General features: G+C 39.3%; 4 protein-coding genes across 9 annotated transcripts; 2 read left to right on the top strand and 2 right to left on the bottom strand.

Moving 5' to 3' along the window:
- Positions 1–15,216: 15,216 nt before the first annotated feature.
- On the bottom strand, positions 15,217–32,438 carry CUNH9orf85 (chromosome unknown C9orf85 homolog). 2 transcript variants are annotated; one of them, XM_027752163.2, is made up of 4 exons: positions 31,801–31,962; positions 18,220–18,326; positions 16,485–16,598; positions 15,217–15,673 (listed from the first exon to the last, which is right to left on the bottom strand). In XM_027752163.2, the coding sequence occupies exons 1-4, from the start codon at positions 31,900–31,902 to the stop codon at positions 15,511–15,513; spliced, it is 486 nt and encodes a 161-aa protein (XP_027607964.1). In that variant the 5' UTR covers positions 31,903–31,962; the 3' UTR covers positions 15,217–15,510. The 2 variants fall into 2 exon arrangements, with proteins under 2 accessions (XP_027607964.1, XP_039240757.1); XM_039384823.1 differs by lacking the exon at positions 15,217–15,673 and adding an exon at positions 17,469–17,571 and having other exon boundaries at positions 16,518–16,598; positions 31,801–32,438.
- ABHD17B (abhydrolase domain containing 17B, depalmitoylase) lies at positions 32,030–48,217 on the top strand. 3 transcript variants are annotated; one of them, XM_039384822.1, is made up of 4 exons: positions 32,030–32,339; positions 38,216–38,690; positions 46,049–46,126; positions 46,690–48,217. In XM_039384822.1, exons 2-4 carry the CDS (start codon positions 38,224–38,226, stop codon positions 46,907–46,909), a joined length of 765 nt encoding a protein of 254 aa, XP_039240756.1. In that variant the 5' UTR covers positions 32,030–32,339; positions 38,216–38,223; the 3' UTR covers positions 46,910–48,217. The 3 variants fall into 3 exon arrangements, with proteins under 3 accessions (XP_039240756.1, XP_027607962.1, XP_027607963.1); XM_027752161.2 differs by having other exon boundaries at positions 32,043–32,339; positions 46,049–46,228; XM_027752162.2 differs by having other exon boundaries at positions 32,043–32,339; positions 38,221–38,690; positions 46,049–46,228.
- A 20,413-nt stretch (positions 48,218–68,630) lies between these two features.
- On the top strand, positions 68,631–119,920 carry CEMIP2 (cell migration inducing hyaluronidase 2). 3 transcript variants are annotated; one of them, XM_027752135.2, is made up of 25 exons: positions 69,638–69,761; positions 70,303–70,405; positions 81,274–81,610; positions 86,005–86,145; positions 86,680–87,241; positions 90,568–90,737; positions 91,989–92,177; positions 94,809–94,978; positions 97,384–97,593; positions 97,979–98,184; positions 98,793–98,862; positions 101,680–101,808; positions 103,500–103,588; positions 105,466–105,597; positions 106,074–106,109; positions 106,785–106,940; positions 109,569–109,746; positions 110,237–110,452; positions 111,156–111,364; positions 112,036–112,221; positions 113,404–113,623; positions 114,050–114,148; positions 115,995–116,143; positions 116,843–116,949; positions 117,615–119,920. In XM_027752135.2, the coding sequence occupies exons 3-25, from the start codon at positions 81,286–81,288 to the stop codon at positions 117,809–117,811; spliced, it is 4,146 nt and encodes a 1,381-aa protein (XP_027607936.1). In that variant the 5' UTR covers positions 69,638–69,761; positions 70,303–70,405; positions 81,274–81,285; the 3' UTR covers positions 117,812–119,920. The 3 variants fall into 3 exon arrangements, with proteins under 3 accessions (XP_039240752.1, XP_027607936.1, XP_027607938.1); XM_039384818.1 differs by lacking the exons at positions 69,638–69,761; positions 70,303–70,405 and adding an exon at positions 68,631–68,712; XM_027752137.2 differs by lacking the exon at positions 70,303–70,405.
- On the bottom strand, positions 69,220–72,009 carry LOC114004284 (vegetative cell wall protein gp1-like). The gene is made up of 2 exons (XM_027752138.1): positions 71,940–72,009; positions 69,220–70,157 (listed from the first exon to the last, which is right to left on the bottom strand). The coding sequence occupies exons 1-2, from the start codon at positions 72,007–72,009 to the stop codon at positions 69,220–69,222; spliced, it is 1,008 nt and encodes a 335-aa protein (XP_027607939.1).
- Positions 119,921–139,268: the final 19,348 nt, after the last annotated feature.

Here is a 139,268-nt window from a genome sequence, read left to right on the forward strand (position 1 = left end):
ATCCAGTGTCTTACAGAAGACTAGGCAATCTCTTAGCACCTAAAAATCAATCATAGTCAATACATTAGTCAGACCTTATGTATACCACAGCAGATGTTTGATTTTATAGCTAGCAGCAGAACTCCTGTTTCTCGTCCTCCACCAAAATGCAGTAATCTGTCCACCTCTGGTGTTAATACAGTCACAGCCCTGCAGAGACGAGCTGTTTCAAACTACATCTGGATCACAGAAACAGGCAGCCTCCATTTCCATTTTGCAGTCACAGTTCAGCAGGTACTTAAAATGCAAGTTTCCTCCTTGGCTTAGACTTTGTTCCATGAAGTATAGTCTAGTGAACTTTTGTCCTTTTTGAAAAGAGCTATACTGAACCAGCTTGAAGAAATGTGTTATATAGATGAACAAAAAAATTACTGTGGGACCTCTGTTCCAACTTTACTTGAAGGTGTTTTTCTTATTTTTTCAGAATGATTGTATAGCAAAGTTTTTAAAGACTTGGAGGCTTCTTTACAAAGTGATTTTGGAAAATAGCACCGTGTCTTTCTTGATAATTGAGTTTCTTCTTTCTGACAAGGCTTTACAACATAAGACAGATTAGCCAATTGAAACTGAGAAAGTAAGAGTGTGTTTGGTGTTGAGTATAAAAGCAATTTTATGCAAAAGTCTTTCTTTACACTTCCAAGAGGTGTGCAATTCACAGAATCACAGAATTGGTTGAGTTGGAAAGGACCTCTATTGAGTCCAACCCCTGGCCCTGAACAGGACCATCCCCAGGAGTCACACCATGTGCCTGAGAGTATTGTCCAAACACTTAATGAGTTCTGTCAGGCTTGGTGCTGTGACCACTTCCTTGGGGAGCCTGTTCCAGTGCCCACACAACCTCTGGGTGAAGAAACTTTTTCTAATATCCAACCTAAACCTCCCCCAACCTCAGGCCATTCCTTCAGGTCCTGTCACTGGTCATCACAGAGAAGAGATCAGTGCCTGCCCCTCCTCTTCCCCTCACGTTGTAACTGCAATGAGGTCTCTACTCAGTCTCCTCCAGGCCGAACACACCAGATGACCTCAGCCACTCCTCAGAAAGCTTCTCCTCAAGGCCCTTCACCATCTTTGTTGCCCTCCTTTGGACACTCTCTAATAATTTAATATCTTTCTTATATTGTGGCACCCAAAACTGCTCACAGTATTCAAGGTGAGGCCTCACCAGTGCAGAGCAGAGTGGGACAATCGCCTCCCTTGGCTGGCTGGCGATGCTTTATCTGATGCAAGGAAATTCATGGAAGCAAGGATTGGCTGACCTAAGCTACTCAGGTAGAACAGTTGCTGCTCCAGTTTTGTCAGACAGAGACATGTGAAGTGATATATCTGAGTGCACTTCCTCTAAACAGAGCATTTCACTTGCAGACATCCCTTTATGGTAAGAATCATTTATGGACATATGCATTTAAAGGTAAAAACCATCATCTGTTGATGAGATGTGTGATTCTTTATGCTTTTATAATAGGGCAAAAGGTGTGTAGATCGGCCCATGATTTTTCATGGAATGACCATGCACAATTCAGGTTGATGTACATACTGTAGATACCACACATATGGGAAAACAACTCTAGGAGCATTAGTTTTCATTGTTAGGGTGATACCTCACTGGACAAGAAAGCCTGACGTGTATTCCCAAATGAAGTGAGACTGTGCCCATTGCCAGGCAGAGAGACTGCTTGGGGTGGTTAGTGGTAGTGGCAGTGTTATGGCTCGACAGGGCTGAAGGCAAGGGACTCCTTCCACTACCAGCTGTCCCTGTTCTACCTCTCTCTGGACATTGACTCCCTTCTAGCCTTTCCAAGCTGGACTTCCTGGCAGTGGTGATCCTGGAGTACAAACCTGGGTACAAACCTGCTGCGCACTGGCTGACGCTGTGCTCTGAAATGAGCTGCAGGGGTCACATCAGTAAGCTTCATGTGTCAAGGAGTCAGCACATACTGGGCTCCCCAGGCATAGGAGTGTTGCTGAAAGCCTTATCTTGCATGTCAAGAATGTCCTTTGGACTTGTTTGGTCAGCTTTTTTTTTCTAGTTTGCCATCAGAATTGCTATGTAGATATGAGATTAGAGATAACCTGCTGCATGATAAAATGGCAACAGTTTGAAGTTAGACTGAGTTATAAGAAGCTTCGCAATTGGCATCATGTTATGGAGTAGTGGAGTTATTTTGGCAAAGTAATTCTTTTTGGGGAGTTAAGGAGGAAAGAAAGCTGTGAGAGATGATAATCTCAGAATCTGTGCAGGAGTTCAGCTTTTGCAGTCACCATGGTTACTTACTTCTAAGCCAGAAACAGAGAGGGAATGTATAATTAATATTTTTAAACTGGCCTGCCCCGTATATTGTGTTACGAGTTGGACCCACTTCAGTAAAACTGTTGAAAGGAACAGGCCTGTGTTTGATGTGAAACACTGCAGACATTAATCAGAGTGCTCCTGCACTCTGCAAACAGCAATTGTAAAAGAGAGGGACAACAAAACAAAAAATGAATGGATCAAGTCAAAGAGTCGAAGTTGGTTTGTTGTTTGCTTTTTTAAAGGTGGCACAAAAATAGATTTGATTTTTTTTCAGAGAGTGAAATTAGACTCCAGTTGTTTGCACAAGGCCCAGAGGACTAATATTTAAGTTTTTAAGTTTAACACAGAAGTGGTTTGTGTTTCATGGAACATTTTCTAGGCCTTCCATGTTGATGTGTTTGTCTTTGTAGCTCTCTTTTCTATCAGAAAAAAATTGCTAGTCAAGAAGTTGGTGTCTGAAAAATAGTCAAGAAGTTGGTGTCTGAAAAATATGATTAGGAAAATATTATTGAAAACAATTTTTCTATTTATTAATTTCTGTCTACTGGTTAAAAAAAAAGACACTCTCTCTTCCTGTCCACTTTTTCAAATTCTCATCCACTCACTCCTAATTAGGAAGGAAAAGAACTGATAGTTCTGGAAGAGGAAGGTGTGCCTGCCCATGCCACGGGATTTGGAACTAAGTGATCTTTAATGTCCCTTCCAACTCAAACCCTTCTATGCTTCTGTGTTATTTTATGTTAACCAGGAAGCATGCAGAGAGAAATGGTATTCCAATGTAACATCCAATTCCTAAAAGGGTATATTACGTGTCTTTACAATATGTTTTTTTTTCCCTTTACTTTGTTCCATATACAGTTTACTTAGGTAAACTGTGCCTGTGCCTTTTACTGTAGAGCCATTCGCAACTCAAGAAACACTGTGGATAAAATTCAAATGCTCCTCAGGAAAAAAAGCTGCTTTCAACATTTAATGGAAACCTAGCCACTACTTTATCCATTTCAAAAAGCACTAGGAATATGCCTACTTAGAATATCTGTCAAGAACTATTAGATTTATTCTGTGATAACAAATACTAATTCTACTTAATTTAATTCAATATTAATACTGTTACTATTTCATTAAATCATTACAGCATTGTGAAAGTTGTAGCTTTCATGTGCATTTCCATTTCTTGCTTTTGATTTGGTCTTTAATTAAAAATGCTCGTATTCTTGATAAAACCATGGTTATATCATCAGCCATGATCATGACCAGACATTTGGTTTTGACACTTTTATGATTTACATTATGTAAAGGAAGAGTTCTTGACACCTGAACATTGCTAGTGTAGCTAATCCAGTCACCACATTTGCTGCAGTCAAGTGATTCATGAACTAAATTCTGAAAAAAAAAAAAAAAATGAACTTTTTGACTGCTGTATCTTCCCTACAGAGTAAAACAATAAAAAAGTATCATCTGTTTTAAGTAAGTCTTAGACTTTACCTATAATTGTTAAATTGCAAATATCTTTCAGCAGAGAAGAGCACTGATGCCCACCCACAGTGTGATGTTATAAATATAGAAACACTCTTCTGCTGTTACCATAGAAATCACTTTAGTTCACAACAAAAAATTATGTGGAAATTTAGGCAAGATGTAACAGATGCTGTTAAATTTCATGTATTATGTTTTCAGTGCACAAAATACCCTCAGAGGCAGAAAAATATCAAGCCTCTGTTCTTTAGGAGTGTTTTAATGGGTGACCTGCTGATTGTCGTGACAATGTAGTTGTATAGATTGTGGCCACCAGACAGCACACTGGGGTGTGTGGAAGTCTAGTTAGCAGCAGCAGGGATGTTTGAAATCTTCGGTGCTGCTGAGAAAGGGCTAGAAAAACAGAAGAATGGCTGACAACACTCTTACTTAACGCCTCTCTGCCCACTAGTCTTACACCGTTGGAAGATGGATCCTTCAGCTCAACCTTCACATGAAGAAACACTCGCATCAGGAATATATACTGCTATAACAGCTTTTCAAAACAGTTTCTGTGTGACCAGTTTGGATGAACAAGCATTTGTGAGCAAATACCCTTGTGAATCATCACATTATAGTGAGACTCCATATGCCCCACAAGGTCTTCTCAGCACAATCAAGTTTTATTCTGAGTGCTGTTATGCTGTCATGCATAAGGCTTCATAGCCAAAATAACCATTAGCAGAATACAGATTTGAAAATGTCAGCTCCAGACAACAGTAGATTTAGTATCAAAACTCCCATTGATTTTTATACAGTCTGAATTTGTTGCAGTGCTGACACAGAACCAAGGTCTTTTCTGCATCTCACTGAACTCCACCAGAGAGAAGGCTGCGGGTGTGTAAGAAGCTGGGAGGGGACACAGCCATTACAGCTGACCCCAACTGATCAAAGGGATATCCCATACCCTACAGTGTCATGCTCTGCTTCTTCTCAGTGGAAGAAGGAGGTAGAGGGGAGGTTTGTAGTGATGGTGTTTGTCTTCCCAAGTCACCATTACCTGTAATGGAGCATCTTTCCTGGAGCTGGCTGAACACCTGCCTGCCCTTGGGAAGCAGTGAACTAATTACTTGTTTTGCTTTTCTTGTGTGTGCACTCTTGCTTTACCTATTAAACTATTTTCATCTTCCCCCATGACTCTTCTGTTTTACACCAGTTCACCCCCCCTCCCCGTTCCCCTGGAAGGGGCAGGGGGGAAGCAGATGATGTGGAATGAGCTAGTGGCTGCCAGGGGCTTAGTTGCCAGGTGGTGTTAAACCTTTAAATTCCTTTTTCCTTCAAAAAGTATAAATCTAAAACACAGTACTGTACCAAATACTAGGAAGAAAATTAACTATTCCAGCAAAAAGAGGACACCTGAGATAAATTAACAATTCCATGTTTCTCAGAAAGCCTTTCAGTACATCCAGAACAAAAATCTTCTGCAGTGCTGCTCTATAAAGCTGCACTATAGTAACACAGACCCTTAATACTAAATTAAACAACATGCTGGTGTGGTTTTGAATGCTGTCATGCACATGGCTATCTGCTGGATATCATCAGTCAAAATACGAAATTAATCATGAAATAAAAAAGAGGGAGCTCTGAAAAGGTCCGAAGAGAAGTGGCCAATAAGTAGTTTCCAGATGTCTACTCCTAACCACTTATGATTGTAACTTGTCCAACTCATGACCACCCTCGAACTTCTCTAGAACACACACACACACATTATTGAAATGAAGTGATTGAGGAATCTCCAAAAGAGGAAAAGACAAACCACCAAGCATTTATAAACTCAAATGTCACTCTTTGATTCCAAATAACACAATCCTAGATATCCAGTACCTTACAGGTATCATTTGTTCGCAGTCTTCAAGTAGCTAACTAATGAGGAAGTCATTCTTTTTAAAATACAGGTTCAAATCTTTCTTTCAAGAAAAGAGCTGCTTACCATGCATTCTATCCCTCAGTGAATATATCAACTAACTTTTAGTGAGGGGCAAACATTTCATCAGATTGGTGCATATGGTTCCCATGTGTATGTGGATATATTTTCTCACAAATTTATTCAGTCTGCATCAACAAAGATCTGTATTGAAAATTTTACAGTTGTTTCTATTTTTGTCACTCAGAGCTGAGTTTGCTGTAACACTGAAAAAATTGAGAAAGCAAATTCAATACATGAATGTATTGGGTCTGTCTGGGATGGGGTTGACTTTCTCACAGCAGCTCGTAAATGTTACACGTGGCAAAGCCCTGCTCTTCTGGTAGCAACTAAACAGCTCCCAGAAGTGGCAAGTGAATTCCTCTTTTTGATTTGCTTTCTGTGCACAGCTTTTGCAGTCCCTATTAAGCTGTAATTATCTCAATCTCAATTGTCTCCTTGTCTTCCTTCTACTTTCTCTCATGCTGTGGGAGAAGGGAGTGAGCAAGCAGCTGTGTGGGGATTTGGGTTTTAGCCAAGTCTGGCCCAGCATAGTAAATGAGCAGGTGTTTATTGAGATGGAATTCACCACAGGAAGCCAAACTAAATCTTTTCCTTCTGTTCTTTTTTTCAGTTAGCTAAAGAGAAAAGTAAAAATTGTGTTGACCCTGACACACACTACCTTTGATGCCCTTTTAACTAGCAGCTCCTGAGAAGCTGCTGCCAAAAATAAATGTTGTGGGTGAAATATTATTTGGTGGCAGCATTTTTCATTTTCAGGCTTCATTCTCTCTCAATAACTCTACACCAGTTTCTCCAAGACTTCTGAGGATATTCATGAGCTAAGCTTCATCTAATAATGTGTAGTCTTATAATCGCTGTGATCGACATATGATTTGTGTAGTGTTGGCTTGTTTGTTTGTTTGTTTGTTTTGGGGTGGGATTTTTTGGGTTCTAAGTAATTATTCACATTACAAGAGGCCAACATACTGTATGAGCTTGGTAGCTCTGACTTTTGGAAATTCAATATTTGTCTGCTTGTGGTACTGCAGCTGCAGGTGAGTTGGCCAGGCTGGGAAGCATGACCTTTTAAGGTTTCCATAAGAGCAGACTCCACATTAAAAGCAGGATTACCAGCTCACGTGTCTGCTCTTAATGCCAACCTCCTCTCCTCAGCAACTTGCTAGGAGCACAGATCATCTGGGTTGCAGCTCAATGCACAGATCAAGAAGAGCTGCTTCTCTGAGAGATAAAAGCTGGCCAGCCAACTCCGAGACATGCAAACAAAGCTCTTTCGAGATACCCAGCCTGGAGTATCACTGATCAATGTGAAGCTAACTTTCAAGCAAACTTTTTCACTTTGTTACAGTGACACCTGGTGTTGCAAGTCAGCTTTTTCCAGAGAAGCATGATAACTTCGGTAAAAGCAGCACCAAAACGGCTTGTGTCATGTCACTGGCAAACAAATGTTCTGATTTTTCGATCACAAGGGGGTTTTTTAGCTCTATTTTCTTTGTTCCACACCAATTAAGTGAAAACACAGAGCCAGCTTTCTAAGTCTGCATGAGGCCATACCTCCCAGTTAACATTGTGAGTAGAAGTTACATGATGGGCAGCAAAATCAATTGAGTGATGCCAATTTTTGCCCCCAAAAACGCGCAGAGAACTGCTCAGAAACAATTTCTAGTCTTTAAGCAGCGAGGTATATTTATTGAGCAATGTTGGAGAGCAGCCAGCTCACGCTGGACAAACTGCTCTGCCTCTCCAGTGAATTTACAGGTTTTTATACCATTTTTACAGGTGATTGCAACATGTTTACATAACTATTCTTATAATTGCAACATCTGATTATAATATTCATAATAGGCGGAGTTTAGGCGGAGTCAGGGGCGTGGTCTTCAATTTGGGGAGAATCTAGGAGGGTCGTTCCTGTTTCTTCATTCTTTGGTGGTCGTTTTTACTCCTCTTCCTCGGCTGAACTTTTCAACTTTCTTGATTTTGGCAGGCTTAATGGTGTATTTTGCAAGATTCTTGAACTCAAGTCCTATTTTGCCCCCTTAACTTACTTGAGTTAGGTGTGTATGCATTCTTTTAGTGTACAGTACCATCTAACCTCTATCTCTGGTTCTGGCAGTGCATCCTAGCTAAGTATTGGCAAGGTTCTTTGTGCTTTCATTTATACTTATATTTTTATATTCTGCTTATATTCTTATATTCTGCTTATATTCGTATATTCTTCTTAGAATGATTTTAGCTCTCTACCTGCTTTCTAGGTCTTGTCTGGCTTCATGAGTAAGGCACCGGGTTAGGATGTGAAAGTTTTGGGTTCTGTTGCTAGTCTTTTGCTGATCTGGTAGCTCCTGTGACCTCATGCATCTACCCTAGGTGATTTATGTATGCAGTATACTCCGGAACAGCAACCGCCACACAGATTTGGGGCCCATTCTGTAATGAAGTAGCAAAGCACTCCTCTAATTAAAAACATAAACAAAAAAACCTGAACTCAATTCTCAGTTAAAGCATATCTGACATCAAACCCCGTTAACCATTCTGATGTTAAATCAGTCAGGGAAAATATATTTAACGACCAATATAGTTTACTCAAGATCAGTAAATGAAGTTCCCCTGTAACACAACTTACCTTTAGGAAGGAGCATAGCGTTACCAGCATAACACAACTAAGTGGTATGGCTATTAAAGCAGTAGCTTTGTGCAGGACAGACCTATGCTCAATAGCATCACTAATGGTAAACTTTATTATTAAAAAAAACAAAACCCAACCCAAACCAAAAAAACTATCCCCCAGAAAACTTGTTAAAAAGAAAAATCCTATCAAATTACCGAGTTAAAGTGGCGATAACTGTAATTTGTCTCTTGTCACTCTGAAGGTCTAGCTTCAGTTTTAGGAGCAGGATTCTTAATCTGTAGCTAATTTCCATTTAGGTCCCAGGAGAACACATACATTATGTAATAGTTCCTGTCTATTACAAAGTCTCGTTTAAATTACATTAATTACACCCAAAATTAAGGACACTCAAACAGCAACAACGTATTTCACTCCTTGGAACCTGCTTGCATACCTCCTTTGACATGCTAGGGGGCAACAAACACTAACTTGTTGTCAGGCTAATTACGGTAAAGCTGTAGGTTTATTATTTGGATTGACTTTCATGAACATTACAGTGACAGCTGAAGACTGTGAAGATGAAGAGAGGTACGTGCAGGCTGTGTGAACCTCTGAACTTACTCACAAGTTGTTTCACCATCACTACCCCCTTCCTCCCTGACCCCCGCTCCTTTAAATGGCATTTTGGACAAACCTGGCTTGAGAACCTTGTCTGACACCTTCAGATATTTGGCAGAGACCCTTCTTTCCATTTGAAGACTAGAGGCATACACATTACCCTATCCTTTTGGACCACACACAGTGTTCTCATTAATGGTGAGCAGAATATCTCTGCTCAGCAGGGAAGCTGAGTACACTTTTAATTCCGGCCTCTAGAGAGAGGTCTAAACTGGTCTGGAGTGGCAAAGGACAAGAATACCCAACAGGATGCATCTTGACAGTACACTGGGTGACTGCTACAGTCTTTTTTTTTTTTTTTAATGTGATTTTTTGAAGTAACATAGATAGCCATCACCTATGCTTAATCTCCATAGACCTTATGTGTAATTATGAGGATAAGAAAGGAGCAACTACCTAGATATGGTGATCCAAAATGTAATTCTTTCCTGAAAGAAGAGATCATAATGTCAGAACTACTAATACTCAAATGCAACTCAATACAAAAACTGGAAAGAGTAGAACACTTTCTGCTGAAACACAGCAAAAACAATAGTGCTGAAGTTCTGGTCACTGCATAGTTTTGAGATGGCTTAATCCTTTATGTAACAACTTCCTGAAATATGAAGATTTTGGCAAAACAGCTTAAATCTTTTAGCCAAATTCCTTGTGGTCTTTTCAGAGCACAGGATTTGAGTTTTATAACATAAAGATTGCATTATGACTTTTCTCTAAATAATGAAGGGACGAGCTTGTTCCATTCTGGGAGCTTCCATCACTAATTTATTGTAAGCAAGATTGAGCTGCTATTGAAGAGTTATTCTTTGAGCATGAGATATTAGCCATTTCCAGAGAAAGACTTTTTAAATCTTTGTCAGGTAGGCAATAGTAAATCTGTTGTTGCTAAAAAGAATAGAAGTAGTCTGATTTTATGGGGTTTATTTTCCTTGGAATTGGAAGGCTTGGGATTATTCTGCATTTCTCTACTATTAAAAAAATGTATTGTGGGGCCCTTTTATTTTTTTCACCAAACCCCATGGCTTTATTTCACTTCACATACATCTCACAAACCACTTTGTACTCAGTTTGCATGGCAAGGTTTTGGTAGGAAGGCTGCTACAAGGGTGTTCTTTCTGAGAAGCTGGGAGAAGCTTCCCCTGTGTCCAACGAAGTCAACACAATCTGTCTCCAAGATGGACCCATGAAGTTTGTTTTATAGTTTTGGCACTAGTTCTCTTGCTTCTACTGGGAATAACCCACAGTAATACACTGTTGCTGACAGTCTGAGGCTGTATCAGCTCCCATTCAGGCTAGCAACTTCTACAATGCAGAGCCATGCCGTAGAACAAAGATAGATTATTATGTTCCCTAAAAGGAATGTAACAATCAGGACATCATAAAGTCCATGAGAAAAAAAAAATCAAACTGTTATACATGTAGCTTTGCAAATGCTGATTCAATAAACACTACAAGTTTCATTGCTACTGTATATACTAATAAGTAAACTATGGATACTTTTCACAGATACTTTTTACATATTATGGCATACTTGCTCACTTAAGATTAGGAAAACTGCAAGTCTAGTACAAGAAGTACAGATATTACAATCTTGAGACTCAGAAATGCAAGGTGTCCTAAAATGAGAGATTTCAAGTGAGTGCTGCCAGTTTGGAACAGGCATAATCTTCTTTCCTTGTTTCTTTTTTCTTTTTAATACAAAAACACTCTCTTCTCTCTGAAGAAAAACATATTTGATACTGTTTTCAAAGCACTTATAGCTATAAGAATACACTAGACCCTTCCAATATGAGTTTCTAAAGATATGTCAAAGGTAAAGCTAAGTGGAGGTTCAGGTAAAATCTTGGATGTGTTGTATGTGGTCTTTGGCCCCTGTTTTCAGATCCTTGAATTCAAGCTTCTTATTGATGACTGAATTATGAGTACAAGTCAGTTGTTTTCTATTAGTAAAAATTGTTGTTTTCTCATTGACTTCAGAAGAAAAAAGGTAACTCCTGCATGATTTCATCTTAAGTATTTTAGAGGCTCTGACACAAAAGTCTGCTGTCTGAAACAGGCCAGATATTTGATTTCTAGTTTGTTACAGGTAAGTTGTCTGAGAATGTGTTATCAATTCCTAGAAGGAGTTCGCTTCAAATACTAGTGTATTTTCAACTGTTTCAAAGTTTAGGAACCCTACTTTATACACTCACCATATGTGATGAGAGCATGCATGCAGAGCACATGCTTTCTTTTTCATATAGCTTTGAATTTTATTACTTTTCAGATAAAAGGCATGCAGGAGAATTAAGTGAGATGCTGGCAGTGCGCATGAGCAGCTCCCTATATATCTGATAGTTAAGAATGTCTCTCCATGTCACTTACAAAGCTTTCCTCATTAACTTTGTAGGTCAGTCTGATGCTTCCAATAAGCAGTTAGTTTTGCATCTTCACCAGCATGTGTTTACTTATGAGAACTTCTAAACAAAGTAAACACATATAATTGTAGGGCTAGAGGTTCACAAGGTGGCTCATATTTGATTACCTGCTATATTTTCTTCTATTTTCCTTGCTAATGCTATGATTTGCACCTCAACATCCAAGTACACACCCATTATAGGAAGAAAACAAGCTATGCTTTTCCTAATTAACCAGTAGTCCTATAAACCTTCAGAGGCTGGTATTACCTTAGTATTTTACAGGAATACAGATTAATCAGTAGCCAAGACAAGAATAGAAGAGCCCAGCCCATGCAAAACTAAAAGTAAATCACTGGGCAATATTTTTTGTATCCTTCAAAACATTTGATGACACAATGCCTCAGAGATCCTTGTGAACTTTGACAGAGAAGACTGTTAAGGAATTATGCTAGGAGGTAGCACTATATTCATATGAGACTCTCCTCATACTGCAATGCATCCAGGTTGTCCCAGGAAATCCTTATATATGGGAATTTGGTTTCCAGAAATGTGTATGAGTCAACAATGACAAGTTCTGATAGCTCAAGCCTGTGATAAGCATTTCCCCCTGTGAATTCAGAATCATCTTGCACGTCTGTCTTGCACATGCTGACAGTCCATTATCTAATTAATTACTTCAGCATTGAGTCATGCCAAATGAGAATCGGTAACACTCCTAAAGACAATCAGATAACAGGAATTCAACTGTCAGCAACATCACTGCATTAGTTGTGATGCATCATTTATTTTTCAGATGACTAATTATTAACACCCATCATTCTCTTCTTCAGTAATGTATTCAGTGGGGACCCATAAGGTCCAGATAAATTCTTGAAATCCCCAATCAGTCATACTAGATATACTTTTTGAACTGCATCTCAATACCTTGCAGGCAATGTGACATTATTATTTCTTATCTTTTGAAGTTTATAAACACAATTCATTATTATTTGTCAAAAAAGAGGTAGAAAGCTTTCAAAATCTCAATTAAAAACTCTAAAAATAATTTCTTTTATGTGACTAAGCTGAAGATATTTTCAGAAATCTCTGGTGACTTTTGATTTTCTTCCTTTCTTAAAAATTTTCTCATCTATATATTCTTTTACTAAATATCAGCATTTAAAGGGGTCTACCCCTGCATAATCCTATGTTCAATAAGTTCTTCACATAATAGAAAGGAAAAAAAAGAAAAAAAATTGAAATTCAGAACTATTAAATTCTTAGAAAAATAATATCTTAATGCAGTTACAAATATGTTCTAACTTCAGTCAAAATTAAACAATAAAATTAAAATTGTTCTTATTGTTCCTGTTAGAAGTGTTTTCTCAACATCTCCAGGAAGGCCTAGGGTGAAAACTATCACACTTGCAAAGGTGCAACTTTGTAAGCTGACTCACAGCCACCATGGTACGTGGTCTTGCAGCAATCATTTCCAGTAGCATATCTTTTCACCACAGTTGTGACCAAAGACATAGACCCAGAACCAAAAGCTGTCTTCAGAGAGGCTGGACTAACACCAGCCAGTCACCTCTGCAGCTGTGCTCACTCACAGCTCTAGTAAGGCAGCTTTGACCTTGAGCTACAGCTGTGGCCTGGCAAAGGAACAAGTAAAACCTCATTAAGGAAGAAAGTCTGAGAAAGAGAAGAAAAAGAGCTGCAGATAGAGGAATATGTTTGGACATGAGAAGAGACGCCGGTGACCTGTCAGGAGACAGGATGGGGCGCGTGCACAGAAGCTAGAGACCAATTAGTGATAAGATACAGACGTGTGAACAAGAACACTTCACCAATGACATATATATTATATTAGCACGTGGACAGAGAAAAAGTAGATAAAAAGAACAAGTTTGTTTATAATAAAATCTTTTGCCTGCCAGCCTGCAGTCTGAGAGCATCATTTAGGCTGCCGTCACACAGCAAAGTTTCATCAGCTCTGGTATCAACTGCCTACCTAAGCTCCAGACAGAGCATTAGGTGTGTGACATGAAGATGCTGACTTCAGAGGACTTCCCGTGCTGTTTATATTCTGTTGCTACACGTGGCTTATTTGTGTGTGGCTCTGCTTACCCCTGGTACTGACAGGTTGCGCCACCCCTTCGACAAGAGAGTACTTCCCCTAATTTTCTCATTATACAGGTCCTGCCAGTTCCATGACATGTTTTCCTATCATTTCAGGATTTCCTCTTACCTTCTGACAAAGGATTAGGCCATTATAAATTTTTCCAAGTGGAAGAACATTTCCCATACGCATGTCACTTTCAAAAGCCAAGCTTTTGGTGACATGGTTTCCCTTTCAGACAGATCCTTTCTGAAGCAAAATCCAGATTACTTATTAACTTCCCTCTACCCACCCCTCTACATGGTCATCTACAGTGTGTGTATATGTGTGATATTTCCTGTTTACTCTGCCTTTGTTGAGTAAAGTGGCAGGACAACAGATGTAACACCAAGCCAGATGTCACTGCTGCTCTGCTGGGAGGGTTTATCTGTCAATGCAACGTGACTTTCAGATTCAGTCACTTCTGAAAACACCTGACAACAACCTTTTCTGGCAGTAAGCACCTCTTGGTGTTTTGCAGCTTCACTGACTCTTCAGAACAAACATGGGGTGCCTATCCGCAGCCAAAGGATTAAGTTGCAGTATTTCCCTCATTCCAGGGCAGGGATGGGGAATAATCCCAGAGCTGAATTCCCCCACAGTGCACTTGAAAAAGGTAGCTTGGGAAGCAAATTTTTCCATACCCATTTGCAAATCAGACAAAGCACCAAAGCAGATGTGTAGCTACTATGCAGTTAGTAAAGATGGCACAGTACATTGTCATAGGTTAATGCCTATATATTGTCAGCTGAATGTATATAGAGATAAGGCAGAAGAGAAGAAATCAAACCATCTTGAATCCAGTAAAACACAGTTACTGCAAATTCAGTTAAGTTCTTTGTAGAGCTTAATCTATGTTGGAATGACCCCTAGAGAGAATTGAAAATTGGGAAGGGAGTAACTGTATGATCATCATTCACAACACTAGATCTAGAGTCAAAGGAAGAGGAAGTGTGAAACCTGTTATGACGAATTCTAAGTAGTCTGCAGGTATTTTCTTTACAAAACATTGGTAGTAACAAGGTCACAAATCTGTAATCACAGAATCACCTAGGTTGGAAAAGACTTCTGAGATCATTGAGTCTTACCTGCGACCCAACACCACCTTGTCAACTAGACCATGGCACTAAGTGCCACATCCAGTCTCTTCTTAAATACCTCCAGAGGCAGTGAATCCACCACCTCCCTGGGGCATTCCAATGCCCAATCACCTCTTCTGTGAAGAAGTTCTTCCTAAGGTCCAACCTAAACCTCCCCCGGTGCAGCTTAAGACTGTGTCCTCTTGTCCTTTGCTAGTTATCTGGGAGAAGAGACTGACTCCCAGCTGGCTATGCATATTTATATACGGTAAATAAGCATTAACTGCTCATGAAATGGTGATAGCATTTAGACCCTCTTTTTTTTTTTTTTCCACAAAAAAGAGACAACAGGCTTAAGGGTAATGACCACTTGGTACTTTGACCCCATTTGGAAACTCATCGACAGAATTTTGCAAGTTCTTCCTTCAATAAGCCATTACATCTGGTTTAACTCTTCTTTTTTTATGACAAAACTGTACTTATTCTAGACCTTCATGTAGCTTTCCAAGTGGCAATACAACAATCATGTAATATTGAATTTAGAACAACTACATGATTATACAAAGAGGCTTTATTTCAGAGAAACAGTAAGTTGTTATATGTACGCAATAACTAACTGTGCTTACAGATTCAATTTCTGAATCTTTTCACAAGAAATTCTGCTCTTAATACAAAAAAATATTTATTTATACAAACCCCCCAAAAGACATCATAGTACAGAGTGCCAACATTTACATGTAAAGACCTTAGATGTCAAATCAGGTTTTCAGAGCAGTTTAAAAGTGGTTTATCACTTTTGATCGCATATAGTTTCTCATATAAACTCAACCTTTTAGATCTCTGTCCTTCAGAAGTTCATACTTTTAAATCGTTCTTTAAGCACATCGGAATCTTCATCACTATCTGTACTACTGAAGTTTGTATCAAAATCCAGTTCATCCTCCAATCCACTGCTCTCTTGGCTGGTTTTAGTAGTCTCCCTCTCAGTTCTGCCTTGTCCTTTGTCAATCCTGCAGAAAGCAAGATGGGTGTTATCACCACCCACTTCTGGAATTTAAACAAGAATGGGATGGAAGATAGAATATTCTCCCAATATTTCATATCAATATGGGATGAATGATGGCAGGAGGTGGGAAGAAGAAGGAGGAGGGGAACAATAACCTAAAGTTACTTTCACATTGAATAGCAAAGATATAGAACACAGTAAAGTACGTATTTTATACATCAAAAAGTATTTCATATGGAAGAGTCTGTGAAGGAAAAAAATAAATAAATTAACAGCTTGATCACCTAAGCAACTGCTGGACAGCTGTTGCTGTCCACAGTAAATTAAAGTGTTTTATGTATCATGCTCGGTAAAGAGACAGTCAAAGAATAAAAACCCCCAAAGTCTAATAAATATACTGTGGTAACTGTGCTCAATATCAGTCCTTGTTTAGTTTTTCTGTTCACTAGTAACTGAATCACCAAGTGACAGACAAAATGTAAACAGTAAGTTGGCTTATGCATATTTTATGATGCTCTACACTAAAATCTGTTTTGAAGTGCTTTGCTCTTAAGGAAGATGTGCAATTCACCCTTTGGTGTTAAAAGCCTTATCCGAGTACAACTTTTTTTGGCTCAGCCTCACTAACATCAGTAAGCACTTCACCCCCAGTTTCATAAGAAGAAAGTGAGGAAATTTACTCCTGCTGATTCCTGTTAGAATTATTCAGAATATGGCATAAAGTACAACAGGTTCTTGGCAATTTCCAAACAAGGTTTATTAAAAGGGGAAGAAACAGTGCAGTACTGAAACTACATAAACTATGAGGTACTTACGGAATTACTATTTCCTCTTCTTTTCCACATTTTGCACAAATTTCTAGTTTACTAGCACATGGCCGACAAATAATATGATAAGGATCTTTTACAGTCTTCTGGAGGCACTTCACACTGTGAAGAGAAAGAAAACATTATTGTGGACACATATCAAACATTCTGTGTTCAAACACAATACAGACATATTCTTCAAAAGAGGAACAACTTGTTTTATGCCAGTTTCAAGTAAAACAACCAGTGTTTCAACAAGTAGCACTATCAATATCATTGCCTTTTATCTCCCTCCTATACCTTTTTCAGGAAGAACTATTAAAACAAGAACTGAAAAAGAAACACTAAATCAAGAATTTTTATATTTGAAGTGACAAAAGAAAGGTTTCCATTCATTTCACTAGGTAGTGTTTATTTTTAAAGTTGCATAACTTCTTCTTCTGGTTTAATGATAAAAGCAGAATATGGTATAAAAAGGTACATGGATTTTACAAATAAAAAGCTTTCAGTTCAAACACTGCTCTTAAACTTATCAGCATAAACTGAGTCAGTGCTGGACTTTGTTTTCTATGAACACAAGCCTGCATGGAAAAGTATTCTCAACAAACCCAACCTAATTATGTAGAGGTTTTGGCCTATTCTTTTTCAAAATATGATAAAACCCTGTAGCAATTAAGCAATTTCCAAAATGCTATGGCTTAACATTGAGCTGATGTTTCTAAAGCCTTGTATCTTTGGAGAACGTAACCCAGAACAATATACTCCATGTAATGCAGCTGTCTTAGAAGTCACTTCTTGGTTCTCATGCCCTCAAAAGTAAACGAACTGTAACAGCAACAATATTAACGACTTTTTAATCTAATGAAGGTAAAAATAAAATACATCATCTACTCAGGGAACTGCACAAATACATTTACAGAACCTCTTCAAGCAGTTCCTGAGTATTTCAGAAGAATGCAACACACAAACACTGAGCAAGCTACTGTGACAAACCTGGCTGCATCACACACCACAGCCCAGCTGTGGTTTCTCTGGGTTCAGTGTTTCACTGCTGAAACACTCACTGGCTGTTCTGCTACCACAGGAGGGTAAGGACCTGAGCAAACAAGAAGTAAGCAGAGAGCATCTACTTTGGAAAATTAAAATAATGTATAGGTTTGTGATAGGTTAAAATATTTATCATCTCTGTTATGCACTTATACAAAACCACATAATACAGAACTGTGTGCAAACAATGCCAGCATTTTAATATTTAGGAAATTATAGTTTCTTACAGAAAAGGAGCAAAGATGCTGAGAGGTATTGAAATGCATGTATCGCAAACATTTGTGAAGTACAAAAGTTAAGAGATGTGCAGATTCCTCTAGTACTGACTTGAAACAAGGACTTAGAAAATTGTGTTACAACAGGTCCAGTTTGAATTTTTATTCAGGAGGACACACTGCAAGTCTTGGAAATTTCCAGGTCCACAGTTCAACCATTTTTAACAGCAAAGAGGGAAGCAGTTGCTTTTCCTCTGTGTTTTCTATCCAAAAGTTTAAGGTAAAAGAATAATGAATTAGAAAATTAATTTTAATTAATTAATACAAATTAAAAATTTTTTATTGCTTATATATTGTCACTGCAGACTCCAAATTTGAAAAATGTTACATAGTAGCAGCTCCTTAAGTTTCCAAAACAAGAATATTTTCCAAAAGTTCAAAAACTACATGATCAGCAATTAACACAAAGTATCTTAACTCACCATTTTTTAGGTTTTGATAGTAGTTTGTACTTGCTGAATTTTACTCGCCACTCCAAGATACCTTTGCAATGCTGACATACACCATCATGAAGCTTAGCATTTATTTTCTAAGTAAACAAATAAAAACAAAAATACATTGAAGATTTCCTACTGTAATAAGTATAATCTTGCTTAGAAAGCATTTCCACCAATCATATGATTAATACAGTATTTAGAAATATGTTTACTTGATCTTAACATTAATAATTTTACAAAACAGATTTAAGAATAAAAGAGCTTGGAAATATACCGTTTTTATCCAAAGAAGGCAACTCACAAGACTTAAGATTTAAGTTATTATTGCTCAAGTTATCACTATACTACATACTTCAAATAGCCTTAGGATTTTTTTCTCAGATAACAATAAAGTAGAATCCAAACACTATTTGCACTCAAACCATTCAATCCCTCTCTAACCCTAACCTTCTTTTATGAAAAACTAATACATTTTTGCTCTCATGTAACTAAGATAAAATCCTCAAAATGGTCATTTAAACAATAGAGTATTTTCAACACAATGCAAAATTTACCTTAAGATCTCCAAAACATTTTGGTTTACCTTGCTTAGAAATATAAAATGTCAATTTGCCAATACTATTTGTGCAAGAGAAGTTATTCTGAGATAGGAAGTAGTACCAAACCACACTGCCACCTTAAATAACAGGCAACAGGCATGTTCAACATAGTTTTATTTCTCCTCTACCTAAGAATGACAGCAGTAACATTATCTATCATATGGATGTTGTATTCATTCAGAAATTTAAAAAAGAAATTTCACAATTAAGAGATTGCATGTAATAAAAAATCATTGTGCCTTTTTTAGACTTAAAAATGGCTACCACACTAACATTACATTATTAAGATGGTCTAAACCACATCTACCTCTTAGAATACCTAAAAGTTCATTGGAATGGATTGTGTATTAATTTGGATTACAGTTCATGTTACTCTTTTTCAAATAAACCAAAAGTTCTATGAATATTCCACTGAGTATATTCTATGAATATAACATGTTCTGAAGTATTTTCCTGCTTTTATGACCCACAAGAGCTTCTCTCTACTCCACAAAGTTCTACTTCAATACATCAGATAAACAACAAGCCCAGTTTTAAAAATACAGTATCATATTCTATGTTTGTGGCAGAGAAAATGCTACTTTCAAGTGATAGTATAATCTGGGACTTGTTTTCCATTGTCTCCATTTTTACTAAACTTGCGCCATTTGGTAGGAGTTTTCCCCTGGTGTGGTTAACTGAAGGTGTGGTGCGCTCTGACAATTTCAGTTAAAATAAAACTATTTTCCACATTATCAATTACAGACTTTGCACGTTAAGAAATCAAAGAAACAAGGTTTTGCAGACTGCTTGAATATTGAATACAGAAAGGTGTGGTTCTGATGCATCATGAATTACATTTTCCAAGAAACACAAACATTTGGCTAATGTGTAAACTTTCTGAGAAAAGAAAATCATCAATAAGTTTTCAGCATCAGTAAGTTCTCCCTGTTAGAGGGCTCACAATTCAAACCACTGTGAGCACAGTGTTCAGTGTTTCAAAATTCATGCCATTCGAAGATAAGCCTTATTTTCAGTGCTTGACCAGCACTGAAGTAAGGCTCCAGTAAGCTTCTATCAACCTGCAAATTAACCTGAACTTTCCAGTTTTCCCTCTCACTCGCCTGACTTGCACTGATTGGTAATGCAGGAGGGGGGACAGACACAAACACTGTAATTTGTATTTCCAGGTGCTCTTTACTATTTTCTGCTATTTTCTAGGATTGCTAGGGCAAAATCCAATGAATATCAAAAGACTGCACTAGTTTAAGCTGAAGACAGACAGTTGTCTTTCCAAAGGCACTCCTGAATGAAAACCACCTCATTTCCCACAATACATCCTGACACAATAGCTGCCGGCTGGGGCCGGAGCTACAGTACCAAGTGATGGAGGGACAGGCTCAGCCATGAGTAAGGCACTTGGAATGCAAGAGGCCAGGCTCCGGACTGCATGTGGCATAAACAGTGCAGAAGAATGAAACAGAAACTACTTCACCTCTCATCTGAAGCAAAACCAAAGTTTGTCAAACAGGCAGCCTATGATAAATTCTGCTAAGTATCTGCTATAGAACAAGGAAATATGCAAAGCTATTATTAATGAAGATTTATAAAGCTATTCCCTTTCCCAATACACTTACCATCTGGCTCCAGAATACACAACAATCACACAGTGATTTCTTTTTCTTTTTTTAATCAGACTAAAACACTGGCCATCCTGAAAGCCCAAGATGACAAGGATGGAGGGGCAGCATAGCAGGGCTTAGGCAATCCAGGAGGTTCCTAGCACGCACTGATGACAACTTTCCAAGTGATTGAAGAGCCAATGAGAGGAGGTGCTATGCTGGACCTTGTTCTCACCAACAAGAAGGGGCTGGTGGGCAATGTGAAGTCCAGGGGCAGCCTGGGCTGCAGTGACCATGAAGCAGTGGAGTTTAAGATCCTTGGGTCAGTGAGGAGGGTGAGAGAAAGCTCACTGCCCTTGACTTCAGAGAGCAGTCTTTAGTGTCTTCAAGGACCTCCTTGGTAGAGTGCTGTGGGATAGAACCCTAGAGGGAAGAGGGGCCCAAGAGAGCTCGATGGTATTCAAGGATTGTCTCCTCCATTCTCAAGAGCAATGTATCCCTACAAAGAGGAAATCAAGGAAGAAAACCAGGAGGCCGGAATGGATGAACAAGCTCCTGGACAAACTTAAACATAAACAGGTAGCTCAGAGAGGGTGGAAGCAGGGAAAGGTAGCCTGAAAGGAATACACAGAAATTGTCCAAACAGCCAGGGAGATGGTTAGGAAAGCCAAAGCACCGGTAGAACTAAATCTGGCCAAGGATATCGAAGGTAACAAAAAAAAGTCTTCTTTAGGTACATCAGCAGTAAAAGAAAGACTAGGGAAAATGTGGGTCCTCTCTGGAAGGATGCCAAAGACCTCATTACTCAGGACAAGAAAAAGGGATTTGGACAGCAGGATCAAGTGCACCCTCAGCAAGTTTTCCCATGACACCAAGCTGTGTGGCACGGTCAACCCACTGGAAGGAAGGGATGTCATCCAGAGGGATCTGGACCGGCTTGAGAGGTGGGCCTGTGTGAACCCTGTGAAATTTAACTAGACCAAGTGCAAGGTGCTACACCTGGGTCAGAGCAATCCCAAGCACAAATACATGGTGGGTGGAGAGCAGCTCTGAGGAAAGGGACTGTGGGGCTGCTGGTGAATGAGAAGCTGGACATGAGTCGGCAATGTGCATTCACAGCCCAGAAAGTCAACTGTGTCCTGGGCTGCATCAAAAGCAGCGTGGCCAGCAGGTCAAGGGAGGTGATTCTGCCCCTCTGCTCCGCCCTTGTGAGACCCCTGGAGTATTGCATCCAGCTCTGGGGTTCTCAACATACGAAAGACATGAACAAGTCCAGAGATGACCCACTAAATTGATCACAGGGCTGGAACATCTCTCCTATGAAGACAGGGCGAGACAGTTTGGCTGTTTAGCCCAGAGAAGGATCCGTGGAGACCTCAGAGCACCTTCCAGTACGTAATGGGGTTATAAGAGAGGTAGAAGGGACTTTTTACAAGAGGATATCGTGACGCGACAAGGAGAAATTACTTCAAACTGAAAAAGAATAGGTTTAGATCAGATATTGAGAAAAATATCTGATCTGAAGGTGGTGAGGCATTGGAACAGGCTGCCCAGAGAAGTTATGAATTCTCCATTTCTCAAAGTGTTTAAGGCTAGGTTGTATGGAGCTCTGAGCAATCTGGTCTAGTGGAAGGGATCCCTGCCCACAGCAGTGGGGGTGGAACTAGATGATCTTTAAGGTCCCTTTCAACCCAAACCATTCTATGATTCTATAATCACATTTATGTGTGCCAAAAATCACATTTAGGATCCTGATCAAGGCATAAATACACCTGGATTTTTCAACCTTGTTACCTGCAGGACCATAAATCTTACACAGCTACTCAAAGAAATCACATAGCATCTGCTCAGAAGGTAACAAACTGGAAGAAAGAAAACAGCTTTTAAGTTCTAATTTCCTCCTTCTAACAGGCACACATACAGCCTCTTCCTCCCCCTCAGCAATTTCCTGCATTTTTTACTCAATGTTGACACTTCAAGTATGGGACAGTGTAGTTAATCATTGGCTCAGCACATCTGAATACAAGAGAGATTATGACTCTACAATCCCTCTACCAGACTGTGGGTTTAGAAAGTCAATAGAGAATGATGGATTGATGTAAAGCAGGCAATTACAGAGCTTAACCTTGACTTGTGTTTGTCTTTTACATTTATTTTGATCAGAAAAAAAAGTATGATATTTAAATGCAACTATTACTAAAACAAGTTGACAATTTACTGTGGTTTTTTACACTGAATACAATATTTTCTTTGACCAAAAAAAAGGTAATATACCACTTCCAAAAGCAATGCTGACTGAAGAAGTTTAAAGAAAGCTGTCCCTAATGAAAGATTTCAATAAGCTGTTTTTTCGGATTTTTGAAATCACTAAAGAACATGTGAGAGTAAGTTCTCCTAACAAACTGGAAGATAAACTTTTCTGGTTTCTCAGTTCCCAGTCAGAATGGGGAAGTCACCAGTAAAATCAAAGAAACCCCTCTGCTGCTTACTTTTCCTATTAATAGTCACCTACTATCCTATTATATTTTGTATATTGTTTAAACTTTCATGTACTCATATTTTCTTCTTTTGCCCATTTGCTTGCTTTCCTTTAAGGATATAAAAAACCAACAATCACACAAACAGCTGCATAAGGCTTGTCAACTTCATTATTCCCCTCCAACTTTTCTACCCAGCTTTTACACCCAAATAGGAGGTAGTGCTTGTGGTCTGAAATTAATTTCTTGGTGTGAAAACTACTTCAACAGGTTAGATTATGTTTCTGTCACAGCAGTTTTTCTGGGATTTTCTTTATGCTCATTTCCCTGTTTTAGACAATAGTGCTCTCTTTGCCATACTTTGCTTCAATGACAAGTGCAACTCATCCAGTGCTTACAGTAGGTCTATATATTCTCCAAAGAAATTACAGTTATGCAATACGTAAACAGACAGACATAAACAATCTTAACCTATGAAGTCACAAAATATTCCATGTGCACCCTATATACACACAGTGCTCACAAAACCTAATAATAAAACACTTAACATCCTGCCAAAAGCAGTTCAGAATGTATTAAAATAAACACATGCATCTACACCTACTAACTTGGCAAATAAAATAATCCCTAGCTTAAACTAGCATCAAAGCACTCACAAGCAAGGTGTAATGACAGGGCTTCAAAGAAGCTTCAGCATCTGTTTGTAAATTTCTAATTATATGTGAATCCATGAGTATTTTGATTTTCTCTATTGAAAGCAGACTCCTACTATTGAGCATACATCAGTAGTCTATTCTGCTGTAAATGAATGTAATGTTAATGCCACCCATAAATTTTCTTGTCAGAAACACAGGTGACACTGGTTCAATCAACAAGGATGAATGCAGCACTTCCGAACAATTGCACTTCTCAGAGAAACAAAACTCCCCAGGATTTGCAGCACATCACTATAAGGCAGTTATAGCAGATCAATGCAGACTAACAAATGTGAAACTGAGATGGCAGATTTCAGGGTTCTAAGACATATTTCACCAGCTGAAATTAAGTCTCCCGTAGAGCTTCACTTGCTCATATACTCTATCAGTGTTACTTGAAATTTCTTTTTCTACAGATACTTTCTCATCAAGTGTATTTCAAATGTTAATCAACACATGGATGTCTATATAGCATTTAAGGGAGCACTGGAAGGACTGTCAGTCAACTCTCAACACATAGCCCAGAAAGAATGGAAAACACACGAAGACACCCCCCACACACACACCCCCACCATATACACCTTGTGCAACCACTCATTCCCTCTCTCGCTCTCCCCACTACTTCCAAAGTTGAGTTAGAGTCCAGAACAGATGTTATATTTGCTCCTATTCTCCCTACATGAAAGGCTACAACCCAAGCCTGAAGGTACTTCTGAACACAGAATAACAGGGATAGCTAGAGAATAAACTTTAGCCTATCAAGCAACCATATGTTGCAGCAAGAGCATAAGCTAAAAACACTGCAACGCTGTTATCTGACAATTCCAGTTGGGCACTGGTTTATCTCTATCTCCCTTCTGTGCTTCAAGTCAGGATCACTGACTCAGCATTTAATCTCTATATTCACCTGCTCTGTTCCTACTGCCTTCCCACAGCCTCATCCACTGTCTCCAATGAAATAAGTTATTTATCCATATATCCAGCTGAAAATGTAGCAGACATCAACACAATGGTAAAGCTGAGGTTCAAAGTTAAAAACTGCTGAAATTTAGGCAAATGTGGATTATCATCTGGGTTGTACTTAATGAGAGGAAAGAAATGGAGAAAAAAATCAGTCATCGAGATGTAAATATGAATCACTTTGTGGTTTACCATCTTACTATAATGGAATTTTAAATGTTCTCATTGAATGATACCTGTTTTCATTTCTGGAACTACTGCAGCTTTCATGATGAATTATGTAATGTGCTTTACATAAAATGCATATTCATACAACATAATGTATATTCCTCACCTCAGTACTCCAAAGAGCTGTTCTGGAATATACTGTTTAAAGCAAACACCCATAAACAAATTCTAAGAGTCAATCACTAAGAACACAGTGTCTTACCCTGCCCTGGCTATTCATTCTTCAGCTCACTCTAAAATGTAAGCTTTCCCAGCACTGTTGTAGCAAATACAGTAGAGAGGCCGTGTACTTTGACGTGTGTTTCACTTCAACAAGCCTATTCCAGAGTAATGTTGTAGTAAAGACTAATCATTAGAGGAAAGATGGATCTTTTGGGATCTTTTGCAAGTAACCAGATCTATGGCCTTTAAGATTAGAAATGGCCAAGGTCAGTGACAGACAAAGAGCACAGAACCTTTCAAAAAACCACAAAACAACTGGATAATGACTGTCAGCAGAGGAAAGTCAAAATACTATTAGATCAGTTTCCTCTGCAGATACTGCTTCACCAAAAGAAGCAGCAATTACACCATAAATAACCACCTCAACTCCATACACTGTACAACCTGAAGCCACTGTAGTAAATATTCAATATTGGTAATTCAGAGGACAAATGCAGCAGGATCCAAATTTTAAGTTAATAAGCATTTTGTAGCCTTTAAAGATAGTATTGCATTGGACAGTGTGTAACAGTAGACAGGCCAAACACCAAAACAAAAAAAGCGTTTAACAGGGATTTACAGGAGATTGCTATCTTTCAGGAGCTCTGAGCATTCCTCTGATCTACTGAGCTAATGAGAGGAAGAGAGGAAGAAAGCCCCACTCCTGTATCAGTCCTTGTGACAGAATTTCTACTATTTCTTCTTTTCCCTCATCACACCTTGAACATCCATGGCACATCTGATCACTCAGGACTACACGAGACAGAGATGCAAAACTGTCACCATTCAGCATAGTCTGTATCTAAACTATGACATTAATCATGACTTAATCTTTGCTGGTCTAACTTCTTTACAAATTTCACAAACAGCCGAAACAGAACTATTGATTGTTATAATGACCTTTGTGTAACCCTGTCCTATTTCCAGCCAGGACAGGGTTAATTTTGGCAGTAGCCAGCAGGGGCATGGCTAGGACCTGGAGGTTATTCTGTACCACAGGAAAGGGGTCCCTTTAGTCAAGTAGCATGGTACAGCCAGGTATTGTCATGGTGAGCACTCACGTGTGAATCACTCATCTCTTGTACACTGTTATAAATATTGTTGCTGTTACTGGTTGTTTTCTTATTTCATTTACTGTTTCCAGTAAACTGTTCTTATTTTAACCTGTGATCTTCAGCTTTTTGTTGCTTCCAATTCCATCCTGCCAAAGGAGGAGGGGTAGGGGAAGGGAGGAGTGAGTGAGTGGCAAATGGTTTGGAGCATTTCAGTGGGAACACTAAATTGGGAGAATAACATTCCTAAACCACGACATTCCTTAGGATTTGAATTACTATATGACGGCATGCCAAAAGAAAAAAGCATCTCTTCCCCCTACCACACACACAACCTAACCCCAGGATAGGAAGCACCTTCTTTAAGACACTTCTTCCCTGTGCTCAGCCCTCTCCATGAACTGGCAGGATCAGAAAGAAAAGATAATAATTTGCTTGAAACAGAAAGGAAAAAGATACAAATTGATGGCCACAGTAAACCTTGGTTACATTAACAACTTACATTTATATGAGTACACGGTATTTTGTTCTATAGGATATAAAATATTTTAAAAGGGAAGAAAAACAGCCATGTGGGTATTAAAGTGATATTTTCAGTCACAAAACTGATGTCAGAATTCAGTTTCTCTTAAAAGACTTTTCTGATAGACCAGCTCTCAAGGATATTTTTGTGTATATATGTCATGGCTGGGCTTTGCGAACAAGGATTTGGGAAAGGCTCTACCCACATTTGCTACAAGCGCGCTGGTGGCTAAAAAGGCCAATATGAGATAGAAAAGTTTGGTTGCAAAAGGCACAGCAGAAAAACTCCTTAGGTGGTATTGGCAAGACACGGTTCTTTCTGCACTGTCTTTTCTCCTCGAGAGTGATCCTGCGTGTGTTCTCAAAGGAAGCAGCAGCGTTATAGATGGTGTGTCTCCAGACCTCCCGACTGGAGGCCAGAGTAGACCAGTTATGGTGATCAATATGGCCAAGGCTGAGATGTTGTTTCAGGGAGTCCTTGTATCTTCTCTTTGGGGCTCCTCTCTTGCGGCAGCCAGTGGCAAGTTCACCATAAAGCAAGATCTTAGGGAGGCGGTGGTCCTTCATCCTGGAGACGTGCCCTGCCCATCGCAGCTGTGTTCTCAGCAACATGGCCTCTATACTTGTGACTGCTGCTTGTTCTAGAACAGATGTATTGGTCACATAATCTGACCAGTGGATGTTTAGGATTGTACGGAGACAGCGTTGATGGAAGTGTCCTAGGAGTCACAGGTGGTGGCAGTAGATGACCCATGATTCGAATCCGTATAAGAGAGGAGACAGCACTATGGCTCTGTAAACACTGATCTTGGTACTTTTCTTCAGGTGTTTATTTTACCATACTCTTTTATGGAGTTTTCCAAAAGCACTATATGCCTTTGCTAACCTGTTGTCTATCTCCCCGTCAATCTTACCGCCCAAGGAGATGAGGCTACCGAGGTAATTAAACTGCTGGACTGATTTGAGCTCTGATTCACCAATGGTGATGTGGGGATGATGGAAGACTTCCTGAGGTGCAGGTTGATGGAGAACTTCTGTCTTCTTTAAGCTGACTTCCAGCCCAAAGAGCTCAGCAGCCTCAGCAAGGCAGGATGTTAAACACTGCAGAGCTGCTTCTGTGTGGGCAACAAGGGCGGCGTCATCAGCATAAAGCAGCTCCCGGATGAGATGGTTTAAGGTCTTAGTGTGGGCCTTCAGTCACCTCAGGTTGAAAAGGCTTCCATCAGTACGATATCGAATGTACATACCGTCCTGATCATCAAGGTCTGCCATGGCCCTTTCGAGCATCATGCTGAAAAAAATTGTGAACAGGGTTGGTGCAAGAACGCAGCCTTGTTTCACACCATTAGTTATTAGAAAGGGCTCAGAAAGTGCATTGCCATATCTGACTTGGCCGTGCTGAGCCTCATGGAGTGAGATGATCATTTTAAGGAACTTGGGGGGACATCCTACATGTTCCAAAATCTGCCACAGACCTTTTCTGCTCACAGTATCGAAAGCCTTGGTAAGGTCAACAAAGGTTGCATAGAGACCTTTATTCTGTTCCCTGCACTTCTCTTGCAGTTGTCTGAGAACAAATACCATGTCTGTGGTACTCCTGTTGGCTCTGAAACCACATTGGCTTTCAGGTAGAATTCCTTCTGCTATAGTGGGTATTAATCTGTTCAAAAGTATTCTTGCCAGGATCTTGCCAGCAATGGAGAGCAGAGTAATACCACGGTACTTCTTATACAAGGTGATGATGACTGCATCACAAAGGTCCGATGGTAGTTTGCCTAGTTCCCAACAGCACACCAAAAACTCGTGAAATTTAGCAAGAAGTACTTGGGCCCCATGCTTCCAGACTTCAGGTGGAATTCCATCAACCCCAGCTGCCTTGCCAGTTTTCACCTGCCGTATGGCCTTGAGAGTTTCTCCCAAAGTGGGGGTAGTATCCAATTCATTCTTCACTGGTTGTTGTGTGATGGACTGAATTGCTGAGTCTTGAACTACATGACTAGTACTGAAAAGAGTCTGAAAGTGTTCAGACCATCGATTCAGAATGGAGGTTTTATCTGTCAGAAGCGTTTGACCATCTGCACTGAGTAGAGGGCTTTGGACCTGGTATGTAGGCCTGTATGCTGTTTTCAGGGCCTCATAGAATCCTCTGTGATCACCCGTATCTGCACATAATTGAATCTTTTCTGCTAGATCAATCCACCACCCGCTCTGGATGTCACGGAGTTTCTGTTGGAGCTTGCTGCATGCAAGACAAAAGGCTGCTTTTCTTACATGACAAGATGGCTGAGCAAGGTGTGCTTGGTGAGCAGATCTCTTTTTCCTCAACAATTCCTGGATCTCTTGATTGTTTTCATCAAACCAGTCCTTGTTCTTCTTGAAGGAGAACCCTAAGGATTCTTCAGAGGACTGCAGGATGCTATTTTTAATAGGTTGCCAAAGTGTTTCAGGAGAGGGATCTATAGAATGATTTTCAAGCCTAGTTTGAAGATTTGCCTGGAATCTGTCTCTCACTGTGGCTGTTTGGAGATTGTTAACTTGGAGCCTCCTCCTTGGAATACCACCCCTTATAGGTGTGAACTTAAATTTACAACTGAAGTTAAATTTACAATGCACAGGGCAATGATCTGTTTGGCATTCTGCACTGGGTATCACATGGGTATGATGGACATCATGAACATCACACTGTCGCACCAAGACATAATCAATGAGGCGCCAATGCTTAGATCTAGGATGCATCCAGGTTGTCTTCAGACTATTTTTATGCTGAAAGATAGTCTTAGTGATGGTGAGCTGTTGCTCTGCACAGAATTCTAGCAGAAGTCGACCATTATTGTTGCAGTTTCCAACACCATGCTTGCCTAAAACTCCTTTCCAGGTTTCAAAGTTCTTTCCTACTCTGGTATTGAAATCACCAAGGATTATGATCTTATCATCTGTGGGAATCTTTTGGGTAAGGTGGCGCAGGTCAGTATAAAATTTATCTTTTTTGGCAGGGTCAGCTTGGAGAGTTGGGGCATATATACTAAAGAGGACAACATGTTGCTTGTTGTGTAGTGGAAGGCGTGGGGAGATAATGTGATCAGAATGACCCATTGGCAGATTTTCAAGTTTAGGAACAATGGAGTTTTTAATCATGAAGCCAGCTCCGAAAGATGCCTTTCAGTTCTGGGTTTACCTGACCAAAAGAGAGTATAACTGGCACCATGTTCTCTAAGGCTGTTTTCCTCATGGAGACGAACCTCACTGAGAGCAACAATGTCGATGTCGAGATGTGACAGTTCATGGGCAATTAGGGCAGAAGGGCGCTCAGGATGTCCACTATCCACAGCATCAAGCATGGTTCTGATGTTCCAGCATGCGAATGTCAATTTGGGTACACCTTTGAAGGCAGGTGTATGCCTTTGTTTCTTAGACTTTGTTTGACCGCATCAGAAATGCCCTTTGGCCGCAGTTAATCAACTGGGTGAAGGGTGGCTTTGGTTAGGCCACCGTTTCTAGGCCCCTCTCCGTGTGGAGCAAGCAGTACTGTCCTTGAAAAAGGCTGCTTGGTCATTCAGGATGCTGCCGAAAGAGACTGTCGTCTCCGGGGTCAGTCTCAGGTGACCAATGTACTGAACCGCCTGTATGCAGGGTTGGGTCTGTGGCTTCCAGTGCACCTTTCACCTGCCATTTCGACCTTCACCTGTTGCTACAGGGCTTTAAAAATGTGGATATCACCCTCGAGCCTGCGCAGTGGATTTTTTAGGTGAGATGCAGCAAGCACAGAACAGGACGCACCCTTGAATCCTAAAGTTCATCTGCCAGGGCCTAGTGAGCTTGGATGGTGACAGTGAGGTCCTTAGGATGTAGGTTTAATTAGAGTATCCTTCTCTTGGATGGATGGCCTTACAGGGCTAAGAGAGCTCCATCTGCCTGGGTTTGAAATTAGAGTTGTCCTCCTAGGATGACTGCCTGAAGGTGTGTGTGCATGTAGCCGGACAGGAAAATACTCTCCTATCAGAGTTCATGCAGTGAATCACTCAATAAATAATACTGTCACTGCTTAGAGTCCCAGGAAAGCAGCCCGTTGAGCCTGAAGAACCAGTTCTACAACATCTAAACGAACAACCAAAACAAACACACACAAAACCCAAATCTCCCTTTTTGGTGTCATGGCTTTAACCTACTATTTTCTTCCCCTTACTACAGCCCAGTAAGGTTCAGTTAAAGGAACACTGCCATGACAGCAATAGCACCAGATAAGTCTCTTCTACAATGCTCATTTCTATTTTGTCTCATTAACCTTTCCAGTTTACCTTGCAAGAGGAAACACCCTCCCTTGGTGGTGGTACTCAGTCACACTACTTGTCTTCATACCCTCCCACAGTGCTAGTATGTTACCACAACTACAAGCATGAGTGTGTTCCAAGAATATATTGTAAACCATTTCCGCTTCCTTGCTTAGAAACAAAATACACAAAATAGTCTTCTGTAACAACAGTGTAAAGATATCAAACCATGGTAACGCGTGGGAAAAGCACTGACAGAATAGCTTCTTATGTAACCAATCAGAAAAGATGCTTCAGGTTTTTTTTAAGAAATTAAAGCAAACGTGAGTCAGTTTAAAGTCTCAAAAGTATACTAAGTGAAGCTCAAGATTTATATCGATGATGGGGGAGTTGTTCAAACTAAACTCTGAAAACTTTAAGATCCCTGAAGTATGACCATATAGTTACAAAGCTTGAGAAGTCCAAGCACCTTTCAGGAACTCACATGGATAACACCGCATGGAACGTTTAATTACTGCACTCACTGCACAAATGTAAGTGCTTTATTTCAGTCTTCCTCTTAATAATTCTTTGGCTTAACGAGGTACTTTCATGTCACAAACACGATTCAAGTTTCACACCACACATCTGTGACAGCTTACTCAAGCGCCTTGTTCCGATCACTCCGTTAGCATCACTGTGTCTGGTTGGGGCAGAGCAGGGTGAAAGGTATCTCCAACACTATAACGAAGAAGTGCCTCGGCCTCCACTGCCCCGTGACTTCGTCTGCAATCCCGAAGTTTTCCAGGACCCGGCACAGACCTCACAGGGGCAGGCCGTGGCTCCACAGGCCGCAGAGGGCCCTGTTCATAGTTTCGGCACCAAACCCTTTCCACCGCTCCGCCCTCAGGCGCTCCGCCGCCTCCGGAGGGGTCCCTTCTCCCGCTGGGACCCCTCCACATCCCCTGGGCCGCCCCCGCCTACCTTGAGCCGGGTGCTCGTGTCGTACTTGTCGTTCCTAAAGGCGTGGGCGTTCTGGTGGCGCTGGGGCCGCGTGCGGGACACGTTCCCCCGCTCCGAGCTCATTCCCGGCCGATCCCCTGCCCCGGAACCGCCCCGCGGCCCCGGCGCTCGCACACGCCCCGCCCGCGGCGCTCCGCGGCCTCGCCACCGCCCCCTCCCCCCGCGCTCAGGCGGAGCCTCCTCGGCCGGGGCAGCGCTGCGGCTGCGCCCCATTGGCGCTGCGGCCGCCGAAGCCCCGCCCCGGCCGCCCCCGGCCGCCCCGGCAGCCGCCGCGCCGGTGCAGTCTGCGGGCGAGGCCAGGCCGGCGTCGCTCCCGAGGCCGCGCGGGGCGGGCTCAGCGCTGCCAGGGCCGCGCGTTCTCTGCCGTGGAGCTGCGGGCGCGGACCGGGGCGCTGAGGGCCGCCCCCGCCGCGCCGTTACTCAGCACAGCCGGCACTCCCCACCCCGCCGGCCCGGCAGCCGGGACAGCGCGGGGCCGCCGGGCGGAGCGCCAGGTGCAGGTACGGATTCGCCTCCCGTGGCGGCGGTGCGGGAGTGGGCGGTGTGGTGATGACCCGCCGCCCGGTGCGTGGGCGAGCCGTCCCCCCGCTCGGACCCGCGGTCCTTCCGCGCCGCCCGGCGCAGGCGTGAGGCGGGCCCGGGGCGGGCGGGAAGGTCTGCGGCGCCCACCGCATTTGCTTGGCCAGGGCGGCGGCGGTGGGTCTGAACCGCGCGGGGAGCAGCCGGCCCCGGCCGCCCTCCGGCTGCTTCCCCCGGGTGTCACCGCCGCAGCGTCCGGGGCTGTTTCGACGCTCCAGTCTCCGTGGTCTTGCCCTGGACGCCTTTGTTGGAAACCAGCTCGGTGGCTTGTGACACGCTTGTTAAAGCCTGGCTCTTCTCAGGTCTAAACAATTGTCCTCGTGTTACTGCTGTGGACTTCCGAAGTCCTTTTCAGATAGAGACACCTGAGGAATTCATTTAGTTCTCTCCAGCCTGATGTAATTTGTTCCCTCAGTTTCTGCTGTTGAGGGTGGGAGTGACGCTGGCGTTAAAATTGCTCTCAGGTATTGTTAATTTGAAAGTTTAAAGTGCTTGGTCAGGGATTAGGTTGGAAATTTGGTGACTGCGGAAGTGAGAACGGAGCCCCCTGAGCGCAGAGCGGTGTCAGAGGCGGAGCTGCGGGTTCGTGACCGCCCGGCGAGGGCGAACGCCGAGGTGGAGGGGCCGAAACACGGCGGGCAGGGGGCTTTAGCAGAGCAGATCCGTGGGGCAGAGCCCTACTTTGGAGCGTGCAAGGCATTATGCAATTGACTTAATCCCGGAGTTGTCTGTCTGGGACCTTTAGAGAGTTAGTTTGTTTTCTAGGTGATAAGGAATGTCTGGATTTTTCAGTTAGTGTTTCCTGTATTCCTTTTCTTTTTCCAACTGTGCCATTGGGTTTGAGATATACAATGTAACCAGCAGCAGGCGAATAATATCCCCATATACGCTAAACTAGCTACAATTTGTGAGAGTAGTAAAGCTGTTTATTTCTTTAGAATCAAATTAAGCAAAATGAAGTTTTGGTTCTGTGAGGCTTCTGTGTTTTTATGTAGGTTACTTTGCTCTTTGAAAACTATCTTAAACAGTTACTTCACAGTATTTCTTGGTATGGCTTTTTCATTATTGAATACACTTCCTTTGTATTGTTTTCCAGAGCTATTGTATATTCTTTCTTAATATTCTGTAAACTTAATCCTTTTATATAATACTTAATTAGATAACTGTTGAAGTAGTTAAAGGATGGCAATCCTTTAGAAGGATGACTATCCTTCTGTTCCATTTTTTATTTAAAGCAGATGTTGAAGTAAATATTTAAAGTGTACTTCAGTAGTGACTTGACCTCAAGTTTTCATTTCATTGTGTTTAATGAAAGTGTGAGGGGAAAATACTTTAGAATTTCTTGTTCCAGTAATATATGATAAAAAATAATAATTAAAAAACCCCCAAACAAACAAAAACCACAACAAAAAACCACATACAAACAACAGCGAAGCAAAAAAACCCCAAAATTTTAATACCTTGCCTGGTACAGTTAGTGCAACACTAAAATTACAAACCAGCAGCTATATTTACAAGTTTGACTTTGTTCTTGTGAATAGTTCCTATGAAAAATGTAATTTAATTTAACTATACAATTAGAATAATTTGTATTTAATGTAAATATAAGATTTCTAGATAAGTGTTTACAAGGGTTGGGCTTTTAAGGCTAATATGTGGTGAAGTACTCAAAGATGTGAATAATAGGTTCCACCTTCTTGTTACAATTTGCAGAGAGAGGACAGGAGTAATTGCTTATATGAAAGAACTACATTTGTGTTATCATAGGAATCACCAGATAAGAATTTGAGGTGTGCTTTAAGATTAGATAGATGTTTTCCCCTTCCTTCTGTCAGCCTTTATGAGAAGGTTAATTACCAAAGAACAAATGGAAATGACTGCCTGTGGGCAGTTTTACATTTGTAATTTTATGTGTTACTTCATTATTCGTAAGAGGGTGAAAGAGATAAAATTGATAAAATGACCTGGACTTCCTTTTAAAGGCTATCGCAGAAGGGATGGGTGATGCCACTTGGGTCTGTTTTATTTCTTAGCCTCTATCACTGCAATAAAAGAAGTGTATCAGCTTTCTACAGTTTCTTCCACAAAATTTTCCTACTTAATTAATTTGAAGAATGCAGTACAATTTTAAAAGGGATGTATGTTTCTCTTATAATGTTCTTTTTGTTGTTAATATATTTTACCAGCAGAAGAAACTGTGTTTGCAGCACAGCACTGGCATCCTTATTATTGAAATGTCAAATAGAAGGTGAGATAGTTATGCTGTTAGGATGTGTTGACCTCAGAGTCTGATGATGCTACTCTGATGAGCACAGAGATTTACATCATTCATGCTCAGAAAGTGTTAGACTTAGGTGTGCACAACATGTCTTAGTCAAATGAGTCCCATTAAAGTTACTCATCCATACTAGTGGAACTGTATGCTTAAGGTAATTTATAGTCAGAGTTGGTTTTGCCCTGGTTTCAGTAAGAGCTCAGATTAGGCATAGATCAAGCCCACTTGTTATTGATTTTTAATGCAACATCACATGTAGTGTCTTGTTTACTTTTCATGAATTATATTTTAGACTGGTTTTGTTGACCTCCAAAGGTTTTACCAAGGCTGGGTGGTGTTAAATGAAAGGGTTTTTGTGACTTTTCTTATAGTTTTTACCATAATAATTTCTGGATGGAGGAATCATTAGGAAATCATGTTTTCTAACATTAATATAAAATAACAAGTCAAATTATAAAACAATAATATCAAAATAACACTATTGGTGAAGTAATGTTAAGTTTAATCCCCCATTGAAGTGTCTGAGCAGAATAACTTTTGAAGAAAGATAATCCATGTTTGGTTGACATTAAATTATGACATCTGCTGGATAACTACTAGGCTGAAATGCTGATTCAGTTGAACTTTAAGACAGCAATAGCAGAATTACTCTATACACCCTGGAGACTCTCTTACATCCTGGTTCCATTCCAGATCCGGAGGTTAAGAACACACTTATGTGAATACAATGAATGACAAACCAGTTCCAGTATAATAGAAACATTGTTTGCATTTAGTTGAAGGTATCCTCCTGAGGGAGTTCAGCAGGTGTTTTGTGTCAGATTTGTTCAGTTAGTGATGCTAGGGATCTGCTGTTTTTCTTGGGTCTTCTAAGTGAAGAAAGCAGCACGTGTGTTCTAAAGAAAAGAATTATTGTTAACCATGATTTAGATGGAGAATTACTCTAGAATCAGAATCTTCAGTTACACTAGACAGATCTGCCATTGGATTAAAATAACAATATATAAAGTCTGCATTGGTCTAGCACAGGGGAGAAATAATGCTTCATCCGTGGTCTTCAGCATGTCATTTTCCATATTGTGTGATAGCCCACTTTTAGCACATCTAAGCTATCTTGGGGCACAGTACCACTTCAGCTGGTTAACTGTGGTTACTGCAGTGCTGCCCTGGGCATGAATGCCATCAGCCAGCTTCCAGTCTTCTGAGATTACTTTGACAAATAGCAAATATTTTCTGAGTTAGATCATATTTGTAGTGTTGCTAGGCTGTTTATAGTTACAAATAATGTAAACTGTTCTAATTCTTTCTGACAAGTGGATTGGGAAGAAGTTATCTGCAGCTATCATAGTATGCAGTATACTGTATACGGTGCAATCTGCTGTTCCCAGGCGCAGAAACAAGCTATTTATACCTTACTTTTGTAAGTACATATTCTCTTACATTTTTCAGCAAAAAAAAAAAAAAAAATCAACCTCTTACAATAAAGTAAAATATCTAACTTGCCTTCAGCTTTTCTGAGAAGGTGGGAAAACTCACTTGGAACAGATCCATTTAATAGTTTCTCTTAGAAACAGAAGTATGTTTGAATATTGGCTCATAAGTAGTTCTTGGATGAAAAACCTATTGAGGCATCCTAGGAGTTTCTCTGGACTGTGAACATGAACTTACTAAGTAGAGGTGAAAAAGTGCTTTTAAATGTAAGAGAAGTAAAGAAGGAACAAAAAGAAGTGTAGGGTTTTTCCTATGCGTAAGACAGCCTAAACCTTTTCCCAATCCCTAGCCATCCTCCATAGACTCCTTCCATTTGTCCTGACTCGTGCATAAAAATGAAATTTGATGTTCATATAATCTTATCTGACGGATGAGAAACAGATGAAACATTGATGGAACAGATGAATTATTCCAAATATGAGTGACTAATTGGGCTGATTACATAGATACCCAAGTTTATTGTTGCTTTAGCTGGCAGGAGTGTGGTCATTAAGAAACCATCTACCTTTTTATGGAAGTTGATCAGTGCACCCTTCCTGCCATCTCCTCTAAACTGTTAGTGTTGATTTCCCATATCTAAGCATCTGTGTTTTCCCTCTGTTTTGGAGAAAACTGGAGACTTGGGATGAAAGCTCTTGGCTGCAGCAGCCCCTTTTTTTGTGCCCTACAAAGAGAAGTAGTATTCCCAGAACACTCATGCTGTTTGTCAGACTGTCTTGCCTGTGTTTGCTACTTTGAAAGTCTGCTCCATTTAGAATTGTGTTGCAGTATGCATTCATACTCTACCACAGGGAAGAGACCATTCATGCATCCAAAATACAGATGGTTGTTCTGTGATATATGTTCAAGTGTTTTTATAGCAGTGTTCTTGAAGCTTTTTTAAAGAGAAATTTGTGCAGGCGTGAAAACTATACTTGTATACAAGTTAGAAGACAAAAGTTGAAATACGACCTAAATATTGTCAGTTATTATAGTTAGCAGTAAGATTTTTTTGTCAGATGACCCTAATATTTCGGAAACAGCACAGTACTGTTGTCATCTGAAATCTGCTTAATTTGTTCCTATTTGTAAACTTAAGGCTATCAGTCAAAGCTGGTATGTGAAGCTGAGAGTGTTTCTCTTCACAGGGACTTGTCAGGAGGTGAGTTGGAGACCTGTAGATAGATTTGACATTAAAAATTTGTTTAAGTTGAGATGAAATGTCAGATGCCTTAACACAAGGAAAGAAGTGTAAGTGCTTATCTTAAGTGTTCTGGTTTCCAGCATGGTACTTGGCAAATTTTATTGCTCTTCCCACTGCTCAAAAAAACTATCATCACAACAAAGGACTTTTTCCCTGATGTAAATTAATGTCTGCTTTTGAGGAAACATTTATGTCAGCCAGTACATGGGGCAAAGATGAGTTTGTGGCTGGATTTTAGTGTACCAAAGCTCTGCAGTGTTAGCTAAGCGACAGGCGTCATGTTCTTTTGTCTTCTAAGCTTTGGCCTTCATGCACCTTTCATACTCCTGATACTGTCTGGAGGAGCCCATATCTCATGAGTGCAGTACATATTCTCTGTATTTAGGAAATGCCATAGTGATTTTTGGCTGCAGAGATCTGCATAGCCTTAATACATTGCAACACTGCCAGGTGGTTTAATTGTTCTTTGAAACATATGTATTTGTCAATGGGAAGAACACTTTTTGTAATGTCATAGGATGAGGCCCTTCATTTCCTCCAAAGGAGCTCCAAAACTCATGCTTGTTCTTACCCTGGGTAACCATATTTAATTTTGATATTTATCAAAGGGCTTTAGAGTTATCACTCTTCTTCAATAATGTGCTCACTGTAAAGTAACTAATAATATCAACTTAGATATTATATGGAAATATACGTGTATATATATTTGAATCTATATTTTGTTAAATGTTTCCACTAAAATTATGTATTATTTTCTAAGACACTGTTTACATTTTTCATTAGGTTTTTTTCTTTTTTAATATAGGATTGTAACTAGAAACTGATATCATTCTCTCTTCCTGTTTCAGAGTAGAAGATGAATAATCTTTCCTTTAGTGAATTGTGTTGCCTGTTCTGTTGTCCACCATGCCCAGGGAAAATTGCCTCCAAGCTGGCATTCTTACCTCCTGATCCCACATACACACTGATGTGCGATGAGAGTGGTAGTCGCTGGACTTTACATCTCTCAGAGCGAGCAGACTGGCAATATTCTTCTAGAGAAAAAGATGCCATCGAATGCTTCATGACTAGAACAAGTAAAGGTAACAGGATTGCCTGTATGTTTGTGCGTTGCTCACCTAACGCCAAGTACACTTTGCTCTTTTCGCATGGAAATGCTGTTGACCTGGGTCAGATGAGCAGCTTTTATATAGGACTGGGTTCACGAATTAATTGCAACATCTTCTCATATGATTATTCTGGATATGGTGCAAGTTCTGGAAAGCCAACAGAGAAGAATCTGTATGCTGACATTGATGCTGCTTGGGTGGCTCTTAGAACAAGGTAAGACATTAGTTGCCATTTTTCTTCTACAGCATGCTTTTCAAATGGTTTTACTTCATTTACATGTATGATGTAATGGATCTGGGTAAATACATTATGGTGGGAACAAAAAGTCAAGACTATGAATCGGTGATGTTATCTCAAATGGAATAAAACTGGACAAGGTTAAAATACAAATTGGAAGGATGTTGTTTCTGTGTTCTAAGCCTCTGGTTTTGGCAAGATAAAATAGTAAGATGAAAGACTGGAGACATTCACTGATACGGGTGAGAATCCTAGGCACCAAATAAGTGCAGCTTCTTAAATTTGAGGGCATTATTCACCATGATTTGTTCCATTTAGATCAATATTCTTCTTGTGTTACAAGCACCCAAACTACAAAACATATTTCTTTTAAATCCTATGCAATCATAAGAATAGCTGTGCACAAAAAAAAATAATCTCAGCATGTTGTGCATTTTGCACTGAAAAGGTGTGAAACCCTGAATTTAATGTAGAGCATCTTTGATCATTGCAACTTGAGCATCCTGTTTAATAATTACAGTATCAGTGATGTGACTTAGAGTAATGACGTGTAAAGACTTCAAAAGACTAGAGCCTGATAGTTGTCACGGTGAGTTTAGAACTTGGTCAATGTAGTGTTAAAGAGCAGATTATCCCTTTTCAGTGTTTCAAATATACATATTGTCTTGCATTTCTTTTACATTATAACAACAGTATGATATTTCTTTTCAAAGAAGTGTATTTTATTGGTGTATTAAAGTAGGGGAAAAGCTTACTATCATAAGCATTATTCAACCACAGAGGACAGATTTTCAGCCTCATATATTCGAAGACATGTATACTGTGTTGTTAGATTAGGTGTTGGTGTTTATTTTTATTATGGTGGAAAGTTGAGATATGATTAGATCTGTTCCATAAGCCCAGCACTGCAACAGGTGCACTGTTTGTAGTTGATGGGTGATCTGGAAGTTAGCTACTTGGTCAAATACCCAGTGATAGTGACCAAAAGCATAATATGGTTTGTGAACGATATGGAAGATAGTCTGAATTATTTAAATGAACCAGAAAATGTGAGAGAACTGGATGGTGAAACAATACTTTTTTATGTCAATTTACAGACTCTGTTTTATGAACTAATTTGTAATTATTGTTGCTTTTTCCTCATAATAAATGTCTGAGTAGAAAACCTACAAGGAAATGTAATTACCATTTGAATTCTCACATGCATTCTTAAACAATGAAGTGTACTTTCTCTAATCAAATAAGATTGTTCATTATTGATAGGACAAGGGCTAATGACTTTAAACTGAAAGAGCGTAGATCTAGATTAGATATTAGGAAGAAATTCTTTTCTGTGATGATGATTCGGCTCTGGAACCAGGTTGCCCAGAGAAGAACAGGTTGCCCAGAGAAATTGTGGGCAACTTCCCCCATCCCTGGAAGTGTTCAAGGCCAGGTTAAATGGAGCTTTGAGCAAACTGGTCTAGTGAAAGATGTCCCTGCCACAGGCCAGGAAGTTGGAATTACATGATCTTTAAAGATCCCTTCCAACACAAACCATTCAATGACTATAATGTCCCATCTAAGCATGCTCTTTTCTGAGCAGATGTTGTTTTTGGGGGAACCTCTAAATACATATTACATCTATCTGCATTTCTCTTCCATTTAAGAATGACCTCACCTCAGTCCTATTTGTTGTCTCTGTTTATTTTTTGTGTCAAAACCTTCTATAGAAATGAAATAATTCTGTAGTGTGTCTCAAGTTTGGGTTATGTCTGCCCAACTTGTGGATTTCACAAATGTGAACTGAATTTTGTCCGTTGCTTAGAAAGAGGTTGATGTTACTACTTTTATCTGTAGTACTTAGAACAACTTTCCAATTGGTTTTGTCCTTGTATCTGAATGTTTGGTTATCACTCCATGGTATCTTTTTGAGCCCTGAGATAGTGCTCAGCTGTGTTTAACTACTTGATGAATATCTGGACCAGAACAAAGACTTTGAACATTTGCTGCCGTATTGATTCAGTTTCCTGGTCTATCAGTTTACACTGGCATCATCTTCAACATTTTATAACCTGTTCTGCAAAAGCAAATTAATTCAGCAAGTTTTTTGCAGGATAAATATAAGTATAGCTGTAACTCCTTTGAAATTCTTGTTGATGATATAAGGGACCCTAGACTTTTAAACTGTGCCTCACAGCTTGTGATGTGATGAAGAATGGAGAAATGACCTTTGGAGGTTGATCAGTTACCCACAGCTCCCTGCGTTCCTGGTTCTGGGAAATGGGATCATAGAACCCAGCACTAAAAGATGTTTTTAGGGTAATTGAAATGCTGATGTGGACTTAGTTCTACAGTCAACAAAACTGATTGTGGTGAAGACTTGGTAGCATCTTAAGCTTTGTATCTTTGAGGGACAATCCAATGCTCATCTGTAAATCAGAATGACGATCTGGTGGGGACTGGACACCTGGGGTGAAATAGTCTGGAACTAGTATTGAGGGTGATGGTGAGATTTTGCTGTAAGGGTATGTGAATATTAACACTGATGTAAGTGAATACAGAAAGCTAATTTGGTAGCAGAACAGAAAAGGTAAACAGCAGATGCAGATTCTGAGTCGTGTTCTTATTCTTTACCTGTTTTAAGTGTTTTAATAGGAAGCAGTAGGTACCTATATAGAAGCTGCCCATGAAAGGAGGCAACGTGATTCACTGCCTTCATCATGTTAGGAAAAGTTATACATTATTGCATATTCATGTGCATGGAACTATGTAAACGTGGCAAGTGAAGACATTCTTTTTCTGACTGTCATAGCTACAAAGTGTTGAAATGCCAGGAGTCATTTTGGGATACGCCTGTTTTCTGCTGTTCTGGTCTCTGAAGGCCTTTGATGACACCCTAGCAAGGGTGGAAAGGTTTAACCAGCCCCAGGCAAATGCAGGGCAAGTAGCACTCCTTCAGAAACCTCTGAAGACTTGCCAGAATTGCCTCATGACAAGATTTACCTGTAAGAAGCCAAACAACCATTTTCATTGTTGTTTGTCATGGGCTGTCTAATAATTGAAAAATTGAAGGCTAAATCTCACCATCAGATCGATGTGTCAAAGTGAACAGGATGTCCATAATTGGAACAACCAGATATAGGAATAAGATTGAATCTGTTTGGATGTTGGCCAAAAGCGTTCGTTTGAGAATTCACAAATTAATTTTTTTTTAATTCAAAAGTAGGTAGAGTTTTTTTAGCTGGAAGTTGAGGTACTGTAACTTTGTATATTTGGAGATAAATTGAGCTTTTATTTAAATTGATAGGAAAAAACTCAGTTTTGAAGAGAAATCTTGTTAATAGAACAAATGTATCAGTAGCATTGTGAAGTTTAGAAAAGGCCAGACTGTCATGAGAAAGACAGAGAAGGTGCAGTTTGTTGATTACTGTATGTATGGTCAATAGACTTGCCTTTCATTTAACATAGTTTCTTTTTTCTTCTCCCAGTGTTAAATATTTTATACACAAGAAGGGGAACGAGCATGTCAATTGAGGAGGAGCTGTACACTCATGAATTTTATTCATGGCCTGGAATGTTGATAGTTAAAGATGTGGATAATGTTCGTGCCCTTCATGTTCTGCCATTTGCAGCTGTAATTTACATGTTATGTCCATGATGACAGAAGATTCTGAATGTACATTGAAAATTCCCTCAGGATGTTCCTCTTTGTTCCATGTGCCCCAAGCGCTGGTGTCAGTTTTCTAAATATGTATGTTGCAATATCTTTAGGAACAGTAGCTTCTCGAGAGCATCTATTGCAACTCTTCATTAGTGTAAGCTTCAGAGGTGTTATGGAAAATGTACCCTTCTAAGGTTGATTTTACCGAGGCTTTATTCTGTTGTTGTAAATTGAGTGAGTGTTCTAGATTAAGAACAGTAGTCTCCCTTACGTATGTCAAGGTCAAAATAGCAGGTATTCTTTAAGAGCCTGACAGTGTATCATGGCAATTCAAGATGGTATTTGGTTCTTAAAGGTAATTGAAGTTAAAAAACTAAAAAAAGGAAAAAAATCCCAAAACAAACAAACAAAAAAACCCCAAAAAACCCCACCTCACACCAAACAAAAAACCCCAGCAACAAACAAACAAATACAAACCCCCTCAAAAAACCTATGCTGATACAAGTTATCTAAGATTACTTGAATGACCAATAGTGTTTATATTAGTCCTATTATCAGCATAATGAGCTTTCAAAGATATTAACAATTTTTACAGCATGTCTTTGACCTCTTGTCACGAGGACAACTACTTGCAGCATATGGCTCTGTAAATGTCACTTTCCTCTTCCTCAGGATGGCCTGTACTTCTAAGACACTGATTAAGAGAACAATATTACTGTCACTTTTTCTCTTGATCTGACACTTCCTCATTTGGGAGACGAGGTGTATAGTCAACTGATAATTCTGTACAAAACTTCTTGTAGTTTAACTGGCATTTTTGGGACTGTCAAAAGGAGTAGACAAATTTTATGACCAGGGAACTTAGCAACAGTTACTTTTTCAAGAATTCTTCTGTTTTAGATTGTAAAGTCATACTTCTGAGAGATAGCAACTGAGGCACAGTGGACTCTTTCTTTTTCCCAAAGATTTCAGAAGCCTGTCCAAGAGAAGAGGGAAGACTAGAAACAACAGATGGTGATCTGTTTTCCAAGCTGCTTGGATTTTGTTATTTGGGAGAGGGGGGTTTACTGGGTTTTGTTTTTTTCTCTTCAAGCCAGAATATTCAGAAGTCTACTTTAAACCACCACTTTTGGTTATTGGCCTTGCTCTTTTAGTTTTCAAATTGCAAGCCAAATAGTTTCTGCTGGGCACTGTGAGGCAATCTGCTTTACTGTGGCGGAGAAAGGATTACTTTAATCCAAATATAGTAAATGCTTTTCTTGGATTCTTTTTCTTGTAGCCATCATTTATCTATCTTTAGGCTGACAGATCCAAAATAGGGGAAAGAGTGATGAAAAAGAGGAGAATATATGTTCCAAAATATGCTTTTAAGTTGTGCTTTAATTTCCTGTGCATCTTGTAAAACTCACTATCCAAGGAAATTCAAGTGTGATAATTTGCAAGGTTTATTATTGGAGAGCTGTGTTGTGTCATAATGTGCTGTGTGCAATCTGCATGCCATACTAATGATGCAAAGTGTCAGGTATTAATGCAAGTTTTGTTCAGATTTTATGGAAGGGAGAGAAGGTCGTGCTGTATCTTCAGAGTGGACAAATGTGAATTGGGAGATTAATTGTAAAAGGATAGGAGCACATCTGTTCTCAGGTGTTCCAGAAGAGATGCAAAAATAGTGAAGACCTTACATTTGATTTCATTTCAAAGCTTTCATTTATTGTATTTTTGTATGTTGGAATTTTGAGAAAATCTTGTTTATCAGACTGTTTGAACTTTTTTATTCTTCAAGAACTGTTGGGAGGTGGAGGTCTGCCTTGTTCCAGGCTGATGATCGAGTCTTAGTTTTGTAGAAGTCTTAATTTGATCATGATCTGATTATGACTAGAAACTCTTTCTAGGAAACACCAATAGTAATTAAGAAGTCATGATAAGAGCAGAATCCTTGAATGTCTCTGTGCTAATACTTTTAAATCTTATATTTCAGTCTAACAGAACACAATTTAAATAAAGAGATGAATAGTTAAATAGACAATGTTAGATGAGAATAGTGGATTTTAAACCCAATTTAGAAAGTTTATTGGGGTGCCTAATGAGTTCTGATACTGATACTTAGCATTTTAGTGATACTCAAATGTGATATTGTTTTTCTTGAAATCTTCCTAGATATAAGTTTTTTATTAACTGTGTATTAAATACTGATGTAACATATGGGACATTTCTTCTGGCTTATTGAAAAGTACTTGTGGATTATGGCTTTTTTGTTGGTTGGTAATTTGAATGTCTTGGTACACGTGAAACATCTTTTTTCCAATGTTCCTGATTTTGAGTCTTTTGGACTTTTAGTGTTTGGTGACCTATACAGTTACTATACAGTTATTTACCCATCTTTATAAGATACTATGATTTTTTCGTTACCTCTGCTTCCCCGACTTTACTGAAGGTATGAGAAATATACTAATTTGATAACTTCTTTGTGGGTATGGGTGGTGTTGTATAGGGTTGACAGAAAAGATGTGTGCATTTATTGTAGATGAGATAACAGGTACACTTTCCTTCCCTTGATTTCCATTCCTTTTAGAATTACAGTGGCAAACACTAAAGTCACCTCATGCTGTTCCACAGTGGCATTAGGCTAGCCCGCTCTCACTTAGAAAGCTGAACAAATTTCTAGTGATGCATGAGAACAATTATTAGTGTTTGGGTTTTTTGGTTTAGTTTTGTTTTTGTGGTTTGTTTTTTTGGGGAGTGGGGGAAGGAGCTTGTTGTTGGTTTCAGGGGTTTTTTGGATTTGCTTTTAATGCAATGCAGTATCTCTTCCTATTTAAGGTACTTTCTTTCCCAAGTACAGATACACTGTTGCGGTCTGACCTGTGCTGAGAGTACTTGGTTAGCAGAGGTCAATGCATCAGCAGCTCACTTCTGCTGTGGGCGCTGTTCTTGCCTACATGACATTCTCCTTACAGGCTTTTCTAGTGTTACTTGGGTAGCAAGGGCTCTTTGTATCCACACTAATGCAGAAAAATATATTAAGTCTGACTTGTATAAGTGTTAACTAGATGTTTCTTTTCTTTACCTCTGTTGATTACAGAAAAAAGAGTGTTTTCACCTTACTATGAGGGAGGCTTTGGCATTAATTTGGTATTGCTTATTGGGCTGTTTTTCTTGTGGATTAGGTTGATAAGACCAAGAATCTCGGCTATTCCATGGAATGCACAATATTCTGACCACTGTCAGTATGAGAATGCTTTAAGTCTCACTAAATTTATGAACAATGTTACCAGCTTGCAGTTTTTAACAGGTATCAGAAGAGTAAAGCTGACCAAATCTTTGCAGGCTTGATTGTGCTCCGTTTGATGATAACCAAAGAGCTAGTAAGGCTTTCATCAGTCTTCTGTTGTAGGTCCACTAGAGTTACTAGTAAAGACTTTCAGCTAGTATGCAAGTCACAACTGTATTCACAAATCCATATTCAATAAATTAAACCCTTATTTCAATATCATTCAGGCATAAGGAAAAAAAAGTTACTGCAAGTGGAGAGTAAATAATTGTGCCTTTTAGTCACAAATGTCATAGAACAGCCTTGCTGACACCCTTCAGAAGATTTTCACCTTCAGAAATGCTTTTTTCCCTTGCTCTGTAGTTGTTTTATCTGTTTCACTTTATATGCCACTTTTTTTAAACCTTTTTAATTTTCTAGGTATGGAATCCGCCCTGAAAATGTGATTATATATGGCCAGAGTATAGGAACAGTACCATCTGTGGATCTTGCTGCTAGGTATGAAAGTGCTGCTGTAATCCTTCATTCTCCACTGACCTCAGGAATGCGAGTAGCTTTTCCTGATACAAAGAAGACCTATTGCTTTGATGCATTCCCGAAGTAAGTTGTGGGACGGGGTTTTTTCCAGCATTTTTCTCTAGTACAGAAGTTTTCGACTAGAAGAGTAACAAGTAGTCTGGTAAATTCTCTGAAATATTTTTCAAGGGTCTAATAAAACAAAAATTCATTGATTTGGAGAAAAATCAATGAATAATAACAAAGAGGAACATTTGATTTGAAGTTCGTAGAACTTTGTAAACCTAGATGTTTCATATCCCTAATCTTTTTAGTGGATATCTGCTAAAGAAGTAATTAGTTTTCCTGTACATAACATGTAAATTCCTAGTTCTAACAAGTGGTTCCAGTCCAGTGAATTGTTAATCTGGATAACTGTGAAGAAAGTCTTTTGCAATATATTTCTGTAAGACTGTAAAACTAAGTAGACCTTAACTGAAGAAAATTCCTGTCATATATTTCAGAACTATACCCCTGTGTTCATGGATATAATCTTTTTCTTACAGCATTGACAAAATTTCTAAAATAACATCTCCTGTGTTAATAATCCATGGGACTGAAGATGAAGTAATTGACTTTTCACATGGCCTAGCATTGTTTGAGCGTTGCCAGAGACCTGTAGAACCACTGTGGGTAGAAGGAGCAGGCCATAATGATGTGGAACTCTACGGACAGTACCTGGAAAGATTAAAACAGTTTGTCTCACATGAACTGGTGAACTTGTAATTTTCTTTGTATATTTATATGCTTTTTTCATTTCACTGCGGAACTGCACAACTTGATAAATACGTAACATAAAACCTGAATGTTGTGTTTTCAAATCATCTTGGTTGCCTTCATTAAATGTACAGGTAATGATTTGTTAACATAATTAATGAAGGTTTTAGTGCCAGCATTATAAACTGGAATTACATGATCCTGCAGTCAAACTTAGCAGTTCATATGCCTTTGTGTGAGGTTTTTTCTTCCTAGATGTAAAAAAAATCACAAGGAGTACTGTAAGAAATTTTAATTATATAAAATCAAATGCTGTAAAAGTGTTGCCAAGTGCTTTAGTGTATCAAAAACAAGTTTATAGATATTTTTTAAACATCTCAAAATGTACTGTGACTTACTCTGTTGCACAGGTGTTACTAAAAACCAGACTTCTAAGCAGTTGTTCTCTAAAAATGTAATAGCCATGATTTTGAGCAATTACTAATGTATGTAATAAGAACAGACAGTCACTGGAAATGATCCATGCCCTGTTATAGGGGGAGAGGGTCAAAATAGTTATCTTTTCCCATATTTTTCATATCTTTTGTGCTTAGATTTACTTTAGTTATTTTGTACTTGTGTTGTCCCTTACCTTTCAGGTTAAAAAAATTTACCTATTCATGTCCTCCGGAGTCTTAATCTTGCCAAAATAATGCCAGAAGTTATCATTGTTGTAATGCAAGTATCATTCACATCATTGCTACTGAGGCCACAAATTACTTCTTTGAAACTAATAAGACTTTTAGAACCTAGAAGACTTTATGGACCATGTTTTTTTTTAAAACCAAGTAGTTTTAAACATTGATTGTGTAGAGATACAGTGTTTCATTCAAAAGAACCTGGAAATTTATCCAACATTGTAATAAACAATTTGCAAGTTTGCAGTTGTCTGATCAGGCTTACTTTTGAATGCTTAGTGCAAAACCTTATTGGTTTTTGAGTATTGTATAGAAATTTTACTATTCAGGCCTGGATGGGGTGGGAGAAAGGACAAGAAGAGAATGTTGACATTTTTCTGTTAACTCATAGTGAAATAAAGTCGCCTTTCCCTAGAATGCATTTTGCGTTAATAAAACTATGAAAAACAAACTTAATTATATGTACCCTATTTGGAAACAAAATAATATTCCAGCAATACACACTGTGCTTCTAAGGCCTTATGTAGTTTAATTGTTCTGCTTGTTTTTTGTGATTGAGACTGTTGTATACTTAAGTGTAGCTTCAAGTATTGTGAAAACTTTAAGATGTGTTGATTAAAAGTAAACAATATTCCACAAACTTGCTCTTCTTCCTTAGTTTTTTTTCAAAGAAATACCGATGGTTGCTTGCAATATCAAAATGCTGAGCAATTCCCCATTTATTCTAGGAAATCTTAGAAGTAAAGCGCTAACCCATTGTTATGAATTGTCAGCACATTTCTTCATCAGCAGCGACTGTTCTGATTGCCCTCCCACCCCCAGGCCTCATCTTGCTATTATTTGCCATTCAGCATACAGGTTTTCTGCTGCAAAGATGCTCGTAAACATTCTTCTGTAATGAATTCTGATATTTCCTCCTTCAAAATTAAAAGGATGTCTTGTCTTGTGCATTTTGGTGAGTTAACTGAGTTGAAGGAAATTTTTTCTCAAGCAGCTGGGTTCTTGTTTGTCTTCTTGATCAAGTATGCTTCAGTGTGTTCTGAAATTCAGAATATATTCAGGCAAAATAACATTAGATTAGATGATTTTTATCCTAATACAAAGTATTTGGCTAAAGGTGTGTAACTCAGCTTTATTACATCATATTGAATACATAGTTTGATTTCCTTTTCTTGCTACTTTCCGGCCACTATGTCTGTTCTAGACAGAAATAATTACAATTAAGTGTTTAAGTGCTTTCTGTATGATGAATGAAGCCTGTTTTGAGACTCCTCTTCAGAAATTCACAAATAAAGAATGTATAAGTGCAATGATAAGTGATACAGATGGGGGCTGTATTTTGATGGCTTGCAAATTACAGGCAAATGATCAAGTGGCATCGCAAGAACTATCTGATTGTGCCAGGGAATATTATGGCACCCTGTAATTGAAAGAGGCAGAAAAGGTGGCATAGTGGTTTTGCTGCTTTTGTTTCTGTGTTTTGTTGAAGCAGAACAAAAGGCCTGACTAACAGTGTTTTGTCGTCAGTATATGCAGCTGTGCTGGATTACACTGGTGAGAAGAGGTTCTGCTCTCTTTTGCACCACTTATCCATTATTAATTATTACCAGTTCGTTCTGATTTGTGTTTTACACCTAGATTTTTCAGATAAGTTTTTACTTGAAGGAACTAAAATTGGGTTAAGGCAAAGCCTAGCTTGCATTGAGAATTGTATTATATCAGCAAACTTGCTAGTGACAGAAGACAACTCCGAGCTGTTGCAGCTAGGCGCAAAACATGTGACATTCTGGTTGTCTTGTCCTTCAACCATCATTTTGGTGAAACTGACAATGGGTGTTGTTTAATGTTATAAATGCAATTGTCTCACGATAAATAAGAGTTGATTCAGCATTCATTAATGAGACAATGCCTGTATTTTAGGGAAAAAGAAAAGAGCATTTTGTGAACCTTGTGGTGTCATTTCTGTTTTCTTTCTTTAAGAGACAAATATTTGACAGTAAACTGTCTTCTTCAGTTCTGGAAACCTTGGCAAATCAACCTTTACATCAACTTTATGTAAAATATGAGATTACCGTTTAAAAGTGGGGTCTTTTGGACATGTTTTGCTGTGTTACATTCACAGCTACATAAAACTTCTCTCTACTCTCTGCTTGTGGCAGCAGAGAATTCCACTATATGTTCAGTTAGCTACTCTTATTGACTGATTTAAAGCTTGCTTTCCTTTTCAAGTTTTTGGTGGTTTTTTTCGTTTTTGTTTGTTTGGTTTCTTTGGTTGGTTTTTGGGGGATTTTTGTGTTGGTTTTTTTTTTTTTTTTTTTTAGTGGGGAAAAAAATTGTGTGTTTACTTTTGGGTTCTTAATTAGATGACATTAGGGCAGGGTACCTCTCCTATGGAATATTCCAGGTCCTACAGATCCTAATTTTTCTCCCTGTACAGTAAATATTGTCATTACATTAAAATCAAAAGTAAGGAGAATAGCATGTAAGTAGGGGACTGATCTGTTCTAAACTTTGCAGAAAAGGAATTGTGGACCCTGGTGGACCACAAGCTGACCATGAGCCAACAATGCGGCCTTACAGCAAAGGTGACCAACAGTGTCTTGGGCTGTGTTAGGCAGAGACTTGATGGCAGGTCATGGGAAATATCCTGCCCCTCAACTCTGCACTGAGTACAGACACGTGAGCTGAATCTAGGTATTGGCTCTTGAGTGTAAGGAAGATATGGATGTACTGAAGCAAGTCCAGTGCAGGGTCACAGCTATGACTGAAGGACTGGAGGAAGACAGGCTGAGAGAGCTGGGGGTGTTCATCCTGGAGAAGAAAAGGTTTGTCAGGATATTAATTGTGTATGAGTACCTGAGGGAGGGTGTGGCAAGAGCTGGACATTCCCCAAATCAGTATTTGTCACTGAGAGGGCAAGAGTCAGTGATCACACACACTGACATACAGGAAATCTAATCTGGAATCAGAAAACAACTTTTTTTTTTTTCTGTGAGGAAGATCAAACTCTGGAACTGACTGTGGAGGTCTCATCTTTACAGATAGTCAGAACTCAGCTGAGCGCAGCCCTAGGCAACCTGCAGTACCTGACCCTGCTCTGAGCACAAGAGTCAGAGCAGATGATCTCAAGGGGTCCCTTTCAGCCTCTGCCTTTATGTGTTTTTTGTGAAGTATACAAATAATTGAGATATTTAATATTACACATATTTGTGCACCAGCTCAGAAGTGAAGGTTTAGTTACAAGAATTATAATCATTTGATGCTCTCTACTTTTGATGCTTTTATTTTTAAGCAACAGAAAGCAACAAAGGAGACTGCTAGGGGAAGACCCCTTTTTCTCTTAATCATGAGGCCATCATTGTTTGATGCACTGCTACTGAGTCAGACATACCAAAATTTATACCCCAGACAGTGTCCTCAGAGATCACATTGCTACAGCGTACTACAAATGGAAGGTTGAAAAGCTAGATGCAAAGTAGCTGAAAAGAGAAGTGCTCAGAAGATACCTTAAACATTCTCAAAGATGGGACTTGCATTCACAACTACTATGGTGCTATGTGCTTGGCAAGCAGCAGAGGAGACCGAATGGAGATAGGGTTGTTTTGGGTTGTTTCAAAAAACCTGAATAATAAAGCTTGCTCTACTTCTCTGCAGAATGGAAATGAGAAGTTGTTTATGGGGAAGTTTGTCATGAGCTAGTAACTGTGCATCAGGCTTGCTCTCTGTCACTTAATTCAAATAGCATTTGACTCTTTCCAACTGTTAAAAGTTTGTGTGAAAACCAATAGAGCTTAAGTAGCACCAAATTAAATAGCAGCATTAGAACTCTTGAACTCATTAGAACTCTTAGAACTCTTGACATGTAGAACTTCATAACCAATTTGTGTTGTGAGATTATTAATTGTAAAATAGCCATACAAAGGAACAATGTTTCCCAATTAAGAATTTCTGTGATATGATGATAATAAATTCTATGCTGTACCTTCTTCCTTTTTTTTTTTCCTCTCCCTCAGTTAATGTGTCTTGTTAATGTGGAAGGAAGTAAAATTCTAGCAAACTTCTGGTGAAATGGCAAAGAAAATGCTTTAAGAAAGAGGACACTGTAGAAAAAGTGGTCTTAAAAACAGATTATCCTGCCAGCAAAGGAGGACCAACCATAAGAAATTATCCCAGCATTAACTTTTTCCCAGAGGCATTATTAAGGTGTCTTAGTCTAATAATGTATTTCAAAATAATTAGAAAACCTCAAAAGAGTTTTATTGCCTAGAACAGGTTTGTGGTTGGTAAAGGAGGCATCATACAAGTGGTTGTAATTTTAATGCTTCATTTTCAAATTTTTTTGCTTCAAGAAGGCAAATAGTTTTCTAACCTTCAGCAAGCACTGCAGAGAAGACATGAAAGAGATGTTATTGAAGATGAGATAGTCAATTTACCTTTTTATTATGCTAGAAGCTGCAGGCATCAAAAATAGGTAACTGTGCCCTGTCTCCTAGAGCATAGGGCATATCCATATGAATATAATCAGGCTGTCACACTGGGACATTTTTGACTTCCAAAACCACAACACCACAAAAGTTTTTGCCCCAAGTTTTCTTCTGGAGTCAGATAAATGGTGGATTTACTCTATTCTAAAACTAAACTATGCCAAAGATCCAAATAAGTCTTAAGCTAGAACAGCATTTTAAGTCATTTGATCAGCAACTCATCTAGTTGTTTGAAGAAATATAACAGCAGTGCAAGTCTTTCTCTAGCACCTTAAGTATTGCTAAGATCTTTGATTGGGCAAGTCATCAGCTCTTAAAGGTCATACAGTCTAAGTACATTGTAAATGTTGTAAGCCGTTCTAAGGAGAGCAAGGAGAGTGTGAACTAAAAATCACCAGCAGCTTTGTCAGAGCATTATTGATATGTAGGCACATATGATGCGTTGCGATTTTGCCCCAAACATTTATTAAATTAGGTTCGCTGGGTCCATTTGGTAGATGCTGCGCACTATTCAGTGTGATCACTGCTTTAAAAGAGCAGTGGTGGTTACTGCTTTAAAACAGCCTGCCAGGACGGTTATGTTTTGTTACGTTGATAGCAATGTTTTAATTCACTAGAAGCACATTCACAAAAGATCTGGGTGATAAAGCCTAAGTGCTGATAAGGAATTATGGTTTTCAGACCTTTCTACTACCCAAGATGTCACTAAATAAGTACATAGTTTGTGTCTTTATTTTGTATTTGGCCAACTCTTTTGTATAGTTAGCAACAAGCTTGAATGAAAGTTGCTACCTGTCAAAGGTTTTGTGGCCTCCCAAGTGGTGGAACACAGGCCATATGCTTGGAGCCAGAACAGGAGGGCAGGCAAAGAAAGCAGTCTTGAAAATGTATGTTCTGCTGTAGCAGGTGTCTAATAGATGACCTAACGTTATGTCATTTATGATTCCTAAACAAAAAGAATTGGAGTAATTCTAGAAGTTAGAATGATATGTAGGCTGTATTTTATGTGTTTGTAGTCACAAAAGCTAGAGGGTTCTGTTTCGAAGAAAAGTTGAGGTTCACTTGTCAGTAACTAGAGCTCTTCAGAGACGTGAGATATCATAAGGCGTGATAAAACCACAAAGACTGGCAAATCTGATTATGCAAATTAAATATGCAACCCTGAAGGCAACTCCAGATTTATTCTGGAGATATTTATTCTGGAGTTGCAGATAAGGTAAACATTAAATCTAAACTATGATAATTTCAGACATTGCTGTTACAATGCATCATTGTTGTGCTAGATTTTCAATTACTAACTGTAAGGAAATGCAAGGCATTGTTCATCAATTACAAAATCACATTGTATTTTCCCACAAGTGTCTGATCTGTGACATTTATGCTTGCTTTGTACTGAAGTTTGCATAAACAGGTTTGTTTACATAGGTCGGTCTCTTCTCCCAAGTAGCAAGTGATAGGACAAGAAAATGGCCTCATGTTGCCCCAGGAGCATTTGGATTGAGTATTAACACAAATTTCTTCACCAAAAGGACTGTCGAGGATTGGAACAGGCTGCCCAGGGAAGTGGTTTAGTCACCTTCCCTGGAGGTATTTAAAAGACAAGTAGGCACAATGCTCGGGGACATGGGATAGTGGTTGGACTTAGTGACCTTAAAGATCTTTTCCAACCTTAACAATTCTATGAATTCTGTGGTTGGGGAATAGCTACTTCAAAAAACAGTTACATATGAGCAATAGTGTTCATGTGGGAACAAAGAATTACGACTCATTTCTGATTATTGCTTTGTCAGTGTTCAACAGCTATTCAAGTCATCTGTCTTTTTCTATGTGTGATATGTGAGGACTTGGCCATGAGAATGTGTGTTTAATGGTAACTTTGCTGTTCTTTTATTTAAACTTTATCACTTGTTCTGAATTGTAATTAGCATGTTATTACTTCAGTGAACAATTTAAAAATTGTTTTAAAATTGTTTATTTTATAAATAACAGGAATAACTAAGGTGTGTGTTCTTAAGCATTTGATTAGTTTTTTTGAAATAAACACATATCATAACTCTGTAGGTATATAGCTGTTGAATAATTGTATACCTTCATTTTAGTCAATTGTGATCATTTATGATAGCCAAGAATTAGATTCTTATTATTAGTGAATGATTAGTCTAATTAAAGAACCATTTTGGTTATGATGATAGGAGTCATTCCACTGCATTGAGCTTCCATGAAACATAGAGACATCTGTTTCCACATCTAGATTTTATATCATTGCAGCTTTCTGCACTGTGTGGACTGCATGTAGAGCAACAGAATATAGGTGCACAATAAAGGTTTTACTTAAGCAAACATATTAATTTCTTATATACTGGTTTTTCTGCAATAACCCTGTGACCTTACCCACAATAAATGCATGATTCCTTATGCTTCTTTCTTTTAATCATATCACATTTACACATCTTAGAACATGCAAACAGATTAGCAACTAATGCATGGTGAATGCTTTTCTTGCAGTAAATTCTCTTAAAAAGTGCCTTAGCATGTCAAGTAAATTGTCCATATGTCCCAGTGTTCTGTCTGCAACATTGCTAATCAGAGGTGTGACTTAGGAAGAGGTTGTAGATGTGCGTACTCTCTTGTCAGATCTTCTTATGCTCCACCAACAGCTGAAATCAGAGAACTAGAAATGTTAAAGGCTATGTCCAAACCTATGCCATTTTATATCTTTTATGTATGATTGTATTTATTCCCTTTCCAAACTTCTTGATACTGTTGTTCCATGGCTACAAATCCAACAGTTTCATCACTCACCCTAAAAGAAGTACTTTCTTTTCTCTTCTAAATCCATGTCCTAAAATTTTCACTGCTAAATGATTGTCTTCCATTTTGTGTTTGCCGGATTTGGTGAACAATTCTGCCATCGTCTTGCCCAACTTCCCTCTAGCAGGTTTCACAGTTTTTATTTGTAAAGCAAATGCTCCCTCTCCTTAATCATTTAGTTTTCCTATGCTATGTCATGTTTGAAAAGTAGTGCACACATAGTGTGCAGTAAGAAACTGCATTACTGAAAATATGTGCACGTGATTTCCAATAATCTGATAAAGAGAGACACAGTATATATTGAATATAGGTAGATATATATAGGGTATAAATATATAATTTAGCTGTTGATGTATATTATGGAACAATATTTCTATAGACATGTTTTTATTGACTTTTGAGACCATTACTATAGGAAAGGAGATGGCATTCATGGAATGTAGGTGCTCACACTGTTTCTCTGATAGAATAATTTTAAAAATACATTAATAGAATAAAATATATCAAAAAAAGGAAGACATTCTCTCCAAAGCACTTAGATTATTTTTTTTAGTATAGTTAAAGCAGTGAAATTATGAATCAGCAAATATTTTGAGGACTAATTCAATGGTCATCTTTCACATGTTAGTAAAGTTACTTGATATGTGCCTTAAGTATCTACATTACTATTTTTTGGTTTACACTTCACTGTAACTGATAATTTCTTATGCCATTGTGTGTGTCAAAACAGGTTAATAATTTTTTTTAAAGTGCAGCAGCAGGGAAACAACTAAATACATAATGTCAGACTTCAAAGGCTCTTAAGTTGCACGTTGCCAAATTGCTTATTCTAATGTTTGCTGTTATTACAGTATTTAAATTAAAGTAGTTGCCACGTGCAAATGTGGCCAGTCTTCCCTTGAGTTTAGATTGTCTTGTTCCTTTGCTACAGCTCTCGAATGGACACACTCATTTCTTCCTGCAGGCTCTTACCTGTTCCCTTTTTTCACCCTTTGCACTCTTCTTGTCTAGCTGTCCCTGTACCAGTTCAGTGATTCACAAGCCTGTACGTCATTTCAGAAATCTTCCAACCTGCTGCCAGAAGTGGAGGAGGCTCCACTGACTGCATGCCATGTTCTGCGTTTCAGTGGTGCAGAGGAACGCAGACAGGAAGGGACTTGCTGAAGCAAATGTTCAGCTATTCCTGATTTCGTAAGGGGAGGTTTGTTGCCAAGCGGAAGGGTAGCTGGAAGGCTAGAGGAAACAGAACACTACAGAGGCATGTCACTACTCCTAAGTATTTCTCTTCTATCTCGTTGTGGGAAAAGAAAATAACAGGAAAGAGAGGAAATAACAGGAAAGAGCTCCACTGGGGAAAAAGAAAAAAGGTTAAAGTTCAGCTGGGGAACAGGAAATAGGCCTGGGGAAGGCCCAAAGATGGATCTGCAATTCAGATAAAAAGAGCTTGTGGTTAGGGACAGCAGGGCAAAACGAGCAGAATAAGATGGAAACGGGAGATTCCGGGAGTAGTGAGAGATTTTGACAGAACTAAACAAAATGAGTAAAAGGAAGAGTGAGAAGAAAAATATAAAAGGAGTTAAGAGCTTTTGTCTTTATAAAATAAAACATTTTTTGAAAGGAAAATGTAACTAATCCTAATGGGAGTGGAGAAATTAATAGATGAAGAAGTGCCAAATACAGTGAAAGACAGGAAGAAGTAAAATGGAAAAATAAAAGGAAGTGGAAAGGAGAGGAAAGGGGGAAACATCCTATGTTACTTCTGTTTTTCCATTTCCTGTATTTTATTTTATGTCCAGGAGAAATCAGGTCATTCTGATAAAAGAATTTACATCTAAGAATGGCACGTCCTCTGCTCTTATTTACTGATACCATTAGTGTACTAGGGCTAAAACAGTGATGTCCAAATGTTTCTGATGTCCAAACGTCATGCACCTCTATCAGTAAAACCTCTTTAAGCATGCACCCCTAATAGACACATATATATTTGTATACATGTACTATTGTATTAATACATTATATACATTATAAAGCATATACAAAAATCAAAACAGTATGAGATAAAGATGAAACAAACACTATTTTAAAAAATATTTTATTTAATTTCATTTTATTTTATTTATTAATGCTAAAAACCATATTCCTGCACCCCAGTGGGTTGTTTTGCACATATCCTGGGGTGTACTCCCCCTTACCACATACATGCTTTGGAGACCACCGGGGAGGCCCTATGCAAAGTTTAAAGCTTTATGATGAGCTTTCTTCAAAGCTATTGCTTACATTTCTGATGGCCTTGGTGATATCACAAGGTGCAGAGCTGCTTGAGCTCTTAATAAGTGTTTCCAGTACTGTGCAGGAACAGATTCTGATACAGCTGGTTAAGACAGTCAAAATCAGACATATGATCATTCAGCCTTACCACACTTGAATTTTCTAGGTTCTGTTATCTTATATTTATCAGCTGTGAGGACAAAAATTACGGTTTCAAAAAATATGCGCAATTTACTGAAGGCACTGGCCATGACTTTAGAAGTTTCTAATCATGCTACAGCCAAAGTAGACCTAAAACTGTTTGATAAAGACATCAAGTCTCTTGTCTTTTTCTAAGATTCTTATCAAAATAGGATCAGTACATTGAGTTGTGTGAGTCCTTTGAATTAAACATTGAATCATGCTTTCAGCTGCACAGATAAGATTAGACTCACTGCTTCAGGCATAACTTTTTTTACATATGCTGACTCTTAGTTTTCAAATGTGCGTACTGTAAGCCAGTACTGTGACATTCAAAACTTCATTTATAAATCATACTGGGCTTTCTTGAGAAGGGTAAGTCTGCAAACACCTGCCTTTGTTTTGTTATTTTCCTATGTGCTTTTCTGTGGAAATTCATAACAAAGGCTTTGGGAAGGTAACAGCTGTAAGAACATACCACAGACTTGTATTTAAAGAATATATCTTTATATCTGTTTGATAACATTTATATTTAATGTTTATGAAATTAATTTTCTTATGCCTAGAAGCAGTAGTTTGTAGCCGTAAAAAAAGGCAAATTTTGATAGTGAAAAAAATTATGCTAAAACAATGGATTATTGAAACGTATTTTCAGATTAGATTACAACTGAAAACTTTCTGACTTTCTTTATGCCCTCTGCTGATTTATAGCTGAATTACCAGACATTAATACATATAACATGCTAGCCTGAAGAATCAGATTATCTGATGCAGTCTGCAGTTCAATGAAAAGGCTCTGGGTTTGAATGCTCTAGATGCACAGGAATTCATGACAGCACAAAAACTGTCAAATTATATTAAACCCTTTAGATGAATTTATTTAAATTTCAAATATGTACTTGGATTTTAGTGTTTGGGGTTTTTTTCTGACTTCCTTGTAATTTTACATGTTTTTTGTAGGAGTCCATCAATGGTATTGACTGTCCATGTTAGTGACTTGAGGACCAGAACAAGTAGATCCCAAAAAGATGTGTTTAATCTTCCTGATCTTGACCTTTCTGCTAAGAGTATCAGAAAGGACAGTAATTGTTACAAAACAGACATCAGTTTGGGTAGAATTGGACTGAGAAGATTGCTTGCCTTCAGTATGCTTCCCCATGGTGGCATCAGGCAACTCCTCTGTACTTTTTTTTTAACTCACTTCATAAACACAGATCAATCATTCCTTTCATCTCCTGGACTACTTGTTGAAGTTGACTCAAAGATAAAAGGGTCTGTGTCCTGTTAGGTCTCTGCTACCCTTTAAGTAGTACTTAATGGCTCTACTGTTTGTGAGACAGTACTGGCAGAATCATGGGAAGACCATACTGCATTGTGAACTAGAAATTATATTACCAATGAGATAAACTTAAAAAATAAAGTTTTCTATAGAGCTGTTTATAGATAGCATGTTTGGAATTCAGTTCTAAATAGAATGCGTTCTGTAAAGTTTTGTACGAAATCTGTTTCTAAGAGGATGTTTATGAGTTTTTTCAACAAGGAAGATTAGTGAATTCTTTAATATACTAATCCAATATATTGAAACGTATGTTGGACCACAAAAATTCTTGAGTTTATTCCCCTCCCACAACAAAAACTAACCCAGGCGTGGGCCTTTTGTTTTACCTCCTGTGTTTTGAACCTGAAATGGGCACACAAGTTATATTGCCAAACTCCATCTTCAAAACAGAAGCTAAAGTACTTCATTTTAAAAAGAAAGCTTAGATTCTAGTGTAACCATAACATTCTAGAGAGAATAAGAGAGTCTAGAGACTGTAAGGCAAACATAATTAAACTTCAAGCTAATGAAGGAGGCATAGGAGCTGACAATACTACATGTGCTTGAGTTTCCACATAGCCTTATGTGCTGCTTACTTGCAGGACCAGTTTTGAGATTCCGCATGCTGGGGCTTGTGGCTGTCAAGGACAGGTGCCTGAGGTCATAACCAATGGGTACCTTGATGTATGTGACATGGGAGATTACAGGCTTGACCTCTAATTCACACCTTCTCTGAGTTTAACCCATTTGTAATCTGGACGAGATTTCAGTTCTGCTACTGAAAGATTAGATGTGTTGCTGAGTGTCAGCCAGACATCAAATGTATCAGTCACATGCTTTAGATTTGCCCGATAAGATGCAGCTTATTCATTGCTAGCATTATTCAAATGTTTAGAAGAGCTTTAAGACATAGAGAACTTTGTCCTAAGCTTCTGTTCCTTCCAGTTCCTGTGCAAAGTCTAGGAATCATCTTTTCCAGGGCTCTCTTGTTCCTTGGCCATGTTCACATCCAAGAGAAAGAAAAATGACAATCACTTGACAGTTCTATTCAGATCTTAAATGCTTCTCTAACTTGAGTTCCAGATCAAGAGCAGTCTGAAGAAAGGAGCAGGCCTCCTGTGAAGTTTCAGTTGTTGTCAGCCGTATATGAAAAAATCAGCATTTTATTCACAAAATAAGAAAGATAAAGCTTGTAGCTGTCTGCCTTCCTCGTTGAGGGAACATTTGAAAATATGGCTAGTGAAAAGGATGTCATGTGTACCAGGATGAAAATGAAATTCTTTTAAAGAGAGGATTAAACTTCATTCTCCTGGCAGGCAATTCCAAATAGCAGGTAAGTATGTGTTCCAATCCATGTTTGGATTGGAATATGGCACTAATCAATAGTGATGAGGAATTATCAGCCACACTAACCTCTTTTTTTTTTTTTTCCCAATCAGAAGTAAAGTGATTACTAATATTTCCTTTTAAAATGTGATTACTGAGTTTCAGGATTAGAACCCATGAGACATATGGGAGCCATTGACATCTCATGTCTTTTATTGTACCAGTCAGCAATCTCTGTTCTTAAATAGATAAGCATATTTTGAAACTTAATTGTAGAGCTGCAGGCTCTAAGGCAGATATGAAGACTGTTTGAATATATTTGTATAGTATCTCACAAGAAACTTAGACACTGAATTGTAAATACATCAGATAAAATAGGATTCCTTTTTTGAGGGATGAGAGATGAATGGTAAACAAAAGCTTAAACTTTGGAGACCAATTAAAGCTGTACATTTTTTTAAAAAAGAGGTCATTACTACTGAATAACCCTTTAGATTTGTATCTAGCAACATAGTCCTGAGTATTTGTTATACAGTACAGATGGTCAGGTAGTACTGCTTCAAATTCAGCACTATGCTCTTAGAAGAGATCTGAGAAGAGATCTGAAAAAACAGTATTCAAAGATATTTGTGTCCATTTGTGTCTGATTTTTATTCATTATCTCTACATCAAGTTAATGTTTTGCACTGGGGAGGAGGTTGGAGCCTGCTCCAGCATGGATTTCCCCTTGAGTTACAGCTTCCTTCAGGCATCCACTTCCTCCAGTGTGGGATCTTCCAGGGGCTGCAGGTGGATCTCAGCTCCCCTGTGGACCTCCATGGGCTGCAGGGGCACAACTTCATCACCATAATCTTCACCAAGGGCTGCAGAGGAATCTCTGCCCCAGCACCGGGAGCACCTCCTGCCCCTCCTTCTGCACGGACCTGATGTCTTTAGGTCTGTTTCTCTCACATATCCTCACTTCTCCTGATGCAATAATTTACCTATATGATTTGATTTTTATCTCTTGAAAAGTGTATGATTTGAAATATTAATGTCAAAAGAATAAGATAACAAATGAAGTAAAAAAAACAAATACCCTGTTAATCTCTATAACTTTGTGATAACCCTTTGTGCATAGCTGAAGATTTGACTCAAAGCATCCATACCTTTGGGAAACAACTGTATCCCACTCTTTGTCTTTTTTGTTAGCCGGACTCTGAATGTCTAAGGGTTTATATCCAATTGCTGAGTACTTCAAGGAGAGGACACAAATTTTCCCAGTTTCATACACATTTTTGTTCTGACCAGTCCTCCTCAAAAAATTTTCTGAAAGTATGAGTAGCTGTCATCATACACATTGAAGTTTTTGTTTACTAAGTTCAACTCTTGTCTCCTTTCTTAATTCCTTAGGATTGGAGCATGAATCTGGTGCATGTAGCGGTGGAGGTTTATTCCAAAGCTTGCGTGAAGCGCACCCCTGCAGTAGAGGCCAATGAGAAGCTGCTGTATTGCTTAGGCCTTGCCCAAATTTCAGTCTGGACCCATGAGAAGGCCTACTGATTGTATTAGCTCAGCACTGTCGATGATTCCTTATGACTGTAAACAGTGTAAATTGATGGTAGGAAACACCATGTTTTATGCAAAATATTCTCCAAATAAGTCTTGTAAACAGGCTCTGAGATAAATAAACCCAGCAAGACCTTTTCTGTGCACTCATTACTTCTGATTCTCTGAAGGTTTGGTTGTGAGGTTTTTCTTGTAGGCCCCTCCAACTGTAGCATTGTTTTTTCCCAGGATCTGACTTCATCTACAGCTAAGTTTTTCACCTCTGTGCTATGAGTCTATGAGCCTGTCTATAAAGTCCGTGCAATAAAGTTTGTGCTATGTCTAATTCAGAAATGGAGAAAATTGCTTGGACAGATATTACACTTTCGCCATGCTCAGCTTGAAGTTTCACTGAGAAAACAGTGTCTAAGAAATCTTTGCTGCCTGAGTTTTGGATGCGTTATGTACAAACATGAAGTATGTTTCTAGCTGTAGTCTTTTTTTTTTCACTTGCTTTTTCTTCCTATGTCCTCTTGTCCGTGCAGCTTGTTCCATGGAATTTTGCGGAGGTAGGACTTAACTATAAAATGTTGGTGTCAGCCCAACTTGTACCTCTGCCTTGCCTAGTAAATATGATTCTACTGCAATAAAATAGGCAAGAGGATAAGGGAGTGGAACAAAAAAGCAAGGCTGGTAGCAAGTGAACTTAAAGGAATATTAAGAGGTTAGCAGAAAAAAACTTGTGTGACCGAGTAGCCTTAGGTGTATAAAGCATGGCAAGCTTGCACTGAGAACACTGTCTTGCCTTCAGCACATTATATACTTTATTAGGTATTTTTTCTTGGTTTTTTTTCCCCCTCATTGTTTATCTAAAATTAAATTACAGTGTTCAAGGAGACAAGAGGGAAGTGATGGTCTATTTTCTTCAAAGGGGTAGTGTATTGCAAAGGTTATTGTTTTTGCATTGTTCCTATTTTGTAATTGACACAGAACAGGAACATGCTGTTCAGAAGAGAACATGAACAATCTGAAGGGCAGCTCCTTAAAAACTCACTGATGTGATTTTGATAGCCTATAGTACTTACAGGTTGTTGGGAAATCTAAAGTAAAATTTAGGTACAAAAAGTACAGGCTCCAAACAGTTACTGTTCAGAAATTACATCTTGACATTGCAATGAATACTAATAAGAAAACATCAGCTTGATATTCAGTAGTGACCAACAAAGCAAAAAGGCTTCAGAGATGATTTAGGGAGAAAGGAGAATAAAAAGAAAGTAGTTTTTTTAATCCATGGTGCCTATGTTCTAGAGCATACTGCAGTTCTTTCTGTCTTCCTTAAACAAAAGGGCAGCAAAATTGGCAAAAGAACAATAAATGGTGAGATATGAAACAGCTTCCATGTAAGGGACAAAGAAATATATTCTGTTGATACATTTATTACTATCTCAAGAGAAGATGAGCACAGAAGTACATGTGGAGTGTCCTGGAAAAGGTGAATAAGGAGTAACTATTTCTTTCAAGGTAAGAACTATAGGATATCTTATGACATGAGTAAGTGTTGTTGTATATTTCCTCAACCTTTGTTTTATATGCTCTTATAATGTCATCAGCTACTCCTGGAAAGAGTCTACTTTTCTAGATGAACCTCTGTTCTATATTTTAATATCATTTTATGTTTTTTTCTAAAGAAATGATCTGCAAAAGCAGTAATGATCATGGTGCTTTTACCTCAAGCTTGCATTTTAGGAGCCGACTTTGAAAAAGTAGCCTGATTTTTAGGATAATTGAGTATCTCAACCTGAACTTCCAGTTGTTTAAGGTGATGCATGTTCTGCAGGACTGCAAATGCTTCTCAGAGAATCAAAGGATTAAAATCTGTTGAGCAAACAAATACTTCTTGTTTTTACATTTAGCTGTCATTCATATGAGACATTTCAATTCCTGCTTTTTTGTAAAAAAATCCAAAAGGTCAGGATGATATGCTATGCAAGGGACCCAACAGATAACTTTTCCTGTAATCATGATAACTCTTTGCATTTGTTCTTTCCCAAAAGGAAAAAGCTTCAGTCAGACATTTGTCTGACTGAAAAAGGGTCAGTCAGCAAGCAAACCCCTCTGATTTTACATGCACGTGATTGCTCTGCTACAAAACAACGTAAGCATAACTGCTTTATTCTACAGTATTACTTAAATGTGTCAAATGTGTTTCTGCTGTATTTAAGAGAATTTTTTATAAAAGAGTAAAATTTTGAGGACTATGCTTTGGATGTGTATCAGAATTGAGAACCCAAAGCTTTGCCCAAAGATTTGCATTAGCCAGTTACCTTGTGAAAGAAATGTGCCTTACTATGTTTGATGGAAAGTTCCATTTTGAACTTGGTTTTAGTGCTATGGAAATTAATGTTTCCTTGATGTCCTAAAGCTGCAGTTGGCCTGTTATATTTTCAAATACACAAAAGGTATTCCTACTTGCATATGTTTCTTTTTGGAGGAATCGAGGTACCAGCACACAGGCTTTCAGCACTTTCTATATCTGTTTTTGGCAACAATTTAGAAGCATTATAGCTTGGTTCTTTTTCCAAAGGTGTTACTGCTTTTTAAATATGTAATATTACTGAGCATTTATCCTTATGAAAATATTTATATTTTCTCTGCAATCAGATACATAATAAATAACCATAAAAGCAAAGCACTTAAAATGCATTTCTCTACAGTGAAATTCAGACTGTCTGTCTTTCTCTAAGATTAAAAGAACTCAATTTTGTCATGTATCGGGCTTACTAGTACGTATCTGCTAATGTGAATGCAGTTCAGAAATCTGTGGTTTATGCTCTGTTCTTCCTGTAAAACTCACAAAGTTTTAACCAAAATCATTCTCTATTAAGATAAAAACAAAGCAAAAAAATCAGGACATAAATTTACCACATGGAAATATTATGTGCCTAATTTAGAAGCAATGAGATGAAACAGAAATTATCATAGATATTTCAAACAATCTCAAGTAAAGCCTAGCAGGCAATTTGTAGGAAATTATGCATTTAACAATTTTTAGTCTGCATTATGGATTGTGGAGTGTCTCATAATCGAAAATTTCTGGCAGATGCATTGGTCTGACTAGCCTAACACTGTATCTGGCTAGATATTGTTTATGTTTCTTGACCAAACAAGCAACTAGACCCAGTAGTCCTTGATTAGGTTTCTGATAACTCATTTAGCAATCAGTTTCCATCAATATTTACTTTAAATGCAAGTCAAATTTGCTGTTACACTTAGCTCGTAAAATTGACATAAATGTCAACCCAATTCACATTAAAATAAATATTGAAGTGACACCTGTCTCAAGAAGCCTTCCCAAGGAAAAAGTGTTTAAATACAGAAGACAGTCACAATCACGTTTTTAATAACAGTGAACTAAAATGTAAACACAATGAGAAAGTAGTATCTATATTTCTTAATGTGAGTGAATGGATTGATTTGGTATTTAAAACTAATGCAATATGGATTTCTTGCATTTTGTCTTTCATAAAACTGCACTTTAGAAGTGTAAAAGACAAAATACAGCTTCCTTGTACCCATATCTGCTTTGTGGTTTTGTTGGTTTCTTTTTCTTCTTTTTTCTTGTTGTCTCAATGATGTACTCCCTTTCATGTATATCTATGTATATCTGCTTCCCTACCCCTCGTTCTTATTTGCTCTTTATACTTATTTTCAACTATTCTTTTAAAAATCCAGTTTACTAATTCTCCTTTCACCTTTCAACACAGCCTATACTCCCACCATCAGCAGAAGTTTTTTAATTATTTTGCTCATTCACTGTCAGAGTCTGATTACAGAGGAGGAGATCTAAAAGCCACTAAAAATGTATCAGTTTTGGGGTTTCAACAGTTTCTCATCTTTATATGACCTAGGATCTTGAAATTCTGATGTATTTCTCCATTGTAAAATTTTTGATAACAGCCAAAGTGAAGGAGGAGTAGGGCAGGTAGAAATTTAGGCAGAACTCAGAAATAGGTCACACTTTTTTGTAAACATGCAAAAAGTAAATGAGTTGTATATGGGTTTGTTTTGACGTAAAGTAAGAAAAAGGCATGATTGTTCAGTGGGCAAGAGAAGATGGTACACTGAAACTATTCCCTACTAAAACCTGGTTACAAATTACCTCTACATGCCCACAATATGCATTTTAAACTCCCATCTTCTCCCTTAAACTATTGTTATGTTTTGTTACCTGCTGTTAACTTTGGTTGAAGCACAATATGTCAAAGTAAGAACAGGCTTTTACCAAGAGTAAACCTTCCTTCAGCCTAAGTGGCTTTTGTATTATTTCATGAATATAACTTTTTTTTTGGTGACACGATGTGTTAAACTCCTAGGAAGTTAATTAAAATTCCATGTGTTTTGTATGATAATTTAAAACACAGCTACTACATGGAAAAGGTATTACCACAGAGTGCCTGGGACATATGCCAGAAAGGCTTAAGTAAGGAAAGAAATATGTACATTTGCTGTCCTGTCTCAATAGACCAGTGGCAATATTTTCTAAATCACAAGGATCTTGATGGGAATTCAGAGATTAGGATATAATTTTAACTAGTAATTGGATATACTTACCACTGCTCCCCCATCTGTTTCTTTTCAAAATGACAAAAGCTGGCTTCCTTCTCTCTTATTTTGAAATCATTACACCATAGTGATGCCATCAATAATCTCTTTCAAGTCTATCTTTGGCCATTTTAAAACTTTGGTTTATACGCTTGCCCAAAGTTTTATCTGCTGAAACTCAAAGCAGTATGACGAAAGAAGTCATACCAGATGGAGCTGCACTAAAGCTTTAGTGCAACATTGGGGTTTAATACAGAGATTTCAAATACTCAGGTAATCTCAGTCTGATCTTTTGTATACTTACAGGGTTTAGGGATTGTTTTATTCAAATGCATCCATCACTTGAAAAAATTACAAGTGCTCAGTGTTAATTCCATTCTGGAATTACCTGAAAAGAGGTTGTAGTGAAGGAGGGAGTCTTAATCTTCTCCCAGGTAAAAAAGGACAGGATGAGAGGAAATAGCATCAAGTTGCATCAGGGAGGCTTGGATTAAACATTTGGAATTTTTTTTTTTTTCTTCACATAAAGGGTTTAAAGTACTGAAACATATTGTCCAAGGAAATGGTAGAGTCACCATCCTTGGAAGTGTTCAAAAGACCTGTGGATATGGCACTTGAGGACTTAGTTTAGTGGTGAACATTGTGATGATGCTAGGCTGATGGCTGGACTTGATGCTCTTGAAGGTATTTTCCAAGCTTAATGATTCTATGATTCTATGATCTAGTGATTTTATGGATGACAGAAATTTGTGAATTGCCTAAGACTGACAAGTATGTGTTGTGTGGGTTGCCTAAAATATTTACACACATATGAGCACTCATATACACATGCATACATGCATACATATATAATGCAATATATTTAGCTTCAGACTACTTAAAGTATGTAGAAGTGATTCTACTTTATGTTCCTATATAGTAGTACTAGCAAAACATCTACACAGATATCACTGAAATGAGCTTTTTTCAGGATTCTGGCTGGGAATGTTGATCAGCAGTCTGTGTTTCTTCATTCTGTGTACAAGTATATAGAAAAGTAAATACTCTCTGTTCTCTGTCTTTCCAGTGGATAAGCAGCGCTTTGTGTAACAAAATCGTTTGAGAAATAACGCATTTGTAGAGTCTTGTTCTATTATTTAATGAGATCTGGAAATATATCCTTCTGCTAAAATCACCAGAAGGACATCTTTGGTGGAAGTACTGCATTAAGTGAAAATAATTTCTTAAAGAAGAGGAAAAGCTTGATCCTCAGTAATTCGTGGAGTACAGGGATTACCACAAATTAAATTGCATCAAAATTGTATTACAATTGGCATTCCTTAGGAATAATTCAGAATTATTTTTTGTGCAGGATTATATGATGAAGGATAATTGAAAGGGCGTTTTGATATTAAAAAAACCCCAACCTTCAGAAGGTGAGACACCTCCTAAAACCAGTACAGCTACTACTTATTTGCTAGAATTTCATAGCACACAAATACAGTTTGCCCATGCAAATAGAGAACTGAATCTTCAGTGTCCACTTCATGGACATACATAATATTACTTGTGTCAAATGGATGTCTATTTTAGTCATCAGTGCCATGCTGATAAAAGACAAACAACCCTTCAATTTAATGCGAGCCAAAGTAATTGCAAATGTAAATATTTAGTTTGCACGTGTGTTTGTCCAAAAGAGGCAAAGTTTTACAATCACACCTGTTAGAATGATTGTGCTCCTGGGAACTGAAACAAAATTAAGCTAACAAAGAAGGAATAGAAACACAGAGACATGATCAAAGTGAAGATGAAAACGTCTTATTCATGCACCTAAAGGCTTTCCTCACTGTAGTTTAGTGAGAAGAGCAAGTTAAGAACTGTCTCAATCCCTTTTGTGTCTATACAGAAAAATCTCTGTATTGAATAAAATATTACCGTAAATCTCAGTCCTGAAAGCCACGGCCTGAAGCCCAAACTGTGCAGCAGAGCTGCAGGCACAGTCCCCACCTGAGGTGGTGCAGCTGCTCATTCCCCTGCGGTCCCTGCGCACGGCAGCTGGTGTTCCGCGGTGTCGTGGTTTGCAGTGATACCACCCCGAACCCCGCAGTTCTGGTGAAATATTGCAAGCAATGGGTCCGAGTTTGATCTCCAAGATTTCAGACTAATTCAGCTGATTTGCAGTCTATTATTTAGGCGCTAGATGTCACCATGTACTGCAAGCACGCGCGGGCTGTGCTTGCTGGTAAACAAAGGGGAAATCGCTGGAACCAAAGTTACGTAGTGCATTGTTCATAGACATATAACCCAATTACCACTTTGTTACCACCTGTCTGAATTTTCCCAAGGAAATAATTATGTTGGCAAACGTTGGCTATTTCCCGACGTATTTCACTGGAGCGTCTCGAATCAGATCACGGCGGTTTTAATTATTTTTTTTTTCCGATTTATAATGAGTTTGACCCAACCTCGTTGCACAGGAAACGGTGGGAGGTCTGAAGCTTAAGACAAGCCCAATGTCAGATCTACATCAAAGCTGACAGCCTGGGAGGCTGAGGTGCCCTGGGGCTCCGGGTCCTCAGCAAAGGCAAGTCCTGGAGCTTCACAATCCCTCGTAATTTCTAAACCAATTGATGCTCTTTGGTGAGTAACAGCTACAGGAACAGGTTCCTTGAAATTCAGTACATTTTGGGGTTTAGTTTGATTTTGTTTCAAATCAGACACCAAAAATAAAAAAAAAAAAATAATAAAAAAAAAAAAAAGGCGCGTTGGAATCAGATTTTCCAGTCATCTCTTTCCCCAGATAAGACTGCCCGGACTACGACTGCTGTAAGTAACTTTGTTCGCTCTCCCCGGTCAGCTCGTTCAGCGCGCGTGTACCGACAGCTGCCCCGTGCCTCTGCCCTCTGCTACTGTCGCCTCCGATGCGCTTCATCTCTCCATCCCCCCCCCGCCCCGTTGCCTCTACGAGGGCAGCGCACTGTGCCTCTCCCCGATGCCTCCCGCTTCTTCACCTGCTTTTGCACCCGGTGGACCTTTCACAGCGCCCCGGCACTACCTGCGCGCTTATACTGCGGACTTTTTTCTTTAATTTATTTTTAAAACTCGGACATGGGCATATACCGCTGCCTCTGATATTTTAGTTGTAAATCAGCTTCTCTCCACCCAGCCCGGAGGAGACCCGTAGGTCAGGGTAGGGGTGCAAAGTACCCCTCCGCCTCTTCTTTGCCCCCCTAGCCCCGGGTGCTGCAGGAGGCGGGCGGGCGGGCGGGCCGGGGGGATGCAGTCCCGCCGGGAAGTTCCTCGGCCGGGCCGGGGGGATGCAGTCCCGCCGGAGACCCCTCCAGCCGGGGCGGGAGTCACTGTGCTCGGCGGAGCGCGGAGCGGAGCCACCGCCGGGCGGCCCCGGCGGTGCGAGGGGGGGGTGGGCGGTGAGGGCGGTGAGGGCGGCCCCGCTCCGCCCCCGGCGCGGGGGCGGTGGGAGCGCGGGGGGCGGGGCTGCGGGGCGCAGCCGCCGCTGCTCGGGGCCGGGAGCTGGGACTCCCCGCGGGGGTTCCGGTCGCTGCCAATTGCGTAAGGGCGGCAGCCGGGGCGGGGAGCGGCGGGACTTGGCGAGCAGTCGGCGGCCTCCCGCCGTGTCCCGGGCGGGGAGCGCCATGCCGCCGCCCTGAGCGCGCCAGCGCCGGGCCCAGGTGAGATCGCGCCCGGTCCGGCCGGGTCGGCGTCAGCGTCGAGACGGGCCGGGCCTGCCGGGTCGGGCGGGCCGCCGGAGTGCGGGCCGGGCTGGGCTGCCGCGCCTGCCGGCGGGGCTCTGCCGCAGTGGCCTCTTTTGTTCCCGGGGCCGGCGGGAGGGGAGGGAAGGAAAGAGTGGAGAGCAAAGGGAGGGAAGGACGGAGCGGGGGCAGCTGCAGCAGTAGGCGGTGGCGGGGCGGGGAAAGCCGGGCAGCGGCCGCCCGGGGGAGCCTCCGGGGCGTTTGGCCTGTGCCCAGCAGGTGTGGGCCCCGCGACTCCTCCGCGGGTGCTCGGCAGGTGCGGCGGGGCCGCGCTGGCTGGGCCGCGGCTTTGTTGGCGCGCCCGGTGGGATGCTGCTGGAATCGCAGTGGGAAGCAGCTGGGCTCAAATCAGCATCGCGGCAGGGACTGCGCTGGGACTTGGTAGGTATCCCCGAATAATCGGGTTATCGTGGAGTGCCTTCCTGGTGACTAATAACTAGTGTCTGCTTTACTTGCCCAGAGGCACGGAAGAAACAGTGGGAGTTGTACATCATCTCAGCCCTTCCAAGAAAAGAGGGTGTGCGGTGATGAACGCCCCGCGGTTTTGCTACATCACAGCTTAGGTGAGAGCTGTGTGCTGAAGATGCTGTCCTTGTTTGTGCTTTACATGTGAAGTAGCGGCACGGATTCTTTAAAAGGGGAGAGATTTTAAATTTCTGAGTAGTTATAAAAAGAAAATAGCACCTGGGCCTTGACAAAGACTAAATGAAGATAAATGAAGATAAAGCAGTACTTCGTATTTTTGTGTGACATTAGTCAAGTTTTAATGAATCACAGAAAAAATGTGAAATGATGGGAAATGGCCTATGGGTAGCAGTAGGGAGGAAGGGATGTTCATCTTTGTTCTTAGGAGTCTGTAGCTCTTCAACATGCTTTGTCTGCATAGATACTATGCACTGCCTGTGCAGATGTAAAATCTGCCTGATCAAGTTTGTTGTGCCTGCGCCTCCTGCGCTCTCCCTGCTAATACATACAAAGTCTGTATACCAGGGACTTTGAGCTAGACAAAGTGTCCAGAGGAGTAATGGTTTTATGTAAAGCACTCATAATGCCCCCATCATCAAATTTGAGGAGAAAAAAGTGAGTGTGGGGGGGAAGAGGACAAAGACAAGGGGTGTTGTGAGGTCCATGCTAAATGAGTGTCTTCTAAAATTCAGCATATGATCTGAACAGTAGCTGGGGAGTGTGCTATTTTGAGATGTGGATAGGTGTTTTTCAATGGCAGACTGTAGGGTTTTTTAATTATGAATATTATCACTTTCACCCCCACAGTATTTTGTGGGAAAAATGGTGATGAGGGTTGGCTGGAAACTTTTAGCCAGTTCATCAGACTTGTCACTGGTTGGTGGAGACACTAACTAGTAGAAGATGGTGACCCCTGTGTGGAAAAGCCATTGTTTTCAGAAAGCTCTGTGAAATCCATTAAAGGGTTGCTATCTGTAACAGGTCCTATGGCTGGAAGAGTTACCTTTTGGTGACACAGCTCACATTTCTTCCAAGTTGACATATCAGGGGATGGAGCTGGGGTACAAAAAGGTTGTTTTTCCTCTAAGGCGTAAGTATAAAGATAGGTAGAGCACAAGCTGGGGGACTACCTTGGTTATTTTACAGCTTTTTTTTTTTTTTAAATTTGAGTTGATACATGTTTGAGTAGCTTGTACTTAAAAGGAGGTTTTATTTCCTTGTGTAATGAGAGAGTGCAGTGGGACAGGTGCTTTTCAGTCTGATTTAAATACTTCAAAACAATATTCTTATCACCAAAGATGCAAATAAATGCCTGCATGCCTTGGACAGTCTGGACTAGAAATGTTCTTTAATTACAGATAACTTATTAATTTGCTTTTAATACAAAGCACAGTCGTTAACTTCCTTTATTGTATGTCTGTCATATTTCAGAAAAATTCTATTAAACAGTTTTAGCATGCTTTCTTCTGTGTGTTTTGAGGTTAGTCAGTTCAGCTTCTCGCCATGGAAGTCTTTTTTGCAGAAAATGAGCAGTGTTCTGCAGGTCATTATTTTTTCTCCATGTGAGGAAAAAAAGATGGACATTAGAAATACCAGGGACCTTACTTGGTGACTCAATTATGTCTTTCTTACCTGTTGAGTAGAAGGTAACCCTTTCCTTCTTTACCTGTGAGATGGCTCTGACCACACTCTGGAGCTCCATCTCCTCTTCATTTTGCCTTGTACATGAGCTGCGGGCATGTGGGGAGGAGAAGGAACTTGGTCCCCGTTGTTTGATGGGGGCTAATGCTGCAGCCTATACAGCTGTACGGCTACACCCCTGTCCCACAGCTAAAGGAGCTTCTTGGCTGATGGGCCACGTCATGCATGTCTTCAAGGAAACTTGTCCCACAGTGCTTGCAGCGACACTGTTCTTCACCTGTGTGCTTGAACGAACGATTTAAAAACCTCAGACAAATCTGGTAAATCTCTCTTTCTGTATATTAAAAAATTATAAGAGTGTAGTCTTAACCGTATAAATAAAGTTCATGCTTAGCATTACTAAGACAGTTTTGTAGAATCATCTAACGTGTGCATCAAAACATGATTAAAATCTGTATTGTAAATTGGAGTTTCTTGATTTAAATCATGATTTTTAGACTTGATTCATTCTCAGCTTATTTTTACTAGAAGGGATTTCACTACTGATTTAATGGAGGTATTTTTGGCAATTGTTTGTAGATATGGGTGTAGAAATCCACTGAAATATTTTCTTGGAATAGTAAAACTGAGAAAGAAAATGGAGAAAGAGTAGAAAACTCTATACCTTTATAAAAGATGTGAGGAAGAAAAGTCAGGTGTTTGCCAATATTGAAATGAAATACTGAAGGCATTAAAGAATGCATACTTTAGAACAGATTTTATTCCTTTGGTGTGAAGTAGTTTAATGCAAGAGAACCTATCAGCAGCTCTTCTATCTTTTTGGTGCATGGGATTAAAGAAGGGGAATGTGAAAAAAAGAGTAGTGCAGTTCTGCAAGATGACCAGCTGTACCTGGCAGGATGTTGCAGTACTTAATGGCTGGGTGCAAATTTCTTGGAGTTTCCTAGAATGGAATTTACCACAATAAGCCAAAATAAGAATGTGGCCACTAGCTCAGCAGAAGGCGTACTTAATGGTGGATTACAGGTCTTTGTTTTGCTCTTTGAAGACTTACTTCTATCCCAAATATGCCATTTGTGACTTTTATAAAAGGAAAATAATAGAACATATTTTTATTTTATAAGATTGTACAAAAGTTTCATGTTAAGTCAGTGTAAGGTTCAGTGTAAGTTAAGTCACTGTTTGTTTTTCACCAAGCTCTCGACTCACATAGTTCTGTGATTCCTGTGGTACCTTAGAACCGTGGAGGATGTTGGCATTCAGATATACTGGAAGTTATTCTTTGATAGTTTATTGGTAGAAACTCTTTTCACAAGACTCTTCCTTTGAAGGCTTTGTGCCCTGATGGGTTTAGCTGGTATGTGCTGTGCCATTCTACTGCATGTCACTATTCCTACAGCAAGTGAAAATTGTACTTAAGTTTCAGATACTGTGTATCAGTCTGGCGTGTTAATGTAAGCTGTCATGTTAAGGTGTATTTTGTGCTGACAATGTCAGCAGACAGTTGCAGTGGCTGAGCTGAGAGGGATTTGGTCCTTGGAGGAGGAGAGGTGATTTTGGAAAAGTGAAGGCAGAAGACAGTTAAATGAGATCTTAAAGCATAGTAGAAGAGTGACCACATTGTATCAGGCTTAGTGTCCATCCAGGCAATTGCCAAATGTCTGACAATTCTGAGGAAAAGGTATCTGGTTACTACATAATGGTGTTACTACATAATGATGCTACTGCTTTCAGCCTCGAACAGCTTACTGCTCAAGGACTTCCTAAACTTGAGGCAGTATTACTTATCCACCAGCCCTCTGACTGAGACTGACTTTTCTGCAGCCTTGTTGCTCTCTTAACCTACGTAAATTCTTGGAAGTCCACAGCATACAGTACTGAGTCAGGCTCAGAAACCTCTCTGTCTCAGCCTTTTTTTTTTTTCCCTTGGAAGAGACATGAACTCATTTGCATTCTTCCTGCTACTTCTGACTGTATGGACCTATGTCATATATCCTCTCTCTTAGTCATCCACCACCGGGATGAAGAATCCTTTGGGAGTGCAAACAGCTAAGAAGTGCTGATGTCACAGCTGTGTTCTCATTGATGTGATTTGGAGCTCTTACTTAATTTTTTAAGGCATACTCATTTACCTTGGCTCATACATATGCAAGGCAACTTCAAAGAATGTGAGTGTGCAGCTGCAGCAGTTCAGCTTTTCAAGCAGCATTGTTTTATTTGTGGTTGATACACAGTTAAAAACAGTCCCTCAAGTAAGCAGAATAAGGGGTGAGATATCATTTACTGAAGGTTGAGTTGGACTGAGAAAAAATTACAAGAACTTAACAGCTTTGCCTAAGAAGAAGGAAATGCACATGCTGATATGGAAGAGAGCGTATTATGCTACTGATTATTGTTTTAAATATAATTTAAACATGACAACCCTCTGATTATTGAGTGGTTCTGTCAGTACACTGAGGATTATTTTTGCTTGTATCTGTTGAACAAAGCTAAACATGGGATCTCACTCTTTTCCCCTTTCCCTGTTATATTCTGTATTGTCATATATGCTTATAATCTTAATTCTTATAATCTATTTATGAGAACTTTTCTAATTTGAAAATCTTACTTTCCTCCTCTTTGGAGGACGATTGTAGACCTGAACTCTATTTCATCAGTGATTCAATGTATTGCCAGAACTGGACTTCACCTCTCTGAAGTGTATTACCATTTACACAGAAAACTTTCTGCAGTGAAGTCCTAAGCTGTGGCTGTTTGGATGGGATTTGTGTTTTTCTCAAGACTGCAGATAGCTGTAGATACCACTTCTTATTGTCAATATGAGAAGTAGTTAAGTTTTTTGCTAGTTTGTGCGGTTTGGTTTTTTTTTTTCCTACCATCATATTCAGGTTCTCTAAGATGAACGCAGCAGCAAATGCATCACTTTCACATGAAGGTGTTGACTTAAATGGAGCTATTAATTTACTTAAAAGTAGACTTGTACTCAGATGCATGACTGAGCTGAGGAGAACAAAGTGTTTTCTAAACTACCCCTCCAATGTCCCTGTGAGGCTAGTGACCTCTTTTTTTCCTCATATTACAGCCTTGGGGCTGAAATAAGCTGTGACTCATGCAGCAAGCTATTAACAGATGGGTGATTAAAATGCAAGTTTCCACTCTTGTTCTCATAGACAAATTATTAAATCTTTCATTCCTGAAAATATGAAACAGTAAAAATTGTTCCATTCATGTTGCTTATTTCAGCCCATGTGCCGCATATTTCCTAGCGTGCTCTCTTGCATCTGCTGTATTTAAGTTGTCAATCAATTCACTTGCATGCAAAGAAACAAGTGATTTCTGCATGGTTTCCTCCAGCAGAACATGCTGTTGTTTTAACAGTGAATGAAAAACAGAATAGAGTTCCCCAATTTATAATTCATTTATAGAGGTTAACTGTATCAAAAAGAAATATAGGGAGAAAAGTAGAATTCACTCTTAAGTGTCAGGTACCATTTTAGATATACTGACAATGGTTTGCTGTGGCTTCTCAGTTGTGTTTCTTTGTTTTAGTGGGCAAGACTTGAAAATACTACAGTTGTATTTGAGCAGACTGAAAATAACAGTGTCTTCTGGTCAGTTAAGAATTCTTGAAAGCTTGCAGGACAACGTTTGGAAAAAAAACATGTCCCTGCAGTTTCTGTAGTAAGACACATCTCTGCAGAAGTACAAAAATCCCTAAGTTTTATACATGAACTTTCTGCAAAATTAGATATTTCATCTCTTGCATCAAATACTCTCCTGACAGTTGTGTAAGTGAAAACAAGCAAGCTCTACAGAGCTTATTCACACAAACTGTGGGTGAAGGACAAAAGCCCAGTTGTCATTGGACTAGGGAACCATTTTTCTTGTACAAATACCCATTTTGCCTCTGATCTTTCAGTCTTATCCCTAATGGTGATCTACCAAACACCTCCACAAGAGGCTAGGAATTAAATTCAGGGCTGTCCTGTATACTGTAAGCCATGAATCTGATAGTGGTTTTGCTTGACATGCTATAATTTCATACTTGTCCCCATAGACATACTTGTATTCCAGAGGCTACAAATTACCTGTCTGCTTCCCTTGGGAAGCAATCATCTCACCATCGTCTCCCCCTCACCCTGTCATCCTTTCTAATCCATAGCTAGTAGCTAAATTGTTTTGTATATCGTATCACCTAAACATACATAGTTCAGCTTTCCCTATAATTTTGAAATTTGCTTCTGACTTGGAGAGAGACTAGTGTGCTCTAAGATTTCACTGGAGCAGCTGATGAAGATTACTTCTATCTATAGACCTTGTCTTACAGTGTAAATATAATGCATGCTTTCACTTCTGTCTCTTGATACGTGGTATCAAAGTGATTCTGTGATTCTGTACTTTGAAAGATTTGTTTTAGGAAACATGGTCCTTGGCTCAAATGGTTGCATATCATGCAATTTTGCATGTTTTCTGTATGCCAAAAAATTCAGTAAAAATTCAAAGTGGTGGCATGCAGCAAATGGCTTGTGTGCCTAGAAAATGTCAATAAGAGTTTTCACACGTTTTTTTTAAGTCGGCTGGGATTTTTCAGGCTGTTATAAAAGTTATTGTCATTTTCAACAATTACTTAACTGTCTTAGTGTGTTTTAATGTGCACATATTCTTTCCAGCTTTTGTACACAGGTGGAAAAGTGGGTTCCTACAAACATTGCTGTCTGTGGTCGTAGTGAATAGGTAGGTGTAATTTCAGAATAAGGAAGTAGAAGAAAATGTGGAACCAGATAGGGAAATGTGGAAGCAGATAGGAAAGCATGTGGGCACCCTGTGTATCTATAGGGGACTATTCTTAATGGTGAGGTTGGGATTCATTGAACTGGTGACTTCCAGGGCACTTGAAGCATTGAATTAGTATCTCCATTGTAGTTGACCAGCTTGAAGGCTTGTAAAAATGTGCACGTTGTACTTTAGGTGTTTGGTTTATATCACTTTCTGTTCAGTAATTGTACCTACTTAGAACCTTTTTAATACTGAATTCTTGTCCCTTTTCTTGGGTCTCTCACTACACTTTGATTTCATACCAGACAAGTGCCTCTACCAGGAAAGCAGCATGTGGTGCTGTGTTGCATGGGGAAATATTTTTTTTTTTTTGGTGGTTGTGTTCCTCCACCTTTCCTCAGCCTTTTCCTTAATGGAAATTATATGCTCTGAAGTTAGACAGTGGGGTAATAGGTCAGCACTACAGCTGATGGTGTTTGATAGCCCAGATCAACAGAAGTGTGTGATTTTTTTCTGGTTTCTCTTTTGTTTTATTTTTAAGAGGTATGATCCTTAAAACATGCTTAAAGTGAAACATTAATTTCTTTGCACTGCAGGGAAGTAAGCATACTTTCTTGACAAAGTTTTCAGAAGGTGCAGGGGTGTGCGAGTTTTCTAGCATGTTTGATGGGGTTTATTTGACAGCAGAGAAGCGTGAAATATCTTGGAATATTTCTCACATTTTGGGTGGTGTCAGGTGATGTTTTGAGTTATCTGGTGAAAGAATCTGATTCCTTTCCAGGAAACCAACCCCCAAATGAGTAATGGATAAGTATGGCACTTGGTTCTCGGCACACAGTCACATCTTAGGAGGTTCAGGTGTTATTCCTTGGTTGTACAGTGCATATATTTCTAGTTTCTGGCAGTGTGGAACAATGTGGGCTTTTATGAGTGTGGTAGTGGCACAAGTTAAAAGTGGTGAAGGAATTCTTGAGGAGACTGGAGATGTTGCAGCCTGTTCAGCAGCTCATTGCTGTCTGCCTGCTGGGGTTTGCTGTCTACACAGCTCAGATGCTCTGTAGGCAGATCCAGACTTGCAGGCATTCACTGTTTTCACTTAGATGCTGTGCAAAACAAAATTTTTTAAGTTTTTATTTTAGGTGGTTTAAACTGAGTTGGCTGATGATATCACTATGAGAACTACTTGCTTATGTTTTAGGAAGGGGTTGCATGAACAAAAATCTGGATTGTGTGGAGTAGCACTACTCTTACAGAAGAGTGATATGCAAGTAGTGCAGTCATCCAGCAGATGGATGGCGACAAATACTTTTTGGGCTGAAACATCTGAGATATTCCAGCTGAGTCTGTGCATAGGAAGCTTCCCTGGTACTGATGAGCTGGAAGCACATGTTTAAGTGTGGCCCTAACTAAAAGCTGTGTTGAATAACGGATTTAAAATCTTGCATGATACCCTTTTGAAGGGAATACTGAATTCCAGTTCGGGAATACTGAAACAACAGCATGCCTGAATGGCATGACAAATAACATTTGTACAGATTGAGCTCTATATAACTTTTAGGTAATTGGTTGTATATGGTGCAAGAACTTGACTGTTACTGAAAATAATGCAGTATTTTACTTTGCACCTTGCTTCGAATTATTCTCGATATTACAGTACAGTTGTAAAATTGGGTGGTGTTCTTGTCTGAGGTCATACCATCAGGAAGAGATGCCCAGATCATGATGCCCAGATCTACTTTAGGAGACCACAGCATAGGCACAGGTTAAAGGGAAACACGGAGAAATTCAGGTGCATGGGAACTTGCAAGGAAATGGGATATTTAGGTAGTTCAACAGTTTGTGGTTTTTTGTCCTGCATTTTACTCTGTAAATGCATTTACAGAGAAAAATTTGTATTTGTGCGGTATTTGTGACATACAGACTGTATTCATGCACTCAATCGCATTTCTGAGACATAACTGGCCATACAGCCAATTACTATGCATGCATTTTTGTGGTGCTATCCACAGAGTGGAAATAAACAAGCCAATAATTTGAATTCGATTATCAATTTGTCTTTTAAAGAAGCCAGTAGCTGCTCTACAGGATAGAAGAGATCCTTTTCCAGCTAGGGAATTTCAAATAATACATGAAGAGGGAAGGAAGTGTTGCAATGGTTACTCCTGTTTTAATGGAAAACTATATGGTAGTTCTCTAGCATGTCCTAAGTATCTCCTTGTGGCTTTGTTTCATTCTTTTTATTTTGAAATGGGCAGGAAAGCAGTTCTGCAGTCTCTTTTCCACCTGTCTTTGGGGTGACCTGTGTTTGCACTTGAATGGGATAATTGGAAAACTTTTAGGGTTTCCAAAATGGGATTTGCAAACAAAGCAGAAAGCTTTGTACAAAACAAAATATGCTTGAAATACGACACAAGTGTTTTCAATGTCTGTTGTAAGGAATGATTTTTTTTTTTTCTTTAGGAGTCTGGCAGTACTTTGAGACCTTGATAGGCAAAATTGTGGTAAAATTATTTTGTAATACTAAGTTTTGCATGGCCAATCTGAATTTAGATGATACAGCTGAGTAATTAACAAACTCGTTAACTCCTTGTGTCATGCTATAATGAACTCTGTAGTTATTTTGTCGATGTCACAGATAAATGCCATGACTGAAAACTTTTTAAGTTTAAGGAGTAAGGGTTTCAAATCATAAAATAAAATAAATCTTAATGTGGGATCAGATTTCTTAAAACTTTTAATCAACAAGTTAGTCCAGTATTTGTTTCAGCTAGACTGTCTTTGAATTAGTTGAAAAGCTCCTTCTCTGCTTAGCTTTTAACACCACTTCTAGAACATAGAAATGATTGAATTTTCACTGCTGAGAGATGACAAGTTGAGTGTAAAAGCACATGTGGTGAAAGCAAAGTGTTCCACTGCTCATAACACATTGGGCAGTTAAGTCTGGGAAGAGAAGATTATGTTTGGGAAATAGTTTCTCAAAGAACAGAAAGGAGAGTGGTGAAAATCAATTTGCTGTAACAAACAGGTGCAAGAAACACTGCTGGAGGACTTGGAATAATTTTTGCACTTTGGGATAGCTACTCCAGTTAATGTTTCAGTGCCTTGATTGTCATTGTGTATACATCTGGAGATGCATTGTCTTCCCTAAAAGGATTATCCAGCCTGTTCAATAGTAACAGCTCTTTTGCCTCGAAACAGTGAAGTATCAGATTTTGCACCATGAGAGACAAAAGGCTCCTTTGGTACTTCTCAGAATAAGATTACAGTTGTCACATTTCTTCTTCATCAGCGTGCCTGACACTTCAGAGTGACCCTTTTTTAATGGAAGAGAAAGAGGATCTTTATGCTCTTCCATTATTAGTAGTTTTTATTTTCCTGATTCACGTTGCTATTTGATACACATGACTTATGCCTAAATCCCCTTCAGGGTTTAGTTTAAAAAGTTATGTTTCAGTTAACTGAAACTTGAGCAGCCTTCTCAAAATGTTCTATCCATAAGAAATGTTAATAGTAATGAGAAAAAAAAAATCATGCCAGCTTTGTGAGTACTCTACAACACTGTTGACTCAGGAAAACCTGAGAAAACAGTCAAATGGAGGTTTGTGTCTCTTAAAGCAGAAAAGCATGGCGGGTTAGAACTGGTGGTGAGGATGGGCCAGATAGTGATGGCATTGGTAATCATTCCTCTTGAGTGCTTCAGAATAAAGGTGGAAGCAGTACTAGTAACTGAAATAAATGCAGCGCTCGCTTCTGGGTGATAGGTACATCGATATGGAGGAGACATGTTGCTTCCAGGCTTTGTGTCCAAACTCAAGTATCTCAGCAGTGAGGAAAACCACAGGGTTTGCTGAATGAGATGCAGATGGCTCTCTTATAGGACTGTTCCTGAGGCACATTTACTGGCAGTTAAATCCTACTGTAAGTAAAGTTTGTGGGCCCTGTATGCCTCAGCTCATTAAGAGTGTTGACTAAGTTGTGTCAGCATGAATAAACATAAAATAGTATTTTGTATTTTGTATATTTAAATGCATTTTACTGCTTCCGGTGTGGAAGGAAGAGTTGTCTCTTTCAGTTTCTTTCTCATGAAGGAAAACAGTGAGGATTTTGTTCAGCTCCTGTGCGCAGAAGAAATACATTTAGGCATTCTTTACATAACTGTGGGGAAGCAGGGGTTGCTAGCTTTCTCATTGTTCAGCTTATTTCTTAATCGCAGAATACAAGTTAACTGTGAAAACACTCTGAAAAATACCTACTGGAACTATGAAGAAATGGTCTGTGCTTTACTGGGTTCCCACACCAGATGCTTTTGAGCTTAATTTTGTTGAAGACACATGTGCTATTGTTCCATGCTTTTATACCATGTCAGGCGCCCAGTAGCAACTGAGTGACTGATACTTCGTAAATAGCCACAGCTTCAGTGGCTGTTCTTCTTAAGAAATGTGGCTTAAAGTTGCCTGTCGTTATTTCTTTTTTTCTTTTATGTATTTTGATCTGTGCTCTGAAAGCCTGTCTCTTGTCTTTTCCCTATGTGTGTGTGTGTGTGTTCCAGTGGCTTTATAACATGCAAGACGCTGATGCCAGGGGGAGCTCCCCTGCATTCCTCCGGCCTCAGAACGGGAGCAATCACAGGTCTTCGGGGTACATCCCAGGGAGAATTGCTCCTCTCCGTCCCCCACCACCCTCACAGAGCCATGCTGCTGCTGAATTTACCTCGGCCAGACAAGAAGCCCGGACAAGACTTCCGTCCCTACCAGTGGAGCAGCACCGCCGACAGGCAGAAGCCAACAGGCATAAAAATACTCTTATTTGTTTTGCCATTTCTAGCCTTTCACTTTTTGTTGCACTGGGGATTTTTTTGGGAATAGCTTCAAAATATGCTCCAGATGGTAAGTTCTTTTGCAAACAAAATCATCCTAGAAGTTATACTACCTGTGATCATAACTCAATAATTCAGGATCAGGATTAGTGTTGAAAGTTAAGTGCAAAAATAGGACACTTAGTGCAATTTTAACATTGAAGGAGGCAGTGTTTGGGGCAAAGATCAGCTCCTTTTTATGTTATCAGTGTCGTTTTTATTATGCATGATTTGATTTACTTAAGTGAAACAGGCATAACAGTAAATAAATATTACTGGTTGAGGGGAAAAAGCATGAATGTTTTATAAGCATAATTATTTTTGTCTGCAGAAACTGTCTCGTAGGTTCCTAAATTGTAGACAAAATGAAATCTTTATCTGTGTAAGCAGTAACTGAAGAAGGTAGTAAAAAAGCATTCAAGTAAAAACATTTAAAAATCTGGGAGAACCTATACCAACTGTACATGTTTGCTTTGTTTATACACAAATTGGGCACGGCCCTTTTTTGATCTATTAGTCTTGATTTGTTTTTTTTCAGCTCATTTTAGAAAACTGAACAACTTTTGTGGAATTTGGAGAATCTCTGAGGTGTGTCAGTGTCTGTAAAGCATGAACAGGTGTTGTGATTAACTGCTGATCACACAGTGTACATCACTCTGACCAGTTACTCCTAGGAGCTGCTGTGAAGTGCAGTTGCTAGTCACTAAATGTTGGTAGTATAGTTTGGAGCATAGGTTGTTTTGGTTGTTTTGTTTGAATTTTTAGGGTATTTTTAAGGCAGAAGTCAGGTTTCTAAAAGCTAAAGAGGATTTTGAATTTAAACTGTTGCCTCTTGTAATAACATACTTAGGCTTCTCACTAGCTTTTGTCATAGTAATTAATAAGATGCAGTTTCCAAAGTCAACGCAACACAGGCTGAACAAGTCAGATAATCAGTTGAAGATTTCAGATGACAGTACAGAATGAATGCACGTATCCATCTGGACTGCTCTTGGTGGTAGCTTGCTGAGATATCTTCTTGGGTGAAGTTACTGAGTATTCTTAATAATAATGAAGGAAAGCAACAAAACCTCAGGGAGTAGTAAACGGAAGGTTATTCCTGGGTTGTGATCTGGATCACTGGTAACGGGTACATATGCAAGTAAGTACTTCGGTTACAGACACATTCACAGAGGACTGAAGGGTGCCTCGCCCAGTTGACTCTGTGAAGTACTTTGAGGTGAAGTCAGACTCTTCTCAGTGGTGCTGAGCAATAGGACAAAAGTTAATGGACAGAAACTGATGCACAGGACATTCCACCTTAATATGAGAAAGAAATTCTCTGCTGTGTAGGTGACCATGCGCTGAAACAGGTGGCCCAGAGAGGCTGTGAAGTCTCCCTCACTGGAGGTATTCAAGAACCGTCTGGATATAACCCTGTGCCGTGAGCTCTGGGATGGCCCCACTTGAGCAGGGAGATTGGACCAGATGATCGACTGTGGGCCCTTCCAATCTTACCCATTCTGTGATACTGTGAAATCCTGACACAAGAGAAACTCCTATAAACACCAAGGAAAATCTGATTGACATACGGTTGTTGGAGCAACTTCCCAGTTCTCCAACAAGTTGAAATGGTAATACGCTTAGCTCCAACACAAGCACATGCAGTACTGCAGTGAATGACATCAGTTCCAGTTAGGTATGTTCTTCCTCAGGGCTAATTGGAAGTGCATACTGTCAGTACTTGTAATGGCTGTTTAAAAGGCAGTGAAGGGAATGTGGCACTTGGTAGTAATTGAGCATAAATCCTAAACCTCTGGCTTACCTTCCCCAAATGGAAAACGATAGTCTGCATTTCTGTTCCTGCCTGTCAACTGGTTTCTTTTTTCCTCCTTGCTTTTATCATCCTGTCATCTCTTTTTTGAAAGAGTCCTGAACACTGGAGATCAGAAAGAGCACTGGAAATGCAATTTTCTTCCCCATTTCCCTGGGCTTGTGCTGCATGGTCAGGATGACAAGCTGGGGAGGTTTTCAGTGGAAAGTTCTGCTTTGCTGTTGAATCTCTGGGCTGGAGCTTGCCCAGGATAAACAGGATCCTCAGAAAATTTAGCTGCCCAGCTGTGATAAACTTATGCTGAGCATAATATAACACTGATAACTTTTTCCCAGAGGCCTTAAAAACTCCAGACAAGATGTCTAAGCAGGTAGAAAGTAACTGTTTAACTATATCTTCAGAACTGCTTCCTGCCGTCTTTTCTCCTGCCAAGTTTCATATGCTGGCTTCATGGAAAGTTCTAGAGTTTATTTTTTATCAGGGTGTTTTCTTGTGGGTGGGGTGATGTATTTTTCCTCAGCAATTTGCAAAAATTTCACTTCCTCCCCCCCTGCTATTAGAAGGAACAAAACCTTAAGGAGAGTTGGCCCATTTTTACAGAAATGCACTGAAGTAGAGGCTTGACTTGAAAAGTTTTCAACATGAGTGACTAAATTTGGCAAGGTCATCACTACCTACTGGTTTCTGATCTGTTCTGATTTCATTTAACCTTAACTATAGAGGCAATGACTGTCGTCTGTAAGATGAAATCAGTAATTTTGGAGGTAACATATGATGAAGTTCTAAATATTTGGTGTTTCCGTGCAGCCCACTGCAATTACTAAGGGAGAATTTCAAAATACTTTTGCTGAGCACATCTGTTTACCATGCCCCAGAAGCATGTTTGCATTACAGGAGTGCCCGTTTCTGATTCTGATGGCATTCTCGATGGATTGTAATGTACAATAGATATTAAAATTGTATTTTTTTTTAGTTACTGTGCTATACCTCTTCTTTCTGACTCAACAGAAAAATTCAGTCACTAGATCTGCTCCTGTGAATCACACTAAGCAGAAGTCATCAGGTTGCTGACTCATGGTTTCCTCACATTGCCCTTTGCTACCAGCCAGGAAATAAGTGTTTCTTCACAGTGCTTGTGTGTGTGGTATCTGGGGAAAAGGGGTTAGGGACTCTGCATGAGTCAGACAGTAGACTTGCCTTTATCCGGTGAGTGCTCAGCAGTCTTGCTAATTGCAATACTTCTTGCTTTTTGGCTTTCCCTTATTGAATTACATTTTCCAAATGCTGTCTTCATAGGATCCTCCCAAAAGATTTAATTTTGTTTTTCTTTTTATACTGCTACTTATATGTCTTTTGCTCTTTCTGCAGTTTGCTAATTTTTCTGCACTGGTAGTGAAATTTTGGTATATGTGGGTTTCCTGAGTTGGGAGGAATTTGATAAGCTGAGAGTCAACACTGAAGGAAAAACATTTCTGTCAGCAAAACTAAGGCTGGCTTGTGTTAAACTTGTGGATAGGTTTTGCTTTCTTTAGGTTTTGCAAGAATGGACTATCGCTAATAGCTTTCTGCCTCTGAAGTTGCACTTCACATGTGAGTGTTTTTCTTCAGAAGATAGATTGTGCAAAGGCTATTCTGACTGTGACTTTCAATTCAGCTGCTAACATGTTTATTTTGGCATCTTTTTAGTTGTCTTTTGCATATGAAAAATATTTTTAATCTGACTTTTGGTAACATATTCCAAGGAATATGCCTGTGCTGCTGCATTACTCAGATGCTTAATATGCTAAAGAGGTATGTGTTGTAAATACTACGTTGCTGTAACTTCATCTGAAATCACACAAGCCTGTCACTTCCTGCTGCTACCTCTCCTTTTCTGGCCTTGTAGCTTGGTGTTATTGCCTGTGTAGTGCCAGACCTTCAGTGGAGTTTCAGCAAGGCTTGCATGTGTCTCTACTCTTGTGTGGTTTGTAGCCTGATACTTAAGCTGACTTCCTAAGGGATACAAACCAATAAGTTTAAATCCAAATGTCTTGTCTCTCAGGAAACTGCTATAGCCAATTATGTATTATACTAAATATAATAAGGATGTCTTGTCCCTCTTTTATCCCTTGCCTGCAAACCTACACTGAAAGAATTGATTTGCGTCCTTAAAAGCAAGATGGTATCAGCCTTTCTGACATAGGGAAGGGACCTAGATGCTTTACAACCATGTTAGTTAGCCTAGGTAGCTGGCCTAAGACTTCCATTGCTCAGTGTGATTGCTCTGCATCTGAGTGTATCCTGCTTGCCGCTTCTCATCTACCACAGGTGATATAGCAAATAAGAAAAAAATCAGATGGAGTTCAGAAGTATCTATTGTCAACAGTGTGTGGTTATCAGTAGTTTCATACAGTGTAAGAAGGCCTTCCTACCCTTGAGAGTTTAGCTACCTTACATGTGTCTTTTTGGCTACTCAGATACAAACAGTGGCATCAGTGGGTACAGTGTTGTAACCATAGAAAGAGGTGAGAATCTTTTGTGGGTGACTGTCTTACTTGTGTTCATCCTAATGATGCCTTGATTGATGTGATGGTGTTTGTTTTTTAAAAGTTGAATTTCACATTGTATTGCAGAGAATTGTCCTGATCAGAATCCTCGTCTTAAAAACTGGAGCCCTGGAAAAGATCCTGAAAAAAGAGTTTTTATCAAAAAAGGGGATTTGTTTCGTCTGAACTCAGATGCTACAGTACACTCTATAGTTATACAGGATGGAGGTATGAAATTGCAGGATAAACACCATGCTTCAGTGTTCTGTGTATTTTTTACTTCTGTGATTACATAAAAATATATTGAAAGTTTACATTGCAGCTTATTAACCAGTCGCTGTGCTTTTACTTTTCAGCCTGCTACCAGGTCAAGTATGTAATTCAAAAGATGAATGAACACTGTAGTATCTTTTCAGTGCATCACTGATAAAGTTTTCTGTAGGATATATACTAAAAAAAGATTGTTTAGTAGCCTTCTTTGTACAAGATCTGCTTGTCTTCTGCTGGTACCTCTCGTATATTAGTAATTCTACTAAAATGGCAGAAAATAATTAGGAATAAACCAAGCAAATTCTTGCAAAGATAAATCACAATTGGTAGCAGTTGCTTTCCCAAATATTCATAAATATATGTAAGAACATAACAGCTCAATTAGTGGGTGTGGAAAATAAATCTGTAATTTCTCTGTTGTTCTTATTGCAGAAGTTTTTTGAGTCTATCTGAATTTTGCTTTGACATACAGAAATATTTTCTTTCCTTTAGGTATACTTGTTTTTGCTGATGATAAAGAAGGTTCTAAAAATATTACCTTGAGAACTCGATTTATCCTGATAAAGGATGGTGGAATGCTTCACGTTGGAGCAGAGAAATGCCGCTATAAATCCAAAGCAACTATTATTTTGTATGGGAAATCAAATGAAGGTGCTGATGTGTTAGAATTTGGTGAAAAATTTATTGGCGTGGGCCCTGAAGGAACACTGGAGTTGCATGGGCACCAGAAGCTATCATGGACTTTTCTGTCAAAGACTTTGTATTTCTCAGGGCTGGCCTATGGTCCTTATACATTTAAAAAGAATTTTTCCCGAGGACTAAATGTTAGAGTGATTGATCAGGACACAGCAGAGATTTTGGAAGTGCTGAAGTTTGATACTCATGAATTTTCAGAAGAAAGCTTGAAGCTTCAGAACTTACTGAAAAATGGAAGTCCTGGTCGCATTATTGCTATTGCTGTAGGAGATTCTGCTGCTAAAAATCTACTGGAGGAAACCAGAGTGACTATTCAAAATCTTCTGGGAAGTAAGTTTGTCAGAGGATTAAGTTACAGGTAAATAATTTATTTTCCCTTTTGTGCTAAGTAAAGATGAGATGCAGATTTGGGGGATTTGTTACCTTTGGCAGTGTCTGTTCATAAAGTTTTCAGAGAATTCTCGTGTTGTGCATAGTGCTGCAGTAATAGTACTCAGTGATATAGTGCAGAGACTGATAGTTACAGATATTTGTGTGACAGACTTTATTACTTGTAATTGCTCTCTTTCACTGTTCTTTACAGAAATTAAAACTGGGTGCAGCAAGGATTTTTCTGTCATTCTAAGATGCAGGTGGAAAACAGCTGTTAGGTGGAGCTTTTAATGCCTCTGACTTTAGAGAAGCAAGGAATGGAACTAAGTGATTTTTAAGGTTCCTACCAACCCAAACCATTCTGTGATTCTAAGGGATGCTAATCCCGTGTATCAAATACCATCTTACTCATATTCCTGCACTGTTGAAATGGAAGTATGTTACTCCTCCATTGAGTCTGCAAAGGAACTGATCTCTGGAATTTTTTTGTAATTGAAGTGCACTTACAAGGTGTTTCTGTATCTTTTTACCATTCTTTTCAGTTGGTCAGGATTTGGTTGGTGAGACAGTAGAAGAGGTATAGCAGGAATTATTAAAGCAGGAAACTTAAACTGCTGTGCCGTTCATTTAGTTGTTGCAAATGGCTTTTTGCAGTGCATGTTTTGAACTTGGCTTTGTGCTGCAGAGGGTTGTTCACACTACTCTGGACACACAAAGCAATGTACCCAAGATGGCCAAGAAGGCCAGTGTCATCCTGGCTTGTATTGGCAATACTGTGGCCAGCAGGACCAGGGAAATGATTGTTCCTCTGTACTGAGCACTGGGGAGGTCACACCTCAAGTTCTGTGTCCAGTTCTGGGCTCCTCACTACCAGAAAGACATTGAGGTGCTGCAGTTTGTCCAGAGAAGGACAATAAAGCTGATGAAGGGTCTAGAGAGTAATGCATATGAGAGGCAGCTGAGGGAGATGGGGGTGTTTAGCTTGGAGAAAAGGAGGCTCAGGGGAGACCTTACCACTGTCTACAACAACCAGAAAAGAGACTGTTAGCCAGGTGGGGCTTGATCTCTTCTCTTAAGCAGGTAGTGACAGGACCAGAGGACTTAATTTCAAGCTGCACCAGGGGAGGTTCAGGAATTCAGCAGGAATTTCTTCATGGAAGAGATTGTTAAACATTGGAATGGACTGCCCAGGGAGATGGGAGGATGCTCAGGGATCCCTGGAGTTGTTCAGGAAATGAGTGGACATGGCACTTAGTGCCGTGGTCTAGTTGACAAGATGGTGATTGGTCACAGGTTGGACTTGATGATCTTAGAGGTATTTTCCAGCCTAAATCATTCTATGATTCTGTGTTGTCGATACAAGGGAAAGTATACCCAGTCTACTAAGTGACTGTCAGTCTGTTCTTCAGCTTCCATTGAGGCAATGTTGTATAACCTCTCTATTTTGTCCAGTATTTTCCAGGAAATTGGTCATTTAGTTTTTCTGTTCTATTCTTATCCCTCACCAGGCCCTAACATCTGGATTCCTGTTAGTTTCCTCCCTATACTTTTGCAGAGGCGGGCTGGCGTGTCAGTCAGGATGGCATGTTCTGACCTCAGTTCCTGTCAGGAATACATTTATGTCACTGACTGTGTAAGGGTGGGGTCATGGAATGGAAAGCACATGCTGTGCTGCCTCTGAAGCAGTTTGGTTAGAGATGCCAAGACCTGGATGTCCTGAAGTAGAGCACCACTTCTGAAAGCAGCAAAGCCCCTGTGGCTTTGGGTTGTTCAGGTTGTGGTACAGCCAGCCCGACCTGTCCTGAGAGGTGTAGATTTGTGGGATTTGTCTCTGCCTGTGACCTCCACACAGTTTGTCTGAAATGAGGAACATCTTCAGCCTGCAACTGGGAAGAAGCAGCCTTTTTTCCTTCTCTGCTGAACTGATTCTTGTCTGTTTTCCGTAGTCAGTAAAGGCTCTGTAAGCACATAAAATTGTTTTGTTCTGCTGTGGAAGATGGGCGAGAAGCTCTCCCCGATGGCTCACTGAGGGTCGTTTTGTTAAACCTGTAAAGCTAGTGAAGAAGATTTCAGCATGGAGGTGAATACTCCATTACATCCCTCTCTCCTTCTACCTCTTCCTGCAAAATAACATGCATCGAAATACCTTTATTTTAAATGTTGATGTGTGAAACATTCAGATTGTTTGCTGCTGCTGCTGAAAAGCTGACCCAATATGTAGTATTCCTATGAACATGATAATGAATCCCAATCAACAAAAATATCAAGAGGGGACTGAAATCAAGGCAGCTGGATCGAAGGTGGTTTTAATATCTGCCTTTAAATCAATCATTAGCAACAGACTGTAGTCCAGATAGTTGAGACTGTTTTCATTTAGGGTGAATGATTCAACTTTAATGATGCAAAATTGTCCAGCTTTTTTAGATGATCTCGACTGCTTCCTCTGTACACATGATTATGGCATTACAGAGGACAGCAAAATAGACTTGTTTTTTTTGAACTTGGTAACAACTTTCTGTGGTGTGTTGTTTACTTTTAATTTCCAAAAACTTAGATGCATTGAGCAGAGCCATAAGAAGGGCAAGTACATCCAGGGCAGTTCCCTGCTCTATGCTGATGCTCAGCCAAGTAGGTGTCCAGCTGAGGGGTGGGCCAGGGAGGAGTGAAAAACAACAACCCTAGGTCTCAGCCTTCAGACATTTTGTTGATCTCTTGTGCAGAGGCTGTGTAACAGCATGTGGTTCCTTTTCTGGATCTGAGCATTCTGAAAGATTCAAGAGCTATTGACTGTCCAGCACAGTAGCCAGTGCCAATGGGTGCTGTTGGCTGAGTCCATCCCTCCTGGCCTGATGAACACGTGGTCCCCTGGGAGTCCTGGCCACTCCTTTGGGATGCTGCTGGCTAATGGCAGCGGGCCATGGCAGGAATGTTGGCACTGGCTCCTAGTCCTCCTGTGCCCTACTAATGCTTTTTGGGAATAGGATCCTGTATTGCTTTTGTCTGTCGCTCATCTCTAGCGATTTTTGCTTTTGGAAAAAAGTGTATCTTGTTCAATGTTTTCCTTAAAATGTATATGGAAGTCTTCTCCAGTGAGAGCTCTTTTATTTGCCATTTTGTATATAGGACATCCAGTTATTTTCTTTTCTATGAGGTCTGCCCATTTTCTTCTACATTTTGAAGTTGCATTTTAAAATTAATTTAGAAGAGCAGATAAAAGGGTTTTTTGACTTTGGTGCTCCTTGTCTTTTCCTTTTTTTGTGAAGAATTTGTTAAAAGCCATTTTATTTAAACATTTACTTTTGATTTTCACAGGCAAGCGTGGGCTTTAGTTGGTGTTATAGGTGGTGGAAATTCTTCCTGTAATGAATCAGTGAGAAACTATGAAAACCACAGTACTGGTGGGAAAGCTCTTGCTCAGAAAGAGTTTTTCACAGTGGACGGGCAGAAGTTTGTTGTGAGAGCTTACAGCGAATGGAATGATGGTAGGAAAGTGTTTTTTGAAATCCTACAGTTGGAGAAGAAGAAAAATATTATATATGCCTTTTTTTTTTTGCTAGAGATGTTGGTTGCAATTTAAATTTTTGAGTGCTACTGTAGGTTGTTTTTGCTTGCTGCGGATGAAATATGAGCACACAGTTCTTCACTGCTATCTGTTTTCTCAATCTGTTTGTATAGAGCATGTGATCAGTATCATATTAAGAATCTTAATTTTTAGTATATTTAAATGGAGATAGGAGTGTTATAAATGCTGATGCTTTTTTAAATTTTATTTTAGTAATTTTTTGGCCATGTATATTTTAAATCTAAGCTTTCAAGATGTTGGTTATAGTGCTAAAAAAGAAAACTTGATAGAAGCCAAGAGAAGTGTTTTATTCTTTCTACAATTTTCTCTTGCTGTTTGAATGCTGAACTTTAGGCAGCTGTTCTCATACAAAGTTGAATCTGTGCTGTAAAAAGCTAGAAAGCCTATCACTTATTTTATCCTTTATTAATTTTTTAAACTTAAGATAGCTTTGATCTGAGGTTTTTATGGGTAGTTACCTTTTTCTGGTTTTAGAATTATTAAGCAATATAGTGTTTTCCTCAAAAGAATTTTTTTATGGTAGTCATGTGTTTACTTGTTAAGCAATTAAGCCATTTTACTGTTCATTATGGCCCTATGAAAATGTATAGACTTGTATTTTGGTGGATTTTTAAAAAAATATATCTTTTACTTGCTGGTGCTGTAGAGTTAAGTTCAAGAGTTAGCAAAAGCAGCTGAACTTATGCAAATCCATCATAAGCTAGTGAAATATCATATGTATGTAATTTAGTCTGCCAAACTGTTCTATTAGTTGTGCTTAAAAAAAAAAAGTCCCTCTACTTTTTTTTTCCAGGGCCTTGATTACATCTGCAGAGTTTAAAATGGCAAATGTCACTAGAAACAAGCAGAGGTAGCTGGACCTACAAATTGTTGCCATATGATGTTAGTTTGTGGGGTTTTTTTAAATCATAGATTTTTCCTGTTGCTGTTAGTTCTGACTTTTCCCTTTGTTTTATTTGAGATCAAATAAATAAGCAGGCTGTAAAGGTATGTCACACTGGCATGTTTAAGGTCAGAGTTCGAGTTTAGAGGGCTTTGGAGCTTGCGAAATCTCATACATATTTTATTAGTATCTACTTGGTTAGAGAATGGTTTCATATAAAGTTGAATATAATCTTATATTGTGTTTACTTTTTTTTTCCTTAATTAGGTGTCCCAGTTTCAGGCTTCCAGGTCGAAGCGGTAGGTGGAGTAATACTGAATCTTCTGGATGATGCTAGTAGTTGGGAGCCTGGAGACCGGATTGTGGTTGCAAGCACAGACTATTCAATGTATCAGACAGAGGAATTCTCCCTCCTTCCCTGCCCAGAATGTACCAAGCATCAGGTTAAAGTCAAAGGTATGAGAGCAGTCCCCAGTTGAAGGCCTGTGTGAAATATATATTTGTCCATGGACAGTCCCTTGCAATGGGAGCAGTAAAGAACAGCCTTTTCACATGTCCCTGTGTGACTTTGTTGCCATATGCACGAGTGTGTAATTCTCTTTGCTGCAAAATGACTCTGTATAATGTCAGGTCTGCCTCAAAGCTTACCGTACTAACTTTTCTTTCTAGTTTCTTCCCAGGCTTGTTGAATGCCTTAGTTTTTTTCCAAGAGGATTATGCTTGTTTTCTTTCCCTGGCCTCTTTCTGTCTTTTCACAAATTCTCTTTATATGTGCTTGAATAGCTGTTATGATCATTACCATTTCCTTTGCCTTTAGTGTCCTTCCCCTCTTTTGAAATGTTATCATTATAACTTTTTCTGTTGTTATTAAAAAAAGAGAAATAAAAAAAAGAAGAAAAAAGAAAATTGCAATCCTTTTTTTCTCCATTCCTTCAGTCTCCTTTCTACTCCCCACCAAAAAAATGGTTATAAAATAAGTGACCCTTCCAAGACTCTGCTCACACGGAATATCCCTGAGTGGTTGCGATCTGTTTTTCCTTCGTGTGTGATGCGCACAAAATGGTTGTGTGTGTTGTTGGCCATTTCCTTTTTATTATCTGAATCATTCTGCTTGACATCACAAGAGCCTCCCCGGGGGACTGACTTGCCAGCTATGCTGGCTTCTGTGTTTTTCTTCTGCTGCTCCACACCCACTCCATGCCCTCCTTCTTGGTGGTCCTCCAGCTTCTGGTCTGGAGCTTTCCCTCTCACTCCTTCTGGTGGGCTGCAGCGTCAGTCGGTAGCGCAGACTAATGAGAAGTGTTTAAGTGTTTTTGCAGTGTTACTTTGCAGCAGCTCATTAGTGCTGTTCTGAACGTGGTTTGTCCTATTTAGTCTCTGCATGGTACGACTTCCTCTTCAAACTGCCCTTCACTTTGTTCATTCTTGGAAGCTTTCTGTGCTTGCCCTCAAACTTCCCTATTCCCTTCTGCCTTAAGGGACTGCCAGTCTGTATGTCCCCCTTGCAGTGAAATTTGCTTCCCACAGCATTTGTTAGCATGTGTCACATATGTTTTACTGCACTGAGAAGTCTTGAGTATGAAAAAAGTGTATCTGAGTTTACCTTATTATACATTGGAGAATGCCAGGCTGCATGAAGTTTTGGAGGTATCTTAGTGCCATTGAACACAATACTTCCTTGTCTTTGTTCTTAAATATCATGTTGTGTGTTTTATTGAGCAGAGTGTTTTAGGGAGCAAACTTGAACATTGCAGTACAAAATCTAAGAAGGTTTTTGTCATGATTGAATAGTGTACATGCGAATTCTGTTTCATCTGGAAATCGTGTGTGAGAAAGCAACTGCTTTTGAAGGTTTTTAGAAACCCCATTTTCACACGATTTACAATATGGTATAAAATATAAAATCTTGTCTCTTTTTGAAAATAAATCCTATCTAAATTGTTTATAGATCTTTAGAAGGTGTTAAGGAAGTGAACTTGCCTATTTTTTTTTTTTTTTCACTCTCAGTAGGGTTCTTTGTTGCAGTAACATATACAGTTTAAAAAAATCCCCAAACCACCCTACATATTTGTTCTATGAAGAAAGAATTTTCTGTGGAATGGTAAACTTGACATGCTGAAGAATGTTCCATTTTTTGAAATTATTACTTGAAGTTTTTGCTAAGCTTTTAGCTATTTTCACCTCTTTGTAGTAGGAAACCTAAAAAGTATTGTGTTGTAGGAGCCCTACTTGCTCTTTCTTCACTTGATTTATATTTGCTAGTCAAATATAGGGGAAAACAATAGGTAAGCCTTCAGGGAGAGGAGTGCAGGCCCATTTGCAGACATCATTTGTCTTTTTAAATCCTCAACAGCAGATCCAGAGTTAATATCACTCTTAGTTTTGCTTCTGTGGTAGTTTAGGCTTTTATCCTTCTGTAAGCCTTGAAGGGATAGTGACAGTCTGTACTCAGCAATCAATAAAAGCACTTTTTAAGGTTTACAGGACTAGATAACTTTCTCAGTTCAAATAAGAAATTAATTGGTTTTTGGAAGAACAGTATTAAACCAGAGGTTCTTCTTTTTCCTGTTATTAATTTATGAATACTCAGAATAGCTATCTAGGAAAGAGGAAATATAAGTAGGAAAGCAAATCCTTTATTCTTTTAGGAGAGAATGAATACAGTATTTTCTAAAGGTGTTTGGGCCTCATTTTCAGTTCTTAATTTGTCTTTTAAACAGGTTAAGTAGCCAGCATCTTTTTTTCTTTTAAAGCAAGTGTGCACCTATGCTTCACTAGAAGTTTTCTAAATACATTGGATTAATTTAAACTTTTCTTTGTTTTTTTTTCCCCATCCTGTTCACAAACTACTGGACTGAAATTAAGACACATTTGCAAATAAAATGTTGATATCCGTTTTGGATTAGTTTCTTGTTAAAATAAGAGATACATCTACCATAAGAAAAGCTAAGAGAGAATAGTGTGGTAAGAGGAATGCATGGGTTTTGTTGCTATGGTTAACTTGCTTATTTATATAAGTTGGTTCTGGTTTTAATCAATGACAACTTTTTTCTTTTTTTTCCCCCCTTCAAAACTTTTGTTGGACAGAAAATCCTCAGTTTCCTCATGCAGGAGAAGTTATTGATGGAGTGGACATGAGAGCAGAAGTTGGAGTTCTTACAAGAAATATCTTAATAAAGGGAGAGACAGAAAATACCTGCTACCGTGAAAAGGAGTGTCAGTTCTTTAGTTATGATACGTTTGGTGGACATATCAAGGTTTGAAAAATATTTTACAGTAACTTTCTGTCATGCACATCGAGGACAAAAAAGAATGTTAAACTGTAAAGTACTTGAAAACTTAACATCAATTCATACAGTTCCCTTGTGTGGAAATGACTTTGTTCTCAGCTTTCCCAAAAGTAGATTTTGCTCCTCAAGACTTAATTATGCAGAATTGGAGGAAGGGATATCAGTGCACTAGTGTTATAGAAATATTCAACAAATATTGCAACTTTGTGTGGCAGGGGTTAAACCTTTAAAGTAATGTCCATGTATGTGCATCCGGTTATATTACAAAATAAAGTTTGATCTCCCTCTTATCTCTTTTTCCTCCTTTCACTTCCTTCCTCCCTCCCCAGGTGATAAGCACTGAATCCTAAATATCTGCCTCATCTGAAACTGGGCACTAGAGAGGCATGGAGAGAAAAGAAACTGTGTTGGACCATGGGGTTTTGTATTTAATTTTTTAAAAATTTGAAAGTACTAAGGTTACATAAAGGAAAATGCTTCAGATTTCTTGTATTATAAACATAAAGCTGAGGGAAAGTAGTATTATAGAAAGTAAAATTTAAACTTGTGTTCACTTACATTTTTAGATGAAAGGTTTGAGCAGCAGTGCTTCACTGATGCTAGAGAAGTTTGAAGCCTCATATTTTAATTGGAAATGTATTTGGGCTCATTATGTGGTCATCACAGTTTAAATCTCTTTCTAATATATTTGAATGCAGATTTTAATTTTATGCCGGTGGACATAATAGTGAGAAAGAAAATATGCCCTTTCCCTACTGTGTGGCAGCTTTTGTTTTGTGGAAGAAAGTAGGTGGACTCAAAGCACTTCTTTATGTTTAAGATAATGTAATGAAAGAAGATAACGACAGGCTGCGAATCTTGCAAAGTGTGACCTTGATTGCCACAAAAGTGTAAATACAGCAGACAAACATTTTGAGTCATTAAAGTTGTTAAACTGTTTCCAGGGGACTGTTTAGAGTAGTAGATGGCTGCTGCTAAACCTAGACTTAGCACTTTTTAGTTTATGCTAATCTTGCATGCCCAAGCAGAGGAATCCTAGACGCTAAGAAATGTAATAGCTCTTGATCATCCTGGATTTCCTACTGGTCACTAGGACAATAGCATAAAGGAGGCTTAGAGGCAGTGAGGGAGCGGCATTGCTTTGCAGTTTTGGTGCTTTTCAGTGTTAAAGAGTCAGAGATCAGGGATGTCTGTATTTTAGGCATGCAAACCTTAGGAGTTCATTTAGTGGAGGAGGGGAAAAAAAGTCCATATGACTGATTTTCCTAGAGAAGAGTACGTATGAAAATTTTTGATAAATACTGATAAATTTTGATAAATTTCATTTGATAAATGAAATTAAAACCAAAGGCAAGGTCTGTTTTGGTTTGGTTTCTGGTTTTTTTGTCATCTTAGCTCCTTGCAGTTTAGCTGTTGCACTTGGTTTATGTTTTCTTAGCAGGTTAGGTGGAAGAAAATACTTTCTCTTTCCTTCATTACTGCTACAGCCCCATCATGATTTACTTTGTACTCAATAGCTTTACTGTAAACTTGTATGATTGTGAAGGCAATTTTTTATCCTTCCTTAATAAAGAAATTCCTTTTGAAGTGCTGTGTCCAGTTTTGGATTCCCATTGCAAAGATGATTTAGATGGACCGGGGTGTCTCCAGGGATGGTGATGTGTGGCAGTAAGTGATGATGAGTGAGGAGGAGCTGAGAGGAGGGATCTTGTTGCTGTCTTCAGGCACTGGTGAGGGTTCAGAGAAGCCAGAGCAATTCTTGGAGGTGTAGGGGACAAGAGGCAATGGGACCAGGCTTCAGCAAAGCAAATAATGCTTAGATACTGGGAAAACGAAAGGGCAGAACCAGTTTATATCTCTGTGGCTGGAGGTGTTCTCTGAGCAATGTGCTCAGGGCAACTGTCTTTAAACTGACCCAGCGCTGAGCTTCCAATTGGACTAGGAATCTCATCAGGTTCCTTTGAATCTATTATTCTGCATAGCTGGTTTTTATTCAGCTAAGCCTGTGCTAGGTGGACTACACTGGTGCAGCTTCAGTACAGACAGGTTCTGATGTGAGTGACTTCTCAGTTTGGAGTGTACATGTAAAGAATATGTAATGTGCCACCTGATAAAGACCAAACAGTAAAGTCTGGCAACATGTCTGGTGAAAATTCCTCTGTTTTAGCCACGTGGAAGTTAAACTTTTCAACTGTTTTGTAAGGCATTCTGTAGAGCTAGACAGTAACGATTGTTCTAACTTATTGTGTTGTCCTGTGGCAATTGTGTACATCTAACTTCTGTACCTCTGGTGTAGATGATGTATTAACTTAAAATTTCCATTGGTTAAGAAGCAAATAATTGGTTATTCACTCTGGACTTCATATTTTTAGATTTTGAAGAATTTTACATCTGTTCATCTCTCCTACGTGGAATTGAAGCAAATGGGCCAGCAGCAAATTGGAAGTTACCCTGTTCATTTTCACCTTTGTGGAGATGTGGATGAAAAAGGAGGTTATAGTGTTAAAACTTACTTGGAAGGTCTTTCCATTCATCACTGTTTTTCCAGATGTGTGACTATTCATGCAACTAATGGCTTGCTGGTAGGTGCAAGGAGAGTAAAACATACTGTGTTGGAATAAATGTTGAAGAGCATTTAGACCCCAAACTAGTCCCATCCCTTTTGCAATTTTAGTGCTCAGTGATGTTTTCCTTATTTCAGTGAATAAATGAACAATTGCAAACAGTAATTTATTTTTAACAGCTCTCACCATTCTGTTTTTTTGGATTCTTCCAGACAGCTAAGCTCTCCAGACATAGTAGTGTGTTTGTAAGGGATAAATAAAACTGGGTCTTTGACTCATCTGAACTGCTGATACTGAAGCTTCACTCTGCAGCTGTGCCAAGATTGTATAACTATATGGTATTTGTCAAATAAATCTCAGTAAATGCTATTACTACTGACATAATGAACTTGTATTTCTGCAGATAAAGGACACCATTGGCTACGACACACTAGGTCACTGTTTCTTCATAGAAGATGGCATTGAGCAGAGGAATACTTTGTTCCACAATCTTGGGCTAGTCACAAAACCAGGCACTATTCTACCTACAGACAGAAACAGCAGCATGTGTATTGGTATTAGGGATAAAGTGTATGGAAACTATGTCCCAGTGCCAGCCACAGACTGCATGTGAGTATGTCATGGTGAAAAACTAAAACCAAGCCAGCTGCAGCAGTTAAACTGCTGATGATCTCTTGAAAAAATACAGATGGGAACACTTTTATCTATAATTTAGTGAATGCAGACACCTTAAATACAGTTCACATAGTACTGGTGTTTAAAAAATAAGAATAAAAAGTGACATTTGGTCTTTTATTAAAGATAAAACAATAAGTTGTTTTATAGGAAGATTGTTGTTCCTTGTTACACTAGTGGCCTTAAAAGCCTATTGAACATCTTTATTCTGTGTAAATGTATGCATATTCTCAAGTTCTCACCACTGGAGACATAAGTGATACTTATTTCTTGTGAAAGCTTCTTAAAATAGTTTATCATCGCATGGGATATTTGCACAACATTAAATACAATATTGGGCATTGAACTAAAAAAAAAAGGCATTTTTGTCTTCTAAATGTGGGAGGTTTTGTGATTTTTATTACATATGTGAAGCAGCGACTTCACCAGTTTAGCTTTTTCTGGTGTGCTTGTTAGCAAGGGGGAATTTTTATTGGAGCTAGAGCTTTTCTGTTTCTGAATAATATTTCAGAACAGTAACCTGTTTCTGAATAATATTTCAGGGCAGTTTCGACATTCTGGATTTCTCACCCCAACAATCATCTTATAAATAACGCAGCAGCAGGCTCACAGGTGAGGCATATTAATGTAATTCATCACAAACTACTCATGTCACTGGCATTTGTAAAATCTGTAACATTTACACTGCCAGAAGTGCATATATTTTTCTTTTTTATGTATAAATATGTTCTTATTATGTTTGGCAGTGTATTGACATTGAAGGTGCAGGCTGTGTCTAGATGTGCATTCGAGAGATGCCAGAAATCTTTGTTCTGGCCACAACAGAGGAGGTCTCTTCCTCTTTGTAGTTAATAGACCTGACTATAGTGTTGATGTGTATATGTAGAAATTCTTTTATTTTCACAGAACTAACGCATTTCAGTTAAGGCTTCTGTATTTTCTGTAGGTTGTCATGAGTTTAGTGACAGCTCTGCAAGATCTGTCTTTATAGCTGTAGTCATGGGAATGAAAAATGACTGCAAAAGGGTGTTCATTGTGTGAGAAACAGCTAAACTACTTTTTCCTGTCAATGTTTACTCATTTGTTTCCAGTCAGTGACTGCTGATATGGGTTTGCTTGTCGTTGACCTTATGTTAGTGCAGATATCTTGTTACGGCTGCTTGCAAAGTAAAGCTGAACTACGTTGTACAGGTTGTGGAGGAGGGGGGCTGGAGTCTTTTCTACTTCTGCATTGGAGGAGAGTCTGAGATGTGTATGGTTTTGAGTGGATTTTTTTAAAGAGATCAGTGGGATGGAAAACAGGAAAGATTGTTGGTTGTTGTTGCAAAGGCTCCAGTGCTGGAAGAATATGAGTGTGTGTATTTTTAGGTACAGATAACATAATAAACTGTTATTAATAAATAGAATCAGATCCAAAATATTTAACTGAGTTGAAATATCTAAGGTATAAAAAAAAAAAATCAGAAAATTTTGTTCTTGTTTTTGTGTGGTGTGTTTTTTGTTGGTTGGGGGTTTTTGGGGTTTTTTTTTTGTTGGGTTTTTTTTGGTTTTTTTGGGGGGGGTTGAGTTTGGGGGTGGTGTTTTTGTTTGATTGTGTCTTTTTTTTTACAAACTTTTCTATTTAACTGTCTACCACTAGGAAGGATTTAGACTCACCTACCGAATTAAATCGGTTCTTTTCCTCCCAACGCCATATCTTACCATTTTGCCTGCTCCATATAGGCTAGTTTTAGCATTGCAGGCTAAGTTAAAGACGACAGCTTCCTTGATCTGGTGCTTAAGTCCTTTAAGGTCTGTTTCTGCCTCCATAGAGCATCCCAGTAGATGTTATTTCCTTTTCTTACCAGAATGTGCCTGATCAGAGCAACCAGTTCTGTATGTTACAAAGTTTTGCCACCCTGATATACCTCCCTTGCACCAATGTAAATGCATTGGTATAAAGGGACTACAGCTTAATAAGTTTCAGAAATAGAATGTCTCAACTGTGTTCATACAAACTCTACACTGTAGAGCCTTTGCTAATATAAACTATAGCAATTCACAAGCAAATAATTCTATTCCTCCCCCCAGCTCCTTCATTATACAATGAAGCCCATTGTAAGGGTGTATTGGCAGTAGATGTTTCTTTTGTTTTGGCTGTGTATGAGAGAGAGGAGGGGAAAAAAAAAACCTTTTCGTATTTCTGAATGCTTTCAAGTGCTTAAGAAGCTTTTAAGTTTATTTTACAATTTTTCAAGCATCAGGATGTGTTTTGGATAAAATTTACTGCCAAACACGGAGCTGTATTTAATTATATAGGAAGGAAGGTTTTGCTATTTTTTTATTAATGGAACATCCGCATTTGCTTGGTAATGGTTAGTCACTAGAAATGTTAAAGTGTGTCATCATAGTGGATGGGGAATGTTGTTGTGAAGCAGAATTTCCAGGTAATGAAAAATGAGCATATTCCCAGAGTGGTACGTTTGAAATCTCTTAAGCCAGGGTGAATTGGCTTAATCCATGTTTCTTGAAAAGGATGATGACTGTTTTTTATAAGATGGAACATTCAGTATGCAGTATTTCTTTAGCTACCGTTTAACCCTTTAATGTGCTTTACGTGATTTTTATTTTTTTTTGATGTTGTAAGGCCATGGAGTGTATGGTCAGGCAAAATTTTTCCTTTTTGTAGGTATCTGCTATGCAGGTGTTGTCATGGTGCCACCCCTTGTGAACACAGATGTGCTTGAAAGGGGAAATTTTTGTGGGTCTTATTTAATAGATAAATCCAACCTCCTTAAGAGCAGGGATGTTGAAGAAGTAGAGAAAATGAACAGATACTGAAATTGTTACTGCATGTTATTGGTACAGTGCTCTGAACTGGCCAGACTTCTTGATATGCTTTTTTTTCCGTTCCTCTGAAAGATCTTGTGGATTTTTTTGGCTGTGCCATTTAAATTCTGATGTGAGCAGAGATGAACCGCCTTTAGTCAGACTGTAACAGTAAGGAGAGAAGGAATGGTTTTGAGTATTTTATTGTGACTAGTATGATTTATTACTAAAAAAAGGAAAATCAAGTGTGTGGGATGACATGTAACTGAAATGCAAAACTTACTTACATTAGCCTGGACACTTTTTCTTCCTTAAGAAGATCTTAAATGTGTGGTGTTATATGATTTCAGTCAGAAGCAAAACACTTTTTAGCACATAGTGTTCACTAGAATATAGACTAATTTGCAGAATCCTGCTTTCTCACTGGGAACTTGTTTGGAAACTTTATTTAAAAAATATATTCTATTGGGTACTGTTGATTTGGACTATGCTGTTACTTGCTTCTTTACTTAAAATGTCCAAGTTCAGCTTTGCATACACTTACTTTGTGAATAGATGTATCAGAACCAATAGTAGTATCAGAATCACTTATAAGAAGTGTTATTCTCTCCTTACTTGCAGGATGCTGGAATATGGTATTTGTTCCACAGGGTTGCTACAGGAGATTCTCATAGTTTAGCCACTGAAACCAAATCAGAGCTTACACCCCTAGGAATCTTCTATAACAACAGGGTTCATTCTAATTTTAAGGTAATGTATTATCTTATAAAAAAAAAAGAGTGAAGTTCTTTATTTGCAAATATTGTATATTAGGACTTGTCTGTTTACATTTTGAGCTGGTTAGATCATAGATTTGTGCTGTGTTTGAACTGTATTGTAGAATGGTTTATAATCAGTATGCATATATTTTCTTGCCACGTTTCAAGTATTCGTTGTGTTTCGTATCCTCATAAGGCATAAACAACTAACACCAATTAATACTTCTAATAAAGGACTTTTTCTCAGAAGTGGCGCTTCAGGTGCTACTCTTTATAGCTTTGTTTTCTATTCTGAAGAAAGCTGACCCTTGAAGAATCAAAGTTCATTATAGTTGTAATTCATCTAATAGCTTCCTGGAGTAGCTGTGACTTGTTTTCCTGAATCTGTAATGTAGGGTAACTCAAGTGTTTGTACATGGTGGCACATTCTCTGGCTAAAAATTAAGCTTCAGTGTTACCTTCAGGAGCCCAGTTACTTGCAACAGTTTTTTCTTACAGGTTCTCAGCCTAGACAGAGGCATTGATGATTGTTTTATTCGCGACTTTCATACTTTTTCCACATTTTAGCTTAAAGTATTTCATTTGAAATCTACCTGCTCTCTGTGTGGGGGTGTATAAATATAATGACATTTACAAAGCCACCTAGACTCTAAATCCTTATTGATGTTTGAAATTGCCTTATAGACATTCTCATAGTTTAGCCATTGAAACCTTATAGAATCACTCTTGCCTTTTTTTGCCAGGTAAACTGATTTTGCTTGACAATTAGTTGTCTGGGATACCAAGAAATGATGCAATGTTTTATGGAGGTTGTGTTAATGACCTCTTTGATACTGTAGGGCATTTTGTTCAGATTGGAATGAAAACATACTGGATACAGGAGTGCAGTAGGAAGAAAAAAGTTTCAGCTATATAGCTGGTATCATCTTTAAACAGAGTTTGTGGACTAAAATTCCATGTTAGAAGAGAAAATTCCACTAACAGGTTTGAGAATGTACTTGTGCATGAGACTTATTTGTAATCATAATTTGGATCAGAGGTGAAAGTAGTTGCAGGTATTTTTATGGAATTCAGGTTAAAGAACACAAATGCTTCCTCCTTTTATTTTCTCAAGTAAATTATATCATACTGGATTATAAATTTCCAACCTGATGATTGCGTAGACAAACAGAGCCTTTAGTGGTGAGGGTAGTTTAATTTTAAAGTGAAATACAAAGGATTTTTCACAGTGATTTGTGGTTTTTCTTCTGTTTTGTTTTATTTTTTTCTTTCAGTTTATGAGATTTGAATTCGAATGGTGAATTTGAATTATGGTGAAATTATGGTGAATTTGAATTCACCATAAGATTGGATTCCAGATTTTCCAGAACACCATCTGTAAATAAATGTAAAACCTCAAATAGATGTCGTGAAAGAAATGCGAAGTGAACTTTAGTGATCTTCCATTACTTTTCTTTTTTTTTCAATGCCAGATAGTTTGTTTCCTCTTCCCAAATTAGCACAGACTGGTTTATTATATTATTTAGCTAGTTTTCCCGTAGACAAAATACCTGTTAAAGACAAACTGAAAGATATAGGAGTTTCTGATTTGAGTATGGAATGCAGTGTTTAAATTTAATAAATTCAGTGTTTCTCTATCTTGAATTTTGGATAGTATGAATTTTCTTTCCTTGCTTGTTTCAGGCTGGTTTGTTCATTGATAAGGGTGTTAAAACAACTAATGCTAGTGCTGATGATCCCAGAGAATATCTTTGTTTGGACAACAATGCAAGGTAAAGGATATTTTCTTTTAAATGAATGAAAAACGGTGAAGTTTTGAGGCTGCTCTTACATTCACATGAGGAAAAACACTTGTAAAACAATACAATAATTTATAAATTATAACAAAACAATAAATTTATATATTTTCTTTTCCCTCATTTATTCATGTTTTGGGAAGAACAGGGATGGAGTATCTTAAAGGATTTGGCTGTTTCTTCACAATTCTTGCTCATGGTAGTTTTCAGGCTCATGGAGGACATTGTTTTAAACATGCTCTACTGTCACGCTTAAAATGTTTTCTGGAATTGCTGCTAAAAGGAAAGGTTTCCTTTCAAATCTGATCATCTGATTTATGACTCGGTTTTAACTAACTGTTAGAAAAAGGCTTCTGTAGTACATCCACTTGCCTTTCCTACTGCTGAATGCTTTCTGCCATACGTTCTGGACTTCGAGGTCATAGCTCAGTGGTGCAGTTTTACTAAAGGCTGTTTGCAGAGATGGTACAGTCAACCAAATTTTCTGTGGTTTACAAAGTGAAAGAAAGCAATGGAGAGTCTTGGAAAGTTTCAGTTTGTGCCTGGTTAATCTTGTCCTGAACTTCAAATAAAATAACCTGGGATGGTGATTAAATGACAGTATTGGATAACTGTATCTTGTCAACACTTTATTGTGACAACTAAGCATTAGGACTGAAAATATGGTTCATATTGGTTCAATTGACCTGTGTTTAAGACAAGGACAGTTAAGTGACAGATGCAGATGCAGAGAGGAAAGTTCCTAATTTTGGTGATACTCAAAATTTCATGGTTTGGAAATGAACCTGCTAGTTCCATGTTTTGACAGAAAACCCATGTAATCCTTGCAGTTTACCTCAGTTGTAGCAGGCAGTCAAGAGGAACATGAGAGGGGCAAAATGTCCTATGAGAACCTGTAGTGTGTTAAGGATGTAAGAAACTCAGTGCATGAGATGGGGTTCAAGTTCCACAGCAGAAAAAGAAGTAATGAGGCGCTGTGTAACTACGTGAGGCCAGTAATTTATTATACATGGAACCAAACTGGAGGGATTTAGATGCTAATTGAGGAGACTGAGACTGTCAAAACCAAACATTTACCTGTTCTCCCCTTCCTCCCTTGAATGGGGGGGGGTCAGATCCAAACCCAAGCAGATTATATAACTAGTGATTGGGGTAATGGATGTAATGGGGTAATGGATGTAAATTTTTTTAATGTATTATTTTTTCTCTGGGGTCTTGGTGATAATCAAGTGAAACTTTCATCAGTTCTTAATCAGGCTGTTTCTTCCTATTCTTTAGACTAGATTCCAGCCATAATTTACTGTGTGAGACCATTGGTCAGCAATGCAGACTGTCTGGGTTGGAACAGAAAAATATCTCATGAGTCCTTAAAGAAGGAATAGTCCTTTATGTCAGAAAAGTTTGAAAGATTCGAAGGACCAGTTAGACAAACGTCCAGCCTGTTTTTGCATAGTAAACATCAGCCCTGTGAGTCCTTCCGAGGAGCTTTAATTCCCTTCATCAAACTTTTACATTAATGCTGCAGTACAAGTGGGGAGGGCAAAAAGAAAAAGGGGATAAAGGGAGATGAGATGCAGCTAAAGAAACTCAGAGAGACCGAGCAGAAGCCTGTGAGAGTTACTGGAAAAGAGAAATTTTATATTCCTGTTTCATTATATCCAGAAACGTTTTTCTAATAATAACGGAGCTAGAGATGCACCTGAATTTGACTTCTCTCATTCCAAATGTGAAGTAGAGTGGACTTTGCCCATCAGATGAGCATGAGTGTTTAAGGCTTACCTTGTCCCAACATATATGACACGTGAAACAAACAGTTTTCTTCTGCTGAATGTTTGGATTGTCATCTCTCCCAGGTTTCGACCTCATCAAGATGCAGACCCTGAAAAGCCTCGAGTTGCTGCCCTGATTGACAGTTTAATCTCTTTCAAAAACAATGATCATGGGGCCTGGGTCAGAGGAGGGGATATCCTCATTCAAAACTCAGGGTAGGTATTTGGAAGCAAGCGGCTGCATGATGTTACAGAGCTTATGTAAATTACATTACAACAGGGTTGTTAGGAGGGTTGCTGGTTAACTTGAGGAACTTCTCGATACCATGACCAACTTTCACACCATATTTGAAATATACAGGTTTATATGTGATTAGATGAGAACCTGCCTTAAGCTGCAAAAAAAAGAAACCTTGTAATAAAAAGAACTCTAAAAGCTGTAGAGACCGTGAATTTAGACTGAGGTATTTATGATTTCCCTGAAGGTCTCATGTCCTGCTTAAAATGTGTAGCAAATTATTTGATTAGCTTTTAACAACAGCATTTTTAGAAGAGTTAGGTGTGTGGCTGTTCTAAGTTCCACTAAGAGAAAAATTCAGGCTTTTTTTCAGTCCATAGCAGGATATCCTCTTATGGTAGCCTGTTGTAGGGTACTCCAGAAATAAACCCTGATGTTTTGAACTTTCTTTTAGGTTTGCTGACAATGGAATAGGTTTGACATTTGCTAGGTGAGTACTTTGTTTCTGTATTTTCTTGCACAGAACCTTAGAAAATCTACACATATTTATTAAAACTAATAGGTATACTTTCATAAGGCTGTAGTTTCATTTCTGGACCTGATTCTATTTCCATTGGTACAGATGAAGTTATAGAGGCTGTAAACTGACATAGCTACCAAAGCTTGCACTTTAATTTAACCTGTACTTGGTTTACACCAGAGTTGGCTGCCTCTTCACCAGAAGGGCTATGTTTATCCATGTATTCTTGGTTTTGTATGATTCCTTTAGGCAGTTTTTTTATTTACCTTCTGAACAATTGAAAGTGAATAATGGAAAGAAAGGGGATGACCATTTAGAGGGCGTAGAGTCTCTTTCTAATGAAAAAAACCCAAGTAACTTACTTAGGTATTAAACCAAAATTGCCGCCATTTAGGTTATGACAAACTGGTTCTAGGATTGCCAAAGGAAAGAGTACTACATTAGGAAGGGAGTTAGAATTTTTAATGTTCAACTCTCTGCTGAACATTTCAGAAAGTGAGCTCTATTATGATTCATTTATAATACACAGATTTAATAATTAAGTCTAGGAGGACTGTTACTGAAGTAAAACTAGGACTGTCCCTTGGTGTATTCATCTGCTGGAGAGTCTTGGCTAAAGACTGACCTCTGATGTTGCCTTGATAGTGATGGGAGCTTCCCGAATGATGAAGGTGCCAGCCAGGAGGTATCAGAGTCACTGTTCATAGGTGAGAGCAAGAATTATGGGTTTCAAGGTGGCCAAAATAAATATGCAGGAACTGGAGGAATAGACAACAAGACACGCACTCTGCCTAGAAATCGGTAAGTATGTCATGAGTGAAGGAAGTAGAAATACAAGAAACATTCTCTCTGCACACTTGTTGGTTGAGCTGTGAGAGATAAAGACTCCATTGAAGGTGATGGTTTCATTTTCTTTATAATGCTTTGTGTGCTACTGTGTCAGTCACCTTTTTGCTGAGGAAGTTTCATCTGATGCTACTTCAGGTCACTTTTCTGTAGCAAGTTAAGTTATGGTACTTAAATGAAATCTTTGTCTTAAAAAACATTTGGGTCTGGAAGAGAGAAGGAAGAAAGCTTTCAGGTAAAAGAATTTCAAAGGTCAGTTTGGGGCTAGAGACTGCAATCTGACAAATCACAGTCTATGATATGATCCTTTTTTTTTTTTCTCATTGACCTGCTCTGAGGCTTGTTTAATGTAGGGTTGAGTACTTAGAATAGAAAAGAAGACTGTTGAGGTTTAAGTCCAGCTGGAAATTACGTCCCATGAGGCTGCTCCCACACTCTCACCCCCAAAGGTGAGAGAGACAAAAGGGAGAGATCCTGAACTGAGATAAGAACAATTTACTGGAAACAGAAATGAGATAAGAAAAAGAACAGGAACAGCAGCAATATTAATAACAAAAGTATACAAGAAGAGGGTGATTTATATGCAGAAAAAAAAGTGCTCACTGACTGACCTGACCCATGCCATGCAGCTCCCAAGACAAAGACCAAACTTGCTGACAGACCATCCATGGCTATGTCTTTCCCTCAAGCCCAAGACAATGAAAAACAATAGTGGACAAACTATCTCTGGTGGGGACCAGTGTTATACCACCTGCACCATTATGCCACTGCTCTGTTTACCCCTCGTTCCCTGGAAAAAGGGTAGCAAGGGAGAGTCCCTTGCTCCCCAGTCATGATGAAAGATGGTATTGAACAGTACAGTATCTTGACCATGCCCACAGAGCTCCAGACTCCACCCCTTCATGTTCTTGGTCAAAACCAGGACGAAGGCCGAGTTAAGTTTAGGCCACCCTGGTTTTTTGCTGCTTGGCCATTTAAAAGAAAGAAGTTAATGTGACAGTAATAGATGAGGCATTCAGTCTAGTTGAGGGGAATCACAGAACATTTGAGGTTGGAAGGGACATCTGGAGGTCATCTTGTCCAACTCCCTTGCTCAAGAAGTGTCACCTAGAGTTGGTGTTCCAGGGCCATGTTCAGGTGGCTTTAAGCCATCCCAAGGATAGATTGTCCACAACTTCCCTGAGCAACTTCTGCCTGTGCTCAGTCAAACTCACAGTGAGAAAGTTTCTCCTGGTGTTTAGGAAGAACCTCCTTTTTCTCATCTTATGCCCATTGCCTTTGGTCCTGTCACAGTGAGAAGCCTGGCTCCATGTTCTTTGCACTCTCCCTTCAGATGATATTATACCTTGAGATCCCTGCCTAAGCTTTCTCTGCTCCAGGCTGAACAGTGTGAGGTCTCCCAGTGTTTCCTCCTATGGGAGATACTCCAGGGACTTGTCATCTTTATGGTCCTTTGTTGGACTCTCCAGTATCTCCATATCTGTTTTGTACTGGGAAAAAGTAGGTGTTGCTTCACCAGTGCTGAACAGATGGGAAGGATTACTACCCCCAGTTTGCTGGTAATCCAGTGCAGTCCAGGATACCTTTTGCCTCTTTATGGCAAGGGTACGTTGTTTGGCTTATGGTCAACTTGGTTTTCATTGCCACAAAAGGTGTTACTTCAAAGGTGCAGGACTTTGCACTTCCCTGTGTTGGACTTCGTGAGGTTCCCATCTGCCCATTTCTTCACCTGTCAGGGTCTATCTGGATAGCGACACAACCCTCTGGTGTATCAGCTGCTTCCCTCAGCTTTGTGCCCTCTGCAAACTTGATGAGACTATACTTAGACTAATCATGCAGATCACTAATGAAGATGCTGAACAAGACTGGATTCAGTACTAACCTCTGGGTTACACCACCAGTACGCCTCCAAGTAGACTTTGTGCCAACCATTCAGGTGGTTTTCAGTCCATCTAACTGTTCTCTCGTACAGCCTGTACTTCATGAGGATCTTATAGGATCTTTGATAATGTCAAAAGTCTTACTGCAGTTTTGGTAAACCTTGTCCATTGCTCTACCCCCAGCTACCAGGCCAGTACCAATTTTTAAGTTGGTCAGACATGACTTCTCCTTGGTGAATCCATGCTGATTACTTCTGATGACTGAAAATAGTTTCCAGGATTAGCTGCTCCAGCATCTTCCTGGGGATCAAGCTGAGGCTTACCAGTCTGCCATTCTCTGCATGTTCTTTCAAGTTAGAACTGGCATTTCCTTTCCTGCAATCTACAGTCCCTTCTCCCAGTTGCCATGATCGGTCAAAGAGCAGCTGGTATTATTTTCCTGCTGTATTTTTCATATTGGAAAAGGGGCAAAATTGCCAGTGGGCAGTGAAAGCTCTTCTAACAGGAAAATTTAAGAGTGGGAGATTTTTTGGTTCATTAGAGAAGTGCAGAAACCATATTTCCTTTTCTAAGATCTATCTTGTGAGTCATTCTCTTAATGTGCTTTCCTGATTCCTCTGAGAGGAAATGTATTTATGACACAGATTCAGGCATATCATGGTTTTTGTTACAGGATGGTATAAATATTTGCTTGCATCTACAGGACATTTCCAATCAGAGGCTTTCAAATTTATGATGGACCTATTCACCTTACTAAGTGCACGTTCAAAAACTTTGTGCCAACTCCAGACAGATTTACCAGTGCAGTTGGGTTCTTGATGAAAAATCCATGGCAGATGACACCAAAAAATAATATTTCTCTTGTGAAGTTTGATCCAAACGTAAGTATATCACAGATTTTCCTTTAGTATTGTAAATAGTTTTCTTCTATTTAAAATAAGCAGACAAGGGCCTTAGGTCGTCTTTTCCATGCATGCCTGCTCTAGAGTTTCTCTCTTGGTTGGCAGTCACCCAAGGTGTATCCTTTGTCTCCTGAGCAAAAAAAACCCCAACGCAAACAGAGTAAGGATACATTATAATAAATGACTCATGACTTTCTGATAAAGCTGAAAGGGAGGTTTTGGTAAGATTTTGTAAGATTAGGTATATCCTTAGTAATGAATTTTCAGTTGCAAATATTAACACTGTTCAGAAGCAAGAACTGGCCTGAGCCCATTACTGAAAAAGAGTGTGTCTGGTTTTCAAGATTCCACTGTCTTTGCCATAAGGTTTTTAATAAACTGTCAAAGTTCTATGTTTCTGCAGATGTGCAAGTGTTAGTCTGTGCTTCACCTGAGGAAAAAAAATTAAAATTTTAATTGTTGTTGTCAGGTTTCTTTGAAAGCCTTCTTTGGAAAGCCTGGTCCCTGGTTTGAAGAAGGAGATCTGGATGGTGACAAGAACTCAATATTTCATGATCTAGATGGTTCAGTGACTGACTACAAGGATACCTATGTGGGCAGAATGGATAATTACTTGATTCAACACCCCAAATGCATTAATATTACAAAATGGAATGGAGTAGTTTGCAGTGGGAACTATGCACAGGCTAGTACTCTTGGCTTTCTGTTTGGGGCAAATCTACAACATGAACTACTTGTGGGGTCACAGGGTAGTACAAGAAATACAAAATTCCATATCTTTAGATTTCAAATTTTTTTTTACTTTTTGACTTTCTTTTATGTATATTACACTTTTTGGCCAATTGTGTCTTGTGTCATGTTCCCTTCAGCATGCGGACTGGGAGTACGTTATTAGACGCTGCAAGGTAAAAGTAAATGTGGATGCTTGCTAAGAGTTATATGTTGCAGCCCTATAGGCTAAAACATTTTTGCATTGGAGCTGTTGTCTTCCACTTGGGTTCTGTCTGCTTTTTTTTCACAGAGTGGATTTTAAGGGTTTATTTGGTTGATTTGTTTTCTGGAGATGTTAAATACCATCTTCTGAATACAGCTCTCACAGGTTTGATTCCCATTCTGGTTCCTGGTCTGTGTGGTCAAATATCATAGCTGGTTCTTTTTTTTTCTTTTTTTTCTCCTCCCTCCCCTTTTTTGTCTGTAAAATGGACAAAATCTACAATAGTTTTTCAAATAGTACTTTTATTCAGGAGATATTTGTGTATTACATAACTCGGAGTATCAAGTTGTAGCATGTTGGTCAATAATGTACTGATTCTGCTTTGCTATTTCATTTCCTTTTGCACACTGTCCAAATCTTCCACTTTCTTTTCATCCTCTTTAATATCATACAGGTTTATGTCCAAACCTGGAATGGACAGAATCTTTCCATGACTATCATCCGAGATGAGTACCCAGCCAATCCCATGGTTCTTCGAGGTATTAATCAGAGAGCTGCCTTTCAGCAATATCAGCCAGTAGTGATGCTCCAGAAGGGCTACACAATACATTGGAATGGAAAAGCTCCAAACGTCACCTATCTGTATCTCATTAACTTCAACAAGTATGTTTACTTCTTTTCATGTCTGTGATCAAAAAGGCACATTTAATGTGTGTGAGAGTTTGCAACCATGAAGAAGACTGAAGCTGAGGTTAGGGTTTTTTTCTTAATTACAAATACTAAAGTATGAAAAGCAAGAGAATAAGCAGTAGACCTCCACCTGAAGTTAAATATTTGTCCAGTACGCTGTCTTTAAGAAAAAACCTTTAGAGAAGAAAATGTACATATAGTGAAATTGAGCAGAATTGGGGTTGAATAGTTTATCATACTTGATGTTGTTGTCAGATAAACTTACTAAATGTCTGTGAAGTATAAAAAAAAAGGTTCTGAGAGAATCAGAGTTACTATAACGTTTAATGAAAGACTGTGCATAGAGGGAAAGAATCATAGAATCAACCAGGTTGGAAAAGACCTCTGAGATCATCAGATCCAATCTTTGATCCACTACCACTGCGGTTACTAGACCATGGCACTAAGTGCCACATCCAGTCTCATCCTTAAAACCTCCAGGGATGGTGAAGACTTAAAGTAGAGAGGGGAAGAAAGATCTTCTGGTTGAGGGTTTGGGAACTTTTGTTTTCCTGTTGCTTGTTTTTGAAATGGTCTGTTTGCTGTGTTTTGACATCTAAACTGTATGAATCTACAATGATTCATACGTTTTACTTTGTTTTTAGGAATGACTGGATTCGTGTTGGTCTTTGTTACCAACCAAATACAGATTTTGTTATAGTTTTGGAAACCTTTCAGAGGCGGTCGTCTGCTCTGTCAAGCAAAGTAGAGCGCTACGTGCCTGTCTCTTCGATTACGGAGCTTGAAAAGAATCGATCAGACAAGAAGTTTTACTTTGACAACAGTACTGGGTAACTCCTTGCAACTTGACCCTACTAGAAGATGTTGTTTAACCTTAAAATGTCCAATTTGATAGTGTTAAAAGCAACTGATCGAGACACCTGCGTAAGAGGAAAGCTGTAGTGATGGAACCTAAAGCCTCTTTGAAAGAATATTTTCTCTTTATATGTCTTTACATCTCCAAAGTGCAGTCGTTGTCATTGAAATAGTTTTCAAGAGAACTTCAGTTGCCAGTGGTATTTCCTACCCTGTGTCTGGGGAAAATGTGGTATCTGGTGTGCTGCAGAGCAATGCCTTTCAGGAGCTAATTTCTTAATCTCAAAGATTAGTGCCTTCTTGTTAAATTGAACATTCTAGAAATTTCCAAGAAGCTTTCTCTTCCAAGAACATTTAAAACCTATATTTCTGAAAATCCTGATCTGTTTTCAGCTGTCTCAAAAGAACATAAAAAAACTAGTCTCTCTTTCAAAAGTACTTCTGACAGTGGCCACTGAGATCCTTCTGAGAGATTTAAGACATGGTCAGCTTTCAATAAATGCAGTCCTGCGTACATCACTTCTGTGTTTTGCAAACATCGATCTTAGACTTTTAATTTGTCCTCTCATTTATTTTGTTCTCGTCTGCTAATTTGTGTTTAATACATATGCAGATTAATGTAGTTTTTGAAAAGACATTTATGTTCTTTGTTTAAGACCTGCAGTGATAACTTGAATATGTAATAGAAGAACTGCCAGTCTCTGTGTACCGTGAACATACTTGACTACTATGCCCTAAATTGCATTTCTAGGCACTTGCAATAGCACAGTTTCATTGTCCAGTGCTGGTACATGAAGCTGAATATCCAAGCAATTACTGCTACATGTCTCTAAAGATGTTATGATCAAAGAAAATATTTATGCTCTGCAGTTTGGTTTTTGTATCCTGCAAGCCACTGATTTGAGGACTTTGCTTCTTTGCAAAGCAGCTGCATTCATATTGATGTCTCCTTTAATTGCTGGAAAATTCAGGTATATCACTGGAGACTTTCTAACACTAGTAAACTGTAAATACTTTGAAAAAGTTTGGATAGCAATGCAGAAGTGAATACTGTAGTTTCTGTGTTTCTGAAACTTATGAAATATAGCTGTTAAGGTTGCAAATAAATACCTCTATTTCCACTGGTTAATTTAGATTATTTTTCCTCTTTTTGTTAGATTACTGTTTTTATTTCTTCAAGCCAAATATAATAGGGATGGTCACAGTTATTGCTCATCTCAGGGATGTGAAAGGATCAAGATTGTGACCAAAGATTCAGCAAAAGGGATAAGTAACTGCATGGCAAAAGCTTACCCAAAGTACTACCAAGGACCAACTATCATAAAGCAGATGCCAGCAAAAACTACTGTACCATGTACAAAATGTGGCACAACTCAGGTAAAATAAAATAAAACTTTTCATGAACTGTAGATGCTCTCTACTCAGTTTTAGTCCAAATTTCAGTCTTTCATCACAGAGTACTGAATTTACCACTTTGCACTGGTCACGCTATTAATCTCTGTATGCCAGAAGGTGGGAAGTCCATCGTAGTTTTTGTTCTTTTTGTCTTTTGTTCACCTCTCACTTAGTGCTACAGAGGAGAAGCATAGGTAGATCTGATGCCTTGCACTTCAGTATTGTCTGTGCTCCATGGAGGATGTAGAATAGGTTTGCTGCAAAGATCTATGACCAACCTTGAACTTGAAATTGGATTACTAGTACCATAAATAATGCCACTTTTGCTTTCGAGCATGGGCTGTCGTAAACTGGCGTGATAAAATCTTGAAGACACATCAGTAATTAACTGGTTTGTTTGATATCTAGATGGTATTCACCAGTGATCCTCACAAAAACTACCTCCTTGTGCAGATTAATTCATGTGATGCAAAAGAATCAAGCAGGGGTCAGCAAGCATTTATATCTGTAAGTATTCTTTATGGTTTTCTTCTTAAATATCATTTTAGCAGTTTGTATTATAACAGTTGTATAGCTCTACATAATGCTTACCTCAGTTTTCTTCACTTGAATGAAAAGATGGTTCATTGTTTAAAAACCAAACAGTCAAAAAGTTGATGTTTTATCTCAGAAAGCGAGGCTTCAAAGCCTCCATTTTGTATTGGAATCCTTTTCTTCTGGAGAGAACAATGTTCCAATAAGGGAGAGTTTAAAATCTGAAGTTTCGTATTTAAGTCTGTGTGAGTATACATTTACGTCTTTTTTTGGAAATACATGAAACACACAACCTAACAACCTGTTTGTTAAATCCGTGTTGTTGAAATTTTCCTTGTGCTAACAGATTAGCAAGTTAATGGGATGGGTCATGCAAGCCACTAAGCTTTGCTAAAGTCCTCAAAATGACAATTACTGAAGACTCTATAGAGGTTTCTGTATTTGTCCTAGTGTGGCCCTAATAAGCCTAGTGAATGCAATACTGTATAAAAAGTAGTTTAATTTGACTTTTCCATTCGCATGCTGAAGGAGACTTGCACATGATACTGAAATAACATTTGCAGACACCCTTGCACCACAGAGCTTAGTCTGCATGTGCCTTTCGTTCTTCAGTGTCAGTGCGTTGGCTTGGTTGAATTATCCAGGCAGACAAATGTCATGTGAGTAGCATAACCTTAGCAACTGCAGACTTCTACAGGAATGTGTTTGCCATATCCAGAGCAGTAAGAGCACTCACTAGTTAGTGACTGGGCTGTTGAAGGGAACAACTAACTGCAGTATTGTCCAGAAGTCCAGGTGGTTCAGAATCTGAATTTTATCTTCCTGAAGCAGGAGCAGTGATGGAGGCAGGTATCAAGTCACCCGAAGTATGCAATATCTCTGTAGAAGCCAGGGACTTAAGGCTCCTGTGTAATTTTAGAAGTCCCACTGGCAGCGTCCTCTCGAGGAGAAAATTGAAGAGATGTTAGGGAAAACAAGTATTTGTAAGGAAATTAGTATACCACTGTAAACACTTGAAGGAAAGTACAAAGATCACTGTTTCCAGAGCCACAGTGCTGTCTACTGTCCTATACGGATCTGAATCACGGGTCATCTACCGCCACCACCTGCATCTCCTAGAACGCTTCCATCAACGCTGCCTCCGTACAATCCTAAACATCCACTGGTCAGATTATGTGACCAATACATGTGTTCTAGAACAAGCAGCAGTCACAAGTATTGAGGCCATGTTGATGAGAACACAGCTGCATTGGGCAGGGCACGTCTCCAGGATGAAGGACCACCGCCTCCCTAAGATCTTGCTCTATGGTGAACTTGCCACTGGCTGCCGCAAGAGAGGAGCCTCGAAGAGAAGATATAAGGACTCCCTGAAACAACATCTCAGCCTTGGCCATATTGATCATCATAACTGGTCTACTCTGGCCTCCAACTGGGAGGTCTGGAGACACACCATCTATAACGCAGCTGATGCTTTTGAGAAAGCACACAGGATGACTCTCGAGGAGAAAAGACAATGCAGAAAGAACCGTGTCTTGCAGAATATATCACCTAAGGAGTCTTTCTGCTCTGCCTTTTGCAACCGGACATGCCTGTCTCGTATTGACCTTTTTAGTCACCAACATGCTTGACACAAACGTGGGCAGAGCCCTTCCCAAGTCTTCGTTCGCGAAGCCTAGCCATGATGATGATGATGAGTATACCACTGTGTCTAAACTAGAATAACATTAACACTGAATGTAGTAGAATTGCTCTTTGATTCATATTAACTTTAAGAAAGGAAGAAAAACATTATTTTCTCTCTGTTTTTCCTCCCATTCAGGTCAATGACACCATGTTTTCCTTCAAGGATGATGGTATACTTACTGTTATAATAGATGCCTGCACTGGCACAGTGTTGGGAAGCAAATTATTTTCTGGAATAGACATTAAGCATGTAGGTGGATATTTAAAATCTGGAATTCCACAAAGGTATGCGTAATGACCATTTATTTCCAATATGTCCTGTACACTGTAGCTCCGTTCTCTGATGAGGATTTAACATAATGGTGTCTATACAGGAGCACTGAAAGTGAGCAAAAGAGATATCTAGGTTGAGGGAAAAGGGCAAACACAGGAGCATGTTGACAGTTTAACCTTATTTAAGAAAATAAAACAAATTCTGAACATTTTTGATTTTGTGGTATTGCCTGTCTTTCACCTTGTTTTCTTAACTAAACATCATGTAATAACGCTTCTTCTTCTTTGTGTAAAACAATAACTTTTTGTTTAATAAGGACACTGGCAAGGACTATGTGAAAGATATCATATTCTTCTCTCCCCATAGGGAGAAAATTACTTATCATTAAAGAAAGATAAAAAGTTGGTGTCAGAAAAAAATCACCATTCTAATATGCTAATTAGGGATTAATATCTAAACTTAATTTTTTGATACAAAATATTAAACTGTGTTTAAATACCACTTTACAGTGATTTTGAAGTTACATTTTAAAGTCAGTTTAAAAATGAAAAATGTTAGTACTGCTTGCAGAAAGGGTTGACTGTTTCCATGTCATGAGTACTCTTAAAGAAGTGGACTATGAGACCAGCTAGCTGTAAAGACATGTAGCAGAATATTAAAAAAATGTTTTGTTTATAACAGCTGCTGTCTCTGCACTGTTTCTACTGCAGGTCTATTGTTCTACTGAGCACAAGAGGTGATTTAGAAATTCCTAATAATTTAGCAGAAGCCTTAATGTCCCTGGGGACAGCGAAACCACCTTATCTTCAGAGCAACGGTTGGTGGAAATTTTGCACATTTTCTTTGACACCACCTTGGTCTGTGTGTTTATGTTGGCGTGGTGGGTTTGTCATGGGGTGTGTGTAAAGGATGCAGCTGGCGGTGAGTGGTTGCCAGTTTGCACTGGTGTGGGCTTCTGCAGAAACAGAGAAATGACTGTTGCAGTTCTTTGTGCCTGTGGATTATACAAAAAGAGTCCTGGAGTTTTTTCGTGAAGCCTGTATTTTGTGCCTCACCCAGCAAATCTGTTTTTAAACAAACTCCTGTGCCTGGCTAGTGTTTCCTGTTGTAACAAAATTTGAAACTAGAAATGAACAGCTCTTGGTATTTTGAGGGATGATGACTTTATAAAGCCACATGGGGTAGCTCTTGTCCATTCAGAGCCTTGGCACAAGTTGTGTCTCAGAAAGCAGGTTTTCTAGCTGTCCAATTAGCTGTGTTTTCAAATTAAGATTTCAGACTATTTCATATTGTATATTGAAAAAGGAAATTGCAAATCAGTATTTCCTTGTGAGGTATGTCTGTAGCTGAGAGTGGATAAATGTTCTGAATAATGTGGGGGAGAGAATTTTGAAGGAACATGCCCTTTTCTTCCTAACCGGTCGTGTATTGTGCTTCAATGAGCTTGGCTGGTTTAGTAATGCTGAGCTGTTTTTGTCACAGGAAGCCTGGCCTTCCTGGGCTTCAGAGGAAGCTTTAAGCCATCCTGGATTAAGCTGTTTACTGGTCCTGCTGGGCATGGGCTCGTTCAGATAGAAAAGTATATCCCTTTACAACTGGAAGAGTATGGCTGTGCCAGAGCAATCAAAAGCCGACGGAAAGACCTCGAGCTTCTGAAGAAGGCTACAAGATCTCGTTAAAGATTTAAGATGTACATAAAAGCTGGGGAAAAAATGTGAACTAACTTATTTTTTAATTTATGGCATTTTAAACTATATTGTTATCCAAGTAAATCATGTTATTGTCTGACAGATGTTTGCCAGCATTGACTGCTTGAATGCCAATCTGTGCACCTTCTAGTTGTATAAAATATTAAAGAATTTATTAGTATTTGTATAAACAGGTTTCAGAGATTTTTCAGATGTTTGTATTTACTGTAAACAATTTTGTTCTGTTTATTACTCCTTTTGTATGTAAGACGGTGTTCATAAAAGCCTTAAATTTTTAATAACAGATGTTGGAGTGCATCTTGGATTACTTGAATGATTTACATTAATGCTTCCATAAGCAGCTTGAATTGATCATTATAACTTACACATTTTCCCTCAGCTGTTTAGGTGTTTTTTTAAGAGTTAATTTAGCAGTCAACTTAGTTACATTTTCAGTCTGCTTTCCAGCATGTTAAAACCCAGTTTCCCTTATGCAGGTAGCTGATTTAAGGGGTTTTAATTGCAGTAAAATTTTTACTTTCTGTGTGAAAGATGGAGGGGGGAATTCAAAGATCCCAGCCTGGGGCTGGGTGAGGATTGTGTACCATGCAACAGAGTTTTACAAGGCTATGTGTACCAGCATGGCATGCAGAACAGGAAATTACTACTGTTCTTTAGGATCATTGTTTATTATTCCCGCTGAATACACAGGTGTGTCTGTGAGAGTTATTGTAGTAAATAGTCTAGATTTTAAGGCTGCAGTCTCGAGTACAGTTTGATTTCAGCTTAGTCTTTTAAAGCTTGTAGCTAGAAGGGCAAAGCTGAGATTCTGTTAATCTCAATTAGTTAGGAAACTAAGTTTCTACTCCTGCAGTGATTTTTTTTTTTTTTTTTTAAATTGATAGGCTGTCCCAGCTTTACTTTATAAATAAACAGAAAGTGCTCTCAGTTCATTCAGGCATATATCTTCAGTTCATTCAGGTTATATCTTTTGCCTTAACTTTGATCCTTTTAGTATACTCATGTTGTTAATTCCTATTGACTTTATATTAGGTCTGTTTGAGTTTTTTCTGGCTTTGTTGCAATTATTTGGCCCTTCCTGCAGATAGCGTGAAAATCATTTAGATGAACAGAGGCACAGCTGCCCCTTTTCAGGATCCTAGTCTTTGAAATTAAATTTCAGGGACTGTAAAGATGCATTTTCAAATAGGGAACAATAGGTACCATAGAGCTAAAATGTAACCCTAGTTCTAAAAAAACTGACATAATTCCTTGTATATTTTCTCATTCGTTTTACATGTATCTACCATTCAGAGACTCTTTGTGCTTTGAATTCAAAATGCAGTGGCTGTTGCAAATGAGCTATATGCCTGTCTTCTCCAAAGAAGTTAAAAAACTGTGGGGATTTTTTTTTTTGTGCTTTAAAGGAGAGGAGGCACAGTAGCAGACCTATTATTCTGTTCAGTTGAAATATGCTACCTCAGTGCTACAATTTATCTGCCTGGTCTAATCTAGTTTCCTAAGTGAGAAGGGAGGGGAAAGGAGCACAACAAAAGAGATGAAGTTAACTAATAGATTACTGACATTATTTTTATTGTAAAACCAAACCAAATGGATGATTGTGTATTTTGCAGTTGCTTTAATATTCTGAGTATAAGTTGGTCTTGTAATGTTTAAAAAAAAAAATTGTCATTTTGGTAGGGGAAGATGTGGTAAATCTTTGACTAGTTAAAATGTGTGGTGTTATTAATGCAGGGCAACGTGATTTAAATGCTCTGAGTGCAGTAGTGGTAGTGTTTGGGGATTTAAATGGCTTTAAGACTTCCTCTGTTTTGTGGGTTATGCTCAGCAAAGAAATAATGATGAGGTAGTGACCCTCAGGCTTGTGAGGTTGGCCATTATTTATGAAATTCTGCTGTTCTAAGCTGTCTAGTAAAAATTGTCCTTGGAAGTCTCAAGAATATTCTGATGTAGGGCTTACTGATGAACAATTTGACCTGAAGTTGAAGAATTGTCTTTTGGTGTAAATTTAAACACTTAATAAATGACATAAATAAATTCTTACATCTGACAAGGCAATAAAAGTTTAGGTGTCTTCTGTTCTTGTATCTAGTGATTTTATAATATGTGCTGTGTGAATAAGATAAACTATTTTATTTCAAACACCAATTTACCTATGAAATTTTGGAGCATATCCTATCTTTCCCAGTATACCTAACTTGTCTCTGAATGGAGACACTGATGGTGACTGAAGTTATGGGCCTGTTTCAAAACTCAGGCATCTCTTAAGTCTGAGCTGCTGAGTGTAGAGTAATATCAGCTTGCAAGGGCAAGCGGAGCAGCCCTCAGGGGCTTCCTGTCCATGTCTTTAACTACCTGGTGGGGGAGCAAAGAAGATGGACCCAACCTATTCTCAATGGTGCCCAGTAGAGAACAAGAGGCCGTGGGCACACATTGAAATGCAGGCAATTCCACAAAAACAAAAGGAAAGTTTTTATACTGAGTGGGTGGTCAAGCACTAGAACTGATTGCCAGAGTGGCTGTGGAGGAGCAGCTTTAACTAACCCTGCTTTTGGACAGCTCGTGTCCTGGGCCTTCTCTAGCAATGCCTGCCAGGCTGATGCTGTGGTTGTGGGCAGTAAAAATGACTAATGTGCTTGGCCTCTCTTTTCAAGCACTCCAACCACCACAGCCTGCAAGGACTGAGCCACCCACTTTTCATGTCTGAAACTCAGTGAGACCTTAAAAGTGAGGTATCTCTGCCCTAAACCCACTCCAAAAGGCATTGTAATTTCTTCTTCATGCTCAGGCTTTGTATACAAATAGATTGATTTCCATTCCTTGCTCAAATGGTGTAAAGAAATTAAAAAACAAGAAACAACAAAAGAATAAATAAACTACTTGGAGCAGGTAGCAGATTGACAAGGCTCTCTCTGGGCAAAGGCACTGCTCGAAATTCATTATATGAGGAATGGGGAGACCTATCCCTAAGGGGCCAGGAATTATGGCAAGGATGTGCTGTAGTAAAATACAGATTTAATTCTGCATATTGTGGGACAGTGACAGCTGAGGTCCCAGATAACTTCTGACACATGACATGAAAATAAGTTTTCCTGTTTGGGGTAAGTCCCATCATTTCCTCTGCTTCTCCTCAACTCCTTTTCACATTATGTAGGAAGAATGTAGATCTAAGGATAGTCATCCAGGTCTGACTGAAAAGCATACTAACTGGATTTGATGATAGCTGTATCTTATGGTACACTGCTCAGTGAAGGTCTTAAAACAGTTTGTCGTGGTTGTATTTGTTTAAGGTAATCCTTAGTGACTGAACATCTATGAAATGCAACGAAAAACAGTAGCATTTGAACTTCAAAATTGCATTTATGTGAGCTTTTCCCAGTCATTACTTTTCCACCTCTTCTGGTCATACTTGTTCTAGCACTTAAAGGGAAGGTTTTATCCTGGATGTGGCACTTACTGCCATGGTCTAGTAACCACGGTGGTAGTGGATCAGGGGTTGGATTTGATGATCTCAGAGGTCCTTTCCAACCCGGCTGATTCTATGATTCTGTGATTCTATGATGCTTTCCTAGACTTCACAAACATATTTTTCTTTTCTAATGCCTTATCATTGTCCTGTGTCTTGGGCTAGTTAAAACTCTAAGATAATACTCAGTGTTCAAGTATATGAGGCCACCTTCAACTTGAGAATTTATGAGCTTTTTAATTTTATGGCCTGGGAATACTGCAATTTTGCAGATTAAATTTGTACTAACAATTGTAACTTAAAAAAGAAAAAACAAAAAAGCTTGTCTGGTCATAGAATTCCACCTCTACTTTTTTATGTGATGAAATTCTGAAAAAAAAATTATTATTGGATATAATGGAAAAAATTTTAGAGAGAGGAAACATTATTGCTGCCTTCTAGTACTTAAGGGTACAGGAGAGCTGAAGAGGGTCTTGTACAAGGGCACATAGTGATAGAACAAGGGGGAATGGCTTTAAACTGAAAGAGGGTAGCTTTAGATCAGATGTTAGGAAGAAATTCTTTACTGAGCAGGTAGTGAGGCACTGGAACAGGTTGCCCAGGGAAGTTGTGGGTGCCCCACCCCTGGAAGTGTTCAAGGCCAGGTTGGGTGGGGCTTTGAGCGACCTGGTCAAGTGGAAGGTGTCCCTGCCCCTGGCAGAGGCAGTTGGAAGGAAATGATCTTTGAGGTCCCTTCCAGCCTAAACCATGCTATGAATCTGTGAATTTTGGGAGAGAGCAATCTTGGGATCTCTGGAGATCAGCATAACCTTTTCTGTTACTATCTGTTACTTTCCTGTGTTTTTTTCTGAACCCGTACTGAAAAAATTCAGAGAGACTTGTGCTCTTCTTGAAAGGTTTGCAGCTGTCACATTTGGTGTACTAGGGAGAAATTGGCTTGGTTAGATCACAGAGAAATTTCGAAGTAATCAATCTGTATAAGCTTTCTCCTTTAAGGCCAACTTTTTAACTTTTTTCTATTGTATTTAAAAGTACAAAGCAGACTTAATTGCCTTGCCTGGGAGGCAGATTCTCTGTTTATCTTATTCCAGGTTGAATGGGTTGACAGATGAATATACTAATGTATAATCTTTTTCTGAGGAAATGTTCTTAAAACATGTGAAGACCTGTCTTTAAGTATAATTTCTTCTAAATGGAAAATAAAAACAAAATGACATTTCGAGATTATTTTGTGTGTGCAAGTATCTAAGTAATAATGCTGTGATAGACCTGCTCTCACGGCTAGGCTTCGCGAACGAAGATTTGGGAAAGACTCTATCCACATTTGTCACAAGCACACTGGTGGCTAAAAAGGCCAATGCGAGATAGACATATCCGATTGCAAAAGGCACAACAGAAAGACTCCTTAGGAGGTATATTCCGCGAGGCATGATTCTTTCTGCACTGTCTTTTCTCCTCAAGAGTGATCCTGTGTGCGTTCTCAAAGGAAACAGCTGCGTTATAGATGGTGTGTCTCCAGGCCTCCCGATTGGAGGCCAGAGTAGACCAGTTATGATGATCAATATGGCCAAGGCTGAGATGTTGTTTCAGGGAGTCCTTGTATCTTCTCTTTGGGGCTCCTCTCTTGCAGCAGCCAGTGACAAGTTCACCATAAAGCAAGATCTTAAGGAGGCAGTGGTCCTTCATCCTTGAGACGTACCCTGCCCAACGCAGCTGTGTTCTCAGCAACATGGCCTCAGTGCTTGTGACTGCTGCTTGTTCTAGAACACATGTATTGGTCACATAATCTGACCAGTGGATGTTTAGGATTGTACGGAGGCAGCGTTGATGGAAGCGTTCTAGGAGATGCAGGTGGTGGCGGTAGATGACCCATGATTCGGAACCATATAAAAGAGTCGACAACACTATGGCTTTGTAAACACTGATCTTGGTACTTTTCTTCAAGTGTTTATTACGCCATACTCTTTTATGGAGTTTTCCAAAAGCACTATATGCCTTTGCTAACCTGTTGTCTATCTCCCCGTCAATCTTACCATAGGACGGTATCTACATTCGATATCATACTGATGGTAACCTATTCAACCTAAGGCAACTGAAGGCCCACACCAAGACCTTAAACCATCTTGTCCAGGAGTTGCTCTATGCTGATGACGCTCTATGCTGATGATGTGGGCCCTTCTGGCCCACACAGAAGCAGCTCTGCAGTGTTTAACATCCTGCTTTGCAGACGCTGCTGAGCTTTTTGGGCTGGAAGTCAGCTTAAAGAAGACAGAGGTTCTCTATCAACCAGCACCTCAGGAAGTCTTCCATCGTCCCCATATCACCACTGGCCAATCAGAGCTCAAATCAGTCTAGCAATTTAATTACCTAGGTAGCATCATCTCCTAGGACGGTAAGATTGACAGAGAGATAGACAACAGGTTAGCAAAGGCATATAGTGCTTTCGGAAAACTCCATAAAAGAGACCTACTGTAAACAGTTAGAAATACAATTGTCTCTTTCTATGCAGAATTTCCAGTGACATTTTCAACAGATACACTAAAATTATTTCAGGATGTGTTTTGTGTAATTGGTAGCTTTTAGGGATGGATATCAGACGATGATATCATCTTTTTAATATCCATGAGGTTCTTCAGCGGAAGATGGTTTATTCCATATGTAGGGTGTGAACTATGATCTAATACTTTTCCTTCAACTCTGGTGCAAATGTCTGGTGTATGTTCTCAGTAACAGCAGTCAACACTACAGTTATCTGTGGTCTCATTCCTATTTCTGAGAAATTATTCTATGATGAACATCACTCAGTAGTCTATATTGCACGTTTCTGTTTTTTAGTTTTTTAATAGTGTAATACAGATTTCCATATGGCAGCATGCTTTGGTTAAGTTTTTTTTTTTAACATTCATTTATTGCTGTCATATTTTTCTGTCTTTCATGAGAGTGAAATAAAAAGTGTTAGAAAGTATGAGTATCTGTAATCACATGAATCTTAGCAGCATGCCCAATTGCCATTGGGTTCTTTTTGCAAGTGAGCAGATATATAAGAACTCATGTCAGGCTTTAATAGCTGGACATGAAAGAAAACAAATGAAGATACAAGAAAAATTTGTTCACAGTCTCTTTTCTCTAAAAGCCATTCACATATTTTTCCTTTTTCTTTATAGGGAGAGGGTTCTCTTCACCACTTTCAGTTCTTAAGGGCTGAGATGCTGCTCTGCTCTGCTTAAGTATCAGATTCCCATAGAATTTTCCATTTCTGATATTTCCAGTGTTTTGCTGCCTGTGAATTTCTCTGAGTAACTGTCAATCCTTCTTTTCCATTAAATCTTTTTCCAAACTATCTTAGAGAATGGGTTGCACCTCTCCTGTTTTCCCACCCTTATAGTGTACCCAGCCTGACTTGATTTTCAAAATGTAATCTGTCTCTTTGTGGTGGTGCATCCCCTCGCTGCCTCCTTGAGCTGCACTGATTTCAGAAATGCTCATTAGGCCTCTGCCTTGACATGGAAAATTACTATGACTAAAGCTAACTGTCTTGTGCCCATAAAGAGTGGTCCTAAGTGAGACCCTGTGAACTTCCCTGTACTACAGTGGCTATGACCAGAAATCTCCCTCTGAGTGGGCACCTCAGAGAGAGCAAACTTTCCATCTTGCCATACTCAGAGGATGCCACCAAACGCTGATACCCCCACTCCTCGAGGCTCAACCCTTCACATGTTGAGAAGGTGCAAAGGCATCCCATGTCAGTACTTCACTGAACTTGAGGGGATTTTTCGCAGGTATATGTACCTTGTAACTCCTCTAGGTCTGTATGCATGCAAGTGTGAATATGCCATAGCAAATGTACTGAGAATGTTGCTCTCATATATTCTTAAGTATGTTAGATTTGTAAAGAAGTTAGACCTGTAAGTGAGTTACTGTCGTGCTTGATTGTGCTTGTATTAAATTCAGTAGAATCATTTGTTATATTATTTAAATTAGGCTCTCACTTGAGTGCTGTTAAGTTTAAGTGTTGTTAAAACCTTTAGGCCTAAACTGTTGATCACGTCCGGGGCTCATTTTGGCAAGGGGGTCCACTCTGAACCTTGTAACTAAATGGGAGAATCTCCCTTATTCCTTTTAATCTTTACCCTTTCCCATCCTTACTTACCCTTTTTTTCATCCCCAGCCTCTATGTATGGAATTTTAGGTCGATTTTTTGTTTAGATTGATTGATTTAGATTTTAGTCTGATTTTTCTCTATGTGCTTAACTATCCAGTAAATAGTAGAGTGAACTTTGCCAATGAACTCTGTCACCCTTTCTCTTTTATATTAAACCTGCTTTTACTGATGCCTTTGCCAGTGATTCCTTGAGCTGCCTAATACACTCATTTGTGACACTCCTTTAACAGAGTCATTACTCAAAATATACTTCTTTCTTTAAATTCTCTGGTCCCTCTGACTCACATTGTAGCAACATGTTCAAAATTAGAGAGATGCATAGAAATATCTTTGGCAAATAGACATCAGGTGTGGGACACTGCTCGTGCCACAGAATCACAGACTGGGTCAGGTTGGAAGGGACCGCAGTGAGTGCTCTGGTCCAACCTCCCTGCTCAGGCAGGGTCATCCCAGAGCACATGGCACAGGATTGTGCCCAGATGGTTCTTGAATATCTCCAGTGAGGGAGACTCCACAGCCTCTCAGTGTCAAACTGAAGGAATTAGTAGCTCAGAATTTGTGTAAAAATGTTGACCTCCACTACCTATTTTTGGGTGCAGTGTTGCTTGTTGAGTATCAAACAGGCCCTTTATAATCTGTGAATTGTGGGTTTGAATTCTTCCATAGCTATCATGTTTAATTAATTAATTAATTAATTAAGCAGACTTTACAGTCCTGATTATGGAATTAGAGTGAGTGTCAAGATGAAACTTAGAAATATTGACATCCACTCTTTATAGAAAAAAATTGGTTGGAGTTTTTTCTTATGATACTTCATTATTTTCCCACTTAAGTCACTGTGCACTCTTCCCCCCCCGTCACGTGCCCCCACCCCAGGCTGTCCTACACAAATTCCATGACATCGTTAGTAGTGACACATAAGCTCAGTTTTCAAAATGAAGCTAATAAATGAAGTACACAATAATAAACATATGCTTAGCAGTTACTGATTATACAAGTAGTAAACCAGGGTCTTTAGTGAACTGCTGTTTCTAAATTTATATCTGTTTAATACATGAGTTTGTAAATAACTGTATTACTCTATTTCCCAAAGAATATCCTAATTTCCAAAAATATTTTTGTATGCAAACAGTTCCCTTCTTCTCCTGTGCAAGCGTGATGCTCAGGATCTATGAAAGAGTAAATGACATTACAAATTGCCAGGAATTTGTACTGAGGTTGTTAAGGAACACTCATTGCTGGAGGGCCCCAGGGCATGAAGCCTCAAGACAGAGCTTAATAGAGAAGCAAGTGCTCTGTTAGGAGAACAGTGTGGGGTAAGTGTAAGTCAAAATCATGTTTTCTCTCTCACAGATGGCTGTACACACAGTACAACCAATATGTGAACCCACACCTGTAGTTAACAAAATTCTGGTCAAGGACTTAAAAGACCCAAACACATTGTGCCTTGATTGTAAACATTAAGAATTCTCAGACATGTTACACAAAAGTAATGAAGTTGAACAGAGACATGTCATTTGCTAGAATATACCTAAATGCTAGAATATACCAAAATGAAAATACATAGTGAGATGAAGTTTCTCACTAGGCAGAGACACAACAGTATAGATGCAAGCAAATCCTTGATCTCTAAAGGCAGTCATTACCCATTTTAAATTGTCATCTAATAGATGTTTAACTTGTGAACAATGAGCTACATGAGCTTAAGGTCATAGGAACAACTGTTTGAATTCAAGTGCGGGGTTTTGTTCATAACTGTTGCAGAAGTAATTTGGCAATTTGTACTTAAAGAGAGTGTTTAACTCTGCTTTTCTTTTTGTAGTCTATTAACTCTTGCTTTAACTTCTACTACTTGTAAGCCAAGTTCTTACGTTGGATCTGTAAAGCTCCATCATAAACAAATAATGAACCCAACTACATGCAGAGGAGCCATCTGTGAGATTTTCAATTAAAAGAAAAAAGAAAAAAAACTGAAAAAACCCTTTCTCAATGTAACAGGTAGCAAGAAATGTGTATGTGTGAGGGTGCTTACTGACTTTTGCAGATTTCTCTTCATCCTCCTTAGCATTGATACATTTGCTGTAGTACAGCTTGCCTGGATATAATTGTACCTAATTTTTTGGAAGACAGAAAACCAATCATACTGATAGCAAGTGCAGTCCATGTGTACATAATGCATTAGGAATGGGATATCCAAATCTTCAGGTCTGGTTTTGAACTCTAAGGCCATAGTTATATATAGAAATAGTTTAATTTCCAGGCAAGTCACCAAAGTTCATCCAGAAAGCTTCTTTCGTGGGGTGTGTGAGACTGTCCCAGAGAAAATGTGGGGGGATCACAGAATACCCAGAAAGAGTTGATTTATCATGAAAGAGAATGAGTTTAGGAAAGAAATATCTGTAAATGCTGGCATGATTTTTCTTTTTCAGATAAAGTATGTCACAAACAGGAATAGGTTTCTGTGCAGGAAACAGCTCTTCCGTAAAAGGGGCCAGGGAACAGAGGATGTTAGGCCAAGGCAGTGGCCAAGCGAGTACAAACAAGTACAGTGGCTACTGATTTCCTTCCTCTGTTATGCCACAGCATAATTTATTGCAGAACTACAGAGTAGCAATTGCTCCAGCTTTCAACACAGTTATTGCATCTGATTTCAGAAGGAGTTATGCATGCTCTCATCCTAACAGATGAGAGTGGCTTTATGGAATGAGACATTAGATCAAAAGGTAACACCTATAGAAAAACAAATTTACGCAGTTGAATATATTTGCTAGCAAAATAATTTTTCTGGAAATATTACCACAAAAAGGGAAGTTCTCTTCTGAAGGAGGAAGAGAAAGGTTGACATGAAGAGAAAGGTTCAAGGAAAGGTTGGCATGAAGCTATGGAGTGTTTTGACCAGCGGAAGTTACATTTTTGTACCTCCAGTTAGGTAATGCTCATGAAACAAGAAGCTCTATGATGTGCAGAACCAAAATTTACTCCTATTGATTTTACAAGCACTGCCAACAGATGCAGAAAAAGCCCTCTGTGCACATTTTGGTCTCACACTCAGAGGAAACATACACAAGCTCCCAGAAGAGAAGTAGAGGTGTCACAGCTGCCTGGCAGGAGCCAGCAGACAGAGAGAGAAAGGATGTGGCTGAGCAGCCCAGAAATAAAGAGAATCTGTAATCAAATATTTCTGAAGTGAAACATTTTCAAGTGAGACTTCTTTGAAGCACATTTTTTCTTGAGCCTTTAGGACCGTTAACTACTACAGGGTGTCTCAGACCCTGAGAGGCTTGTGCTTATTTGCAAAAGGTACAGCCTTTAATGGTGAGTAGATAGGAGCCAGCGTGGGAGAGGTCACTTGCTATGGTGTTTACAGCTCCAGCATGCTTGGAACCAGAAGCAATTTACTACTTGGCACCAGTCCAGTAGATATTGCATCTTGTCAGCAAGACTTCTGTGCTAGGTAAAGCAACAAAGAAAAGTTTGCCATCACATTAACTGATTAAGGTGAAGCTTCTATAATAAAAAAAAGGTCACTTTAATTAATGGGTTAGTGGGAGCCTCTAAATTGAAATCTTGATGGAGGGAATTAGAATAACCTTTGGGTGAACCTAATTGGAGTTATCAGTTGAGCTTCACAATAAGAAACATAAAGCATGCATTGTCATGGACACAGATTAAAGAGTATCTTGGGTGAGAGCACTGGGGAAATGAAGGAAGGATTAAAAGAGAGAACACAAATTATTCAGAAGAGATTTTTCTTAGCTCCCACTCCAATGTGAGCATTAAACTCCAGATGTTACTCAGATAAAGTCTCCAACAGATGTCCATTTTCAAACAAAAACCTGAGAGCAGGCTGTTTAATAAAATCTGAGGCTGTCAGTCAGCATGAGTGAGGATCATGGTTTAATCAACAAGCAGAGAAGTTCTCAGATAGCTCTGCCATAGCTCTCATGCCACTTTACATTGTAATTGAAAAAACAACAACAGAACCTCAAGAGCTGTGGCCTCTTGAATGACGTATGGCAACAATGCACTGGAAATTGAACTTGGTTGGGAGGTAGGAGTCTGGTTTTCTCAGTTACATAGGGTTTTGTTTTTTCTTTTAAAGCTATGCTTCTATCAAACATTAGTCTGTGGACCCGGAAGAGCAGATATGCATGGCAACAAAGATAGCTTCAGACTTTCAGTATCAGATTGAAAGGTACAGATGGAGACAGAGGACAGCAACTGCATTGGGATGTTTGCTGACAGCTGGTAAATGCAATAGCAGCCTGCTCCAAACGCACTATAGCTGACTCCTGTGGAGTTGTTTATCCCTAACCCAGTGCCTACGTATCTTCTTTAAATACTGTGCAGGGGCACAGGCCCCATCCATTTCCTGGCACAGCATATCAGGAGGGGCATCTGAGTCCTTTCTTCCTTGCCTGTTCCAGAGTTCTTCCTCCAGGATCAGGGTTTTTTTAACAGATGTCAAATGCATAAAACTCATTAGTTGACCTTAGTTCAGCCTTAAACATCTACTAGATATTCTTCTCTCTCCTCTTCTTAGTCATTGTAGTTTCCCTCAACCATTAAGAAAAACAGGCTCAAGACAGCAAAATTACATTTATTACTAACCCTTCCTTTTCCAATGCAAGGGCAAAGTTAACCACCAGTATTGTTAATCTAGAGAACGTAGATAAAAATCAAGATTTTAGACTTTTTACTGCCTATTTTTGCAAGACTGCCACATTTACATTTTCTTTCCTCTCTGGGAAAGCCACTAACATTTATGGCTGCATCACTAAGATCAGCAATGCTGTTGAGGAATACCTTTGGTGCAGGCAGCTCAATTTGCAGCCTGCAGTATGAGATGCAGGCTGAGCTCTCGGTAGCAGGAGCCCCAGGAAAGAGCCATGAGCTGCTGACCCTTTGCACAGAAATGGGCACAAAGATCGAGTAGCACCAGCCAGGCGGATGGACACTGGGAGACACAGCAGGAGCTAAAGACTCAGGAGCCAGAGTGAGACTTCCATGCACTTGGACTGTCAGGGGATAAAAGCCCAGGGGTTTCTTTGTTAGGGGTCCCTCCTTGGAGGCCCCAGGTCCAACTGTTTGTGTGTTACTGCACCATGAATAAGTGGCTCTATGGAATGAGACATCTGAGTCTCTGCTGTGGTAAACCTGGGGTCGAACCAGTAAGGAAATCTGGTCTAATTAAGTAAGAATGGGTGGGGAGTCAAGTGGGGACCTGTCAGGTCACTGGAGCCGCCCACTGCAAAGGGGCTTTGGTGCCAGCAGTGAAAGTCTCTGGTGGTGGGAGTGTGACAGCCAGAGAGCCTCATGAATGGTCAGACTGGGAGGTTTTCTTAACTCTTTCTATGTTTTTTGTTGTAAATTATGCTGCACAGCTTTCATAGCAGAGCAATAAGCTCAGAAACAAAATGTGTTTTGTTTCCCTTCCCACATTGCTGTGAAGGGAAAGCCTAAGGTTCCAAATAGCTGTTCAAAGCTATTTTTATCATTTATATTTGAATAGGAATTATACTTATGCCAGTTTGGTTTTTTAACACTGTTTATTTTTTCGTGTGGGGCTTTATATTTCAGCAGAGGGCACTGTGACCTTACTTAGAATTCAGTCCATTAATTGGGTCACTTGAGAATGGAAAAATATTATGCTTTTTTTCAGCATCAGTCCTTAAATCACAGGGCTATACATGTAGGATTTACTTATTCTCCATTTTAGTCAATGCCTCATCATCATGGCTAAAAGACTGGAAGCAAGTGAGAAAAATAAAATAATCTCCTTACTCTTCTATAGGTAAGAATTAGCTAAATAAAGGCCTGGACTTATTTCCTCTGGGAAAGCCTCCCACAGTACAAAAATGTACTGAATAGGCATTTTGACAGTACAATATAGGCATTTTAACAAAGAATTTACAGCTATATCAGAGGATAACCTAAAAAAACTCTTCAGAACTTCCAGATCTTATTGATGTGTTCCAGTCACTGAAGCATAACCTGCTGTTCTGTGCATTAACACAGAGGCAAAACCCCCAAACCCACCTCCACTGCAATTACACCTGGGGAGGCCAGGGCAGACCATAAGATTAGCATCCCCACTTCCCTCCACATGTGGACAATGTGGTAGAGTCCTACTGTGCAGGAGTCAAGTGTCCTGAGAGTTATTTCTAGCCCCATGGGTATGCAACCTACCTGACAAACACAGTAGCTATGCATTGTTTGTGGCCAAAAGTTTATGACATACTTGCCCACCAAGCAGCTGTCAGCAGGATCCTTCTAATGAGACAAATATTTCTTCAGAATGTATTAAATAATAGAGCTACCTGCATGTAGAAGCTATAGACCACACAACAGTGACCTCCCTCTAGCTAATTATGGTTTCTATTCCATCCACAGCATCCACAGGAAAAGTTGCAGCAGTTCAATTTGTCTGACATTTTCTATGTCTTAGAGTTTGGAGTAAACATGACATCTGAAGCTAACAGGATCCTCAGTGACAATGTGAGAACAATGCCTGTTTTTTTAGTTCTAGTTTTCATTTGACATGTTACCACCCTTGCTGCTTTCAGAAGATTGATGGATTTTACTGTGTGACTCCATTTGTCCCCCACTGTCCCCCAGAAATGACCTCTGTGACCATTTTGGGTTGGGTGGCCAAACCAAGCAATTTAAAAAATATACTGACCCCAGTTTGTGATTGAAAATGATACAACTCCCTTTGTGTTTAAAAGCCTCTCTCTGGTGTCTTGTTGTGAAAATGTAAGTAGTGCAGGTTCCTAAGAAAGCAGTGTCGCCTCTGTACATTGACACAATATAGCTGCCACTTACTCTTAATTTTTTTTGTCTTGTGAAGTGCACAAAGAAATTCTACCTGCTATACTGCCTTTTACTTGTCACCCCTAGGCTTGTATAAAATGGGAAGCATGGAAAATAAGGTTGGATATTTAACCTCTTAAGAAATTTTTAAGTGATTTAACATTATGGTGCCCAGGAGGAGCAGGAGAAGGAGGAAAAGAGACACACTGTGCATCTATACTGGCTTGAAAAGGAACAGAGGATGACCACAGTGATGAGAATAAACTATGGCATGCCTGGTGTAAACCCTTCTCTTGATGTGAAGATGGAATTTACGTAGCCATGTTGTCATATTTATCTATGGATTAAAAAAAAATAACATTTAATTGAGTTCTAAAATTTTGTAGCAAACCCATTGAAACAGAGGTGAGTTAGAACTCCAGTTTGCCAGTTTAAATAGCATTTCAGTTATGTAAGATCATCCCCTTGTATTTCTTGTGGGTAAAATTGCAAGTCGCCCCCATGAAAGCTCAGCTGTGCGCTGTCAGGCTTCAGCAGATTGCAGAAAAAAATGAGTGTGGTGTAATGACATTTCACAGGGGTGTGTCTTAGGTGAAGAGCTGGTCTGAGAGTGGGACAATAGTGAAGATGAGAAGCCATGATGCAGAGCAGATAGTGGAGGCATGAGAAACACCTGTGCAAGTTTGGTGGCCCTACCAGCTGCAGGAGCTGCAGGGGATGGGGGAAACAGAGCATTGTTCACTGTAGCCATGGATGACCATGGATGGCAGTGGAACTGTCTCTCCCAGGGCCAGAGCAGGATGTCCAGGTGCCCCCATGGCAGGAGTATCCCATGTCCAAACGGATTTCCATGAGATCTACCCGCAGCCACACGCTTGTTGCACAATTCTGCTGTGGCCATTGGTAGACAAAGAAGATCCTGCAGGGCAGAAGAGAAGGCAAGGAGACTATGTCAGGATGGGGGTATGTCAGGAAAAAGAAAGATGATCTAGTTCATCATTTGTTCCCCCATCAGCTCCTTTCCTCTCTCCACTCTCTTAATTTCCTTACATACTCCTCCTTTCAGAGGCAGCGTCTCTCGCAGTGTCCATATCAATTACACTAATAATACTGATGACTCTGGATATACTAATTTATTTAAACTATCAATAATATTTGATTCTTTCCTTGCAAAATGGTTTAAGTGGCTCCTTTCAGGGCTTCATGTTCTTCTCTTTACAAATATTGCAGAGTGTGAGCATGGCTAGGTTTTGATTAAAAAGTGATACAAGGGTGTTATTATATTGTAATTATTCATTTTTTTATGTTATCAGAGGATAACATAAAAAAACTCTTCAAAACTTCCAGATCTTACTGATGTGTTCCAGTCACTGAAGCATAACCTGCTGTTCTGTGCATTAACACAGAGGCAAAACCCCCAAACCCACCTCCACTGCAATTACACCTGGGGAGGCCAGGGCAGACCATAAGATTAGCATCCCCACTTCCCTCCACATGTGGACAATGTGGTAGAGTCCTACTGTGTAGGAGTCAAGTGTACTTGTAATCACTTTTGCCTAATTTATATCTTATAGCTGTAAAGATTTCTTACCCCACACTTAACATTGGCTGTGGAATGTCATATTAATTTCTGCACAAATCCACCAATTCTTGCTTATTTCATTCTGGTCTCTTCCTTCTCCCAATCTTTAATACAGTTCTGCAGATTTTTGGTTAGCCCACTCGGCAGTATTTTTTGTAACAGATTTTTGCAACATCTGCTGCTGTGTACACACACTGAGTCTAGTTATTAGAAACTCTCTGGATGACAACACATACATTTCACTGTAATAAAAAAGGGAGGTAGCGGAAAACTGCATACTTGTTTTCTTAATGCTGAGGTGCTAGTAAATATTTTCAGACCCTGGATGTTGTGATTTAATATGACTGGATTCTCTGAGAAGACATTTACTTCTCTCAGTCTATGCTGGTTACAAGGCAGTAAGTCTTCATGAAAATTTGTTGGGTATGGATACTGGTTAAAGAGAAGAATCACCTTTGTGATGAGGCTTGGAAACTTTGACCTGAAAAGAGTGGCATGTTAAGGAGAGTAAAATCATGAGTCAGCCCAGCAGCAGCTGCTTATAGAAGTATGTCATTCAAACCCACTAGTTTACAATCTAAGCACATGTTTAGCCCAGCAGGCAACTGTATTATAAACACTCTCAAGCACAATTTAGAGCCAAGAGCAGCAAAATATGTTTACCTCAAGACCTAGCTTTGTTGCCCTGCAATGCTGATGGCATGAAGATCTCCAGGCATGTTCACAGAGAATCAGAGAATCAGAGAATATCTCAAATTGGAAGGGACCCATAAGGGTCCTTGAGTCCAACTTCCTGGTCTACAGAGGACAACTTAAAACTAATCCATGTGACTCAAGGCATCCAGATGTTCCTTGAACTCTGACAGGCGTGGTGCTCTGACCACTTCCCTGAGGAGCCTGTTCCAGTGACCCTGTTTAGTACTATCAGGATCTGACAAAGTGATCGCATTTTGAAAATCCTGTCTGTGGGAAATGCATCCATTTTGACACGTGCTGCTTCAAACAGCTTTATTTATCAATTAAGTGTTCTTATTTTGTAGTTACTGGTTTTATACTGCAGCAAGAGCTTTGATGGTTACTTTTATCAGGAGAGAAGTGTTAGACAAGTAGTTATTACAGTACAAATATTTTAAAACATGTTACTTTCTGCAGACAAGTTCAGATACTGAGATACAGTCCATAAGGCAGAGTAAAAATGGATGCAAATGGATAGATATTTAAAGATACAAATACTTACAGGATCCTGTTGTTAACTTTGGCTCTTGGTGCCCACATGCAGCATGTAACATAGTTGCTTTTTCAGGCCCTCATCTGCTCAATTTGAAGAATCATTGGATTCATTAAATTACATCCCTTACACCTTGTTGGTGCAGAAGGCTCTTCTCTGTTTAGCTCAACCATCATTTATCACATATCATTGTTGATGAGAAAACTTTCTTTCCTGAAAATAACCTTTTCTGTCACATAGCTCTGCATCAAGTAAATAAATCTCGAGTGGAAATTTTGGGAAAAAGATGTCTTGAAGCAAGATTTTTTTTTTCATCAAATATCTTCTAGCTAGTCGAGTTAACCATGCATATCAGTATTCAACTGCCTTTGTTTCTGTTGGACTTCATAAGTAACAGAATTTTTCCTGTGATTTATTTCTGGGGAACAAATAATTTATCCTTTTTCCCTCTTTGTTTTGATTCTTGTCTCTGTAGCATTATCTGTTATTTTTGTTGTTCTCCGTTTCTCCTTGTTTGGCTAAAGTGACACAGACACAAAGTAGGCTTATACAGAAGAAGGTACTCTGTACCTGAAATTGACCTTACCAAGAGTATTGGATTGCAGATTATGCAGGTATTTTCAATAAATAAGTCTTGCAAAGGAGCAATGTCAACAGCCCTTAAGTGCTAGCATTTTAATCAGCTAATATAACCTAATCAGCTGCAGAATCGAAGCCACTGCTCTAATATTTGAATAAGAAAAGGGAAATTATGAGTCTCAAGGCAGAAGGGTTTAAAGGCTGACTGCCCTTTGTTCCTCACCGATTAGCATGGATGACAGAGGCAGACAGCCCTGTGAGTTTTAACGGCAGCAACTCAATAACCAATCCCCTTTTTGTTCTGACGCAGGTGTTACTTTGCTGCTTGGCTCCTTGAATGCTCATATCTTCAACCCCACTGCTGCTTTCTGCTCACAGCTGTGTACCCTTTCACCCAGGGCATCCAGTGCAGTATTTTACCCATATTTTTGCCACACTGCTGTTGATATGTTGCTGGTCTCATGGCCTTGCCTATCGCCAGCCCTGTGCTGTTATTACAGAAGTTTCTCCTGGGAAACAGTTGCTGATGGAAGGAGAATCACCCCCCTATTTCCCTACCCTGCAGCTGCAGCTCTGGCTTTCATTTGGAGACCCAGTAATACACCAGCAAAAAGCTCAACAGTCAGCTGGGCATGCAGTTTCTGCCCACAGCAGAGCATACAACAGCAGCCAAAATATTGTCCCACAATAGGTCCTTTTTTTTCAGATTTTTTTTACTGAATGTGTGGCTCCGCTACTGATCAAAAAATTTATTGTTTCATTCCCTGTTTTTACTGGAACTAGGGGATATGCTGGGGATTCCCTGATATTTTTGCTTTCAGACCCCCAAATCCCTGCCTATTCCTCTTCTTTCACCTTCTTTTCAATATAACCTGCACATCCCCTCAATTAGGATTATGAGTCAACACAACAGTTTCCTTATACATTCCTTCAGGGTTCACTCAGTACGAACCAACAGATCATCTCCAGTTCAACAAATCTGAAGTAGTAAAAGGGACATATACAAAAACTGGTAGACTCTCTGTCCCCGCTATTTGTCTCAAAAGCATTTGTATCACTGTCTGAGTATGTCCCCAAGTCCAGCCCACAACAGGACTAAAATCCGCACTTCCCATATGCTCTTTATTTTGATCTGTATCCTCTTTATCCACCCCTGCCCTGATGTTATATGGGGTGGGACAGAGGGAACTAGCATTTACACATCTTCCAGCTCATTCTCTCTGCAACATACAGTTTCTTGCCTTTTCTCCTTCTCCTCAGTACATGGCATCAGCATATCTCCTTCCAATTTCATCATCATCATCATGGCTGGGCTTCGCGAACGAAGATTTGGGAAGGCTCTATCCACATTTGCTACAGGCACGCTGGTGGCTTATGAGGCCAATACGTGACAGACATATCCGATTGCGAAAGGCACAGCAGAAAGATTCCTTAGATGGTGTATTCTGCAATACACGGTTCTTTCTGCATTGCCTTTTTTCCTCGAGAGTGATCCTGCGTGTGTTCTCAAAGGAGACAGCTGCGTTATAGATGGTGTGTCTCCAGGCCTCCCGATTGGAGGCCAGAGTAGACCAGTTATGGTGATCAATACGGCCAAGGCTGAGATGTTGTTTCAGGGAGTCCTTGAATCTTTTCTTTGGGGCTCCTCTCATGCGGCAGCCGGTGACAAGTTCACCATAAAGCAAGATCTTAGGGAGGCGGTGGTCCTTCATCCTGGAGACGTGCCCTGCCCAACGCAGCTGTGTTCTCAGCAACATGGCCTCAATGCCTGTGACTGCTTCTTGTTCTAGAACAGATGTATTGGTCACATAATCTGACCAGTGGATGTTTAGGATTGTTTGGAGGCAGCGTTGATGGAAGCGTTCTAGGAGTCGCAGGTGGTGGCGGTAGATGACCCATGATTCGGAACCATATAAAAGAGTAGACAGCACAATGGCTCTGTAAACACTGATCTTGGTACTTTTCTTCAAGTGTTTATTACGCCATACTCTTTTGTGGAGTTTTCCGAAGGCACTATATGCCTTTGCTAACCTGTTGTCTATCTCTCCGTCAATCTTACCGTCCTAGGAGATGAGGCTACCTAGGTAATTAAACTGCTGGACTGATTTGAGCTCTGATTGGCCAATGGTGATGTGGGGATGATGGGGGACTTCCTGAGGTGCAGGTTGATGGAGGACCTCTGTCTTCTTCGAGCTGACTTCCAGCCCAAAGAGCTCAGCAGCGTCTGCAAAGCAGGATGTTAAACGCTGCAGAGCTGCTTCTGTGTGGGCAACGAGGGCAGCGTCATCATCCTTCCAATTTACACTTTTTCTGAATACCTGGATCTCTATACAATATCGTAAAAGCATCAACATAAAGCAAACCTCATCCCATTTACCAAGTCAGTGACAAAACAACACCAATCTATGGAAATACTAAACCACAACAATGCATTATCCCCATTCTCCAATTTACAAGGTGGCCACCCCTGGTTACAATATTTATTAATTTTATCTTTAGTCATCAGATCTTCCCCAAACATATTCCAGTTCTTCAGAATAGAACCCAGAGGGCTATAGGGTAGAATTGTGGACTGGTTTGCCAATACCAAATTACCCAAATTCTTTAATCTTCCCAAATTCTTTAACCTTAGGTCTGGATCTCCAACATATCATTTTAACCATACAGTCCAGTTATTTCTGTCAACTTTCCAAAATCCTTCTCCCTACATTTTACCGATCCCACCGATCATTACAACAAAATGAAATTTGATTCTCACCAGTCCAGGAATTCACCTCTCTTTTGCCCTTGATCAAATACCTCTGGACTGTTGCACCTTTGAGTCACTCACCAGCCTGATGCTCTAGAGGATTCAGTGGAGTTCACAGTCAAACTGGTCGGTGCATGCTGGATTCCTATCTGATCCAATTCGCCTTGGCTGTGGACAGCAAGATGATCCAGGTAAAGCTTTATGGCTGTCCCATCTGAATCACCAGAACTGTTGTCCCAAAATAGGTTCTTTCACCTTGAATGGAAGAGGTCAATTCTCACACAGTGTGGTATTTGATTTGTCCCCTCCCTCTGCCAGAATTACCATTTATCCAGTCAGAGCTGATTTCAGCACAGTTGCTGAGTTGGCTTTGTTAGTTTCTTCCTTATCTTGGGGGTTCTGCCAAATGTCCTTGCCCCTAAATTCTGCATTATTTGTATCCACTGTGAGTGATTCATCCTTTTTCCTAAGCTTTGTTAACCTCCCCCTAGGTCTGAGATCACTGAAACATGTCAAGCCTTAAACCTTAACAAGGCAATTCTACCAAAAAGTAATTTATCTTTTAAACACCTGGTCATTAAAAGCACCAACAGCCAGCAGGGACTTTAAGCAGGTCGTGATGAAAACCTGTTGTGTTAGTATGGGAAAGTGCTTTGAGGTATATCATCTGCTGCATAAGGAAGGAAGGATACCTACATTGGGAGGACACCCCAGCACTTTCTCTCTCATTCCTTTCCCCCTCCTTTTTTTGCCTAATTTTCCTCTGTAAGTAGCTTTGACCATTAGAGTCATTAAATGTGACCAGCTACAGACCTGCCACATGTCTTTGCACATGGAAATCTGTCTGA

This window comes from Pipra filicauda, unplaced genomic scaffold, assembly GCF_003945595.2.
Source record: "Pipra filicauda isolate LSUMZ 115617 unplaced genomic scaffold, ASM394559v2 scaffold37_size4185640_pilon, whole genome shotgun sequence".
NCBI classification, from domain to species: domain Eukaryota; kingdom Metazoa; phylum Chordata; class Aves; order Passeriformes; family Pipridae; genus Pipra; species Pipra filicauda.

Coding starts and splice junctions, on each gene's coding strand:
- CEMIP2 (XM_039384818.1), top strand. CDS start 81,286: ATGCAAGACGCTGATGCCAGGGGGAGCTCCCCTGCATTCCTCCGGCCT. Junction 81,611..86,004: donor TTCAAAATATGCTCCAGATG/GTAAGTTCTTTT, acceptor ATTGTATTGCAG/AGAATTGTCCTGATCAGAAT. Junction 97,594..97,978: donor ATGCAACTAATGGCTTGCTG/GTAGGTGCAAGG, acceptor GTATTTCTGCAG/ATAAAGGACACCATTGGCTA.
- CUNH9orf85 (XM_027752163.2), bottom strand. CDS start 31,902: ATGAGCTCGGAGCGGGGGAACGTGTCCCGCACGCGGCCCCAGCGCCAC. Junction 16,599..18,219: donor CTATCAAAACCTAAAAAATG/GTGAGTTAAGAT, acceptor TTCTCTTCACAG/TGTGAAGTGCCTCCAGAAGA. Junction 15,674..16,484: donor GAAGAGGAAATAGTAATTCC/GTAAGTACCTCA, acceptor TGCTTTCTGCAG/GATTGACAAAGGACAAGGCA.
- ABHD17B (XM_027752161.2), top strand. CDS start 38,224: ATGAATAATCTTTCCTTTAGTGAATTGTGTTGCCTGTTCTGTTGTCCA. Junction 38,691..46,048: donor TGGGTGGCTCTTAGAACAAG/GTAAGACATTAG, acceptor TTAATTTTCTAG/GTATGGAATCCGCCCTGAAA. Junction 46,229..46,689: donor TGCTTTGATGCATTCCCGAA/GTAAGTTGTGGG, acceptor TTTTTCTTACAG/CATTGACAAAATTTCTAAAA.
- LOC114004284 (XM_027752138.1), bottom strand. CDS start 72,009: ATGGAGCTCCAGAGTGTGGTCAGAGCCATCTCACAGGTAAAGAAGGAA. Junction 70,158..71,939: donor GGTTACCTTCTACTCAACAG/GTAAGAAAGACA, acceptor CTGCGATTCCAG/CAGCATCCCACCGGGCGCGC.